The sequence below is a fragment of the Homalodisca vitripennis genome, chromosome 5 (assembly GCF_021130785.1).
Source record: "Homalodisca vitripennis isolate AUS2020 chromosome 5, UT_GWSS_2.1, whole genome shotgun sequence".
Lineage (NCBI taxonomy): Eukaryota > Metazoa > Arthropoda > Insecta > Hemiptera > Cicadellidae > Homalodisca > Homalodisca vitripennis.
In genome coordinates this window covers 12,525,616-12,647,511 of record NC_060211.1, presented here as the reverse complement: position 1 = coordinate 12,647,511, position 121,896 = coordinate 12,525,616, and the positions used below count along the sequence as shown (strand labels likewise).

At 33.3% G+C, this 121,896-nt stretch overlaps 2 protein-coding genes across 2 annotated transcripts; one reads left to right on the top strand and one right to left on the bottom strand.

Annotated features, from left to right (window-relative positions):
• Positions 1 to 691: 691 nt before the first annotated feature.
• Positions 692 to 86,783, bottom strand: LOC124361809. The gene is made up of 16 exons (XM_046815790.1): positions 86,713 to 86,783; positions 80,382 to 80,427; positions 25,535 to 25,636; positions 21,002 to 21,130; positions 19,807 to 19,957; positions 18,697 to 18,872; positions 18,137 to 18,351; positions 17,869 to 18,016; positions 15,079 to 15,187; positions 13,662 to 13,884; positions 11,258 to 11,430; positions 9,567 to 9,705; positions 7,108 to 8,677; positions 5,688 to 5,823; positions 4,765 to 4,855; positions 692 to 2,594 (listed from the first exon to the last, which is right to left on the bottom strand). Exons 1-16 carry the CDS (start codon positions 86,767 to 86,769, stop codon positions 2,535 to 2,537), a joined length of 3,525 nt encoding a protein of 1,174 aa, XP_046671746.1. The 5' UTR covers positions 86,770 to 86,783; the 3' UTR covers positions 692 to 2,534.
• On the top strand, positions 39,893 to 41,319 carry LOC124361810 (adiponectin receptor protein-like). Its single transcript, XM_046815791.1, has one exon. The coding sequence runs from the start codon at positions 40,148 to 40,150 to the stop codon at positions 41,231 to 41,233; it is 1,086 nt and encodes a 361-aa protein (XP_046671747.1). The 5' UTR covers positions 39,893 to 40,147; the 3' UTR covers positions 41,234 to 41,319.
• Positions 86,784 to 121,896: the final 35,113 nt, after the last annotated feature.

The following is a 121,896-nucleotide window of genomic DNA, read 5'->3' as shown; positions in this document are numbered from 1 at the left end:
ATTCAACAAGGCCGTCTGTAGCGAAAGACTTACTTTCTTGACCTCCTTTACAATCACATCAGTTCAGCCATCTTTAAATTTTCTACACCATTCACGCACAATACCACCACTCATAATGTTTTCTCCGTAAACACAGCACATTCTCTGATGGATTTCCTTTGCACTGTTCCCTTCTGCTTGCAGGAAACGAATAACACTCCTCAATTCATATATGGCAGGAGAATTGATAGAGAGGCAGCCATATTTAGACAACTGATTTGGGAACTAGAACTAAATACTTTATAATTTGGTTCAAACAATTATGAACACTGTTGTTGGTTCGAACAACTATTTCAGTAGTTTTAAATCGTTATTAGTCTATATAAAAAATTTAACATTGCGGTGAATATAATGTAATTTAACCAACAGTATGTACAATACTTTTTCAGATGCTACAGTTATACCTTAAAAATGTGATGATAAACCCAACATTCATAGGTTTTAATTTGAACACATAGGAGGCCTTGTGAATTGCATATTATTATTGTCTAACAAATATGTTGTGTTATATATATTAATTACAATCTTTTTAATTTATAGAAACTACTTTTATATACGTATGTTAAAGGTTAAATGAAGATACAGCCAATAAATGTACAAATATTATATTTACAATATTGTTATTATTTAAAACAATTTATTACACATTGACATTCTAGTTGAAAGGATTTTTCCAGATCGTTCATTGTGTTTGACCAAGTAAAAGTGCTTAAAGGACTTGCAGGAATCAAAAATACAGTTTTATCGTAATGTTGTATACATTCAGAATAGTTTAACCACACAGATACAGATGAACTAAATAGTGTTTAGTAATTGGTAGACCTATGATAGCATTAAAGCATTACGTATATATCCTAAATTTCACAAGACAATATTTTTTTAATGTTGATGTACTTTATTTTTTTTCTTGAACTTCAATTAAAAGGATCATTATTTTAAATTAAATAAATTTTTGACCTTTGTTAATTTCTAATGTACCACTGGAAAATGATCTGTAATGTCTTTTATACATTAGAGGTAAAAATATATTATAACTTCCCATGTATTTGGTTACAAGTCTTTTTTTTAATTAAAAAAAGAGAGGTCAATCCCTGTTTTAGCCTTATTTTGCCTGTTCTCATGGGACATGCTTTTCCAAGATTGACGTTATTGATACAATTTTTTTCGCTTTAGTGGAACTAGTACTTGTATCTCCACACCCCCTTTTTAATGTTATTTAACAGGTTTTCTGATCGAGGATGGAAATATATTTTGTGAGTTTCTTAGAATATAGGTTTAAAACAAGTTTTAGAAAAATTTGGTCAAAATCAGAAAACTTTTCTAAAAGTGGTCACAGTATCATCCAAAAGAGGGAGGGAATCAACGAAGGGTAAAATGCAGATTGTACTCCTGTTGTTGATTTTTGATTGCGGGTTGTTGATTGTATATTGAATCATGGGAAATGGTTTAATCCTCAGTGTGCCTGGGAGCACCTATACATATTTGAATGAGCGTTAAGAAATAACTGATGCTATCATTTATATATTATTGAAATTTTAAGACCAGATAAACACTTTTAAGGCTATGTTCACAGACTTTATTCATAAGAAAGAATTATTTTTACTGTATTCTCTGTGGTTGTAACTTACCATCAAGTGGTTCTTAGCTACAGTACATTAAGTGTAACCCTGTGCGATGAAATCATTCATTCATTCCTACCCCCTACGTTTCCAGGAATTACCTAAAAGGTGTTACCCTGAAGCACTGATTATGTTCTTTATTTATGGAAGATGTAACAAAGTAGTAAATCCTGATATGGAATATAATCTATTGTTAATGATATGGCATCAAATCAATATGTTTCATATAATAGCTTCTCAGTCACTTTGGCAGTCAGTAGTTTCAATCTCTTTTCTATACTACAAAAATAACTATTAAACCGGAATACTACTTCACAACAAAACAAAACGATTGCACCAACAAACGAAAAAATACAATAAATTACAGCAAGGATTACTAACACTATATTACACACAGTAAATTAAAAGTAATAAACAAACGTATACTTAAGTTAAATGTAATGCTTTGACTAAATAGTAAAACTTATCTCTTTGGTATTATTACAAAATTAAATTATAGTATCACAATATTCAAGTATACATGTAAATAAGAAATTCTTAGTGAACTATTTATTATAAAAAATAAAAACACAGGTAATAGTTGGAAAAAATACATTTTTTGCCATATATGCTTCTGCAAAATTCTGTAAATGAAAATTAGCCTTTTTATTTGTAAGTAGTAAGCAATAAGCTCTCTAGTTTCATGTCATATGTAAAAGTTTAGGCCTTAAAGATCTATAAATATCTTACGTGTGTATGGAAAACTGTATGATAAATTAAAGTTTATTTATTAGTTACTCTCATAGCATTAAAAATTTAATATTGAACAATGTACATATTTATACTTTAATAACTAGAAAAAAGTGTATTTGAGCTATAATTGGATGCTTTTCATGATCATCCTTCCTTCTCTGTTGCTGACGTACTTTCTTTTCCACTCTTGGATGGCTGGGCTCTCTGAAACACCAAAAATATATAGTCATAGTCATAGTAATAGCCAAACCACTGTATTCCATAATATGCACAAGGTATAAAGAATAGCGCCATTACAATCAAACTAAATAAAAATATTAATTTAAAAATATAAATAAAAAATGGGAACATTAGTACATTTAAATGATAAAACTTACAATTTATCTTTAATTCTTCTTTAAATGAATTAATTAGTTTTTATATTAAAATATTCCTTAAAAGAATGGAGACAATTTGTCAAATAATCCATTATTAATCCATTCTGTTTCCATTATAAATTTTGTTGGTAAATTATGTAAATATCTCACACCTCTGTAATATTTTTTGGTAAAATTCAAGATAGTCTTGATCGATGTGTCTATTAGTATTATAATAGGGGAGTCCAAGGATTTTTCGTGTTACTAGATCGCGTCAGAAAATTATATAGGGAGAAATGTTGCACCCTGTAATGTGCCCCTAGCACATATGAACCTTTAATATAGGGGTCTGCGTTGAGGGCAGACCGTCAGTAAAAAAAAAAATCGATCCTCAGAAAAAATGGTGCGCGTCAGATAAATACAAGGTACGAGTATTTACATGTAGAACAATGTACATGTAGAACAGTTTAGATTTCAATAATCTGACGATTTAAGCGTGGTATAAGGAAATAGGAAAGTCACAAAGGTGTAAAAAAGTACGTTAACTCGAAATACTCAAGCGTGATTGAACTTTTTTTTATTTTGAAGGAAATCTTTTAAGGATTACGGAAAAAATATAATCTGACGATTTTCATGGGGTGAGGTAGGTTTTTTCTTTTTTTTCTCTCTTTTTTGGCCACCGTCCATTAATTACTCGTCAGATTAATATCGCTCGATTATCAGAAAGATATAGCGCGTATACATTAAGAATGTCTGATGCGCTCAAGTATTTCCATGTAAAAGTTTTTTTTTTTTTTACATTTTTGAAAATTTGTCCACGCTTTCCTCCACACTGAAATAAAAAACTTAACATAAACTTTTTTCGTTTTAAGACTTAATCTTCACAATCTTATAAGCCCCCACTGCAAATTTAGCAACCCGGGCTCCCCTACTATTATATGTATGTTTATTAGTTTTCAGCATAGGATGAAAAAGTTGTTTTACATAAATTATTGATTCAAATGGGTGTAAACCATATACTGTCAGAATTCCAAGTTCAGAAAAAATTAGTTTAACAGAATTTTTATATCTTAAACCTTTCATGACTCTCAAAGGTTTTTTGTAGTACAAATAGCCTATCTAAATTGCTTATCGTGGTTGCTCTATAATTGCTTATTCCATAAGCTAAATGTGAATGGATCAATGAGAAATATATTAATTTAAGTGTATTTAAATTAATATTTTTTGCTGTTTGTAGCAATGCATATAGACCAGCAGACATCTTATTAGTAACAATATCTACATGTTTATCCCAAGCTAAATTTTTATCTAATAAGTCCTAGAATAAAAATCCAACATGAGTATGAAATTAAATAAAAAGAAAGAAGTTTGTTAAATAAAGAGCTTATTTCCCAGAGTAATCATATTGGAAAATAAATAGATAGGATAAAGCAATAACTTAGACAGACATACATTTTCACACTGATGTGTCACTGATGGTCAAAGTTGGGGTGACAAATTATCAGGAAGGAGATAAAACAAAATTTCACCATGTAGATCATCATAGACTCAGTTCATCATGGACAATAAAGAAGCTTTTACTTATTTAATTGAAAAGTTTTCATCATTATAAGCTAGCACTTAAATACAGAAATGACATTGCATTCTGGGTTTTTAACCTTTACAATAGCAACGATTTGATGCGTTTTTGTGCCAACAGTGGCAATAAAGTTGTTCATATTCTTCATAGAGTAGAGTGGCAATCCTTCAGAAGCATATTATATACAGGGAACATATAAAATGTGCTTTATATCCTCATTGGCTTTGCTTATGATCTGACAACCGTCAATGAGATTTTGAACCATGACTGTGGTATTACAGATTAAGTTGCTTAAATAAGTTAATCAATTTGTCATACTTAAATGGTTAACTTTAACATATTTTTACACATTTCACATTAAATATTGAGGAGCTGTGTAGAAAATTACTTCAGTAGAACCAAACTAACACATTGATAGAATCTTATGATATAAAAATACCTTTAAATCAGTTTCCAGAATATTTCTGTCAATCTTCTGGTACTCCTTGCCAGATCGTGGTCTCATGGTAGAAACAGCTTGATGGCCAAAGCTAGAACAGAACCGAAGCTAATTCTCCAAATACTCCTAAGCATATGAAATATATAAAATTATGACGAATTTTGAAAGAGTATTGACACATTTTCCATTGCTACGATAGCTCTATAAACTGTTAATCTTCGCAATGAAGGAGCTCTTCTTATTGGAATATCAATTTTCTATTATTTTACAAAAGAAAAACTCACAATTCTCCAATAATCTGTGTATTTTACCACGAGGCCTTTCGACATCGAAGATGCCATCATCAGGGTGAACCAAAAATTTAAAAACAAATATCAGCTGAGTAAAACTAACAAGATTTATATGGTTAAAATTAAAATAAAATAAAATTAATATTAGTATATGTATAAAAGTTTTGGTCAAAAAAGAATTTAGTTATATTTTAAAGGAATGGTGAATTTTGAATCGGTCCAAAATCATTGTTTAATATATTATCTTTATGTTTTGTTATGTATAATGTTTCATATGCGTCGAGTTCTTCTTGTTTATGGACTTTTTTTAATAATGTAAAGTTTTTAAAGGTGTGGTTTGTTTCAAAAGCATGTTTGGCAATAGCAGATTTTTCAGTTTGTCCATATTTATAATATCTTTCGTCTTCTTTAAATCTTTTTTTAATGGTTCTTTTTGTCTGGCCAATAGAAATTTTATCACAATCTTGACAGTTAATTTTGTAAATGTAAAAAGATTGTTAATCTTCGGTTTTAAACTTCTACAAAAAGCAATGATCTTCAAACAAGTAAATAAAGAATTGTTTAAATGGTGGATATAATGAAAGTAGTATTATAGTGCTCGAACACTGTATTGTAATATCCGTAAAGACTTACTGTAAGCTATCCGGAGTGTCAGAAGAGCTAAATGAGGACAATGAGAGAGTCTCAAAGTAGTCTGACATGTCAGACGTGCCACTGCTTGTGCTCCGAGAGTCTATGTAGGGCACGGCTGCACCTGGGCTTAGGCATCCTGTAGTAACCAATCATACACATTACACACAAATTGTCCCTTTATCAGACACAACTTATCTCTACTAAAATCAGTAAGAGAAAACCTTCAAACACAACTTATATATAATCAATAAAGAAAATAACATAAAGAAAGAAGATAGCATCAGAATATCAAAAAGTTGGCAATCTATGATAAAGAATCGCCCCGTATTGATCAGTGAGTAAGCACAATTATTTTAATCGTCCTTAGTCCATGAGTCATCAAGGAAAAAAAAAGCAGATAGTTTAAGTAATCAATAATGAGGAAGAGGAAACACATAAATAGATCAAATCTGAAAAATTAAAGTTAAAATCTACCACCACACAATTTGATTGTGAGCCCTGTCATGTTTATTATCTTTACAAGTAACCGCATTGTGTTTGTAGTAGCAAATTACTAATTGATAGTGTATGTATATGAATCTTTTGATAATGTTGAAAAAACATATGAATTTGAAGTAGATCTCAGTGGCAGATCCAGGGGACAGGCCATGGGGGTCATAGCCCCTTCGGAGATTTTGAAAAAGACATTTTTGTGAAAAAAACTTAGGCACTCCGGTTTTGTAACCCTAGAAAATTAAATTAACTTAACTTTATCACTTTTTAAAACAAACTACGAGTATGAATAAATTTCTTTCTAAAAATCTTAATATTTGTTATATTGAAATGCAACATTTCCTGCTTTTAAAAATGGTAAACCAAAACTTAGGTGGCACCCTCCGAGGTTTAGGACTTGATCCGCCCTTGGTAGGTCTATTTATAACCCTGAATGTGAACTTTAATTACTGACTGAAATAACAATCATGTATCTAAAATAAAAAAATAGCATACTGATTTTTTGAAATAATAAAGAAAAATCACCAGTAATAAATATTATGGAAGTAAAAAGTACCCTAATGTCAAAGTTTATACAATATGTTTTTGGAGACCTCAGGAATAAGTGTTTAGAGTGCTTGTTCATCAAAAGAGGTCGCACTGTGGTTGGATTAAGAACCAAAAGATTAATATAAAGAAGCATTAACAAAAAGTATAATTTTTGTTAGTAGCACTCTACATTCTCGGAGCTTAACAGGAATAGTGAAACTACATAATTAAAATACTTCAAGTGTGACAAATAACAGGAATATTTAAATGTTTTTCTGTACCTAAAAATGTGTTAGCCTATTCATATCTACTATCATAAATAATTATTACATATTTATTTATACAAAACATCTGCATTTAGGTTTTAACAACTATTAACAGGTATTGTGAGTTCAATTACCTCTTGATTCACGTTTCGGATGACAAATTGGAACTTCAGCCTCAGCAGATGAAGATTTCATTGGTACTTCTACCTTCTGGAACTGGAAAGCCAAGTCTCGTAGAGGATCAACAGATTTAGATCTTCTTGGCAGCGATAAGTGGAAACACTCACATAGAAAGTCTTTGTCACCTCTTGTATAAGTATAGCGTCTACTTGGTCCAGAACTACAATCTTGAATCCCACCATCAACAAAATCTGCTTTTCTTTTCTTCAGTGAACTTGTTGAAACTCCAGAATCGTTTGAGCTAGAAGAATCCCTGTTATGGCTTGATTTACTTGGAACACTTGAGGATCTTCTTATGTGTACAACAGGTTCACTGAAGTCTATTTTAGCCCAGTCTATATTTTTACATTGACTCTTCCCTTCATTCATTGGAAGATCATTTGACTCCGAAATATGAGTATCATCATCTTCAATTCTTCTAGATTCATCATCAATGTAGGTCACCGGAGTCATGTCAAAGTCTACTGATTTCTTATTTGGACTCCTGTGGTTACAGATGGTGTCTGTTGAACTGTTTTTGATGAGCTCAACCTCATTTTGAGAGTTAATTGATGAAGCCGATGATTTGTTCATAATGAAGTCCATGTCCCTTAAGTTGTTTGTCGAATCTGATGAACACGATCTCTTCCTCGAAATTTGGCTGCTGATATCACTTTCTGTAGATTCGTGCAAGCATCCAAGAATTCTTCTCCTCAGGTACGGACTATTGGCAGCTGACACAGAGTGGTTGAATCCTAATAAACTCGAGCCTGTCGCCCTGTGTAACTCTGTATCGGCTTTTTTACGACACCTCTCAGTGCTGTGTTCTATGAGACTCGGAGAACTTGCTGCTCTATCTGATGCGTGCATCATCTGTTGGCACATCCTCAGTTTTAGCAACTCCTGGTGGCTCAGACAAGATTGTCCTCCGATTGGATGCATAGGTAGATAGCCCGGGACATGCTTTCCACACAAACTCACAGGTTGTGGTTCAGAGCTTTTTATAGAACTGTCTGAGGCAGACGGTTCCATCATTAGATAGTCATCTTGTTTACAGGGCTGCACTGGTGGTAATTTACATTCATGTCTGCACTTCATACAGATTTTGAAGCCAGGATTCTCTGATGCATGTGATTTATGGACACCTATGTGTTTTGACTCGTTCTTATCAAAAACTTCAAATTTATTCTTACCCGACTTCTGCATCATGTCTTTAGAGTTCTCGTAAAACTCTAAAGATTGTAGAAAGTCGAAATTTGAATAGTTCTGTCCTAATTCAGTTGCTTTAGCGTCACTCTTCAACATTATATTACTCTTTTGTTCATTACCAGGTGCAGTAGAATTTTCATATCCAGATGAATGTAAACTACTGTCCTTATCACTTTGGTAATACGTTCCTACATTTAAAGATTGTGATTCTGTCTTATCATACTTAAGTTCTTGATTACTAGGCTGCCTGTTTTTGATCTTTTTTGACTTGTCAACTGTTGCGTACACTGAACTTAAATTGTTTATTATCACTTCTCCTCCACATTCTGTTACTTTCTGAAACAAGCAAAGTAAAATTAGATTGCGATAATAATGCAATATTCATTAGCACTCCAATAAAAGCTATTGTGGAAGTTATTATTTACTTCATCTGCTACGATCTCTAAACAATCTATCATTGTATTATTGAAATACTTGATTTATTAATGAAAAGTTCTGTGGGTGACATCTTTTGGTATTTTATTAAATTAAAGTGGTGGGAAAGTAACTATGAAACATGAACTAAAAGATTTTTGTATTAAACTAGAATAATTTTCTTTATAAAAAAAAAATAAAATTTTCGAGATTTAGGACGAGAAGCTATAAATTTCACTTAGTCCTATAAGAACCTTAGCGCTGCTTCCGGAGTGACAGGATATTCAGGATGGGTAAGGTTAGAGGATAGGGGGCCACTTCCTATTGAGATCCATGAGGAAGAATTAGGGCACCAATCTCAAAGTCATGTCCCCCGGAAGAAGGGGAGGCCGGCTCTGAACCAGCCAACCCAGTCAAAGTAGGCAGGGGTTGGCACATCCTTGTTGAGGCTAGCAAGAACCTCTGATACTTAGGGAATGAACCCCACCAACTCCAATAGTCATCACCCGCAGTAGACTAGACCTATCGAATTACCCTTGTGCCCCAAAATTTCTACATTTACGGTTAGTGATTTGCCGCTCCCGGACATCCATAAGGTTGCCCAGATTTAAGTGAAACATCGGTTTTTGCTGTGCCCAGTGGTAGGTTCGACTGGAAGATATAAACCAGCCAGAAGTGATCCCTGCTGGGTGCTAGAATAATTTACTGAATTATCTTTTCTTAGAGTTTGTCTGAGTAGTCTCAGCTTTACATTCTCAGGTTATAAAGTTAGATAATGCATCAATGAAAAAGAAGAGCATACTCAAAGTACTTTATGCAAAGGTGGCGCAGTATTCTCTCGTCCATTGCCTCTGCGACAGTAGGGAAGGAACATCCAGTTCTCGGCCCAACACATGATCCGTTGGCAGGGGCAGGCAACCATGTGCATGTCCTCATTGTCAATCACAACCCTGCAACAACACATCCTTGCTAGTTCAAGGTTAAATTTGGATTAAGGCACCACCTGGATTTAGGAAATCGATTTGTAGCTGAGAGATAAGCCAGAATAAGAATATATTAGTTTTTCTTTTAGAAGGCCATTTTCAGTATTTAAAAGCATCTGTTAGTCTAGTAGTGACAGGAATTTAAGTACTAATAATACTATAGCACTGCCATTCAATCTGTTTGTAGATGGAAAATTACTATAATTAGGGCAGAATATAAGTAATTATTGAAAGAGGAGCTCTACTTATTGGAAATAACTGTTTTCTATTATTTTATAAAAGAAAACTCACTATTATCTAATAATTTTTTATATTTTCACACGAGGCATTAGACACATAATGTAAATTTTTATAAAATTTACATCGATGTAGATTTTGCCAGTGTGATACAAGATTACAGATTTTAAAAGTTATCGCAGGAAAAATAAACATGATTTGCATTAAAAATACTACAATTAATTACAATATATTTCGAAAATGCAAATTTTCCTACAAGTAAAACAATTTTACACCAATAAAGTTTTTATCGGTGTGATACAAGATTAAAGATTTTACAAGTTATTGCAGGTAAAAAAACACACGATTTGCTTTAAAAATACTACATTAAGTTACAATATCTTAAGAAAATGCAGGTTTTCCGTCAATTTTACATCAATGTAATTTTTGTTGGTGTGATACAAGATTTAAGATTTAAAAAGTTATTGCAGGTAAAATACACATGATTTCCATTACAAATACTACATTTAGTTACAATATATCACAAAAATACAGGTTTTCCGACAAATAAACAAATTATACACCAATGTAGTTTTTGTTGGTGTGATACAAGACTAAAGATTTTAAAATTATTGCAGGTAAAATACATATTATTTGCATTAAAACTACTACATTTAATTGCAATATATTTTGAAAATGCAGGTTTTCTGATACGTAAACCTATTTTACACCAATGTATTATTTGTCAGTGTAATACATCATTAAGGATTTTATTAAAAGTTATTGCAGGTAAAATACATATTATTTGCATTAAAACTACTACATTTAATTGCAATATATTTTGAAAATGCAGGTTTTCTGATACGTAAACCTATTTTTACACCAATGTATTATTTGTCAGTGTAATACATCATTAAGGATTTTAAAAGTTATTGCAGGTAAAATACACATGATTTGCATAAAAAATACTACATTACTACTACATACTACATTCCAACAAGTAAACTAATGTTACTATTTGTCAATGTGATGAAAAAAACAATCTTTATTTTTTTAAATCTTTTAATGTGTGTTTTCTATAAAAGATTACAAAAATTATGTTAGCCTAAAATAATAAATTTATAAAATATACCTACAAATGCATATTTTATATACCGTACCTGCATTACAGCAACACACGTATTTCAAAACTTCTGTAGGTGAATGAGATATCAACTCTGTTTGAATATAAAATGTATAACAAAATTAAAGTTTAATGAGTCTGCTTCTATTAAGCATATTATCACTACTGAAATCCACATACCTCGCTAAATACTGATTTTTTTGTAATGAAGTACACATTTGCTTTCTTTCAATGAGCACTGGTTGTGGAGTGTCGTAGTTCTGATACTCATGAGCAAGGTTGTCCATAATGTTCTTCGGTGTGTCGTAATACTCCTGTTCAGAGGCCAGAGGGTTCCAGTGGCAATTGATATCCTGGAAATTATTTGTCTCCGTTACATTTATTTATTGTAAATTTCATTCCTACTTTTCTAAGAAGGAACTCTCAAAACTTTACTTTACAATAATACTTTAAAAATTTAAAAAAGTTTTTAAAGTATTATTGTTTATATCATTGCTGTTTTTGAACAGTACGATTAAGTCACTACCACTCTATTTTTTTCATTTTTTTCTTATAAAAAGGAGAGATCAATCCTCTTTTCAGCCTTATTTTGTTCATCCTCACGAGCCACTCTGGCCTGTGCGAGGATCTTATTAGAGATGGGTGTGTGTGTGTGTGTGTGTGTGTGTGTGTGTGTGTGTGTGTGTGTGTGTGTGTGTGTGTGTGTGGGTGTGTGTGTATGCGTATCATGTATGTAAGTATATATGTATATACAATTTTTACAACAATGTATTTTGTACTACTTAAACAGATCTTTGGTAAATCTTTAGGTTAAAGTATGGTACACAATTACAATTACGATTACAATTAAGAACAATTAAGTACAATTAAGAAAAGACTGATTGATGGACTCTTCCCCTTACACAGACTTATTGTTTATATCATTGTTGTTTTTGAACAATACAATCAGGTCACTGCCACTCTATTTTTTTTTCATTTTTTTCTTATAAAGAAGGAGATACCAATCCTCTTTTAAGCCTTATTTTGTTCATCCTCACGAGCCACTGGCCTGTGCGAGGATCTTATCAAGCAGAATAAGGAGGAGAGTCATTACAGTACAAGGTCGTTGGTACTGATAAAAAGTGCAAAGGTCACAGACAGGATTTGAACCTGCGCTATCTCTCTAATCTCTCTAACTAAGACCAAAGTCTTGGACCACTCAGCCATCGGCACTTCAAAATGATCACATATTATTTTACTTATATTGATTTTATGTTGTCCATAATAATTTTTTAATTTTACACAGCCAATAAAACCAAATTAGTACTGCTTAACCCTTTTAGTGACAACGTCCTGCTATCCGAACATCTAAAAAACTATAATAAAATGCCAACATACTGTTTACCAGACGTTCTAAAAACTACACCTAAATTGCCAACGTCCAGTTTAACCGGACGTCACAAAAATAAACATTTTATTTATTTATAAACATTTTCTTGTTTATAATCACTGAAAAACCTCTCACAAGACTAGAATTTACTATTCTCTGTGGCCGACCTAACAAATTTTACACCGAGGCATTCTGCCAGAGGTCCTGGAGGAGATACAAATCCTGACGTATTTTGAAAAAATTCCCAATGATAGGGAGAATAACTGCTGTATTTGTAGTGCAGCCAACACACAGGCTGCTGGGAAGTGAAGAAAGTCAACATTTATGTACAGAAAATGCAAAAAGGGTTTGCTCCCAAGTCTTTTCCTTTTCATCAACTGCTAATTAAGTCTTTTGTAACTTTTATCCCACTTGAAAAAACTAGATAACTTTTACAATGTATAGTTCATAGTGTAGTTTTATTTGTCTGATTGTTAATTTTGTCTGTATTTTTCCTTAATTTTATATTTTGTGCAAAAGTCATGAACTGTTTTTAAGACTTTAGAAATTGTGCCAGTTGTTAGATTTCTAAAAACAAGTAACAATTTTTGTATCTGTGGACATTTTACCAATTTTTTCATCACCAAATGAAAAAAATAAAAACTTTTTCATGTAAGTAAAACATGAAAAATTAAACAATGAAGGTAAACATGAAAGTTTGGTTGGGTATTTTTGCTATAAAAAGTTTTTAATTTGAGTCAGGCTATTTTTAGTACATATTAATTTAATAGATTAAATGTTATCTATATAGGTAAAAAACAATTACATTTTGTGCGACAAATAACAGAGATACAAAGATTATTTACTAAACATATTGCAATAAATGGGTAGAAACCTTCTGACACTGGCAAGGTACATAATTTTAATAAATGCATGGCACTGACTGGTAGATTACAATTATTTGAAAAATTCCTGTCACTAAAAGGGTTATTACAAATTAAAGCATTGTGATAATTATTTGGCATCTCATCTATATCATTCAAAGTACTATGAACACTACTTATTGTATTTTCAAGCTAGTTAGTGGAGATGTCATTTTGCCTTCTCTAAGAACTACACAGTTTACATAGTTCATTTCCAATTGTGAAAAAGCATCTTTTGTAATATGAGGATAAAGACAACACCATAATACAGAATATTGTGAAAATGAGGACTGTGTACATTGGAGGAGTTTACCTTTGAGCAAGAATGGCTTGGTGGAGCTTTCGGTATGTCATAGTTATCGTACGGGTTGACAGTTATGTTGCAAGAGCAGGACGTGTCAAGTGGAACATTCTGCCGTTTTTTGGGCGAGGACTTGGGAGAATGGGAGCTGAGATGCCCTGGTTTTGGTGGACGGACGGGAGGACAACACTGGCATCTCTCATTGCCAGGCGCAGACTGATTCTCCTTTACATTCCTGGGCAACGTAAACATTAAACATTATTAAGCAGCAGGAACAACATCCTCAGAACGTCGTAGAATACATGTTACAATATTTACGTACTTTCTTTTACAGAGGCATGTTCTAAATCGTAAACTAATTATTTTACAGAATAAATGTTATGTTTCTTCTTAAACCTTGAACTTAAAATTTTCAGTATTACCAAATTTCTGACATCAATCCATTAACAATTCCTGTTTTATTTACTTAATGTAATGTTTAATTCCCTCAAAGAATCCATAAAACATTATTTTTGTTTCCTCGCAAAAATATGTGTAATAATTTCTTTGTTTAAGTTTTGTTACTGATAATGGATAGTTTAAAAGGATAATAGAATCTCAGACATTTTAAATTGTTATATGATGACCTTAGAACCTCAGGTTTATGTATAGTTTCTTAATGTACATCATGTTCAGTGATTATTGAAGACCTTGGTGAGTTAATCGCTATATATTTCCTAGATCTTTTAACTTTTGTGCATTCCTAAACTTATGCGTTCATAAACCTGATGAAGAGGATAGATTTTAATCCTCAAACTTAGTGTCCTGTTTTTGTAACATATATAACGATGGCAAATGTCTGAAATCTTATTACGTGGAATAGGTTGGCCATTCTTTTTACAAAAAGTAATAAAAATATATTACAATTTGTTTGAAACATTATGATAATTTTTTATACCAATATAGTGTTACTAAAAAAACACTAGTGTTTTGTATGATGGTTTAGGATTAATAACAAATAAAATCGTATAAACTAATTTTATTATTTTGTGAATTTAGTACATAAATAGTAACAATTGTAAAGTATGTTAAGTAATGTCAAATAATATTATATTTCATGTCAATAGATTCTATACCTTTTTATAGTAAATTGTATCTCAAATTGAGCTTGAAATTTGATATTATGTAATGTTGACACATATAACACAATATCAAATGACGTAAGATTGATATCTCTTCACGTACAGTACGTAGTTGTATTTGTTAAAAAATTGATTATTAAAAAACAAAATACATGATTACATGATTATTTTAAAGATTTCTTACTTTGCTATTTAACTTGATGTGCTCTATAATAGCCATTAAATACATCAAAACAAATCTCCAACAAACTCCTAATCTACATATCAAACTTTCACTTAGTAGTTTTAAATCTTGTACTTGTGCTTACCTACAATCTGATCCAAGCCCTGTAGAACATTCACTGGTCATAGAGCTCTGGTTTAGACCAACACTTAGAACATTGGTGTCACTAGCTCTAGTTGCATCTGTTTTAGTACCTGTTTGACAAGAACATAAACGAAAGTGATTAATTTTGAAACTTAACGAAATCTACAAAACTATCGCTGTGGCTTGAGGTGGAGGGACTAGATCACTTTAATCCTATTTACCCTTACTTCCAACAGGTATTTGACATCAAGCAGTACCATCAACTCTTTCAGAAAGCATTTCGATTTTCAACTCACTTAATCGCTTTTTATCTTTTACATAGAATGTGTAGAAAATGACTTGCTGGAGTTTGTCTGAAAGATTCATGCCAGTTCAGGAATGCCGCAAGGCTTCAATTTGAGCCTTATTTCTTATCCTGTATATGTTAACAATGTGTTATATATCTATCCTGGTCTGTGACATACAGCTTTGTGCTGATGATATTAGAATTTATCTACTAGTCGTGGGTGTGTCAGACCATTTAGTCCTGCAATCAGCCATTAATTATAAAGTTTATAAAATTCTTTGATAGGTCTAAAATCTATCAGATCCCCATGAATTTCAACAAAATGATGCTAATTAAGACTAACTTAAAAATGAATCTATTGTTCTTTTTTTGAGCGATTATTGGCAGTAAGATCGAGAGAAACCACATTGTTCAGGTTCTTAGTTTTCTCGTAGTTTTCAAGCTAATCATCTTGAACCTGAGAGAAATTTTGTTTCAAAAGCTAGCAGCAACCTGTGTATTTTATGTGGATTACCTGACCTTTCAACAACAAGATTACAGATTCCTGGTTCAACATCTGTTGTCCAGTATAGAGAGTAACAACAAACAGACAAAACAATCTTCGGAGTGCAGAGGAAATTCATTTCATTGGTGATCTGAACATTTTTTGAGCCGGTTGGAGTAGATGTGCAAAACGAGCTTCAACTGTCTGTTTATCATATTGAGACAGAACTTTTTTTAAATATTTAAAAAAAACAGTTAACAGTGCACAGTTATGGTCTACTAGAATAAAGTAGATATGAAGTTCCAGGTATACATTCCATAAAAGAAATGGAATGGAAATGGAATTAGTTCTAGTGTTAGAACTTATTTTGGAATATGTGACCCGAAAATTAGGCGTACTGGCATCACTAACACTTTTAACAAGTAAAATTTTTTTCAATAATGACTGTAACATTATTCAGTTTTTATGAAACGTGAAAATTACATGTCAGTGCTTTTCTAAAACTTAATATTTTTGAAAGTTTTTACTGGTGGTGTCAATGGACATTGGGAGGATTAGTGATGTATGAGAGGTGGAGTAGGAACCCCACAAATAAACAATATATACGAGGTGTGTTCAAAAAGTATCACAAATTTTGTATTTTCGCGGGTTACGTTTATTCGAATTTCGATTTTTTTGTGGCGTTATGTTGGTACATATGTCTCACTTATGTTGACAATTTCGGCCATTTTGACTGTTCAGTTAATTGTTGACAGCTGCTTTGCTTGCACGTGTTTTGGTTTGTCTTTGATTTTTACTCATTCAAAAAAATGGAACAAAGAACCTGTATCAAATTTTGTGTGAAAAAACGAAATTAAGTGCGCGGATGCATTCCGAATGTTGACTGTGGCATACGGAGAAGCTACTTTTTTGGACAAAAGCAACGTTTATCAGTGGTACAAAATGTTTTCAGAAGGGCGAGAAGATGTGAACGACGAAGTGCGTGCCGCACGCCCAAGCACTTCAACAACAGACGAAAAAATTGATGAAGTGAAGAAAATGGTATTGGCCAATCGACGAATCACCGTTAGAGAAATTGCAGAGGACCTAGGCATATCGATTGGCTCGTGCCATTCGATTTTAATCGATAATTTGGGCATGAGATGGGTCGCCGCAAAATTCGTACCAAAGTTGCTCAATTTCGATCAAAAACAGCATCGCATGAACATTGCTAATGAGATGTTGGAATCTGTCCGCGAAGACCCGAATTTGCTCCAGAGGGTCATAACTGGTGACGAATCGTGGGTTTATGGTTATGACGTGGAAACCAAAGCTCAATCATCTCAATGGAAGCTGCCCGCACGAACCAAGACCGAAAAATGCACGCCAAGTTCGGTCGAATGCGAATGTTTTGCTTACAGTTTTCTTCGATTGCAGGGGCGTGGTGCATCATGAGTTCTTGCCACAAGGTAGAACGGTGAATAAGGAATATTACCTGCAAGTTATGCGCTATTTGCGCGAAGCAATCCGCCAGAAACGCCCGAATTTGTGGAAACACAAAAATTGGCTTTTGCACCACGATAACGCCCCTGCTCACACATCGCTGCTTGTACGCGACTTCTTGGCCAAAAACAACACACTAATGATACCGCAGCCACCGTATTCCCCAGATCTGGCCCTCTGTGACTTTTTCTTGTTCCCGAAACTGAAGAGGCCCATGAAAGGACGACGCTCCGCCACGATTGACGAGATAGAGCCGGCATCAAAGGAGGAGCTGAACAAGATACAAAAAAATGATTTTTTGAAGTGCTTCGAAGATTGGAAAAAACATTGGCAAGTGTAAATTATCCCAGGGGATTACTTTGAAGGGGACAAAATAGATATTCACGAATAAATAAATAATTTTTGAAAATACCCAAATTTGCGATACCTTTTCAACACACCTAGTATCATCCACATCTTTAATGGTTTTTTGCTGTAAAAGAATTATTCAGGTCAGATTATACAACTCGGATAAGGTCAACAAACATATGATGAGTCACCTGTTGAGTTAGCTTCCATAGTCCACGCTGGTGTAAAAGATGAGTTGGGCGTCATAGCAGCTGTAGAGGATCGAGACAGAGCTCCGAGCTTACTGATGCAGCTAGCACACCTCTCTATGGCTGTCTCTCCCATCCATAAGTTGCTTTCCTATATAAATGTGTACTTGTAATTATTGATATTATTCTGCAAATTGGAATTGATATTATCTCTATTCCTATGTTTTATGTTTAGTTTTTATATAAACTGTAATTTGATTACATAAATTACTTTAGTATTGGACTCCATGAAATCAGCGACAGAGCTGGCGTCAGCAAAGTCCCCTGAAAGTTGCCAGTTGAGTATCTCCTCGTGGCCACGAGAACACTCACAACAGCCATCGTCCTGAGGAACAGGGACTTGTTGGGTCTGCAACAAAGTATCCAGGCAGCTCACATCCGACATCCTCGTCTCCGCCCGGCCATGGTTACTCTTCTTGGGGCTATCTGTCAAAGCATACAATATAAGACAATAAATATATTTTTAAAGCATTTTCTCAATTAGTTTTAGAAATCATTCTATGATTTTTTAAACATCAGGGATTTGATAGCCCATGCATTCAGTTCAAGAAATGTATTTTGCGAGACAAAGTAACTAAGAACTTTTAAAACTCAACTATTGAAACTATTTGTTTTAATCCACAGTATTTTAATGTAATTAATTAAGTTAATGGAAACCGGGTTTGTGCCTTAATATACTCGAATTTACTACACTATCACCATAGACAAGGAATTATAATTGAGTACCACAACTAGATTGTCAGAGTTTTATGAGTGTATTGTTTATTTTACCAGATGCATTTCTTGAAGCAGGACGTTTCTTTGAGGATAACTTTCCCTCGGCTGCCAAACGGAATGTCCTGGTTATCTCATCTCCCTGGTCAGTCACCAAGACATAAAGTCCTTCACCTCTTCCACAGCGAGATCCTCCTTCAAAACAGAATCTTGATTCCACGACTCCATATCTCCTGTAACATTGACATTAATTTTAAATATTTTTAAAGAAGTATCATGAATTTTAACCTCACATATTGTTTTATCGTGGTTAGTAAAAATGCTTCATGTTTTTCAGATAGATCTCCTCTTTTTCTTCTAAGATTTTCACTCGATACAATTTAATTGAGTAATAATTTGATCTGTTACAATGAATTTAGGGCAACATAAAAGTAGTTTAAGACAATAAACTAAGAATCAAATCAAAGTTTTTTGATTACACCCTTAGTACATTAATTTATTTATGGAAGTAAAATTTATATTAATAAATTTGTGAAATTTTTATCTTGACAAAGTGTTGATTATTATTAATAGCTTTTTAGTTTTTAAACTGCTCTAGCCTCTTAAGGGGAGTCCAACGTCCCTATACCGTCCATATTAAATTGGCTTATTTTAGGTACACCTTTCCTAAAAACTAATCATCATACAATATTGAAATTTACCACATTTGTTTATCTATACCTAAGGAAGCTTTAGACGAAGAATTATAAAAATAAGCATCTTAAATTTATATTTATGATTTTTTTCCTAAACACAATTTTTTCTGGACTTTTTTATACACATACATATTTTGCCTTATGCATTTTTTACTTAAATCTTCATCCAAATAAGCTGTATTAAGCAATATTATAGGTGTAGAAAATCTCAAAAGAATATCTTTTGTGTAAATGTAACCGTGTAAGCATATTTTAAAATATTTATATAAGAATAATAATGGCATGAAACTTGCATGTTTTTGGTATCAAAATGTTCACAAACGAACACATTTTTATATAAGATAAAAAAATTATTCTAAAAAAAATTTACGTTGGACTCCCCTTAAGGTGATTTTGACTAATTCATGTTCTGTACCTATTTTTGACTTACCACGCTAAAATCAGTTCCTTAGGGATTGACGATTAGACTAACCTGAGTTGACTGATCTGCCAACAGCCGACAAGACGAGGTGGCACTCCCACAGTCAAACAGAATTGATACTCAAGGATATGTAGTAGTGCAGGGCCAGGAGACAGTTTGGCTCTCATAGGTGCAGAGGAGATCTGCACTAAGAACTGCTCGTCTAGGAAGATAAGAGCTCACAGTCATTTTCAACAGATTGAAACATGCAAATTTTTGTGGAAAAACGTCTGATTATTGGTCATAAAGACCCTTTGAAAACACAGATTTCATCTATTGAGAAGTTTTAACTTTTTGTGTTTTCTATTATAGTGATCAAAGAGAATTTATTATGAAAGTATAAACAATGTATAAATTAATTATTGCATAAGAAATTTAATTCCCTTGTTCTGTCATCTGAAATTATCAAAATTCAGATACACAGTCTTATTAACGTTTCCTAACTTTGTTGATAGTACAATTGGACAAGTATGAGGATTTGCATAATGATTCTTGTCAGTTCTTAGGACCACAGAGAGATATTTGAGAGTAACCTCGACAAATCATCAGTACAACTTTGACAAAGTGCTTTGGAACTCTTTAAGAGGATTGTGCATCTAGGAAGTGTAGTTTTTATATACTATTTTTATTTTTTTGTTATTTTTTTAAGTGTTCATGTAAAAAACCATGAATTGAATATTTTTCTTAATAATATTTAGTTTTGGTTTATGTGTAATAAAAATAAACATGTGTTTTTTAGGTAAAACAATTTTTAAATTTATATTACATAAAGACCAAGCAATACAAAAAGTTTTAATGATTTTGTAGCCAATAACAATCACTAAATTCCTATGCATTCTCAATGTCTTAACTGCTTTTTCCAAAATCTTTTATAAACAATACATTTTTTTAACAAACTTTTTTGTATACAAATATATATTTTGTATGCGCACATTTTTCTTTAAAGTATAGAATGCATGAAATTTCATTGCATGATTTTTAATTATGTATTTGAGAATATGTAATACACATTTCACTGTCCTATCCCTAATATTTTTTTTAATATCAATTTTATGAAATGATTAATTATAGTCTATGTGTAATTTATTACTAATATAATTATTAATTAATAGTCATTAGATGGAATAATCAATACCATTAATTAGAACAATCTGTATATTTTGTTATTATTTATAATGTTGATGTTTTCTGAGTGAATAAAATTTACCTTCACCAAGATTGTTGGCTATCTTGACCTGCCATTGGATGAGACGTTCCCTGGTGTCAAAGGCGAGTACTACTGTTACATCCTGGCATATGATTGCTATCGTGTTGGATTCTTTGTCCAAGGTGAATCCTGTAACATGTTGATATAATTTCATACTACAATGCATAAATAAAAATTCACACTCAAATGTTTTTAAATTTTTTTAACAAATTAAATTAATGAAATTTAAAATGATTAAAATTAAATAACATTATTTTTTTATATTTAATATTTTTTTTTTATTTATTTTTTTTTTATTTTAGCTTAAAGGTACTGGCTAAAACTGGTCAAAGAAGTCATTGAAAATTTTCCGAATTCTGCAAAGATACTTTCCAAGATGCCTAACGGACTTCCATAACAAGAAAATCGGGTCTTAAGAAAAGTAATTTTATCAAATCCAGCTGCAAATAAAGAGTTCAATCCAATAAGAGTTATTGGCTTAGAATTACCTGTATATCTAAGCCAATTAAGACTTTCAAGTGATTTCGTTCAATCCAAACCTCTATAAATAAAAATCAATGATATGCATGTCCATTCAGTTGAAATATATTTTTGTAAATTGCACAGAATAATCTTTCAAACCAACCTATCATTGGGCTTGCACTAACACACAAACTTTGCCTATTTCGGTGCTTTTACTACAAAAAACTTTATATTGAGTAGGATTAAAACTATTGTAGATCGAATCAATATATATGAAGATAAAATTTGTAATATTTACGTAAAATAAAGTACAACCCTTGATCATGCAATTTTTGCAGTTATTGCTGCCGGTTTGTTATTGTCTTTGATGTACAGAATTATTTAGAGAGTGGCATTACTAGGAACATTGTCATTGGAAAGTTTTCCAAGGACTGACAGTGTCATTAATGCAATCGTGGTAGCTTCATTGTTGTACAGTGGAAACAAGTATAAGCTGTGACAATCGCGTTACTAATCAGATCTGGCATCCGCCAAGCTCTGGAAACTTTTCTACTGCGGCACCAGCATGATGCGGAGTCCAGCGTTGCATTTTTAATAGGCAATCGTATGTAAGACATGTTTCTGTTTACATTGCAAAATGTTTTTAAAGTGCAACAATATAATATGTTTTGCACAAATTAATTTCCTTTTAAATCGCCTGTTGACAGGTTTGGTGGAATCCGGCAGAGTTAGATTTAATAAAGAGCACTTCATCTGATATACCATATTGACGCTGTTCCCTCTTTCCCCCGATAATGCCAATGCCGTGATAGGAGCCAGTGCCACCACCCACCCACGCATTACACCACTGATTAAAGTAAAACGCTTTTAAAACAAACGTCAATCGTCCCTTCCTGAATAAACAGAACTCTCAGGAGTAAACAATAGTAGGTATATGTAACTGTCAGTTTGAAATAGCCAGTTTTAAAGCGGTTCCAAGTTACAACGGATCCCCCTTCCTCACTAATGCATACGCACTAAAGCGTGATTGTTACTGGTGCCTTTGGTGACTGGAAAGTGATACAAAGGCATCGCTGCATATTTATCTTTGTGCAGTAAATGCCATTAAGATGCAATCACATTTTGCTTGAAATGTAAATCGGAAGATGTAAACTGTAATATTATTATGACGATTATGTTTCTAAATCTGTAATGGCTAATAAGTTGAAATTTAAAGGATAAATAAATCTGTAAGTTGAAAACACGTTGATTAGAGATTCTACAGATATAATGGAATGACGGCTCTCACTAATTGTTAAAAATTAAACTGTAGCAAACCCTAAAGAAATTGCAACTAGATGCAATGACTACTTTCTACACGTTGCCACAACTTTAAGTAAATTGAAGTTTAGACCACTAATTATTATGAACATAGATTTACCTAAATATGTGTATGCAGGTTATTCTTTATAACCTGTAGCACCTGATGAAAAAATACTATAGAGACAACATTTAAAAATCGAAAAGTTTATGGCTATGACAATACGATAGCTTTTGTACTGAAGAGTATCTTAGACAATATATTAGACACTCTGACTTTTTTTAATACGTCCTGGTGAAGACCATCTATGCAGAAGTGCATCTTCCTCAGTGCTTGAAAACGACCATAGTAATATATTTGTTTAAACGACGAGAAACTGTTTATCCAATTAAAGACCTATATCGCTGCTTTCTATCTATTCAAAGATTTTAAAAATATCATTTATTTACAGTATGTACATAAAATACAACTGAAGGGAGTGAAATGTTCTTGATTGTTATTGATTTTAACTCATCGTCAAAGCGCTTTTTTATTGAATTGGAAATTAATAAGGTATTTTTATCTCGGCCAAATCCAAAAGCAATCGTGATGTGTTGTTAAAGTAACATGTTTCGATATCACTCCATCATCAGACTACAGCATAAAATTGGATCCGCCAAATGGTTTTGTATTTAATTAAAATCGCATTGCATACTTAACACAAGAAACGAACAATCTATTTCACAAAGACAATTAAAACTTTAGGCCTACAGGCCTACATATACGCCGACCAACAACACAACATATACACAACAGCAGACCGCGACATGAACATTTGGACGACAGGTTACGACAGGTAATCCCCCCCTGTACTGCACCTTTGTCACCAGAAGTGACAGAAGGAACAGCTGGTGCAGGTGTGTGTTTTGACAGATGATATTAAAAATTATGTTGAAATGGAAATTAAATTTTTAATTTAAAACGTTACCTTTTGCATCTTTGTTTTTAAATGTCTTGTGTATTTCATATTTCTCAGATGTATTAACATAGTTCCTTCCCCACATACTGTACATGTAGCACTTATAGACCTTGTTTTATTTTTGTGCATATCATGGTTTGTATCGTGTAGGTGTTGTGAAAACTTTATTATTCCTTTACACAACGTGGGTCCTGTCGGTGTTCCTTTTGCCGTGTGTTAAATGACCAACCAATATGTCCTGTATACCTTTTAGGGTAACTATGATGTGACCCAAAGTCTTAAATTTTGACGTGACAACGTCTTAAATTAGATTGCGGCTCGGAGTCACTCATGAAAAAGTGTAACGCCCGGTAACGTTACGATGCCCGTCCAGTGGGTCCGCCGCACGGGATCCGCACGGGATAAAGCAGATAACTGTGGGTCCGCCGCACGGGATAAAGCAGATAACTATGTTTATTCGTGAAAATGTGGAGTGCTTAGATTCGTCATTTACAACAACTACAACAATAAAGGTAAATAATTGTACACTGATATTTCATTATCGTAAACTATGATTGATTGATTAATTGTTAGATTGACACAAAAGTTGAGAAACTGAGTTTATAGGTTATGTCATACTATTGACAAATGTTGATAGTGTTAAGTAAATTATTAGTTTAAATCACTCTGCAATCAATCGTAATTCAGTCGATTGAGAAGAAACAGCGCGTATTGCTAGTCAAACATTTAAAATAACAAATTATAACCTCTAACCTGTCATAACAGTGCGACCAAACAAACGAACTAAACCGACCAATCACCACGCGCGGAGTTAGAATTTAACTGTGTTTAGCAAGAATTTCAAATTCCAATTTTAGTAAATGTTTTATTTAACTTTACCATTTACAATAACAAATTTTAATTAATTTCAAATTATGTACAATGTTTTAGTAAACAAAATATATTTCTATAGTTAAAATTTGTGCAATTCTTATTTTCATTCAATTCCTTGTTCCTATTGTGAAATTTAATAATATTCATATCAATAAATATTCTACCGAGAAAAAGACGTTGTCACGTAAAATCTTCGCCCGTAAAACCGACTTTACAGGCAACCATAACTTTTTCATTATTGTTTTTCTGTTGCTATCAGTCAGTTTTTTAAATATTTTATTCGTTGTTCTAAAAAGAAAATCATATCCATATTTATTTAATTCTTTAGTAATTCCGTTTTGTATTGTGTTATATTTATTACAAGTATTATTATTAAAAGAAAAGATCATTATTTAAACCATTTAATTGTCTTAAATTACATTTATTTAAACATATTTTTGCAAATTATAAATTAATAAACAGCGTTTTATTCCTTGAAGTTATAACTTATTAACACGCTATAAATTATGGTTTTGTATTTTCAGGCGTTTTTATTTGGTCTTGATTACAAAATTACCAAAGTATCCTACATTAAAAAAGGCCAGAAATTACTGATGAAATTATAAAAAACTATTTTTTAATTCCAAAGAGCTATTAATTTAAAAATATATATTTACAACCAAAAAATTATTACGTCCTCTTACACAATTGAATCCAAATAGCTTAGCAACTAGACATCATCTGGCATATTGATTTATACTCTGTATTTGTTTTTTGAGGTTATGAATTGACATAGCTAAGTGATTATGTCCTAGAAATATTAATTTCAACTGCAACAATCGAAACATTGAAATTTAATAAGAGCTTTTAACATTCTTTGAAATAACAGTTACTATCATCCAATTGTGTTCATACAGTAGAAATTGTAATGAACGAATGTAATTCTTTGGGTTAACCTTACCTGATTGGACACCTAAGAAGTGCTGGAGGGACAGAGACGCCTTGGTCTGGCCTTGTTTATACCTGTCCTTACTGTCCCGGTAAAGTTGGAGATGCAGGCAATCTGAAACAAACAGTATTAGAATCAGTGTCGAATTTTTACGGTATAAATCAATTTATTTTTTAATTATAATTGCTTTCATGAACAATCCCTTATAACACGCAAATGCTTAACAGTGTTATAGTCCGTACTAGATCAGACCGGACTATAACTGATTGTCTGATTGTCCGTAGTTGTAGATCAGAAGGGTCAGTAATGTTATCATTAATTGGGCTGCGTGTAAATAAAGGTTTTATTAAACAAGATGTAGACACTAATTAGTTTATAAACATACATTCCGATAATTATAAAATTGTATTTTTGTGAGGCTTTTTGTGTTGAAGGAACACACAATCAGAACCACATAACTGAAATAAAAGTGGTTAAAGTAATATAATGGTTAAAATAAAGAAATATTATTACTTTGACCACTTTTATTTGTTATGTGGGTCTGATGATGTGCTAGTTGAACACGAAAGGCCTCAAAAAAAATAAAATTTCATAATTATTGCAGTGTTTGTAGATAAATTAAGTATTTGATTCAAATTAGGAGACGCTGGTATAATGTAAGAGGTAGACAATTCAATTTAATAACATACTATGGACAAAATGTAACAACAATTTAATAACATAATTTATAACATGTTTTGTTCCCTCGTGAAAAATCTTAGAACACAAAACACTATTTTTAGTGTCCCACTATATTTTGATCCAACTGGTTTTGTAAATATTTTATAGTTAAGCTGTGGGAAATTATCACGTTAAACTTTAATAAATCTGCATCACAGTTTGTCTATGCTCTCCATATAATTGGATTTAAACATACTTAGGTGTAGAATATGCACTGCGTTCCATATTTGTTGTTAATTATTGTGTGTGTTAAAGTACGTTGCATCCTTTTAAAACTAATTAGCATTTAGGCGAAGTTTGCCACAGCCCTCATTTACCAGCCGTACTTATCATAAGTAGCTTGGTTAAATTAACGCACTCTTTTACTAACGCAGAATTTCGTATATTATACTAACAAGGAAGTGTAGGCTATAATGAAAAGGTGGCAAACGCACCATCTTGGGTCAGCACGGGAAGCATGGTTGTACAATAAACAAGTTTAAGTACATTTTCGCCTTATTTGAAGAGTATTGAACGAGATTGAAAACTATTTGCAATAAAAATGAAATATTTTAAATTCATATTTCAGTCATCCTTTGGTCAATACCGAACACAGTTAATTTGATAAAGTCACAAATGTATAACATATACAGGGTGGGCCATAAGTCAGTTGTCACTAGCAATCCTTAGACTTTGTTTTTTTTCCTAGCGTAGTAGTTGTGAACTTGACTAAGTCAAACACAACTTTTCCTGCGGCCGGTTAAGGAAAAGTTGATATGGCAACAAGATGGAGCACCCCCCCCCCCCCATTATGGACTTATTGTGAGAGACTTTCTAAATAATAACTTTAATGAATGGATTGGCAGACGGGGTACTATTGAATGGCCTCCACGGTCCCCAGATATAACACCGATGGATTTTTCAGTCTGGGGTATACTAAAAAATGAGGTTTATTCAGTCAAGATTCGTAATGTTGAGCATTTGAAGGAACGAATCCAATCAGAATTTGAAAACTTACAGTCCAGGAACATTTGCGACAAAATTTGTAAATCTGTGTTAAAAAGATGCAATCTTTGCTTAGAACAGCATGGAGACCACTTTGAGCATCTTTTGTAGGTTCATTGAATACTACATGTTTTCCTGTATTAATAAATTGTATTTATACTACATAGTAAAATAAATGTATTTGTATTTTCGCTTGTTTGGTATATTATTGCACCAAATGCATTTTTGACAACTGACTTATGGCCCACCCTGTATATATATATATATATATATATATATATATATATATACATACTTATGTATGTATTGTATTATTATTATAGTATTTTTTAAATATTATTTTCAATTGTATCCAGTTAATTCAATTTAATAACCATACTTTTCACACAAATAGATTTCTCCCTCAAATGTGTTTTAATTTTGATCCATGCATTACTTTTTTTAATCTACACACCAATAAAAACTAATATATAAAAATAATGAAGATTTTGACTAGGACAAAAAATCTTGTTTTCTAGAAAATTATAATTACGGGTAGATTGCGTATTTAACTATTGTATATTTGTGGTATCACTTAAGGAACATTTCTAAATAGCTTCAAACAACATAACCTCCCCCCCCCCTAGACTGTTAGCCACTCGTATACCATTTCGTTCCTGATATAATATATATATATATCTTATATATATAAAAATCTTGAGTCACGATGTATGTTGCCAATAAACTCCAAAACGACTGAACCAATTTCAATCAAATTTCACATGTATCCGTAATTTAGTCTAACTTAGAAGATAGGATAGTTATTATCTGAATTATTCGCTTATGTCGTGAATATAAACGAATAAAATGAAGAAAAGTTTTCAAAGCGCCTGCACATTATAACCTGCAATTACGAGATAGATACGGTACGTATATTAAACAGTGAAACACTATTTGAAGGCGCTAAGTTATGATGTATAATTGTCTAAACTAAATTTTTGGTTGAACTTAAAGGTTGAGTGGTAGACCACTTTGTAATAAAATACATTATGCATGTACAATACATTTTTGACATATTTTCTTGATCGTGACATCAAGGTAAAATCTACATCGGGGTTGGAAATATAATTTACTTCAACCAGAAATGCTCATACGCGGGCAAAACTTACGAAAAGCGTGCGAAGCCGCGGGAAACAGCTAGTATATATATATATAATATTGGCAGTTGTTTAAACTTTAAAAGTTTTACAAATCCGTTATTTAGGTACACTTACCTTGATAAAAAATAAAATGTATTATTGAGTATTTATAACACTTACTAAACTGTTTGTAACAACATTTTTTTAATATCTAACAGCCTTAGAGATTCCAATTACATGAAAATCCCATAGTAAAAAATAATCCATTAGATTTTCAGTCAGCACAAAATCCGACTAAGTTAAAAGGACTATTTCAATATTAGCTTCTCGGTTATTGGAAATAGCAAAAAAAGTTTCAGGTCAGAAAACATTTTTATTCGTTAAGTCTTGCTTGATAATAGCAACGTTACATGGAGCTATAAAAACAAATAAACATCAAATAAATGCTAGACGACAGAATATTTGCCCCGAAAATATGTCAATTGATTGATATTGTGTTGAGACAATTTTGTTACTTATAACATATTGTTAAAGGTACTCTAACAAGTTGAGTTATATTTTGATTGTTCACCACCAGTGTATTGAGGTATGGTTATAACTTCCTCGGTATAATCTAACCTTACAACTCGCTGAGGTTGTTTAAAGTTCTGGCCGATACAGGAGCAGTTGTTGATGTAGCTACTGTAGGTGTCATTATGGAAGTTTTGCACTAACGAAGGCGGCACCGTGTCTCTCAGCTCATGTAGTATTGTATGGCAAGGGGGGAGGGTGGGAACAAGTTACCCACATTTAGCTTCACTCATCACACAGTTGTACGCTTCGTGACGTTTCGCAAGTTGAGGTCATTGTCATTCGTCAAGAGATGTTTGAAATTTTAGTACCTGATCGTTTTTCAGCATCCATAACGTTTAATAATCGAGACATTGTTAATTTTGTGTTTAGCAATTTCAAAGTGTACACTAAATACGTTTGAAAAGTGGAATGGGAACCTAAATTTAGCCTTCGTAAAGGATTAAACTAAACACGCCTGCGTATCCATGAGCTCCAAACAGAACATTTTCCTTAAAAATGTGGATTACAAGTGTCTTATTTGATGATAATTTGGACCATAACACACGTACTTTTACGAGGTAATTCAGAAATCTGCAAAGGAATATGTCTTTTTACTACTTCAATTTATTATTTTTTTTTTTTTTTTCAAAAAATAAATAAATGCAGCATAAAAATCTAACGCTACATTTCTATTCGTTTACTGATATTAAAAAGTAGCAATTGTATATTTCAACAACAGCCCTACCACATATGTTATGGTGAATCAAACTTTACATACACAATTGTCCCGGTTTTGAAGTAAATTCTATATATATATATAACTAAGAAAAAATAGTAAACCATGTAAAGACTAAACGTTCCATGTAATAAGTCATCGTATTATATCCAATATAAAGTTACTGTAAGGCACAAAACGGTATAAACTCTCAGCTACTCGTTAAAAAATCTCACCAGAGAGAAATTCAGCTACATTCTAAATTATAAAATCATTAAGTTGAATCCTAATCCTAATCCTAATAATATTATAAATGCGAAAGTGACTTTAATTGTTTTTTTTTGTTTTCAAGCGAAAACTAATCAACCGATTGTACTGAAATTTTACACGGACATTCTCACAGTCCATGGTATGAATATGTCTATTCTTATTTAGGAAATCCATCTGTGCTAAGCCCCACTGATTTTTAAAATAGCGAAAAATTCCTTCTTGGTCTTTAAAGTTATGAAATATTAATTGAAAAGATTGAATCAACTGTCCTGTGTAGTAATTGTTTTATGCCAGCACAACCATATGTTTAATTCATCCAACATCTTTTTAAATTTGTTAACATTTATACTGATCGCGAGAGAAAAGAAAAGACCTGGATTCTGGCCTATCTGAAATTTGCAGGCGCTACTACTAGTATGTTGCAATTCCATTATTGTTTCACTGTTCCATTGCTATGATAATAATCAATTCGTTGGCTGTGGGGCGAAGCGCCTGAAATTTAGTACACAGCTATGCGCCGGCACGGGCCATGTCTCTTCTTTTCTCTCGCCATCAGTACTGTATAACTATTTCTAAAGAATAACCTAACTATTAGTTATCACACCGTTTTTAGATTTTAGCGATTAAGTAAGTACTCATCTACCTTATAAAATACCCTAATACATAACATGGGCAGAAGTTTACACCAAAGACTCCCTTTTAAGCAGTCGAAAAAAGAATTATGCTAGATGAAAGTTCGCTGGACTGTGCTTTTGAACTCAAGTACCAGTTCTAGGTCTAAAGTTAAAAAAAAAAATATTCTTCATACAAAATATTACGTACATATTGTCATTGATAATTTAGGTTTTTAGCAAATATTAATTATTAGATTAAAATCTAATAATTAATAAAAAAAAATCTAGCTCTTACTATAAATATAAAGACTGTTATGAAACCCTACCCAGTTGTCCTTTCAAATGAGTAGGTTTTCTTTAATCTGTGATATACGATATTTTATTGGTCGGGAAACAAGACAAAATCAACTATGGAATAAAAAAAAACTAAGTACGAAGTAAATTACAATGGTCATAGATATACACTTTTTAACATATTTTCCCGATGGTGGCAAGAAGGCAAACTCAACATCGGCGTAGGAAATATAATTCACTTAAACCAGAAGTGCTCATAAATGTGCAAAGCCTACGAAATTACGTGCGAATCCACGGGTACTGCTAGTGTTGAAATATTAATGGAACTCGTCTTTTGCTCGCTGGGGGCTACGCCCCCAGGCCCAGGTGGGTGTTGGACATTTGGGAATAAATCTAAATTTGTCATTGGTTGAAATCGGAGCGTTGGGTTTTCAGGGAGTTAAATAGACTTAATGTGTTTCAATCGGAGAGATTAGTGGAACAATTGTCCATCGGACCCTCTTCAAAGACGATGAGATGTGCAACTCTGATCAGTTCTGCACGCTGAGAGGAAGCCGGAACATACTGTGAGCTGATGATCCACCAGGTATGTTCCCGGCAGCGATACCCGAACTGGTGACTGGCCATATCCCCCAGGACCATCGAGGATCGGCGGTCGCCGGGTTCTCAAGAAGGGAACGAACGTGATGAAGAACGCATCTCTGATCTTCCGAAAGCTTGGGTTCCCATTCTCAATGGTCCACTGTTGGTTCTCGCCATACTCCAACAGTTCCCAATTCAGTCGTGTAATCCTGCTCGTCGGGGAGACTATAATCCACCAAAGACAGTCCCTGATGTCCCAAATGTGGACATCGGTCAATTTCAACAAGCGAGAGTTTGTAGGATCTTTCACGGTCTCATGGGTAATGGGGGGTTTCTCTCTCAAGAGGTCCCTGCAAAGGATGTTACAGAAGGTGTCCCATAGCATTACTGCAGGAGCACCCATGTTGCAAAGAGCGCAAAAAAGAAACGAAGCCTTGAAGCAACCGTGAACTCAGACGCTTCGAAATCAGGTAATTGTTTCTTTAGTAATACAAACAAATAAAGATTATTTGAGGTAAATAAATAAAACTGATTTGTAGTATGTTTCTACCCTTATGATGAACCCAAAGTATTTAGAAACCTAATAAATGATTACTACTTAATAGCCTGAAAAAATAAAGTGAAATTTGGGTGCCAGCTACTTAGCCAGCGGTTGTACAGGAGGGCTGAAACGCCATCTGTTACCGAAGGGAGGATATAGTGATTGGCTTTGTTTGTTATTAGTAGCGAAGTCATGATTTACTTGTTTGGGGGAGCACGAATAATTCAGAGTGTGTATTCATTTCGGAAATAGGTACCGACCCCTCTGGTATAGCGCTTCAACAGATTTCGATTACAAGGGCATCTAAACCTGGCTTGTTTTCTGACTCATTTATTTTGAATTTTCTTTTCGTTTGTGTCAATCTTTGTTCTCCTCCGAGTCAATATTTCATGTCAGCAACACACATGCTACATATTTAAGTGATTCTTCTCTATCAGGCTGTACGCATAAGGAATGACAATACGTACACAATGAACGAAAATCCATTTTGTCTATACGTATTTTAAAATCAGACCTAAAAAGTAACAAGATATATTTGGAATCGTGAATTTTTTCCCCTCAACTAATATGCAACATTTTTTCATTTGTAAGGAAATTTAATTATGGAATGGTTTCTCAATAATCTATTGTTTCCAAATCTGTAATCCAAACTCAACATGGTAACAAGTTAAGGTCTAAGAAACAAATGGACAAAAATTACTAAATTTTCTTCGTAATTTAAAAATACCGCAATTTATACTGTCCTGAATAAAACAAAGTACATAAATATGTGATAAAATTTCTATTCACTCACACATGCCTTTAGAGTAGTGCTATAGACAAGTAATACTCCATTTGTGAGGTACCTTACATAGGTAGGCTATCAGTAAAATGATGTAGGTTAAACTGCTGTCATGCTCTATTACAATACACACATATTCGTACCACATTGTTACGTTGTTAGAACAATTTGTTCTTACATAGGCGTAGAGATACTTAGAGCAAAATAAATGTAGTGGTTGCTGAAACTGAACTATCATGCTCTGACAATATTGAGTTTAGCTCCATTTCACCCTCCGCTTAGTGCAACTTCTGAAATATGAAAATGGTAAAAATTGACTCCTGGATCGATTGTCTGAAGATATTCATCAAAAGTTGATAAAGATGTTCGGAAAAAACGAACTTTTTGCGTAATTTCGACGACAAGGTCATCTAGGCTACAAAGAAGTTCTGTCTGGTTACCCGACAGCTATCCAGTGTAATCCTGTGTACTTTTTATGGATCTCGTCAGGCAGACTTGATATCAGACACCAGGAGTCAACCTGCCCCAGTGTCTGATTTCAGACGTTCCACTACAGTAAGCGAAAGGTGAAATGCAGCTAAACCCAATATTCGCATTAACTCAACACGTTAGACAATAGCTATTTTATGTGTTCCACACACTCCTGCGTTGTTGTACTCCCTATCACAACGTAAAATATAATACTAGAGGTTCAAATTATTAAAAATCATCAATTCTAAGCTGTTTCTTTAAAACACAAATCCACACTAATTTCATTAAATCAATTTATTATTCTTGATTGAAATTTACATACGATACAACTATTAAGTGATTCATTTAATGTACAAACACATAGTTTTCAATAAATTCAGTAAAATAAGAATACACATTGGAAATGTGTATAAATTATGTTAACAACACCCGGACACCACCGACCGGTGGCTGAGGTGACTATCAACTTTTGCCTCTAGGGAGACTCTCAGACAGACTGGGTTACAATAGCTTGTTTCAATCAAATATTAGTTACAGTATTATTTTCTGGGGCTTATTTAGTGCACATTTCTTTAACAGAATTTTCCAAATCCAGAAGAAAGCACTGAGGATCGTCCGGGAACAGTTGTGAGGAGCTCTTTCTATCAAGTGGCACGCTCTCTCTATCAAGTGGCACGCTCTCTCTATCAAGTGGCACGCTCTCTCTATCAAGTGGCACGCTCTTTCTATCAAGTGGCACCCTCTCTCTTGCCAGCCTGCTAGTTTACCTCACAGTAATTTTTGTCTTTTAAAATAAACATATGTTTCCAGTTCTTGGACAGAATTATAATACAAGAAAAAAATACAATCTTGTTGTAAACAGATATATATACTGTTGTTAACACAACAACACTTATTTTTTGAACTTTTATTCGCTACCCAATAGTTTAAAGAAACTTTTTTTCAATTTAATTATTAAAAAAAATTTAATATCTCTTAAAAAACACTTAACACGCTACTTGGTCGAGAAGTTTACTATACCCTTCGGGAGGCCCTTGATGAGCTGACGACATGAGGTCGGTGGGTCCTAGGCCCCTTTAGGGCTTTCGCAGTTATTTTATATAATATTAGATAAATGCTGTTTTTTAATCTACTGATATTCCACTGTTGGAAATATAATATTTATTGTTTATAAAACAATTGTATCGTATTGGAGACCTACAAAAACAACTATTCATAGTTCTATTGTTGCATTTAACTTTGAAGTTTTACCCATTCTTTATTAGGGAGGTTAAGTGGTAGAGAGGACTTTTAAGTCCTAACTTCGCCTCTGTAAATAAAGGCATTTTTCATTTCATTTCATTTCATTCCACGTGATTACGATCTCTATTTAAATATTCGCTCTAATGTTAAGGAGTTAGTCTTCCACACCTGTCCTACAAAACAGAAGCTCCCAAGTGAGCTAGGAGCACTATCTGTCCTGCAACCACTGGGATTATTTCCCAAAAACTGCTCGAAATTGGGAGTTATCAGTTTAATTTATTTACCACAGCTGACCCAAAATCGTTTATTAGTACGAGTATAAACTTTTAGACATTCGAAACAAAAGTACCTTGCTTGACTGGTGCTCCTATCGGTAACGGCTTGGCACCAAACACAGAGTAAAAGAAAAATTGGTACCCGATTCGCGACTACAACCATATAAGAAGAAATAATGTAAATTTTAGTAAAATTGAAGTTATTTTCAAAGTCAAATTGTGTTGTCTTATCACAAATTGTGTTGTTTATTAATTCAAATTAGTTCCAATACGGAACTGATCATTATTAAAACGTACCTTTAAAAGTATTTAATTTAAAATTTCGAACTGCTCATTTCGAATATCTGTATGTTTACAAACAAAACTTTTATTCAACTGTAAAAGGGGGGGGGAGAGAAACAATAAAATCTGCCATCAGCTCCAAGCCAAGATCAAAATAAAGAGGGATCGTTCCCCTACGCTATATTGATCATAAATCCCACGTGACCGTTCCATAAATAAAACAAAAGATTTAAATATCAAGTAGGGCATTGAAGAAATAAAGTTAAACAGGGTCTTTTGGGGATATGAAGAGAAGGGCAAGTCTTGAGTCGAGGGGAGGATTAGTGCGATCATCCCAGGAGAGAGCCAGGAAGGTCGGGTATCATTGTAAGTCAAGTCTGAGTCTGTTGAATACATCGCTGTCTTAGGTATTGATTATACATCTCGTAATACACGACTGAAAAAGCCGTACTTCTACACTGAATACGCTGATTTTACACATACATATTTTCTGTTATGTCCATTAAAGATAAATATTAACATTAAAACAGAAATATAAATAATACCTTAATCACAAACTGTAACTCTATATTTTTCATTGTTTCAGTTTTTTTTTTTTACTTCTTGTTGATGGCACTTGGCGTAGCCTATGTTTGAAAACCAAAAAGCCTCTATGAGCCTTTAACTCTTTTTAGTTGTGATTGCCTTGAATTATTAACTACAAATAGAATAATATTATGGTAGCATGCAACAGAGAGTAACAATAACATTTATGTTTAACATTTTATTAATTAGATGTTAGTTTTAGGTTAAATTAGGTCCTTTCCTGTGAATTTAGGTTGTCTTAAGGGGATCCGCCACCATTTCAGTATTTTTTTTTATTTACTAAAAAATAATGGTTTTTTTCTCTCATTACTGATCCATTAACATGTAAATAAAAATAATACTACAAAAAAATTATTTTATTTTTCATTATTTATATTTTTTGATTTTTTTTTTAAAAAAAAAAAAGTTAAATGCGAAAAAATGGAAATAACTTTTTTATTTTTCAAGATATTTAAAAGAAACTTAATATTTTTTATTCCCTATGAGATGCTCTATTTTTAATGGTATAAAGACTATCATAGGACTAAAATTCTTAATTTTATAGATTTATTTGTAAAAACATAAAATTTTACCTCAAATTTGTGAAAACAATATTTAATAAAATAAATACTTACTCACCTAGAAGGTTGTCTATACCATTAAAATTAGTTCATGGTATAAGGGTGCTGAGGTAAAAATTTCAATAGTCTATGTCAAAAACTCTTGAAGTTATTTTAAAAATTGTGTTAAAAAACTAAACTTTCGGAAATCGTCAACGAAAGTCTGTAAAATATATAAATCTCTACTGAAACTCTCCTGCTCCATATGTAACACCTTCTACTATCTTCTTATCTTCTGAAGCTATCTGTCTGCTTTTCAACAACTTCCTATGTTTTTGATACTTTCCTGTAGCCCTCACATTCTTAGTGCGTAGCCGTTTAGAGTCTCTTTGCACTGAATATTTTGAAGTATTTGTTCCTGGGGAGATCTTGCAAGCCTGTTGTAGCTGTGTTATCGTGATGAAGTAACCTTGATTATAAATACAAATAATTGCTACAAATGTTTACTTATAGCATAAAAATAGAACACATTCACTAGAACATAACCTCAAATCTGTCAACTGACCACAGTGTAAACACACAAATCAGAATCAGTCCACAAACATAGAGGACATAAAATTTACATTTATAGGCCTGTGTTATAGTAATGTACACAATATGTGGATGTAATTTCAATATACATTTATATTATACATAATAAGAAACATATTATATGTATAAGTAATAAACATTTATGTAATTTATAAAAATGGTTGAAAATGTAAAAAATATCTAAATTCACTACTTTTCTTTTATTTAATTTTTTTAATGAAATATTGGTCAGGATGCCATAAAACTTCAAGAAAATATTTTAAAAGAGATTTTTTTATAAGAATATGTAATAAAAAAATCGAAAAAAATTAAAAAAAAATACCTATTGAAATGGTGGCGAAGATGATTTTAATTATGACAGGTTATTTACAATATAAGTGTGTACAACCGTGTTTATTAGTCAAAGATTTAAGGACTTTCTATTGAAAGAAGGATTAAACTTGGATGGTTAGGTTTTAGGTTGATCTTCTTGCCAGGGGTCCATCAGGCCTAGCCTATCCCGAAAGGTGTGGACCACGGTAGACAGAGCCCATGACCAGGAGACACTTATTTTTCCTAATGTTTGTGAGTGATGTTATAAATTTCTTTTACACAATGAAATAAATTGGTTTATTTCCTTATATAACTCTACATCTTCTTGAGCCAGAATGCTACTTAATGTTACATTATCACCAACGATTAGTCTACTGATTTTCTTAAAACATTGTTGTCTTATATAATAATTACTGGGGCATTTGAATATGAAGTGTTCTATGTTTTCTGATTGTCCTAAGGAGCATTTTACACACATGGGGGTGAAATACTGTTTCATTCTATACAGATTAAAGTTAACATTTGCACGACCCAACCGTTTATAAACGTATCAGCTATTGTAATCATATGGTAAACAAGTAACATGTGTTTTTCATGGAGTATTTATTATATTTTCTCCTACTCTAGAAATTTCGGTGTCATTATACATTACTATTTTTGGAAGTCCGTTTTGATGAATGGACGCTTCATACACGTTGTGAGCGGAGCAGTTCAGTTGGACAACACCTTTGATTAGTGGTCAAATTTAGAGGATCTTTTGTACCTTATTCTAACATAGTGTCTCTTCCGTAGCTTCTTTAGTGATCATTGAAACGTGGCGATGACATTTCCTTGGTTTCTGTGTTTTTAGGAATAGATGGCTGTAGGAGTAGAGAAGTTGTATACTTGCAAGCTTCCAAGCAGAGATCGAGTTTGTTACCTCTTAATCATATATCTGAGGTCTTGTATCTGATATAACTTATTACCTCATCTATATGGAGAGGATTTACTCTTATCACTGCTATTTTTTTATTTTATATCATCAGAAAAAATCATTAAGTATACACACAATAAATAACAAATAGAAACGATAAAGTACAAATTAATACATAACAATGGCCGTAACTATAAAATAAAAATATACAATAAATGTAAATGAAATGTTTATACAGGAGCATATTGGGAGACAGCCATAACTCTCTTTAGAATTATTGGGGCCCTTTCATTGAAGAAATCAATGATACGACAGAAACTGTTCCCCAGCCATGGAAGTATAACCACATGAGTAGTGACGCCTGCGGAAACAGATCACGTGACCGAGTCCTTGATGAAGTACGGAAATCCAGAAAGTAGAGGAGCACTGGACAGTCGAGCTGGCCATTCATCATTTGGCAAGAAAGAGATATCGGCAACTGCCCGGCCTTAAAGTTTAGCAAGTGGCGCCTCCCTAAAATGCAGTCTCCATCAGTTGTAAGAACTTCCTCTGAATTAGCTTCTAATGTATTAATCAGACTAAGCTGGTATTGGGACCAAACTAAACGGGGTTTAAAGTTAGCATACTCCAGAAGTCGCTCTGCTCTCTTCCTCTTTCTTTCGTCACTCCGGAGGTTGTACTACAGGTTAAAGCATTCCACACCATGTATCGTAACAAGCTTTGCTGAGGTTGCATGCAAAATATCTAATATATAGTTCATTTATCCTCCAGATGTCCTGCGGAAAGATAGACAGATAATGATACGAATAAGACGTTGAAAAAGCAATAACTCATTATAGAATAACTGGTTTTCATGCAGAATTTAAAGTTTACATATGAAATTTTTCTTCACATATCATGCCAAGATTCATGATTTTTACCCATCAAATTGCATTCATATCAGTGTTTAAATAATAAAAGTCTACACACCAAGTAACTATAAAATGATGTTGCACGTGTTGCCACACTTAAGCTACATGTATTAATATGTCACATGTTTCATCTTTTATGGGTGTATTGAATTTGTTTATACATTTATTTATTCTGCTAATTTTTAGTGCCATCATGGTTACCCATAAGACCAATGTAAAAATATTCACTAACGCTCAGCCAAATCCCATGGAAAAATTGCATTAACATCAAAATCAGTATTTATAAAATATAAATGAAGCTTCATACACAATTTCAAGTCTATGGTAGGTTCGTTTTCGAGACATCGTGCAAACTGATATACAGACAGAGATGACATTTTACAGCCTTACGAATGATAGGCTTTGCTAAAGCTCAGCCAATTTGATTTTTAAAGACTACATTTGGTAAATTTGATGTATTACGTTTAACTATGATATGTGTTATCGTTACATTAAAAACAATATAAGAGAGTTTTCTTAAACTGGTGTTTTCAGCTGTTAAAATCTAAGGCCGAAGGTTAAAAACATTTGAAAATTAATACAATACCAATAATGGTTATGAATAAAGCAGTCATGTGTGTTATAAATATAAACTAATTATGTCAAATATTTTAAAACATTATAACACAGTAAAGCAACAATAAAATTTAGATAAGTAAGAGTAATACTAAACATTATAACACTTAGCTATAAAGAGGCTAACATTTTTTTATCAGATATAATAATTATATTATTAAAATAATTTGATGATAAGATAAAAATCGAAATAATAAATAGGTATTGTATCTTTCCTAATTATACTGTGGTTCTAACTGCTAACTGAAATTCTGATTTCGTTTTAACTCTATAAGGCCAATGGATGAGAGTAATCATTAAAAAACAAAATCATTTGGTTCGTGGCTAAAGTTTTTGTAACCTTCGTTATAGTACAAGTATTATATTCGTATACTTAAAATTCAATGGAATTTTAATTTTAATTCAAAGTGAATTATAACTTTAAACATATGTTACGCAATTCATGTTATGCCACACGATGTAAACAAACAAACACACTAACCCAAGATCATAGACAAGTATACATTCTAAATTATTGAAAACAGCAAATTATTCAGTCCATAATAACTTCTTAAAACCAAATTATAAAGTGGGTTTACAAATACTCCATCTGAAGAAAATTTCTCGTTTACTCTGTATTGGTATTAAAATTGCATATTAAAATATTAGTGTCTAAATTTGACTACTAAATCTGCAAATTATAGAACGACGAATCTTTCACTTATGAGTGGTTTTGAAGATGCACAAGGAAAAGAAAATTTCGAGGATGTCTATAGCGTTTCTACCGAAACATCAGACAAACACGGAAGTGCTGGGATTCATCAGAACCTCTATTAGTTCTGACTATTTGAACATGAAAGAGCGAAATTGGTCTGTATGTGGTGCTTCATCAGGAGCAGGTGGAGCCACACCAGAGACTCTTCAGGAGAATGGTGTTACTGAAAGCGACGGAGAATCATCTGCAGAAGCTGACTGTCTGGAAGCGAAGGAAGTGGATGTTGGGTCGTGCGGAACCTGGACCGTCTGTGATTTCCGCAATCTTCCGGATTGGATGCAAGACAACGACTGCCTCATCTCCGGCTACCGTCCTCCTCTGGTCACATTCTCCGCCTGCTTCATGTCGATCTTCCGGATGCACACGGAAACTGTGAACATCTGGACTCACCTGATCGGCTGTATCGCCTTCCTGGTGTTGGCAGTTCACTTCACACTGTCCCCGGTCTCGCTCCAGGAGAAACTGCTGTTCGGGACATTCTTCCTTGGAGCCATTCTCTGCCTGGGGTTCTCCTTCATCTTCCATACCTTCCACTGTCATTCGCCTTATGCGGTGAAACTTTTCAGCCGCCTGGACTACTGCGGCATCGGCCTGCTCATCATAGGTTCTTACATACCCTGGCTCTACTACGGCTTCTACTGTCGCTTCTGGCCCAAACTGGTCTACCTCAGCGTGCTCTCTGTGACAGGTGCTTGTGCCGTAGTAGTATCCTGCTCCGACTCCCTCCAGGCACCCTCACTGCGACCCCTACGTGCCGCGGTCTTCACCAGCTACGCCCTCACCGGCGTCATCCCGGCCGTTCACTTCATCCTCGTGGAAACCTGGCCCGTATTCCTCGCCAAGGCTGCCTCGATACTGTTCACCGCCGCCCTCTACATTATCGGGGCCGTCCTGTACGCGTACAGAGTCCCTGAACGATTGTACCCCGGCCGCTTCGACCTGTGGTTCCAGAGCCACCAGATCTTCCACGTGTTGGTCGTCATCGCTACTCTAATCAACTACCAAGGCCTCGTAACTTTGGCTACAAGTGTAAGAGAGGGACGTTCGTAGATTTTTGCTATAACACCCTACAGTAAAAAGTTTCTAAATACAAAAGTACAGTAATGATTAAATAATAAATATTATACCACTCCAAATATTGTATTTTTATACAGCTTCAAGTGCAAGGAAAGTGAATACTATTCCAACTTAACTACATACACTTCACATATGACCAAATTGTTGTAGTATTAGCCTATACAACGGGTTGTCACTAATATTAATACACTAATATTATTAACGGATAAACATTTATATTTTTCAAAATTTGATTACTGAAAAACTTCTTTCGCGACTTTGTGTGCTGATGTGATTGGATTAAGTTTTAAGTATATAGGCTACTGGCTGTTAAAAACCTATTTCCCCACAACTCATTCGTATTTTACAACAGTATGCCAAGGACATACCCACCGTATTATTTCAAATGTGGTTCTCAATTTCTTATGAGACGTGTGAAAACTTGGTTTAAAACTAACAAAAATCCTAACTAACTTAACTACCTGACTGTCACACGTGCTCTAACTTAACATACCCAAAGAGCAAACTTCTCTTAGGTTACTCGAGGCAGTACTCGAGAAGGGAAACCCGTACTCAGATGTAATATGTACCTTCGGGTAAGATGGTTGGCTCACGGGTATGGTAGTTAGAATCAGATAGTTAAGTTTGGTAAGTTTTTATTACATTAAAGCTCCTTTCTTAAAGCAGCGTCTGAGTGACATTCACATTGATTCAACCCTCCCACCATAGTCATCGTAGTGCACTCAATTGTCCATCTGATCAGACAATGAGAGGAGGTATTTACCGAGGTCCGAGACTAAACAAATTTTGTGGTATAGGTGTCTCTAATTAGAAACTCTTTAAAGAATTAATTTTGAGCTTCTCCGTCGCCGATTTTGTTTGGAACTCGTAAGAAGAACATGACTCTAGATTTGAGGTGTAAAATTTGTGACAGCGTCAGTTTTCAGACGCTACTCTAAGAGGAAGTTGAACTGGAGCTAAACTCAACATTCACATTGATCCAACCCTTCCTACAAGAGCTACGTTATGTGTAGAACGAATGTTAGGTTAAACATATTTAGGAGGTATGATTGAGACAAACATTGATAAAGACATGGATAAAGGTAATAGTAACCTATATACAAAGTAGAGGCGTTCTACTTTAAGATAAAGGTACTTTATGCAAATAACAAGACACCAGTTATCGTCACTTTGCAATATTCAAGAATATTCAATATTCAATCAGCTCAGAAGTTGATTGATTAGGTACAAAAACCATACTACATTGACCTTTTGCATTATAGAATGTTTCTTTGCACGTATTTTTAATATGTTTGAGCTTTTAGGATTAAAATATTTGATCTTTGTAGAATTACTATCGATCCTTGCAAATTAAAATTATCTACATTTTTTGAAGGATCAATCTTTACAATTTAAAATAATCGATCTTTGCAGTTAAGTTATGGAATTTCTTAATCCTCATACCAACTGCGACTGGTTGGTATTAATATCAATAGGTATGGTATTAGTATAAATTAGTATAATATTTAGTATAGTATTAATTATTATAAATTAAAATATACGGGGAAATTTATGGAAACAATAGTGAGAAGCAATAAACAAAACGATTGTGTTTATTGAAATTATTCTTCCAGGCGTTTCTAACCCCTTACATGTACGTAGAATTGGTGGACACTCTCTTGTTAGCTGATATAAAGGACAAAACCATTCATACGGAAGTTATGTGTTAAGGTGTGAGGAACTATCTCAGTTAGTCCGTGACGTCTGGTGGTGAGATACGACAATAGGGCTTCGACACAACTTTCATTGTTACTGTTCGAATATTTGCCACCTGACCTTTTCCTTCACAGATGGCAACGAGAACAAACTAACTTTATCCGTGCCTTAATTGATAGCATTTGATGAGTCATCTCTTATGTAACTAATACAACCAGATTGGAGTAAGTATTTTTCTAATAAAAATGGGTTTCATATCAGTGTTCAAACAATAAAAGTCTGCATACTAAGTCATCATAAAATTATGTTCTATGTTTTGGGATAGTTATACTACATGGGTTAACGTTAACATGTTTAAATCTGTTAAGAGCGTACTGAGTTTGTTTATACATTTATTTATTGTACTATTTTCTCTTTACAATCTTGTATACTTATAAGACAATTTTAAACGTAATCATTAAAGGTCAGCCAAATCTAATTGATTGAAATGCACCCTAATGGAACTCAGTGTTCCTCATATAGAAATGAAGCATCATGCACGAACTAAAGTTGTTTTCGAGACATCAGGTGGACAGACAGACAGAAACGAAATCTTTCCTGCTCCTAGAGTGATAGGCTTCGCTAACGCTCAGCAAATCAAAGCTATTACTGGTAAACTTAACATAGTGGATTTAGCATGCTATTTTGGAGCGAGTTTCATATAATTTCTTTCCGAAAACGCTTTTTATGTTTCATATCTATATATATTTGGTTTTTTAATGGGAAAGAATAAGTATAGACCTCTATCAAGACATAAGTTTACTCTTCACTCGAGATAACATAATCACTGTAACAAAAAGCAATAGTTAACTTGAGTATGTGAATGACACCGCGTCTGGCTTGTAACCCCTGGGAAATTAAGAAAAGGAAGCTTTAGTTAACGAATGAACCTTATTGTAATACTTGAATTCTTACCCTGCACTGGGAATTTGTTTGTTCGTATTAATTTAAAAAACGAGTAACATCGTGTTATATTCCCAAAAATAAATTAAACATATAGGAACTATATGATTAAAATAATACAAAAATGATCTAATGTCAATCAAAACTGTTCATATTACAACTTTGTATTGGGATAAAGCACACTCTACTCCTAGGAGGGTTCACTCCCGGGAGATTTATACTTGTTTGTACTAAAACGTACACTGGGTACAGTACAAATCAATGTGTTACATCTGGACAACTCAACAGATTTTAATCCAACATCACTAACTAACCGCAAATGCTAAGATAATGAGATGAGTTGGTTGGTGGATACAGTTTATTGTGGATATGATGTTAGAGTGGGACGAGCTTCCTAGTATTAAACTTCAGAGAGAGAAACAGACTCTAATCCTGCACGGTTTGATTACTAGGTCAGAGCAATCCTCCCTTTCCTTCAAAGTAGCATGACTGACACAGTCTGTAACATCACCATGGTGGGTGTAACGCAGAGTCTTGACAGAAGATGGTTGCAACCTTGAGAGGAAATGGTCTTGAAAGGAAGTGGTTTGTGTAGTATGTATTTTTATATACTAACCTTTAATCCTCGTCTTAGAAGGACAAATATCTTTGTGTTCTCTAACGTTATACCCGGATTATCTTAAGACTTTTACATGATTAGATGTATTCTTCTCGTTCTTTTGTTCATGAGGTGTAAACAAAATCGTTTTCAAGGCTCTGCCTGTGTCCAACATGAATCTAGTCACTCACCAATGTCCTTAGGGCTTCATACACACACACTCTCTCTCTAGCTCTCTTAAAAAAGTAGGAGGATGATTTTATATCCATATTGGATTCAAAAGAAAAAAATCAGACACTCTCTTAGTTCGGTTTGCAAGATTTTTCTATTGTTATAGCCATCAAGAGAAGAAGGCAATGAGACAAAGAACGAGTAAACGATATCGCAATATTATTTACTTTTGTGGAAATTAAGTTGTCTAGAAAAACATGTTACTAGCCTTTTTTCGTTATGCAAAAATATTTATATTTTTGATCAAATCTGCCAATATTCTGTGTTGTAAAATGAATGTTGAATGCCAATATTCTGACTTAAACTTACATAGCAATTCTTTTGTGATTGCATATTTTAATATATGAAGTATAATGCTTTGAATGTAACACTCTTAGAAAGTCATTGGTTTAATCAGGCCAGGACTGATTAAAAGGAACGATAAAGACATCGTTACAGAAGTAAAATTGCTTACAGATGTCATTACGAAGCGGTTCAGAAACTGAGCCAGAGCAAGAAAGATCTATTAATGATAATACAGGTGTCTTGTGATTTCATGCATAATTTAAACGACTTTATCTAAGCAATGCATGTTTTATTACAAATAGCAGCATTGTTTTCCATAATATAATATTAGAAGGATAATTAAAAATATAACGAAACAATCACTATATACAACTAAGGACGTATGTAATTTAATTTTTACATTTTAAATTATCATCCTTCATCGTAATTTTTAAATTAAGCTCTCGTATGTTTTCATAGAAGGCGGTAAATAAAAGTTCATCTCACCTCACAGATGTATCATGTTTGATTTTCTTGTGCTGTGGACCAACGATAATGACTTTTGAACCGTTACTAATTTTTAGTCTTTGTTTATCACAAAACAATATGAAACAGTACGAGCACAGCAATAATATTTACCAGCGAACTCGATGAGTTATTATAAACATATCAATGATTTGACGAGTTTGCTTAAATGAAACACCCGACAAATATTTAATTCATTAAATATTTATTAATCTTAATATTCATAAACTTAAAACTAGGCTAACCTTACATAAAATAATTGTTGATAAAACTGTCAATAATCTATACTGTCACAATACCACTATTAAATATACTGTCTATCTAGTTACACAAGAGTATATTTAACGATGACACAAACAATAAAATTATTTATATGATTCCATCTGCACAATCACTAGTTTTACCACTAATTCTGTGACTTTATAAGTCCACTTCTTGAGAACAATTCACTTGTTGTGTCGTTAAAGCTCCTTACAAAGTTATTGGAGCTTCCAGATCATTCAAATTCCAGAACTTACTAGACAAGTGGAGAAGGGTCACAGTGGCCACCCACCGCTCATGTACGGTGGGGTGACGGCCGGATCAAAGAAAATTACCCAACCCACTGAGCGCGCCCTCTCACCAGTCCGACGGAAAGTACTCTACACGAAGTTCAGTAACAATATTATTGTCTTTTTAAGGATATCACTTGCCCTATAAGCATAAATTGTTCTATTTCATTTTGTCGATCTAACCTTATAAATTTTGAAAGGAGAATGAGAGTTGGATGAGTTTCATTAAAGTCAGTAGTCCATATGGTTTTGTATTTTCTTGTTTATAACTGTACTCTCCTTCGTTCCATTATCTTTCTACATCAACGAAAAAAAAGAACATGGACATGTTGTTTGGTCATGTGTAATGATGTACAATTGATAGGAACAGTATTATTGATAGGTTATTGAATGACAAGTGATAAGAAATTATTAGACTAATTGATAAGAACATTTGTTTTATTCTCATGAATAAAAACGATGTGATATTGAATAGAATCTGTGGTAAAACTTAAAATATTTTTTATTTTTTTACTAATAAGGGAAGGCAAATACCTTAGAGAGCTTGATGGATTCCTGTGAATATTTTAATTATCTACTTAGAAAATAAAGTTGATAATTTGGCTCTTAACGTAATCTGACAAGTTTAACCGATTTCACTCTTGTATAAATAAACTATGGCAACCAAAATTTGCGCGAAGACAATTCGAGGTTTCATAATAATAAAAGGAAAACACTACTACATCAAGTAGCATGTAATTGAAGTCCAGGCAGAGATCTTAGTTATATAATAATGTAAAATTACAAATATAACCCACATATTTAATTAAACATATGTGCAATTGAGTATGCACTCGCAACTCTGGAAAATCCGATAAGAGTAATAAATATTAGATTCAAATCTAAGGGGAACAAGCTTTTAACAGCCCCAACTCCGTGTGATATGAAGGAGCAAGCTTACCTTCTCAGAAGCATCGCTTTATTCAATAACCATAACCTTGCTTATCATAAGAGGATTACGATGAGTGTATGTTATGAATAATGCATATGTCGTACAAACCCTATAAGTAATATTATTAGGGATATTGGCGTAGTTCTACAGTCGCCACTTCCGCCTGGTCGGTAAAGTGGGAGGAGGGTGGGTTCTAACAAGAGGATTATCTGCTTGCAGGATCTATCAATAATGTACCCAACGACAGATTAGATTCTGAAGTTTCTTCAGTGTCATAGAATAACAAATTTGTTAACTATTGACCATTTCAAATAAAATGAGCAATGATTTTTTTAAATAGTTATTGGCTGAGCTTTAGCGAAGAATGTCATTTCTGTTTACCCATCTGTCTACCTGAAAATCGGCACTATAGCTGGAAAAGGAACTGAACTATAGACTGAAAATTTCTCATGAAGATTCATTTCTATATGGAAAATACTGAGTTTGACAATGCTGCATATTATTGGTTGAACGTTAGTGAACATTTTTACGTTCTGGTATTGGTAACCATGGTGGTAAACGATAAAAGCAAACAATAAATAAAATTGTAAAGAGTCCTAAGTATACTCATATGATATTTTAACATGTGATATTTGATGAAATGGTTGATAAGACGTTACATTATATCGGGTTATTCGATATTCTGTTGTAAATTTTTATTTGTATGGAGACAAGATCGAATTCAATGATGGTGCATGTACCTAGATGTGATCTGGTGGAGCATGAGCAAAGGGTAAGTTTTCGAGAATGAGCTGATAAACTTTTGTACATTTTGTTCAGCTATTGCAAATAGTTCTAGCTAAATTCCTCATCTGTCTGTCTGTGTACCTGTTTTCTGCTGGATATGTTTTCATGTCTTCATAGACAATAATCAGTTGGTGAATTTAATGTCTATTTATAGAATTTGACTGAACGTAATTTTATATTTTTTATCACTGAGTTCATCACTCAGTAGGCTGGCGGATTTCCTTGTGTGTCTGACTAGGGGACAAAATGTACAGTAGACTAGAGTCATGGATAAAAATGTAAATTTATACACCTTCTAGAAGAAACTCGAGGACAAGACTATCAAAACCCATACATCTCACTGAGGTGTTAGCAAAAGTTAGTGGTGTCATCGTTTCACCCTTGTGCGTAATGACATGTAACAGTAACGTAAGTCAGCATGTAGCGGTAACGTAAGTAACTATTACATCAGTACAGTACTGCCTGGATTATCTGTAGAGAAGTTTATTTAGGTTATTCATGTGGTTAGGAAATTAAACTACTTATTTTTTACGGTAAATTCTACCCCCTGCAATTAATTCAATTATATTTACTATAGCGAAATCAGTTCACTGGCCCTTGGAAAATACAATCACGTACAATGGCCTTATGACTTTCAACAGAGTAATCTTCAGGAACATGATAAGCAACAACATAATATCAATGATTTTTTTTAGAACTAAAACCCCACTACCACCACATTTTGCAGCACAAAACCTGAAAGGTGATAATTTCTAGTAATGTTATGATTGCGAACCTTTGCCTGGACTTACATGTCATTCAGTATCCCAGAAATTATTATTGAGATAAAAATGATTTCCACATCTTTTCTTCATGATGTGGCTCTAATAGGCCAGTTATTGATTTTAAGTGGACGGTCATCGGGAACAGAAATGCTCACCAGATTCTTTAAGACCAATCATGGACATTGAGATAAATAAAATGTATACCTACAGATTATATTAATGTAGTCACACCAAGCCTAAAGGCACACACACACATCATCCAATGTGTATGACAGAGATATCTTATTAAATGGTGAGATGTCTTCAAAAAGCCCTGAGGTCAACAATGATCTTTGGATGAATGGAAATTCAACACTTCATTCCTTTTAGTTACTTATCGGAATATGGAAGGTTTTTATTAACCCTTCTTGGACGACAAGGCATCCTAAGTATCTCTGTCGTCGGAGGTGGTTATTGGGGAAAGATTTGAATTTCAAACATCTTTTTATATATTTGCAACACTCCTGCGTACATTTGTGGGGAACCCAGTTTTGTGTTACATTCAAAATTATAACTTCTTTGAAGGCATTATTAGATTTTAAATGCCAATACATGAATAGAAATACAAATTAACAGTTCGTAAGCTGTTTGATATTATCGTCGGTCAGTGTACAGTTCTATGTCGTTAGAAAATGTTGTTTTCTCACGGATTCGCACTTATAACAATCTTTTCAATCTATTTCTCGGTATAAAAGATGCATTATAAAGTCTCTTAAGTGGTTTATCAAGGATCTCTAAAGTATTCAGTGATCATTATTAGGCTCCTTATAATTTATATTATTGTTTATTATCGCTTTATCATTAAAATCATCGATTATTTATAGCGCCAAAGTCTAGTCACTAATACAATGTTTCTAGACAATTGCATGTGATTTGAATAGTGCCTTTAAGATGAAATTTAAATAGTAACCATGGAACTATTTCAAAATGGCTGAATCACTTTTGCAAACAGTAATGTTACTAACCACTGTAAGAAGTCTTATAGCAACTAATTTGTGAATGAACCTTCATTCATACTGATAACTATGGAGTTAGAAATAAATAGTTTGAATTCTATAGTGAACCAAGGATAATCTAAGTTCTTGCTCCCTTTTCAGTAAACATTTTATCAACTACTAGCTGTTCCCCGCAGCTTCGCACGCTTTTTGTAAGCTTTGCTCGTGTATGAGCAATTCTGGTTCAAGTGAATTATATTGTCAACGCCGATATAGAGTTTACCTTGTTGACACTATCAAGAAAATCTGCTAAAATTGTATGTTTATAGCCATTGTACATGTACATGTACTTAATAATAAACTGGTCTAACATTCAAGCTATAAGGCCAAACAGAAATTCATTTGAAAGACAAATATCCATAAAAACTTAGCGCCTTCACATAGTGTGTGGTTATTATACACAACTATCTCGTAATATTGTAGTTTACAATGTGCAGGCGCTTTGATAACTTGTATATTTTGCAGCGCCTCCTAGTGGTGAGTTACATCAATGGGCATAGCATATAAACCTTCTACGTGGAAAAATACATATACATATAAATTTTCATAATAATCGGTCAAATAGTTTCTGAGTCTATAAAGGACAAACACACAAACATTCATTTATATATATTATATATATATATATATATATATATATATATATATATATATATATATATATATATATATATATATATATATAGATGGAATCGTTCTTCACATAGCAAAGCTCATTGTGAGTGGAAACACTATCGAATAACTACATCATTAATAAATATGATCATGAAACATCATACATTATCGTATATGTTACATCCTGACATCACTGAGTGATTATGGCGTCATTTGCATCATCGTTGGCGACATCGCACTGCGGTATAACCTGTAAAACGCTGGTAATTTAGGCTCACTGAAGTTGACATTTTACAGGTGTTGAACTTCTCAGTTAAAACACGCGTAGAATAAAGCGAGACTTTTTAGCGTCAGACTCAAAGGGCAGCAGTCAAAATAACAGAGCGTTTTGTCAAAGCGAGTAATGAAACAGAAGTGGCTACAGGCCGACCCTTGTGAGCTTATCCCTGAACACAACGACACCCAGGTCATTAGTGCTCTCGTGAGGGAATATTGACTACGGCGAGACTCAATTGGTTTGGCGCAAGATGGCCGCCTTTGCCTTTTACTCAACGTGCGTGAAAAATTAAATAACAAAAATTAATATTTACTTAATTGAAAATTATTTTTTAAATTTGTATCAAAGGAAAGGAAGAAGCTATATCAGCCGTGTTGGTATTTATCCAACTCTTACACCCGGAAATGGTGGACGATTGTTCTGAACCCTTCTGGGTCTTAGGGATTTCATGATCGTTGTGTTTAGCTATCTACAAGGTAAGGTTCTAGTAATTAATTTTCTAAGCAGACGAAATTTCAGGCACCACGTCACTACAAATTCCGAGCTCTGTGACGAAAACTTCCAGCGGCAAATGATTATGGACCTTGAGACAATCTTTTAAATCTATTTCTCGGTATAAAAGATACATTATTAAGTTCCCGAAAGGTTTTTAAAATCGTCCTTGTGTGTCATAACTATTGATTGAAAGGCTGTAGGAACCTGGAACTTGGTACATAGATTGTTCTTCGTCCAAGAGAGAACTCTGACCTTAGTCAGTTAGTTATAATCGGTACAAATTTGTCAGTATTAATTACAAACTTGGTATTTTCGCTACGTGTGAACCACCCAACACAGTAATTCCTTTCCACATGAGTATCAATGAAACGGTTGTATATAATTCGAAAACAATTTCAAACTTGATCGTCCTTCTTAATTTCAACCAACTGATTCTGCGCCAAACCAAATCGGCATCAGCAAAAGCTGAACGTACTACGTAACACATAGGATGAGTTTATTTGGCGCGTACACCATGACTTTCTTAGCGGTTCATATATCCGTTCTGTTTGGTTCAAAATGCAAGTTGGTTGGAGCCTGAACGTCTTTACTCTGAACGGTGGAGAACATCCATTTCGAGTAGTGACTGGAACAACCAATTGAAAACAATAAGTTCATCCAATTTTTGGAAATCCGATCAAACCAGTTAGAGTTTATTGAATCACTTTAGTTATTAAATTCTTTTATTTAAAATAGTGAAACCAGATAAACAGTCTTAGTCCCTTGTTTTAGTTTTATCAGTCGTTTCATTACAACTTGAAACGCCAACTACATTCTACTTGTGTTTTACTAACATTAATCTAGACTTTTGAATTTGTTAAGAATTGTTCCATCTGTTGGTTATATTAAATGAATGGTATTTAGAACTATTTTAACATCTTTCAGGCTCCTGTCTTTTACATTTAAATAAATATAGATTATTTGATTCAAAAATATAGATTGATCTACCCACTATACTTTATATCCACTGCTTAAGAAACCATTGACAATAAATTATTATAACCAATGTAAACCAAGTCAATATTCGTGTAAAACTATTTCCTTCTACAAGTTTTTATTGGTTATTTGGTTCCTGCCCTTTGCATTGTTGAGTATGTATTCATTATGTACATCAATGTTAATACGGAAGCTAAACAGTTCTCAATTCATTGTTTCATTCAACTGGAAAACCCGATTGAGTATAGAAGCACTCTATTGAAAAGGCGGTTGTGATATTAAATCTGTAGTCCATCGCTAATAAATTAGGAGTAACGAATTACTACCTAGGCACCCCGAGGCGTAGCTGTGCGTGCGGCAAAAGCCGGCAAAAAGTGTACAGTCATGCATAAAAACATTAGTCTGTTCGCTCAATGTGTTGAAATTCAGAAAAAGCTGTGCACAAAAAGAGGAAGTCGAAATTTAAATGACCATTGTCGATTTGGTTGCTATGAAACTCAAGTGATACAAATATATGCAACATAACACATTACAGTCATTCATGACCATTCTGTTGTTACTACACCTTTTTTTTCTTGCTGTTATTACTTTTTTATAGCTCTTGCCACTGTTACGTTGTTATTTTGTTACACATTGTTGATTGTTCCTGTTACAACTGATTTATTTATTCTCGTTTCTTGTTATCATTTGCATAGTTTTTTTATTGTTGTAATTATTGCTATTTAGTTTATAATTTGTTACAAAGATATTGTTTAATTTAGGATGTGTTTGCAATCACTGTTAATAATTAAATGTATTCCATTTTTCTTCTGCCACTTGGAATGAAATGTTACGATATAAGTGGGTATGTTAAATGTAAATTCAAATGTTGACCGTTGAAATAAATAAATAAATAAAAATAAAACATTATTAGTTTATTACGGAGAGTTATCACTATCTTAGCATATTTGAAATGAAAATAACAAATTAAGTTTATTCTCTTTTCTAATTTGAATGGGACGAAGAGTGGGTCATGAATCAAACTGTTCAAAAAGAAACAAACATATTGCTCCTATATTGATCCTACTCAACATCGAATCTTACAATATCGTGAGTGGTTTTGCCATCTCAATAAAAAGAGCAAGTGAAAGAAAATAAACGTGATAAAGCGTTATTTAATATCAGTAACAACTTACTTGGACGTCTTCAATATAAGCATTTAGCTTTTAGATTTGATAGTATAAATTCAAAATAACTAACTGTTTGTTCATTTATATTTATTTTTCCTTTATAAATATAAATGTATATCTCTATTTAATTTTATGTATTTGCCTTATACCTTTGAAAAATTGGAACGTGTTATATCTAGAATATTGCTATTTTCCACTGATATTTTAGAACATGAACATGTCTTTTATACGATAACTCAACACTTAAAATGCTATTAAATCAATTGTAATTTTAGAAAGTTAGGACTACACTTATTAATAAATACATCAATAAATAAAATCCTCTATTCCTACGTGATTCCCACCCAACATTGCTGTATATGCCTCTTAACTACTAATTAAATGATTTAATAATTACTGGCCACTTTGAAGTACATGTTAATCCGTAAATCCGCATGTAGGTAATCACCACATTATCTGCAGCTCTAATTTAGTAATTGCATTTTGATTAAAGTACAGTATTTTACGTTTTATATCCTTCATTTTGACAATATACATATATAAAAATAGCATTTATACTCATATTTATATTTATAATTTCCAATTTTTATGGTGTTAACCTTATTGTTTGAATAAAATTTTAAAAAGTTGTTGAAAATCTAATCAAAATAGTTACAGTGATTTTAGAAGTTTTTACAAACTGATTACCTAAGTAACGATTTTTTATAGAAACCAAAATTCATTGGTTTTGAATAAGAACCACCCTAAACAACTGTTTTTAACTACTATTTTCCACGGTATTTGATGGACCAAAAATCAAGAAAATATAATAATTCTTTTTATAATAATCCTAAAGATATCTTTATTTCTTACGAAACAAACCGAATTTTTGATGACACCATTAGAAATAAAAAATGCAAATCCTGGAAAATGGTTCAAGTTAAGACAACGAGGTGATTTAGTACTTATTATATTATACTCAGATATATATATATATATATATATATATATATATATATATATATAAATAAAGGTTCTTAATATATCGCAAAATGACTTTCAGACTATTAACTTGTCATAGAAGGAATGCTTCTCTTCCTATATTCATGGCATATAGGTACGCACTTGAAATTTAAATGAATCCAAACCCATGTAACCTATGTTACAACAAAATATTTTTATACATAGGATATTTTTTATTTGATAGGTTTAATACATTAAACCTATAAAATATTGTATATACAACAGTTTCCAGGAACATTCAGCTAACTATTACACCTGTAGTAATATTGACGCCGGGACTGGGTTATATAGTCAGGTTCAAGAGGGGATATCCCTCCCCCACCACCCTTCACTCCCTTTCCGTTCTCTCATTGTTGATGCAAGTTATGTGGCGTAATATTCCAAATCAGCTGATGGCATTTCGCGAGCCCGGACGGTATTTAAACTGGAATATTGGAATAACTCAACATATCCATTCACGGCAATAACTGTAGTTTTCAATATCAAACTAATGTGTTTTAAGCAATTGTAATTGTTATCTGAGAACATTTATTGGCTGTTTTGCATGGTTCATTGTTGGAAGTTAGAGTTGAAAAGTTATCAGTAAGTACTTTAAAGTAGATATGAAATACACATTTTGATGTTTACTGTGTATTGCTAGTCATAAACAAGACTTGATTTTATCCACAATTTAAGATCTGAAAAAACGAATTAGGCTAATGCAACCTGCTTATAAGTGCCATTTATATAGTGCGGCATTTTCTTGCTACGGAATATTTTAAGACAAATGTAATAAATAGAGAAAATCTACCATGAAAAACTTCGTAAACATACAATTTTGTTTAATTGAATCCTAAACATTGTTCCGAAAAAAGCAATTTATAATTCTAATTCCAATACTGTAGAATGAAATATGTCCTTACAAATCTTCAACAGATCTCATCAATCTTACTGAGTGGTTTAAGACTTAAGTATATCAGTACATTTTAGGATTTTAAGATCTATATATTACCATATTAAGATTCTATATCCAAAATTAAATTTATTCACTATCCTATAAAACATAGAATTCCGGGATATTGTAAAAATGTATGTATGTGTACTGATAGTAACTATAGCTAAATTCTTAAATAATTTTGTTTATCAAAATTTTGATTCCCTCACTTATTATAGTATAAAAAGTGGTTTCCACTTTTCTCTTTGGAGACGTTTATTACGCCAGTTAAAATTTTCTTTCAATCAACAAACGTATTTAACTATGATACCTAATTCATTTGAAATATAGGTTAAATGAACTAATCCGTTTAATATATGAAAAAACATTAAATAACAATCAGTGCTTTTTTACTAAGTTTTTCTCTGACCTGGAATACTAATAATTACATGATATTTCCGGAAACCGTGAAGCATTATGGAACCAGTTTTCAAGGAATGCTATGTATATAAAGTGCAAATAAATAGAAGTTTTTGAGATAATTGCTATAAAAATATTTATACAGGACTGCAATTCGTTGAGTTAAAAACATTTCGATTGATTATTATCAAGTCGATATATGTATTGAGCATTTTTTATCAAAACCGCCTTATATTGCCAATGGCACAGTGTAGCGGGTAAAACGGTTATCGCAAGATAACAGGATCAAGCAACGTCGAGCGTGGCTGCTGCTTGGATGGGTGACCGCTGAGCGATCGTGTCCTTGCAAGTAGCCCGCCTGCCCTGACATTGGCGGTGGTTAGGAAGTCAACTTTAACCCGTTGCTCCCGCTTAAAATTGTTAAAGATGCTTCTTAGCCGTAACTTCGTCTGGCACCAATAAGATATTTTTTACTTTATTTTTACTCGAATTTCTGCATAAAGCTTCATTCTATATAGACAACTTCGACTTCCATCTAGGTGCGTGTTACTCCTTGGCATTCAATTGAGGGGTAGTGAAATTTTTACATTGTAAAATAGTAAAATAGGTAACCGTAATGGCAACGAGAAAATCTAATTACAAACAAATTTCTATATATATATATATATATATATATATATATATATATATATATATATATATCCAAACCCATTCTGTCACGTGATTTAATGGTGATACTCGGGATGCTTACTCGACAACAATGAAAACTTTTTCACTCTCACAAAAATTAGAATGTATATATATATGTATATATATATATATATATATATATATATATATATATATATACATATATAAAACATTCTAATTTTTGTGAGAGTGAAAAAGTTTTCATTATTGTCGAGTAAGCATCCCGAGTACTCACCATTAAATCACGTGACAGAATCGCGTCCTGTTCTTCTGACAAGGAACCAATATACTGCGGGCTAGTTACACTACTTCACACTGCGTAATTGAAATATGATACCCGCCATTCATCTGACAAGGGCCAGCTCATTAGGCGGAGTGTGAAGTGGGCTCACTCAAGGTCAGGGGGAGATAAGGCGGGGGTGGCGAGGGGACGCACTTCTTTATGTAAAGCCCCTCTTCTTATCGGATCAGGGTTGAAGGGTTGCCGCCTGGTCACAGAGGAATCAATTGTATTGTTGTAGTATCGGTGTGGGGGGGGGGGGTGTGACATCTGCGATCTGTGATATTTCAAGTGCGTAATTTATTGACTGAATGAAGTGAAGTTTTTGGATGGCCCGAAAAGTTTGTGTCTGCCTGTGTGGATCTATTCGACTTATATTGGATACAGTGGAGCAAGGACGTAGCCAGGAACAAATTCTGGAGGGGGGAGACAACTAATATTTTCCCGTAGTCGATAGAAAGTAAGGCCCCATTTTGTTCATTAAAAAGTTCTTGATCCATTCCTTTGTTGAGAATGATCTTGTTGAGAATAATCATAATAATTGACTAAAAAAGTCATTGACAAAAATTTGAAAATCTGGGGGGGAGTGTCCGGCCCCCTTGGACCCCCACTCTGGCTACAGCCTTGCAGTGGAGAGAGCACATAAGCTGATCTTTGGGTATAATGGTTACTGAGGCACAGCGACGAGTTGGGGGGTTTTCAACCCATACGTTAGACCCTTAAAAGTAGTTCACAATAAAGGTAAACGTTCTTTGACCGAAGTAGGCTGGTCAGACTTACGTATGTATACTAGAAAGGAGTACGCCACACCAAGTGTTACCCAACAGGTTTCGCTAAGGTTGCGTGCAAAATTTCAAGCCTAGAGCTCATTTTATCAAGCTAGTGTTACAGGTAAAAGCGCAACATGATTATACTCAAATTGTTTACAAACATTTTAATCCCGCAATTCTCTCATTGCCATCATGGTTACCCATAAGACCAATGAAAAATGTTTTCTAACGCTCAGCCCAATTCTATGGGTTGACACGCACCATCCTCGACCTCGAGGTCTTTTATATAAAAATTTAAATGGCGCCTCATGCAAAATTTCAATTTATATATCAGTTCGTTCTCGAGATGTCGTGTGTACAGACAGAAAGACATTTTCCAGCACCCCGCCTGATAGGCTACGCTTCGATTACGCTCAACCAATACAATCTAGATGGAGGCACAATAGAGAATCCGACTATGTCGCCGGAAATATAATCCAATACACCTAGAAGTGCACCTACACGCGGTAATAATTTATATAATTTGGTAGGCCCGGTACGCTTATTTCACTCAACCTGATACAGGAAGAATGCACATACACTCTTAGTATATTAAAAAAAAAATATCGTAACATAAAGTATCATTGCTCACCTTAAAGTAGGCAGTATTAAATTAGGTATAAATACTAAAAGAGCTGGATTATCAATGAAGGAATGTTATCATTGTAAACAATAATAATTAGGTGACTTACAAATAGTCATATGCTGCCTGTGTTGTTGTGGAGGGATTAGGCAATTAACATGTGAATCAATTAATTATCTTGAACCATTAATAATCTGGACGTGCGTGCCTTCTGACCCAGCCACCCTCACCTCCCTTGCACCTCTCTTAGTCACGTCCATCAGCCCCTAGCCCTCAACCACGCATCCAAGCATGTTTATTTTACATCTCATTACGCTTTCAAATCTATTGTAATGTCTTAAAAAGAAGAAAATTTTTTGTTTTCACGAATATAAATTTATGAAATATAATAATAAATTGCCAGAAATGAGGAATTGGAGAGTGATACAAATAAAGACAAGGAATCAAAAATAAAAAAATCTATGGTCATAGATGAATAGTAGTTTTTGATATGAATTTAATAATCTACATAGTTTCTAATCTTACATATACATTTGTCTGAGAAATTGTAAAGGATAAAATTCTGCTTTTATGCTTTACTTATACAATTGTAGCAGTATATATGAGGGATGTATATTGAATAAGAGTGGCAAGTGTTATATTTGAGAAACGTTATACATTTATTCGGTGATAAAGAATGGAACTGAAAATATTAGTGTTTTAAGTGTCATTTATTTTAGTATGTAAAAAAATAAACAGATCAACAATCATTTAATTATTTTAAGTGTTTTACATTGAATGAGACGTAGAATAAAATATACGGTTTTCATGTTAATATATTTTTACGAATTCTTTCAAACTTTATTAGATCTTTGTATAACGAACATTGTGTAATTTGGAAATTTACAAACGTCCATAAAAACCACTAATATAGCGTTATTTAATACTTAAAGTTTGATTTTACAAATTAGAAGCACTGAACAATTATTCTGGTTCTGGAGCTTTTTTGCTTTTATCCAAACGGAGCTGAATGAACCGCTCGTGGTTAGTATTGTTTTTCTTAATAAGTTCAAAGAAATGACAAATTTTCGCTCGTGCCGAAACGTCCCTCTAGGGCAAGTGGCGTTCAGAACTAAACTAATATGTGTTCCATAATAAGTTCATAGAAATGACAAGTTCTACTGTCCAAGAACAACCATGGTAGTGGTGTAGAAACGTTTAGCCTCGGATAACATTTGTTACATTGAACTTTTCTGTCTGTTTTAGTTAAAACCCATGCGAATAGATTACCTTTGAGGAATCTGTATTTGCTCTTTTTTATATATGAGGATCCTATTGCCCCAATATAAAACTTATTTTGGCATTAATTATCATATACAGAACGTCCTCGAAAACCTTTTTAAAGAATGGTTAAGCATTAAGTGATACATAGATAATAACACAGAGCAAAATGTTAATTTACCATTCAGATTAAAAGTAAAGAAAAGGATGCAGAATTAGTTTATACAAAATCTTTATAATAGTAATATTAATAATATTAGTAATGAATTCACTTTGTGGTAATAGTGTTTTCGTGCAGTTATTTCGCTAGAAACTGAGTAAAGAGAAGGCACACAAATAAGGTTTCATCAGTGACAGTTGTGTGTCTAGGTGTGAGACAAGTGTGAGGACTTACATATGCAGGACACACACCATTCCGAGTGCAGCCTTCCTGAGTTCACAGACTTCTGCACTGCGTTTATTGAACGCTCCGCTAAGAGTCAACGGATTCTGTTCTAAAAACGGAACTGACTGTTGTTTCACCTCTCTATAATTTATTCATGCTCATCAAAAAATACAAATTAATCAATATTTTCTAAAGCTGTAGTGTTTTATAGATTTAGTTTTCAAACAACACAGTCTTAAAGGAATCTCCTCGTCGGACAGCACAGGAAACTGCTCTCCTCATAGTTGTATTGTCTGGCAGAGCCGAAGAGAACTTTCCCTTGAATTGCAGAATTAGTTTATACAAAACTTTATAATAGTAATATTAATAATATATTAGTAATGAATTCACTTTGTGGTAATAGTGTTTTCGTGCAGTTAAGAGCACCCACCACGGCTAGCTCTTGAAGAGTTTCATTAATAGAAACACTGAGGATTATTGTATCTGAGGAGTTTTTCTCATTCATGTTTTCTAAATTTGAAAAAACAGGAATAAACATAAATCAAGTCGACAAATTGGATGACTAACCGAATTAACATTAGTGGGTAGACTTTAGTAAGCGGCGTACACTCGTTATTCGTTTGTGTTTATCGAATAGTTCGATATATTATCCAATTTCGATTTGTAAAAATCGTACCCAATAAGAGTTATAATTAATTTCCGTAAAAAGAAGAATACCGTACATTACAATTTAAAAAACATTTTTAACAGTAACATAACAAAACCAACTATAGCCTAGTCTTGGATATCAAAGACACCTTACAATATTTATAACATGTCATGTTTTTTGTTGTTTATTGATATCAATGAGTAACCGCTTTTGTGAAATGGAGGAAAGAATTTCTCCCCATGGATTACCAGGGGCCAAACCCACACTTAAAGACCACTTAAACAAATCTCGCGACTTGTAAGAAACATCTCACATAATTATATTCCTCATATGTATCGCCTTTTCAAAGACTCAAAATATTAGTTACTTTTTGCGGTATTGTTTACATTAAAATTACTACAACTAATGAGTTGAAATCATGTGCTAAGTTAAATAAATTGTAATATCGAATTATTCCTTCGGATAAAAACATTGAATCATTCGATAAAAACAACCGAGTAACGAGTGTAGGCCGCTTATTAAAGTCTATCCCACTGGAGTTTCAATTGAGGAAGAAATCGATTGTCAGTCGCGCTACTTTCGGTTGTTTCGGTTGTTTGTGTCGGAAGTACCCGAACGTACTAAATAGTCGAACGCAGGCGTCATCTGGATCATTGCAGTTTTTAAAAATTAAACGTGTTCAAATAAAGCAGAATAAGTAGTGAACCTCTGCGAGTAATGTTGTCACAAGTGAATCTGTGAATGGTTATGGTGGCTATGGAGACGCTGGTCGCTACCTCAGATTTCCCTAGGGGTCTGGCCATTGTCTTGCAAATTGAGCGGAACGGCTGGGTTCGGCTATGGGCTACGCTAGAATAGATGATAACTATGCTTAGTAATTAGAGGATAATCGTGAATTATACAAGCCAAAAATACTTCTATATTGAAGAACGGTGTAAATTGCATATCGTGATATAGCACTTTTTCGAAGTCAGACTTTCATAAAACGTTTAGAGGTAATATTATTAAGTTTTTATAACTCTAGTTTTAAAATTTATTGGGGTTTACCGTACAAAATGAATGGTTCTACTTATTTATGTATAATAAAAACAAAACTGGACTGAGAATCGATCCCTGAGGAACGCCCAATGTAATTTTTACTTTTTTTCCGACAGAGCCTTTTATATCTGAACATACTGATCTCTCTATCTCTGAGTCTGAGGTAATAAGGCAGCTTTTCACCTTAAAATACTGTATACGATATGAAATTACATAAAGAGTAAATGTGAAACCCTTTGTTCTGCATAATTTGTAGTATAGTCTAATTTCAATAAATGGGCACAGTAAGGGCGTTTCCCACTTTGTGAGAAGAACCAAATGAGATCTGCAAATGTCCGTGACAGGAATACCAACTGTCTAAACTGTTACGCTGACAATCCATCACCACTTCAGCCGTTCATGATCAAACAGCTATTCAGTGTTAATTCGAATTCGCGAGCAATGGGGGACGTAGTGAATATATTCAACGCGTACAAATAACATTATGCACAATCAAATCTAAAAGCTAGTTTATAATTTCTAACATAACTTGTAATTATGCTTAAGAAGTAAAATATAAAGTGCTAATATTTTAAATGCTATTACTAGGTAAGGTCGAATAATTCTTATAAACTGTATGGGACAGAGATAACACAGCAATTCTTTAGTATCTAAATTTATCACCCAGGAAAAAATGTAACGTTCGCTTCATAACGTTGAATAAGTTACACATGAAAGTACTACTGAAGTACGAAACTATTGTTCCCTTTGTGTCATCCACTAAAACTCATAAATAGATAAGGATACAAGAAGAATAGCATGGTTTTGGTTATTTCATCAAATAATTCGACCTTATTTCTTTACAATATCTTCATAGGTACTAAATAAACCATTACACATTAAAAAGTCTATGTTATATGTTAAATATAGCCTTGAAGAAGTAGCTTAGAATAGGCTACAAAAGAATTAAATAGTAGCAAAGTGAAATAGAGCTTTATGAAACCAAATTTCCTTGCAAACACAAAAGGATAGTACAATATGCATTAAGTACAATCGTTTAAATAATGGACATTTAAAAATGAATAAAGAACATCTTGTTCAAAAATACTCGTCATTAGTTTAGTATTGATGGGTAAAATACAGCTCGTATATTTACAATTAGTTTGGCCTATATTTGGATAAAGTTTCAGTGATTTTATTTAACCATTGCAGTAATTAAATTACATTATATTGGCAGACAAACCAATCAGTCAACCATCTGTTGAGATTAGGCCACTTTGGTTGCCAATTCTAAAAAAGAACTAAACAGAAAACCAAAAGTATCAAATGGATTAGATATTTGTAATAAACCAATACGGAGTCACAGTATGGTTTTAAGAAGTTCATCTAGCATGAACCAATAATAATAAAAGGGCCCATTCCTGTCCCTCTTCCTTTTTATTGCCGCCATCTTGTTTCTGCCGTGATGATTGTCATTTGCTATTTGCCTCTGGTCACTCGTAGGTGGTTGGTAGACGGATGTAGATGTATAGTGACTTATGTTCTGTAGTCCAGTTTTAATAATTAGTGTTGAGTATAGTTTTTTTTACCAAGCGCATGTTTTAGAGTTAGTGAAGTTGACACAGTGGTGGTGAAGTTGAGTTAGTGGTGGTTGTGATTCCTGACTTAGGCGTGTCACAACGCTTTGGTATGATTTGATTATTTTAACCTAGTTTTTAATTATGTATTAGGTTAGTTATTTACCTGAAGAAGACATCACATTACAGATCTCGAAACGTAGTGTTACTAATCTTTTTGTTTCACTTAATGGTGGCAAATGACAGATAAAATCCTAATTCCTTCAGTAATTACATGTAAAAACTTTAATTGCTTGTACGTACTTAAACATAGTATCGTAATACGTGAAATAAACGACCTATACTGTTAATTATTGGTCTTTGCGGAACGGTCTCAGTATCACGAAGCTAGTTCTTAGTCGCCAGAAAATAGCGGGGCTCGGTAATTTCCCCCGGGCAGGTGTCGGTTACTCCCCATGCGTCTTGTTATTTCACTTTTCCTCGTCAACTCACTGACCCCGTATTACTCACTTTCACCGTTTATTTTTTGTTTTATTCACTAAAAGCAAAAGTATTCAATATTATTCAACCGAACATATTCTTGTTTACGTTTTGAATATCTGTATGTGAGTGGTATACGAGATTTAGTAATCGACTGAGACACCATGTTTTTATAATTATTACTTACAATTACTTATTTTATTACTTATATTATTTTATTTTATTTAATTACTTATTACTTATTTTTTATAATTAGTTCTAACAATATTACTCCCTCTATAATTTTTAATATAATAACAGTACGGAACCAGATGGATACAGATTGATCAATTGAACGAAAATGTTAGGCTCTTTGTTTAAAGTTACAGCCAATTTGATTGCTAGTTATTTTAATTAAACGCCCGGTGGGGAGGTCTTCCCGGTTTTTATCTGTTCTCTCCATATCTCATTTTATTCAGCAGATATCTGCTTCTGGAAAACGGCGTAACCTGGATGTCAATTGGACGTAAAGTCAGATATTAGGGAGATGAGTAAAAGTTTTACCTATATCCAGGTCTGAAAAATTATGGTTCCTTTGGGATTTAAACATGTCTTAGGATTTCCCCTCATTCCTAATTAACCATCTTCAACTAATCTTTCCTTGGTAGGTGACGTTGAGGAGATTGAGATTGCTTGATACCTGTCCACGTGCTTAGTTTTTGTAAAGGCTGCTAATGTTAACGGATGAGCCTAAAGCATTTTTGTATGCTTCTTGTATGCGCGACGGTGGACTAGTTTTGAACTTTTGTTATAAATGGTTTGATACTTAGTAAGTAGCATCTCAATATTTTGACAATTTACTGTTCCGATTAAGTAACATCGGTTGGTATCTTCGGTTGGTAACTCAATTTCCTGATGCTGAAGAACCGTTTGTGTGCGATAAGTTCTATACAGTAGTACTTTACCGATGGAAGAACAGTTTTTATTCAGGTGCATCAAAAACTTGACCACTTAAATTATGTAGGATGAATTCTGTTACCTATTCAATCACACCCAGGTAGTGAGTACGTCCAGTTCTATCACATTGAATGAACTATCTTCCAATATGTAAGACTGCATTAGATCGGTGCTCCACTCGTAGTTATGTATCGGAGTCTGCTGTGAAATAAAACAATATGGCTATGGCAACATGGAACATATAGTAATTACCTTTAGCCACAATTACAACGTTTTCGCGAAACTGTGACGAAACACTAATGAGATGCACACCTAACTTATACAAAAAATGAGACGATTTTATTTTAATAAAACATTCAAGTAATGAATGCTTGCCCTGTTTTTAATCATTCGAACGCCACAATGGTGGATAATTATATTGTATTAAGAGGCTTTCACCTCATTGTTAGATTGTGTGCAAGTTCAACAAAATTAATAATTTATATAAATCATTAATATCTAATGACACATTAGAATACAGAGTTTCATATGCAGCATATTATTCAGTTGTTGATATAGGTAATAATGACCAGGCTTACCATACTGGTGGACAGAATGTGTGAATCCTTACCTGAAACAAAGAGAAATAATTATCAGGGAGGTTACGATTTTACCAATTTTGTAATGAATAAAGGTTAACAATTCACGTGAATGCTCATATTTTTGAAGACAATACAAAACTTTTTACTTAACATCATTAGAAAAGTAGACATTACAGTTAGTTAGTGTGTAAAAATGTACACATTTACAAACCATCTTTGATTTCCCTTGACACTCCATATAGTCTTCGACAAGTTTGTCGCCTATTATCTGAACGAATAACAGGTCAAAATTATTCATATCCCCTACCTAGTAAATCATTTCTTCTCTATTAATAACAAACATGGGTTAATCACGATCTCCCCTTCTCTCACGGGTACCAGATGGCAGGGCGGGGCGCTATTTTACATTTACCCCCTCAGTGAATTTCACCCGGGGCGGTTTTCATTCTTAAAGCCCGTAGTAGTAAATCGATTACGCGAGCATTTGAATTCAGGAATATGAAATGTTCCATTTCAAATTATTTAATTTACTTAATTTTGATGTTGAATTGCAATAATAATTTACGTGTTCCATAACTAAATAAGTGTTGCACCGAAAAAACCTTGATCATTTTTGGAGTTCACTGCTTGAAACTGATTTACAGCCACAAACGGGTTTACATTCCTGTAACCGAGGAAGTCTTTTCAGCGTTTCTCACCGAGTGAGCTTTTTAAGTTCAAACGTGAATAGAGAACGCATCCAAAAGTTGAGGGGTGAAAGTAGGTTAACTCGCTTTCTGCCTTGGCTCCCTAATTAGTACCAAGGGTAAATTCATTAACAGCGTGAATGCGTGGCTCTCATAAGGATCACCTTTCCCATTACCCAAAAGTGAATAATTAACTGTCTTTCTTTTCTAGAACTGAAACTTTGCTTGTGCATTTTGTTAAACATGTGATCACTAAGTATCATCTAGTGATCTGAACTATGATTTAATTCCATTTAAGAAATAGCAAAAAGCGAAGAAAATATTTCCAAGCACAATTTGTTGAGTAAATTAAGATTACCTGTATGCCCGTTTTAGTGTCTATAGTCGTCATATAAAAGCTAGGTAATTTTGCAGATAAAACTTTGTCCGCATCGTAAAAGAATTAAGCGAAAAGGAAATAAGTAGGACGGAGAAGAATGATATGAGATGCACTGGTACTCACAATATTATTCAATTTTTAATTGCAACTTTCAACTACACATGGAAAAAATAGATGGACCACTCATCCTCTACAGCCCTGGCTGTGATCTTAATTGGCTGAGCGTTAGCAAAGTTTTTCAGCCATTTTGAAGGAGCTGAAAAACCTAATTTCTGTCTGTCTGTGGGCAAGATATATCGAGAACGAAATTATCTATGTACTTTAAATTTTGTATAAAGCTAAATTTTTGTATAGGCAACATCGACTTTAATGATTATGCATGTCACTTCTTGGACTTTAGTGACCAACATTTTTACATTCTAGTTAGTAACGAGAAAATCTCAGGATAAGTAGATCTGTTAACTAATTGAGTAACATCATATGAAATTTAACGTTAGTAATAGTGATACATGTAGTCTAGCTCAAGACTTAAAATTTGCATACGGTCTCAGCGGAGCCTATTATGCGAAACGCCATGTTGCCTATTTCTAAGGTTTTATACCTAATAAAATGCATAGGCTACTTTGAAGCAGTGATTATTGCCCCTTTAGCCCATATTTTAAGCCGAACCTAACCAAGACCATCACCCTCTGAAACAACCATTTATTACTCTAAGTATTTGTGATAAATTATGTGACGATTACAATGTCTTCGACCTTAATATAATTTGAAATGACAAACCTTAATGACAGCCTTGATAAACCTTTGCAACGTAAACTTCTCTATATCTCTCAATGTACGCATTCTTTCACCAGAATATCAATGACACAAGAGTAAGGTGCCTCTTTTACAGACGAGGTCTAGTCGAAAGATTACTGAAAACAATTCTTTTACGTAAAATGGAAGAAAAATGGGTAGGATATAAGTAGGAAAAAGGAATAATATGATAGGCATTGTTGCATTGCCTTATTTCCCACCAGTTTTAGTGGGTTTACCATCACTACGTTCCCACCACTCACCAAATAAACAATATTTAACAAGATTAAACGCCTTGGGTTAGCTTTTTTTTTGTCGGGGCTGAAGCCTTCATCAGCATGACACCAATATGGAGATTCAAAGATATCTGTTACCGTCTATGTTGCTGAAATCTGTACTTTCCCTGTCAATATTCCTATACTGGTGATCATCTTAAACCTCAACCTAAGCACACTTTGATTTACGAAACAGAATCACCTCCAAATAATGGAGGCAGGGCAAAGTCAAAACTAAAAGACTCCTGAAGATCTGTATATTTGAAGATTTGGTGCAGTGTAGCGGGTACAACGGTTATCGCAAGATAACCGGATCAAGCAACGTCGAGCGTGGCTGCTGGCTTGGATGGGTGACCGTTGAGCGATCCTGTCCTTGCAAGCAGCCCGCTTACTCAGCCGTTGGTAGTGGTTCGGAAGTAACCTTTAAGCCGTTGGTCCCCTGGTTAAGTGTTAGATAGGGCTTCTTAGCCCTAACTTCGCCTGGTGAAATAAGACTACTTTACTTTACTTTTTTTGTCAAAAGCTTCCTCTAAATACTAGTATTAATTCCTATCTTCCTGCTGACCAAGAGGTAGTCAAGGAATCTATCAAAATATAGAATGTGTTTGTTTGTACTCGTGTTTAGAATAAATCACTACAAGTCGGCATATTTTATGGTTCATGTAGGAAGTCTGAAACCTTGTGAAGATGCTGACGAAACTCGGAGGCGATGTGGGTTGTCAGATATTACCCATACAACAATGAGAAGTCGAGAACTCATCAGAGCGGGAATGAGCTGCCACCTGCGCCATTCGTCATCTCTCGGAATGCGAACTCAACTACAGCCAAATTGAATATTCTGTGTTTCGTTTCAAACGTTGCGGAAATATATTTTTTTAATTGGTTGAATAATCAAGGTTTGTTTAAATTTATGCCTTGTTCAATCTTATAGTTGATATTTGCTCTGAAAGCAGCTGCGTAGTTGGGAAAAGCAAACGGTCAATCCTCCCTATGAACCGTCTCATTAAAGCAATAAAATTCTCTGACACGAATAAATATTTTTCTAAACCTCGCTAAAAAAATAAATTTTCATGTTCAAAAATAAAACCTCGAAAGAATATTTGCATTGTTTTCAACCAATTCTACGACAGGAACGAACCAATTGATGTAGTGGTTATGGTTAATTCAGAAACGGGAGCCAAATCGACTTATTTAAAAGTAATTCGTAATTTATAACATTAAACCACACTATATTATTGAACCAAAGTAGCTTTTTCACAATAAAAACGATGGTTTGAAATTCATGCAAACCTGGGAAATACATTCCCACCCTTTATTGGTTAATCCATATTGTAGAGCTTTATTATAACATTTGTGTTATACCTGGGACCTTATTTCAAGATATACCCAGAAATGATCGCTATCGTTGCTAGTCAGGTATTTTTATCATATTAAACTATTAGATTCCTTTACGTACTTTCATATCATAAACACCATCATATATGATATATCTTCATGTGAGTTAACAATTAGACGATTAGTGGAACATATAAAAGTAGAAAGCACTTAACTGATTAATGAAAACCATTTTCAATTTCTCAAAGTTTGATCTACGTTTTACTAATACAGCGCATTTCATACATAACACCTAAAACTGAAGAGATTATTCCACTCCTCCCTTTCGGTGAAATATTATTTCAACTAGACTCTTCATTGAAGTAATATCATGAACATATATTTAATAAAGAAAATTAAATATAAAATTATGTGGAAGGCAATACAAGTGATTAAGTTGAGCTAATGAGTGTAGAATTGTTGCTTTGTAAAGCATAAATGTGAATTAGTGTTTTTGGAGTATACCAAATTTAAACTGTTGAAATGTAATAAATCAGCACAGTGACTACATTTATTTATAAAATATACCGTTGGCAGGGTATAAGCCCCTCAATTAATTTTACAATTTTAAAGGATCCCATTATGTTTCTTATAGGACAATATTTTGAGCAAGTGTCCATAAACCATCCAATTAGACAAAAAATTGCATACAATTAACATAAGAGTTTAGATTTTGATTGTTACCAAAGTTGTTGCTGATATAATAGCCTTAGAAATTGATAAGTGAAATATGCGGTTTGCGTTGTGATTTATAGCTGACATTTGGACGCAAGAACAATGCATGTACCTCTTACTCACGACATTATTATAATACGTTTTACCATACGTACCAGTCCCTTTTAAGCTAGTAAAATTTGATACTGCAATTTGTAACTAACCAGCGACAAACTGCGCATGCTCCCTGTATTCGAGTGTTTTACTCAAAAGAACTTGAAACACCCCATCCTATAGTGTACTCCAGTATCCAATATCAGCTTACTTATTTAAAGCCTTTCACACAAATCTCGTACACAGAGCTGCAGTAACGTTTATGCATGTCGTCAGGAGATCATACAATACTATCAGTATACTAACACATTACCCATCTTTTCAAGTGATAAATGTTCACTTGGAAAACAAGATTTATCTATTGTTCAGCACTTATAACTTGCTAAATTGATTGTCATATAAAAAGCTCCAATGATTTAATAGTTTTCATTGTGTTATTTTACATGTATTTTTCGCTAATGTTAACAAACACGTCGTTCTCCGCAAATTGCATCCTCGAATAATGAATAATCTGCCACAACGTCGCAATAATGGCGGCAATGAGTGTTCCTTGTGTTTACCTTAGACTCGAGTCTGAGCTGCTAATTACCCCTGAATACATTACAGGGCCCGCTGCCCCAGCTGCTGCTCACTCAATACAGTACTGTCAATGTCGGGCTGCAGCGATTTACTCAAGATGGCATTGTCTTCAATCAGGCACAACCTCTTACTTGATGCAGGAATTAAAGACCTAGTTTTAAGCCCCGGTTTTAGAGAAACGACCTTGAGTTGTGATCCATAAGAACAGTGTTAAACCTCAGACACTCTAACGCCCTTATTTATAGTCATACACTTATGTAAAATTTATTTTATTTTAATTTAAATCTTTATAAAGATTTAATTTATTTAAATTTATTTTATTTACAAAGATTTAATTTAGTTTATTTTAAAGATAAAATTAGTACGCATCAAAAAGATTTTTTGTTTTTCTGTAAAGTGTGTTCTTTTTAGTAGCTAAGCAATTATAAAGTGCAAAAGATTTGAGATTTTATTGAAGAAAACTCAATATAAATAGTGACAAATCTAAAAAGTGTGTGCGTCCGTATTCATTGCGTATTTTTACTATGCCTTGCTCACAAACAGCATAAAACTTGTAAAATTTATCTATAAATAATAAACAAAAACCTATCCTGACTGTTCGTAATTCTATTTTATCCACTAGCTTTTTACACCATTAGCAAATTTTCTTGTTAGTTCTATGATCTGTGATTTTTATGCAATGACTCTGTTCAAGTTACAATTTGAGTGAATTATTTTGGAAGTCGGCTTAAATCAGGATGATTTATTAAATTGAGACTTTCAAATCTCCTATTTCGTATTTTAAAGAGAATGGGAAACAAAAGTGTAATGAATCATTATTAACCTTTTTAGCAGTTAAGCAGTTTTCTAATATTATCATATTAGCAAATGTGACTAATTAGTAATTAATAGTAATTACTCGCAATAAAAGTTGCTGTTGAGTGGGAAAGTTATTAGAAAAAGTAACATTTTTATTTGTTGGTTCAAATTAATTTAGTTTCATGCAATTTCTCACCATTTCCATAGAAACAAATATGAGGCTTTTGTTGTTTCCCCCTTGTATGTTTCACAATATTTAGCAATCAATCTGTGTCATTACAAATTTATTTCCTTCACTATCTGTGAGATGACAATATTGGTCCTTGAAATATTTTGTGCCATCTGTAGAATGTATTTTATTTTATCAACCTAAATAAATTAAATTTCATTTTATTTATCTTCCAAATAAGGTAGATCTACATGTATTATTCTCAGTAATCACAGTGGATTCTATCTAAAACATATCCTACAGATAATACAACCAAACAATCTGCACAAAGTACACATAAATTTAATTAAATCTCTATGTGTAATGAAAACTGAGATACTTAGATTTTAAGCACAAAAAGAGAACATTCGGAAAAGAACTACAACAGTACACTTCACCGGTACTTACAATCACTTACACAAACCAGTCAGCTGATATTTTTCCTTCTGGAATATATTTTTTATGTATTGAAACTAATAAGTACACAAGAGTAATGATATAAGAAGTATTACAAAAATGTGTAACCTAAAATAAAAACAAACAGGGTGACGTAGGTGAATTGTCTACTTAAACGTGTGAGAACCAAAAGTTTTACTAAATTTATTTTGTTAGCATTGTTTTAAAAGACCTCTAATTTATATCGCTGTGTTGTATAAAAGTAACAGAGAATAAAATATTTGTAAATTTAACACTCAAAAAAATGTTTTCATTCCTTTTGCCAAGAATTTCTTAACTGACGTTTCTAGTTATTTTATTACTACAAAATTTGCATTATTTTAACTGAGTATTAGAATGCGTAAATTTTAAAAATATTACGCTATTTAAAAATAAAATACGGCATGAAGTATGTAACCTGTTTTATTAACATCTAACTTTACTGTACTACTCCAAACATATTATGTTTTGTTTGGTGTGATTGAGTTATTAACCGTTTCTAAACAGTTATTGATGATAATATAACTAATAGCTATTGATGATAACATAGCTAACAGATATTGATGACAATATAACTAACAGTTATTGACGATATTATAACTAACAGAGTACAGTAACACTCTGTACAGAATTTAACAGCAGGACGAGTGTACCACTGGCTGTCGTCAGGATGTCTGTTTTTTAATGACAGTGGTTTATAAGAACAATGGCAACCACTGCGGTGTGTGTGGTCCGGGTCCGCCGTCCCTTGTCCACAGCTGTTAGCCGTTACCGCTTTACTAATGAAGGAACCAAGGAACAACACGCAGGTTCCGGTCGTCCGCTGTTTGCACTGAACAAACACTGTGCAACCAAACGTGCTCGGGTTACCTACAGTAGTTACCTCGCGCATAGAGTAATGCTCTGAAATCCACAATTACATTAGTAATTTACGGAGATAACTGGGTATTACGACATGTAATTTATAAAGCCTGACATTGGGCACTAGTAACATTACTATTATTTATGCAATTCTATTATGGAAAATATATACTAACTTTAATAATATTAAACTAAATTTTTAGCGTTTCTACAATATCTAAGATATATCACGTAATTAAAAAAATCTCTAACAGCCACTATATCCTAATAAGCTAATTTATAAGCTCCACAAAATACTTTTTAATGTAAATTAGGATCAGCTGTTGCTGCGATATCTGATGCAGTAACAGCTGTTTTGTTTCAAATATAAGGGAGGCGAAATTAATTTTAAAAGTCTATGCAATGAGCCCATTGGTTTTTTTTCTGTTGAAAACTTAGATCAAATAGGTCGCGAGAACTATTTTAGACAGAATAACGATACAGGACTAATTAAGTAAGACAGGGTTTTCTAACAATTATACCTTCCAGCGACTTCCATACTATAATATACGTAACATCTTGCTCTAAAATAAACTGTTGTGATCATCCATTTTATTGTTCTGAGATAAAAATTTTAATAATTGTAAATTGTCATCGAATTTTTGATGTGTTTCCAATAAACCATTTCCGTCATGGTTATCCACAAATATAAACATATGAAATTTCGCTTAAATTAATTTGATTCTAGTTTTAAATTCCCTTACGTAATTATGGTAGGGAAAACACCACGGAAACAGAATCTTCTGGGTGGATGCAGAATTATTATCATTACGCATTAATGACGCAATAAGTATTCATGTATGTTTTGAATACGTTTTAATAAGTAACACGTTTAGGACCGTCGATTCAATGCCATAATTGCAGTGAATCACAATGAAATAATTGGAATTCATTACACTTAATAGAATGAGATGGTGCAATCTATAGACTACTTCACGAAAAGCTTGTTCCGGTTCAGAATACAACAATATCCATGACGTCACTCCGGAGTCCAATACCGTTAATGGGTCCATGGAGAAGGCCCACCTGCCACCCTGCTAGCTCAACTTTTGTCCTATTGTATCCAGCAGAACTTCCCACTTCACCAAGAAACCAATTAAAATTCCTCAATGGTGAATAGAAAAGTACAGCTGCGTTTATGCTGTATGCAAACTCCGCTCCGTGTATGTGCGACAGGGGCACGCTTCATTAAACCAAAGTTGCAGGAATAATTGCAAAAACCCCTCATCAGGGACACGCGACCACGACCACTGCAGAAATCACCTCCGCGTGATTCAGAGTCACGTCAACTATTGGAGTGCCTTTCTGAGGGTGGTGTCGCATTTTAATTGAACCGGCAAGGTTGAAGGTGACGGATTCGCCAATTCGCTTGACGGCACTTGTGCGGCACGTGCCGTTCTCAGACGATAGGGCACTCTTTATCCTAGGTCACATCGGCCGGTGACGCGTATCGCTAGTTTCGCTAACGAGAACCAGCTACGCGGCTTTGGGGGATAAAACAATAGCCTTCACCCCACAATCGATAACTCTTCAGAGCCGGGCCCCAGGAGGTCGCCGTTATTGGTTATTGATGTGCCGGAAGTTGCCAGATGATCTGCTCCGTGCCTTTAATCATTTCGCTTGAGCTGCAAGCTACAATGGCGCTTATTAGTTCAAATGTGGTGCGAGTAATTCGAAATCTTTAATAAATTTAAGAGGGGGGGGGGTTCCAGCCAGGCTTTGTTCAGGACTGGTTTTTAACTGTGGACTTATGAATAGACCGTACAGTAGTACATTTTGTCAGTTACAGACAAGGATACTTTTTGTTTTCCTATAGGTTTTATCCTTTTATATTTCTATTTGATCTCTTTTTCAGGTATATAATTAACCTTGCACGTAACTACGACACAACAAAAAACGGACACTACAAAAAATGTCTTATATTTGTTCAAAATGCATACAACAATTAACTAATAATTAATTGTAAAAATATGTGTCAATTATCTTTTAAAACATTGCGTTATGTACTTATCTTCTAGACACAGTTTTTGTACTAATGCTGGCTGACACATCTTCTAATATACTCAATAAGTAGGGAATGAATGAAACTAGACAGAAAAACACTTTCCTAAAAGGTATTTTTAAAATTTGATTAAAATTGTCAACAAGACTGGATGTATGTTCAGTGGGAGTAAATATATGTATAGTTATATTTCATGAAAAATATTCAGTAGTTACTCAAAATATTAAGTAACAAAACCCAATCAGTAATAAATCCACCATCACTACCTTAATAGGTTTGAAGTTTAAATACCACACAGTATTACAAGCAAGGTTAAATAACAAACCGCAGTCAGTACTAAATCTACCATCACTATTTTAATAGGTTTACAGTTTAAATACCACACAGTATTACAAGGTTAAATAACAAGACGCAATCAGTACTAAATCCACCATCACTATCTTAATAGATTTACAGTTTAAATACCACACAGTATTACAAGGTATAACAAGACGCAATCAGTACTAAATCCACCATCACTATCTTAATAGATTTACAGTTTTAATACCACACATTATTACAAGGGGGCAGGGATAATCCACGGTACGTCGTGCCTTCACTCTTGACGTGGCCCAGAAATTCTCTAATTAACGATTCATCTCGCAAGTGGAAAGGGCGCCGCTCCACTCACGTGAGTGTGGTGATATTATTGTGTGATTACCTAACACGTGGTGGCGGAGTCGGTAGTTGAGAGTTATTGTACTGCAGCTAGAGCTGCGCTGTGTTATACACACTTGTGTTCGGCTAAAGTGCTAGTGGAATTCGGGGAATGGTGGTAGACAAGGGTTGCAATTAACACGGAGTTGAAGCTGAACGATAAAAATATTTAACTACTTTCTACAGCGTTAGGCTTTCAGTATCCAGTATGAGATAAGAATTGTTTAAAATCTTGCCTTGACCGGATACTTATTTACCATCAGTCACAGTTGTACTTAAGGAGGTCTTCGTAGATTAAAAGGAATTTATAATTCGTTTTCTGAGTTAGAACACAAAAACCAAAACAACTCCAGAAGGAAATATGAGCATTCAAATCAATAACTTTGGGTGATTTTGTAACAAACCTTAGCAAAACCGGCTAAAGATATAACTATACTTTTGAAATTAACAACTCATTCTGTAGCTAGAGGTGTATCATGGTTAACATATAACTTTGGTGTACGCAGCTTACTAGTATTCCGGCTGTCGGCTCATGACCAGCGTCGCATTGAAGGTGTAAATAGTGAAATTTTAATAGAATAATACTAAAATATATTGCATGCTATCTATATATATATATATATATATATATATATATATATATATATATATATATATATATCATATATGAGAGCATGCTACTTATAATTCCCTTCGGCCACATAAACCCTGTTAATTCATATACGAAGGGGTATCAATTATAAACGGAATTTCTTTTAGCTTTGTTTTAAGACCTTATATTTCATATTATTATTCTTTATATTCTTCAATAGACTTATTATTCTTTTAAATTTTCACTATACTGCTTGATATACACACTTTTGCTACCGATTTGGAAATTCCAGCATTCCTTGGTCATAGAAAGTTTGAGAGCGAGTTGTAGTCAATTGAGCACGTGTTCCTCGACTTCTTCAGATCGTTTTCCTCCCAGTGATTCCTTCATAGGCAAGAACAAATAGTTACAGGGGGATAAGTGAGGGCTATAATGATGATGATCAAGGGTTTTATTGCCCATTTCTTCCATTGCTTCCCTTGTCAAGACCACACTGTGAGGCCTGGCGTTGTCATGTGGGAGAATGACATCACTGATGAGCATCTCTCTTCTTTTGATTCGATAGGCGGATTTCGCCGACCGTAACAACTGACAGAAGTAACTGACGGAATTCACTGTACGTTGATCATGTAGAAAATTGACAAATAAAATCCCCCTATGGTAAAACAATTTTGCAAGGACTTTTACAGCAGAATTATAACTGCACGAATATTGTCATCTGTAAGGCATATCTGTGGGCGTCGATCATGATTTTCGTTTTCATACCATAAAGCTTGTACGCACCTTTGGATTCGGTCTAAAATGATCGATCTGTCAGAAATAGCTGTCCGTACTTTGCCCGTAACAGATTTTAGTTCAAGAATGAAAATTACGTTAAAATAAACAAAACGCCTGATGAATACAAACATTTTTCGAAAAAAACCTAATAAATTAACATTCCTCTGAGTTTTCGTTTGACACTTAGATAATATGGAACGCTATTATCGCATAGAAATCGATGATACATGATGTTAACGAATTCTCTGGAGACTCTATTTAGTGATTTGTTCTTCGGGTTAACGAAAACAAAAAGCGTAATATAAAAATGGATCAGAAATGTTTAATTTAACGGTTGTCTGGTTTTTAGAAATAAAAAACACAAAGCTTTAAAATTCTCTACCAAACTTTATCTTTCAGCCTCAAACCTTGGTTTTCTCTTGAGAAAAATAATACTATATTACCATATCAGTTTTCAAGATGGATGGCTGGTGAAATGCTGCCGTCAAAAAATACACAACGTTTCGAGAATCGGTATCTGAATTCTTCTTCAGGTGTCAAAATATGATAGAAAACTGCAAGAGTGAATTAAATAATCTAGATTTGTCCCTTGTTGTCATTAGTACTGTATATGTTGTATTTTGTGATGTACAATTTCTCTTAAATTTTCTCAAAAATTTGTAAAACAAACTTTAAAATATTCTTCGCCAAATATGGATGAATTTGTTAGTGTACTTTTTATGAACCTCATGTCTTAACTTTTTATTCCTGAAGAGGAGGACAGGTAATAGTTCTCTAGGCTTAATATTTAAGTTTTGTTTTAAATATCGGTGGCAAAAGTCTGAAATCCTGTTGTCCTTTCAAATCATGTATCGGCAATAACGCGCTTCAAACAAAGAATCTTGAGTTCAGTTTGAGCTGAAACACTGCTTAACGCACCCCTGTGGTTACGCCGGACCACTCACCAAGCAATATCGCCGATGAAGCATTACCTCTGGAGGGTGAAAGCTTAGATTGATAAGACGGGGGATGCTGGAGGACCTAGGTTCCTGTTTCCCAAACAAAGACATACAACGAGCCTCTTACCCTCGCTGGTGCCCCGATCTGCTACTCTTACAGGAATCAGTTCGACTCGCTCCCTAAAAGCAGTTTCAGACTCGATGCCTAAATTGGTAGCCCAGATAATTACACCTAATGTATACTTGGGATACGTAACACCAAATTATGAATTCATAATTCATTATGAATTATGAATTATATTACCAATATATAATATATATTTCTTTCTTTAAAACGTTAAATATTATACTGACATTGTCTTTAGTAGTATGGTTTTCAAATACACTATCTACAGAAAACATACAAAAATGTCGGGTTAGTTAATACCATTAACTAACCCGAATTCGGTACTAAAGAATGGCTGTACCGATTATAACGATCTATGATTCGTTTAATTTGTTTTTGCTACGAATAACAGAATAGCTATTTATTTATCTTACGTGTTCACAGGAAAGATTATGCAAATAGAAAAATAAATATACAGAGAACAAATTGACACAAAGCTGTCAAATGTCAGTTCAGTTCTTGCTTATAGCTAGAAGCCACAACAGGCACAGTAATCTCACCAAACATATGTTTAATTAGTTTAACCACTATTTTCTATTAGCTTACATTCAATCTAGTCTAGTCTTGAAAGCATAGAGGAAGCACTATCAAAGTAACAAAACATCTTATTTCAAAATATTTTGCAAGTGCTGTTGAGCACTGAGTAACAAAATATTCAGATGAAAAAACTAAAAGTTTTAAGAAAAATATGCTTTGAAATATACATTTTAGCAAATATTGTAGGCATTGCTTGGTCAGTACTGTAATGCAGATATTAAAAACAAGTTATTATATAACTTTTACTATAAATTTAAAGACTTATAAAACCCATCTTAGTTGTCTTTAGACCCATCAAGTAAGCTTCTCAGACCTATGTATTTATATAAATCTTATTGATCGGGGAAAAATGCAAAATAAGATATGCACAAAAATAATAAGACCGGAGCTAATTACGATTGCCATAAATATAAACTTGTGACCTACTTACTTGATCATGCCAACAAGGGAAACTCAAAATTGGTGTCGGAAATATGATTCACTCAAACCAAAAGTGCTCATACACTTGCAAATCTTACGAACTTGCGTGTGAAGCCGAGGTTAACTGCTAGTTATAAGGAATAAGTAAACTAATGCATGAGGAATAGGCAACCAAGCACAATATTAGAGAACTTTATAACCACGCCAATTTTTCAAGGTTAAATTATTCTAGAATTATAGGCTTATTACAGCATATATTTTTTGAAATATTGATCCATAACGTATTAAACAGGCTAAATACGAAATTAGAGGTATAATTTATGTAAAGAATGCGTTCATAATAAATATACCCGTTCTAAATACCCATAACTTACCAAATATAATAACAAGGAAATATCATGAAATAATATATTAATATCACATTTTAAACCATAATGAAAGGAAATATTTCGCATAGCTATGAATTATTAACTGTAAGTAGTATAGTAGTAAGTTTATTAACTTACTGGACAAAAACTCGTTTAAGTTAATATAAATCAAAATGCAATAGTAGTTAGCCCACCCATGGAGTCCAATATAAAATTTGCTGTGCATTATGAAATATAGAGATGAAAACTTTTTGAACAAGCCTCTCTAACAAAAATTTGTAAAAAAATTAATACTCTGCGTAAATAAACTCATTTCTGCAGCAATATAATGTGATTATTTCTAACACTAAGTAAATTTAAATCAGTATCCGTGCACGAATATTGCAATATTGTAACTGTTGAATGCAAATGAATTGCGTGTGTAGGTTATTTTATGCCATTGGTCTATCCACCAAATTGGCATAAACTATAACTATATGTCCGGTATAAACCAGACATATAGTTTAACAAATACTACAGTATTTTGCAAGAAAGTTTGCACGAAAATTTTCTCGTTTGAAGTTAAAGAGACTGCTTAAACACTACTTGTAAAAAGTACACAATTCGCTAAAGAACTAGCACTAGTGTATAAACAGTTTAATCATGAGAAAGATTATACAAGTTTTTATCTGATAATTATAAGAGTTCAACAATGGGACATTAGTTTTAGTTATTAATTTAAAACAACTCAATATGTCACTCGACAAAGTGTATGTTTTAAACCAGCTGTGTTAAACGTATCTCATAAATAAATCCAATAACAATACACTGTTAATACATAATGTTCAGTGGATACTTTTAAATTAAAGGGGCAGTACAGGGTAATGGTCCAGAAGTTATTTAGTTATGTTTAATGAACATACATCCAATTTGGTGGATAGACCAATGGCATAAAATAACCTAAACACGCAATCCATTTGCATTCAACAGTTACAATATTGCAATATTCGTGCACGGATACTGATTTAAATTTACTTAGTGTTGAAAACAATCACATTATATTACTGCAGAATTGCCTTTATTTACGTAGAGTATTATTTTTTTACAAATTTTATTTTAGAGAGGACTTGATCGAATAGTTTCTTACAGAATGTAAAAATTGCGTTATTATTTAAGGACATTTATATTAGTATTATTGTACATTAATTAAAAATGTTATGACGCATGTTTAGGAGTAAAATAATTTTAAAATAAATTGACGCAATAATCAAATTATTTTAATTAATTAAAGAAATTAAATTAATTTAATTTAATTAATTAAAGTAATTGACGCAAATAAATCAAATTCCAAATTAAAAACTCAAGATATATTTAAAAAATGTAATAATAGTTTAAGGGTATTGAGTACTATACATTAATTTATTTAACGTGTATATCAGCGACCCAATTAAATTTATAAACCGCAATTAGTGTACATGTTAACATGATTTTCCGTAAATCCAAAATAATAGTTTTATACATTTTTATCTCCAAGGGAAAAAGTTTATCACAATTTAAGAGCTATGTTATTGAAACATGTTGTAAATAACGTATATGTTATGAATTCACAGGTGACATGTTTTAAAATAGTGTATTGTATCAATCGAGCCATATTTATTTGTCTTTTCTTTAATTGTAAACCAAGCAAAACAAATGCAAAGAGTTAACAGTTATTTCTCTGATTATAACATAGTTTGCAAACATAGTATGTGTATTAATTATACATTGCATTTTGGTACAAAACAATTGATATGTATTCATAACAATTAATGCATGTTGGAGATTGACTCAAATTATTTTTTTATCGTTTTACATATTATTTACGAAGTAGAAATATCATATACTAATCATGTTATGCGTATAAACTTAAACTGCGTAATCGCGTGCATAGTTTTATTAAACATATTAATTATTTCACGACTAAAAACAAAAAAATTGTACTCATCGTAGGAGTGTATAGACTTCACTTGCTTTACCTGCGACAGGAGAAAGTTTTCTCATCACACACCATCGTGACTTCCACTGAAACAAACAATAATTTGGGTGATGTTAGTGAAAATAACGTGTTTTAGCTTACGACATAGATTTTTTAGAAATAATATCTCTATCTTTTTTTATTATATTAAATGTGCAGTAAACGTAAATTTTAACTTAATTGATTACAATATTATTCACAATTTAATTCTGAAACCAAATGGTATATTTGCAAAATATTTTCAATACGAAGTACTTTGAATATATATGGGCAAATAATCCCTTACATTGTAATGCCATCTAGAAAAAAGACACCTCTTACCAAAACAATGCACACCAGATACATTAGATGCTACGTAAAGAACTAAGCTGGGCTTTTCAAAGTCTTACTAAAAGATATCACGCATACATTGTGTTGATAGCACAAGACATTGGCATTGTCCCTACAGATTATTGTTTTGTTGCGTTATTTGCCCATAACTTTTGCTAGACACGACGTAGAGGTGTTTTCTTAGTGTGACAGTATTTCTATTGAATAGACCTTTAATATGACATGTCACAAGATAAGGGTTGCAATTTGAAAATTTAAACTTACCCCCTTCTACCCCTCTTTGAAAAGGGAGATGAAATGTTTGTTACCCTTAAAAAAATGAGTATTAGTAATATTATTAAAATGTTTAATTTAAAAGATCTTTACTAATTTCAATAGACTCCATCTATTTAAGCTGTTAAATTTACTGAAAGTAATCGATTTATAATACAAAACTTATTATAAAAATCACATAAAAAATTTAAATATGCAAAACATTTGGAAATCGTTTATTGTTACACACAGACAGATTAATTAAGCCGTATTATTAAAATTACGATTTATTTAATGGTGGTTTTGTCCTCGATAAGAACTATGTCTAACTAATATCTGTAGTACCTAAACCACGTTCCTATCAGCATTGCTATGTAGAATGAGTTACAATCAAAGCAGTAAAGCTAATTAGTGTTTAGTAAAGCTAATTACGATAAATATTCCCACAAAAAGTCTTATTATTTCTTTACGCTAAACGTGGAGCAAATGCAGGTTATTGAGACATTCATGATGATTTCACACAAGTTTAAATACAAGTGTGTGTTTATGAACCAGTTCATATATACGTGAGAATAAAGAAAACACTATTCATTAAATCTTTTTTTTAATTTTTATATGAATTAATACAAGTTTAAATTTATTTTAAAATGCTTTAATTTTTTGACTTTGCAAGTTTTGTTGCCTATTAACTCATTTAACTGTGCTAAATACGATAGCGTTGGTCACCAATACTTTTTTCCCAAGGACGACGAATTAACGCACAGAGAAAAATTTGCTTTAAACGAAAAAAGACTTTTTATCTTATATTATAAGTTTATGTTTAGAAAAGTAAAAAACAAAGTTTTAACAAGCGTAACAGAATTTGAATAACCTTTATAAGAAATCCTTATTATTAAGTATTATTTGCCCTATGTTTGCTAGCGATAACCTCCAAATACTCCAAATTTCTAGAATTGCAAGGAGAGAAAATATAATTAAACCGTTGCATAAAGTGTTGTGTTTGCATGGAACGTCTCCTTACAAACTACTAACACTCCGGGAATTTATCATACCCCCGATTTCTTTAAAGCATTTAAACTTTGTATTAAATTCGCTTTTAACGTGTAGAATTTGAGTTTGTCCCTTGTTACATCTCTCATTTTATTCATAGCACAATTAATATTCATATTAGCCGTGGAACATCATCTACCCCAAGATGTTGGGTTTACTTTACTGAAAATGTATGTCAATCCCCGGTCGGTTACAATTTACCTTTGTCAGATTTTTCTTGTCATCCATTAAATACTGAATAACAACTGACACTAAGAAACAGCTGATTAATATTGCATTAAATTTGAAAATCTGTTATTATTACTGTGCGAAATGAGTATGTTGAAGTAAGTTTTTGATTAAAAAAAAATATTTCTATGTTCAATTCAAACCCCTTTAAGATAAACTTTCTGAATAAAAAAAAACTTTTTTATCACTCCACGTAAAAATAGAGGCATTTAAATTAGGCAATTTTGTAAATAAGCCCAAATAAAATAGCTGCATATAAAAATGATAAATTTGTTCATAATGTACGTAATATTTACGTTTTAGCTTAAGGAATTAACGTTTCTTATGAATTTTATTTTCAAGAAAGTATTTTTTGCATAAATATAATATAATATTTTTGTATGATATAAATATATGACAAATCTCCTTTTATTGTATGTAGATAAGTTACCTTAAAATGTAATGAATTAAACATGAAGAAGGTTTTCCGAACCCAATATTGATTGCACACTTTTAAAACATATGAAGATGAACCGTAAATGCGTGTAGGACATGGTGGCCTTTGACCTAACATTTACTATGCAGATCTGCGATTAGGACTGCTCTTTGGCGAAGATTTTGTGGACACTGCAAATAATAAATAAAGAACTGGGTCTCTGATGGATAACATTTGATCTAATATCATCTGGTCTTGCAAATATTAAACACCTAATGTAAGTCTAAGATTGTTATGCTTCATGTGTTGTAATTGCGTATCACGATCTGCGATCATACTAGCCAGTTTTATTCATTGAGGAGATAGAAAGTCAAATAATTGAACCCACTTTTAGAATTATTCCTTACGCTCTCCATCAAATGTAATAACCGTGAGAAAGACTGGTCTGAATTGTTGTGGATGTTAAGTTTTTTTCCAATATTATAAGGGAACTTTTATAAAATTTCCAAACAGGGTTTCTCAGCTTTTGTAGTTTATGCAACACCTTTCTTTATGCAACATTTGTAAAAAAATACTTAAAACGACAGTTTTCAACCAAATTTCGAAAGAGATGCTCCGTGAGAAATAGCACAATCTTTGAGAGTAACGTTGAAAATCAAAGAAATATACTACAATATTTTCAATCCTAGTTATAAAAAATGAAAAATACTGCTATTCGTATTCGCTAGTAATTTCTGTACACAATCCCCGAAATAATTTCGTGTACACGAGTAAAAACTAAATTAATACCCAAGTGCAATATGACTGTTTATTTTGTTTAAAAATACGCCATTTCAGCAATAAAACTTTACAATTTAAATATTAGTTACATTATATAAATTTAGAATTCGTTTATAGAAATAACTTCTCGTCAAACTATTTCTGAAAGTTGGAAATGCTTCTTATATCCCAACTAAAAATACAACAACCATCGTCAAACATAAGAATTGAAGATTGAAGAAGCACAAACAAAAACCAAGAAATCTTAAAGAACTGGAAAGTTTCACTGGCCAATGTAAATACGTATTCGCCCTCTACTGGGGAGGGGAGGGGTCATTTTAACAAGCAAGCCGTACCTACCTACCCTTGGTCAGTGTTTATCAGTGACAAATAGTTCGCGGTCCGGTACACGTCACCACCCCCTCCCCCTAGCAAACGCCCCTTATTCAGGGTGGAAGCGACTCCTGGGAATATCCGTCAGTCTCTAATGATGACGATTCAAAATTCATGGCCCAATATTTGTAATGGTATCACGTGCACCTGTCACTCTTCTTATTTGCATTACAAATTGTGTGAATCAGTGAGCGGAGCTTTTAAGGCATTACCGAACCCCGATCTCCGTTATTATCAATTTGCACTCTCAAACAAGTGGATGAAATATGGTAAGTTAAGCCTCTGACATTTCAGACAGGGGTCGAATTTGAGATTTTAAATCAAAATTATAAAAATTGGTGTGCATTAAACGGAACAGAAAGGAATTATTTCTCTGTTATTTTGGAACAAAAACAGTTCAATTATTGGCAATTATAAGCAGAGCATGGGCAGTTCTGTTCAGTCTAAAATATTTCATCTTATCACTGTCTAAATTTGGGTCAGTAACAATACTGACTGATAAGCAGAGCACGGCCAGTTCTGTTCAGTCTAAAATATTCAATCTTATCACTGTCTCAATTTGGGTCAGTTACAGTACTGACTGATAAGCAGAGCAAGGCCAGTTCTATTCAGTCTAAAATATTTTATCTTATCACTGTCACAATTTGGGCCAGTAACAATTCTGACTGATAAGCAGAGCACGGCCAGTTCTGTTCAGTCTAAAAATATTCAATCTTATCACTGTCTTAATTTGGATCAGTTACAATACTGACTGATAAGCAGAGCAAGGCCAGTTCTATTCAGTATAAAATATTTTATCTTATCACTGTCTCAATTTGGGCCAGTAACAATTCTGACTGATAAGCACAGCATGGGCAGTTCTAGTCAGTATAAAATATTTTATCTTATCACTGTCTCAATTTGGGCAAGTAACAATTCTGACTGATAAGCAGAGCCCGGCCAGTTCTGTTCAGTCTAAAATATTCAATCTTATCACTGTCTCAATTTGGGTCAGTTACAGTACTGACTGATAAGCAGAGCAAGGCCAGTTCTATTCAGTCTAAAATATTTCATTATATCACTGTCTCAATTTGGGTCAGTAACAATTTTGACTGATAAGCAGAGCACGGCCAGTTCTCTATAGTTTAAAATATTTCCAGGAATGGCTATTGTTGTTGGAACTGGTGAAGCATAAATAAAATGATATTGAAAAACTTCTTAAAACTCAGTATTAATGTATAAATGTTATTCGTGTTCAGGTAAGATTTATATGAACAGGACTTGTTTTTCGTATTATAGCGGTTATTAAAATAATCATTAGGTTTGCTTTAAGCACCGTATGGGTATTTTATACTGTCTTGTATGTCCTAAAATTAACTCGTGCATCACTCGTTAGTTATGTTAACTCGTTCATCACTCTTTAATTTCTTTAACTCGTTCACCATAATCATGATTATAGTACAACGCCCGATAGGTATAACAAGTTGTCCCATTTGTTAGCCAAGTAAAAGAAAAGAATAATATATATTTTAGATGTATACATAAGAAAAAGGTGTGCATTTAAATATTTATCAAATCATTGAATCAATATAATCAACATTACTTTTTACTATTAATTACAAAAGATGTATGAAACAAAGAATAAATTCTACGTAACACATTTGCTAAATAAGAAGCACTACTTTGTAAAAGAGTAATAGAGATTTTCAAACAATGGGATTTCCAAAGCTGTTTCGTTTTTGTATGAGAAAGAGGAGAAGAATAGGGTCTCACTCAAAATTGGTTTTATCTGAAGTTTTATTCTCTCTTGACCCATATAATGTAATGGCCTCTGTCCACCATTATCGAGTGTTACTTATTCAGCGTCAAAGCTCTATATGCCAAATGTATTATACTCTTTGTCCAAGCTAGCTCTTGTGCTCTAAGACTTATCTAGTAACTTAGTAGATTAAAACTATAATATTCAGGCTAATAATATTTTAGAAAAAACCGGTTGACTACCATCAATTTAATTTAAAAATATATGTTTTCAATCGCTTTTAAAAATTATATTAATTTTATTTGAGTAATATTAATAAATTTGTTGTTTTACACGTTCTTCTGCCATAAATATATTCGAAAACGCAGTTACTATAGAAAACAACGACTCACATTTAAATTCCCATAGTTTTATAAACATTACGTATGGTTCATAAGGTTGCAAATTTAATACTTCATTCATGTAAATAAAAAAAACTTTGAGGTCGAACAAATTTTTATAGCAATAAAGTTTGTATTAAATAATTAAAATGCAATTTAAATCAAACAATTTGATTGATTTCAGAATTAAAAACCCATATCTACAAAGAGAGTTGCCTACATAGTCGTGCATCTGTTTTGCATTATATTAATGAGTAATTCTTAGTAATGATTAGTTGAGCTGGGTAACACGACAGTATTTCTGGTGTGATATTAAAAATTTAGGTTCATAGGTTTTTATAGAAATACTTTGTTGTCGAACACAATTTTGATAGTAAGAAAGTGTGCAATACCATAGTAAATTACTATAAATTAAAATACAACTAAAATTAAACAATTTTATTGATTTTAGAATTTAAAAAATGACAGCTACAAAGAATAACAAGAGTTTCCTACATACTCGTTCGTACATTTGTCTTCCATTATATTAATGAATATGTAATGAGATCTAAGCAATGATTAGTTAAGCTGGGTAACACAACGGTATTTCTAGGGTGTTCTTAAAAATTTAAATTCGTAGTTTTTTAAACATTTCTAAACAAGTCTATTAATTAATTATTCGTGGAATCTATTTTGAGGTGTGAGTTAGTATTATTTTATGGACCCTTTAAGACTAATACTTATACAATGGAATTATACTAAAATATACGCAGTTATCTAAATAATTATATATTTAAGTAGAACTTACCTTCTTGCCGTCACGAAACTTGACGGTGCCCTCGATGACGGTGTAGGTATCCACCATGGTGGCAGTTACCCCACGCGGGGACAGCACGCGACTGGGGCGGCAGAGTCAGCCACCCTCCGTCACCCTCCCGAGCCCTCCATCCTCACAGCTGATTGTTGGCGGGAACAGGTGTCAAGCCACATCAACAGTCAACAATAACAATGCGTTACTAATGAGGCGATTTAATTGGGAGCAGTAGGCCTACCTCACACGTTCGTTATTGCAGCATAATACTGTAATACTCGGACTCGATGACCGTGGCGTATTAGGCATTAGTCATACAAACTGAAATGAGTAACCGTTATTAAGTATTACCGATGCTTCTTACGATGGAAAGCATACCCGTATTACACTTTTAACTACCCAAACGGTAGGGTTGCTGAATATCAGCACCAAAAGGGTTAACACAGTATATTACTGATATTAAAGTTATTTACATATATAATCCTGGTATTACAATGTCTGATAGTAACAGACTGATATAACAGACTCTAAACTGTATGATTAACTGGATATCAGGAAAAAGGGAATGTTAAATCTAGTAAGGTGTTCTCATATAATCCTTGTATTCTCTTGTTAAATAGCAATTAGACTGTTATAACAGTCCTAATCTGTACAATTACCAAATATCAGAACCAAAATCGTTAAAACCGTATATTTTAATTACTGAGGTGTTCTCACATAATCTATATTTTACCATGCCTAATAATAAAGGATTGAATTTTGAGTTTAGCTCCAATTCAGCTTCCTTATTAGAGCCTTTGGTATCTGACCCTATCCCAGACATGACTCTTGGAATCTGGAGTCATGTTCGTCTGAAGAGATCCAAAGAAAGTCGACGACGAAGAAGCTCAGAACGAAAAATTTACATCGTTTCGACATCTGAGACAGCTTCAGATACCAGGCGCTGAGACAATGAGACTACCACTTCACCTATTTATAGGTGTCTCTGATGTCGAACCGATGTAAAAGTGTCAAAGTGATTTACTTCTTTTTAATCGTATACAACATCTGCGGGTTTGGTATTCATGAGTCAATCTAGTGAAATTCTGCTGTGGTTATGTAAGGCCCTTGTAATCTTTTTTCTACACATTCTTAACAATATATGTGGAGTAAGAAAGAAAATATACAATGGAAGGGTACTGCTGCTCACAATATTGACTTCTTTTAGTTTACCAGGATCTATTAATAATATTAAGGTATTAGTACACTTTTTATATGTATATTGATCTTCTGAAACGTGTATACTAGTATTATTTGTAGCTTCACCGTTCGATTTCTTTGGTTTCGTGTAATAATAACAATGGTAAGTCTTAAGAACTTTTACAGCTTTATTTGGTACTTAAAATTGTTGAAGATTCTTAACAGTGTTAAAAGTTCTTCGCTAGTTATTCCCGAAAAAATACCACTTCGACGTTTTGGTACTTTGTCGTTTGATTACTAAAATACTAGACAACTTCCAAGAAAAACTAAAAGCGTTTGAATGTGGGTTAGTCTTAGACCTAATAAAAGAAGCTGTAACGCTAGGAAATGAGTTTTCAGATTATTTATGGGCTTAGAGCAAAAATTCGTTGCAACGCACTGATACTGTATGTGGATTCTGTGTTATGAAGAATAATTTGGTGACCACTTTTTGATTATCCTAACAAATTTTAAAATTACTTCACCATTACTGGAACTCATCCTGATGTTGGATTTACTGGGCCGTAGAGGATGGTGAAAACTGAAGCACATTCTAGAGAACCGAATTATAACCACATATATTATAAGCAGCAATAATACGCTAACGGCAAAACCATTCGGCTAGAACACAAGATAGAGAATGAAAATTAACGACGAACGAAAAAATTATGTACAAACGAATATCCATAAAGAGACCGCAAGCTAATGACTTGTCTTAAGCCGAGTCATTTATAAAAGGGAATTTAACAACTGCTTCATCTGAAATAGTTAAGCAGATGCAATCAGTGTAATACACTTTTCTTGATGTAGAATAAATGAAAGGACTTTGTACATTTATAAATTACTGACACAACTGTCATATGGCAAAAACGAAATTTTGTCTTAAGCCGAGTCATTTATAAAAGGGAGTTTAACAACGGCTTCATCTGAAATAGTTAAACAGATGCAATCAGTGTAATACATTTTTCGTGATGTAGAATAAATGAAAGGACTTTGTACGTGTATACATTACTGACACAACTTTCATATGGCAAAAACGAAATTTTATTAACTTTAGTAATTTGAAATAACCTCATTTACTTCGTAAGTATAGATGTTCAGTTTAATTACAAACAAATGTGTAATATATTATAAATACACATTAGTGATTATGGAAACTAACGAACCTACACTTTAACAGTTGCAAACCACATAAAACTGTAGTGAAGCTTTTTATTTCTGTCTTGTCCACACAATATCTCAAGAACAAATGACATAAAGACTTGGAATTTTGCATGAAGAATCATTTATATATCAACAACATCGTTTTCGAAGACCTCTCCATGGAATTTGGCTGAGCGTTAGCAAACATTTTTATATCGGACTTATGGGTAACCATTATGACAACAAGAAAGTCACGGACAAATAAATTGGCAATCAAGCTGATTACAATCATATGAAATCTTAAAATGTGACATAGTAATAAATTTAGCTTACTAAAATGAACTACAGACTTGAAATTATGCATGCAACCTCAGCGAACCCTTGGTGACGTAAAGAGTGACGTACTCTTTACCTTTTTCCTTCAAGCATAGTAATTTATCAACTTACTACTTAGAAGATGACAAAAATGTTCCGTATGCTAATCTCATACTGTTAATGATTCACGGTGTTCCCTGGTCCCCGGAGACATTATATTTGGTCGCTGATTTGACTTCCGGTCCTCAAGGGGTGACTGATTGTTAGCCCCAGGGTAAGTCTCCCCCCCCTCGCTGCTACGCGCCCTCAGCTGGCTACTTCTCCTATTGTAAAAACCTAAATCCCGAACGCTAATTTATAATCAGTGCCGAACCCTCAACCATTTTGAAGCAATGAGTCTAACTGAAGGATATGGTTTGTCGACAATCGTTTAAGGTTGTTACTGACATATACTAAAGTATTACGTTCTTCTTATAAATGATAACTAGACAATACACTTTTCTGTTCTGTATGCCAAATTGTATTAACTCTTCTCGCTAATTTTCTTTTTTTAAATCAGAAAATTCGTTGTACCACATGAAGGTGTCTACATAACGTAACTATGATAAGAAGGTTTCATTCCATTGAATTTTAAGTTTAGCTCCAGTTCACCTTCCTTTTATTGCAGCGTCTGGTATCTGACGCTGTCTCAGACTTGATTCCTGGATTCTGGAATCAAGAAGAAGCTCAAAAAGAAACATTTACATCGTTTCGACATCAGAGATACCTATAAATGATGTGGTAAATTCATTGTCACATTAATTACTCAATTGAGTGCACTTCTATGTGACAGACACGATTTCTATGCACGGTGGAGCGACCAAGTTTTCTACGCATAACGTAGCTATAGTAGGATGGGGTTTATTCAATTGAATTCACACATCATAGTGCACTCAATTGTGTACCTGGTGAGAGAATGAGACTACCCACTTCACCTGTTTATAGGCGTCTTTGATGTCGAAACGATGTAAATGTTTCGTTTTGAGCTTCTTCGTCGTCGACTTCCTTTGAATCTCTTCAGACGAACATGACTCCAAATGTCAGGAGTCAAGGCGGAGACAGTGTCAGATACCAGACGATGCAATAAAAGGAAGGTGCACTGGAAACGCACCCAAAGTTCAAGATAAATGTTTGTTTAAATCGTTTATTTTGCAGCACTAGAATATTTGATGTTACTCTATTAAAATTCAATGTAATAATTAGATTTCCTAGGAGTTTGTATGCCACATGTTAAAATATCATAGTAGTGCTACGGCTACTTATTTCTTTGCAGTTTTATTTTATTCTGCGATTTTATTTTTGCCATCAGATTTACCAATAAAATCATTATAAAAATGTTCAATAACGCTTCCATGGATTGATACATTGTCTATATAGAAATAAAACTATGAAAGATTTCAAGTCTACAGGTCAGTTTATTTCGAGATATCGTCAAGAGAAATAGACAGACCGAAATAAAAATGTTCTAGATCATCGAGTGATAGGCTTCGCTAACGCTCAGCCAATGAGAAAGAAGTAATTGATATGATGACACTTGTCTCGGTGGGGTGGGCACTGTTGATGCATACATTTTAATTCGAGGACTTTAATTAGTCATTAACGTACGTACGTTTGTGTGTACGTATGCATGCTGATTCCCCAAATTCGCGTGTACGAGCACGTGTGTGTGGGTACGCCTGTGCGATCGCTTGTGGTTGTGAATACCTATTAGTTGAATAGAAAAAAGCGATTATTTGCTAGTGTTAAGAGCACTTTGTCATAACTTATTGTGTTTACATTGTTTGAGTACGCAATCCTCCTTCTCATTTATAATTTGAATTATACAAAGAATATTAAGTAAATGTAACGTATATGTAGTGTGGTAATTGATTAACATCTATTAAGTACTTTTTTTTGAAAGAACGAAAATGCAATGTAAACACGTAAGATATCTTAATTGGATGTCTTGGAGAAACCTGAAAGTGTCTCAACGCAACCCTCATCCTGTAACACGTTTAGCTAAAAGAAATAAAACCCGACTAAAAATTACAATTTTGTGCCTGTACGTCTTGTAGGCCTAAGGAATATGTTTCTTGTTCATCTTATCTCTAAAACTGTCTGGGATCTTGATCTCGTATTGACAACCTTCTGATCCACGTCTACATGTTTTAACCAGGGTACTCGTTAACTTATCAACTCTGGATGCTTCTTCAGTTGAAAGTACCTTATAACTTAGCTGTAGACATGTTTTCTGTTATTAGAATTGGTCAATTTCAAGTGAACCCCCTATTTTTGGCACGTTTGTATAAAAAGTATGACATTTAATTAAAAGTTAAATCCAAGTACAACTATTTCATACACTTAACTGTAGCCCTAATCGTTACACTCTAATTCTGCCTACTAAGAAAAAAATTAATTTAAAATTGGTTTAAATTAAACAAATATACCCTATGGGCAGTTTATAGGCAGTTATGTTCAAAACTGTTTGAGATACGAAAATAATAAAATAGTGAATCATGCAACGAATGGATTGTTTCATGCATACGCCAAAGTAAGTTTTGGCCCACGTACAGGAATTACTGTCTTAAAAGTACATGGTAAAATACAAGTAATTAATATGGAATGTAAATTTATATCATTAGGATGACTGAAGCAACGGTTCAAAATCACTAATGATTCACATCAGTTCTTGTAACTTGATATTGGAGGGTGATAACTGCAGCAAAGGTTGAGACAAGCGAAGTGTGAGTGATATATGCGCATATCATTTCTTTGGTGCAGATTTCCCCCAAAAGGCACGCACATCACTTGTGAGAGTATGAATCATGTCACAGCGGAGGACTAATTTGCACATTGGTGTTGTCACAACAAATTTAATTGTGTTCAACATTAATACAATTGTAAAAAGGTACATGTCAAGAACTAAATACATTTTCAGCAGACCTAATTAATACGAGAGATTCGACACAAAACTAATTGGTTGTAAATACAAAGTTGTTGCTTTAAACGGGTCGACAGAAAGAATTAAACAGTTTGTTACCGTAGTGTCGAACATCTCATAACGAAAATCTCAATAATCAATTGGTACATTATAACACCAAAATGGTGAGGTTTTGGTTAAAATGATTCTTTATGTGTACAACAAAAGATCACGCGTTTATATTTTTTATATATATATATATATATATATATATATATATATATATAATATATATATATCATAGTTAGTGGTAAACACAAAATAACATAATGTCGCGTAAATAATAAATGTGCATGTGTATAAAGAAATAAATATTTATTTATTTATTTTTTATGTGTGTGTGTGTGTGTGTGTGTGTGTGTGTACATCGAAGGGCACCTGATGAGGCAATGCGACTACCATTTCACCTATTTATAGGCGTCTCTGATGTCGAAACTATGTAAATTTTTCGTTTTGAGCCTCTTCGTCGTCGACTTTCTTTGGATCTCTTCAGACGAGCATGACTCCAGATTCCAGGAGGCAAGTCGGAGACGGCATCAGATACCAGACGCTGCAATAAAAGGAAGGTGCACTGGAGCAAACTCGAAATTCAGCATAAATGTTTGTTTAAATTATTTATTTTGCAGCACTAGCAACATGTCAGGTTACACTATTCAAATTCAAGGTACTAATTTAATGTCTAGGAGTTTGTATGCCACATGGTAAAATATCATAGTAGTGCTACGACTACTTATTTCTTTGCAGTATTATTTTATTCTGCGATTGTATCTTTGCCATCAGGTTTACCAATAAAACCATTATAAAAATGTTCAACAACGCTTCTATGGATTGATATACACTGTTTGTATAGAAATAAAACTATGCAAGATATCAAGTCTACAGGTCAGTTTATTTCAAGATATCGTCAAGACAGATAGACAGACCGAAATAAAAATGTTCTAGATCCTCGAGTGATAGGCTTCGCTACCGCTCAGCCAATGAGAAGAAGTAATTGATATGATGACACTTGTCTCAGTGGGGTGAGCACTGTTGGTGCATTCATTTTAATTCGAGAACTTTGATTAGTCATTAACGTACGTACGTTTGTGTGTACGTATGCATGCTAATTCCCACATTGCGTGTACGAGCACGTGTGTGTGGGTACGCTTGTGCGATCGCTTGTGGTTGCGAATTCCTATTAGTTGAATAGAAAAAAGTGATTATTTGCTAGCGTTAAGAGCACTTTGCGATAATTTATTGTGTCATATTATTTGAGTACACAACCCTCTTTCTCATTTATAATTTGAATTATACAAAGAATACTAAGTAAATGTAACGTATATATAGTGCGGTAATTGAGTAACATCTATTACTTTTTTTGAAAGTACGAACATGCAATCTAAACATGTAAGATATCTTTATTGGATGCCTTAGAGAATCCTGAAAGTGTCTCAACGCGACCCTCATCCTGTAACACGTTTAGCTAAAAGAAAATAAAACCCGACTAAAAATTACAGTTTTGTGCCTGTACGTCTTGTAGGCCTAAGGAATATGTTTCTTGTTCATCTTATCTCAAAAACTGTCTGAGATCTTGATCTCGTATTGACAACCTTCTGATCCACGTCTACATGTTTTAACCAGGGTACTCGTTAACTTATCAACTCTGGATGCTTCCTCAGTTGAAAGTACCTTATAACTTAGCGGTAGACATGTTTTCTGTTATTAGCATTGGTCAATTTCAAGTGAACCCCTATTTTTGGCACGTTGTATAAAAGTATGATATTTAATTAAAAGTTAAATCCAAGTACAACTATTTCATATATTGAATTGTAGCCCTGAATGTTAAACTCTAATTCTGCCTACTAAGCAAATATAATTTAAATTTGTTTTTAATTAAACAAATATACACTATAGGCAGTTTATAGGCATAAGTTCAAAACTTTTTGGGATACTAAAATAATAAAATAGTGAATCATGCAACGAATGGATTGTTTCATGCATACGCCAAAGTAAGTTTTGGCCCACGTACGGGAATTACTGTCTTAAAAGTACATAACTTACAAGTAATTAATATGTAATGTACATGTATATCATTAGGATGACTGAAGTAACGGTTGAAAATCACTAATGATTCACGTCAGTTCTTGTAACTTGATATTGGAGGGGTGATAACTGCAGCAAAGGGTTGAGACAAGCGAAGTGTGAGTGATATATGCGCATATCATTTCTTTGGTGCAGATTTCCCCCAAAAGGCACGCACATCACTTGTGAGAGTATGAATCATGTCACAGCGGAGGACTAATTTGCATATCGGTGTTGTCACAACAAATTTAATTGTGTTCAACATTAATACAATCGTAAAAAGGTACATGTCAAGAATTAAACACATTTTCAGCAGACCTAATTAATACGAGAGATTCGACACAAAACTAATTGGTTGCAAATACAAAGTTGTTGCTTTAAACGGGTCGACAGAAAGAATTTAGACGGTTTGTTACCGTAGTGTCGAACATTTCATAACGAAAAACTCAATAATCAATTTGGTACATTATAACACCAAAATGGTGAGGTTTTGGTTGAAACAATTCCTTTATGTATACATTATTTTTAACAAAAATCACACATTTATATACAATATATATTATATATAGTGCACTATAATATATATATATATATATATATATATATATATATATATATATATATATATATATATATTTAAACTGTATAAATGGCAATAGCCTTATTTTATTTCAATAAACATTGAATCGCAAAAAGTATTATATATTATATGTATATAAATTATATATACATATATAGTTTATATATTTATATTTTTAACATCGTGTCAGACCATCGTAGAACACTCAGTTACGCACCTGAGAAGACAGTCACTTCACCCATTTATAGATATCTCTGATGTCGAAACGATGTAAAAGTTCACTTAAAGCTTCATTGTCACCGACTTTTTGTGGATCCCTTCAGACGAACATGACTCCAGATTCCAGGAGTCAAGTCTGAGACAGCGTCAGATACCAGACGGTGCTATAAAAAGGCTGGAAACTGAAGTTAAATTCAACATTCAAATTGAGTCAAGCCGTTCTACTATAGCTACGTTATGTGTAGACCTTCTACTGTACAACTTTCCCCCTTATTCTGTTTGATAAAATCCTCGTACAGGCCAACGGCCCATGAGCAGATAAGGCTTGAAAGGGGATCGGCCTCTCCTTAAAAAATCCTTGACTGTCTTGATTCCCTACAGAGAAATCAATATTATGTCCTTGAAGGCTCTCGTAGCGATGACTCTCTAAACAACCTTTACGTTTCATACATACTTGATAAGAACTATGCGCTCTGATACGGCCTGATGTTTCTATTGACCTGAATCTGATTCATGAGCACGATACGTAACTATTGTAGTTGCGTCTTAATCAATCCAAAAATTGTACACTATTAACTCAATCAATACATGAATGTCATTTACATACAGGTTATATGGTCGCCGCTTCTTTACAGCCATATAGGGTTCCTTATCAACATAGAAACTATAGTTCAATTCACAGAACAACTAAATCACAGGAATTTATGCAAATGGAAGGCAAAGCGAAATTAAGAATAAAAATATTATATAAATGTGTCAAGCATCCATAAAGTTGCTTTTACCGATACCGTGTTGTAATTGATTTAATTATTATTAATATACCTTTGCCACTTGGAAGTAGAATGTTTTCTCTGAGATTTTGTAAGACAACTTTTCCTGAATGTCTTGACTTTCCTTAATAAAAGTGTAGAAAATTAAATGAGATAAATTACACTATTGTGTATATATAATTTTGTGATAGTATTTCATGTGTTGATTGATAATAACCAAGACATGTAGCTTTTTGTATAATATTTCGGTGTTTCGCATTTCTGATGTTTACACTACTTTTAAATTTCTATTAAACTTAGAATATATTATGACTCATAGAGATAATGTGATACAAGTCTCGATTACAATATTTCAGGAGTCATATTTAATTTCTACCACGTTTTAAACAAACTTGATTCAACCACTTGATGGATTGCCTTATATAATTATTGATATGGTACGGATTAGTTGTTTCCTTAACGGCAGAGCCAATTCACAAAAATATACTTTAACAGATGTGTAATAATTAAAAATGAATCGTGCAAGATATAACTAACAGTGAATGGCATTCAATCCTGAACTATGCCTGCAACGAAATTAGAAAAGCGAATATCCATATCCCATATGATATCATTTTTATCCGCTTTAAACGAGTATCGAACTAAATACATATATTACACGGAAGTTAGCAAATCCTATAAGTTTTGATAGGATTTGATATACTTTCACTGATAATTTCTATACGGATATTCCTACATGGTTATTATGTCAGATACATTTTAAAACAATTTTCGGTATTAATATGGACAGTAATTAATACATTTTTTATTGATATACAATAGTCGAGAACAAAGGGTAAATTGATTAGTGCATGCTATTTACACTCTCGTTAGTGCAAGGGAGAAGGGCTGGACACCCCACCAGACTCTAAACAGTATGAAATTTTTATTACACAAACATCCAGTTTGATTGACCTTTTGTGGAGGATTGATTATCTCAGAGCTGTAAAGCTCGCGTTTATTGTATCCAGCAAATTACTTTTCCAATGGCAATCAGTTATTAATTGCTCTTACAAATACAAAGCAGTCTCGATATGTTTATTTGTATGATAGGTTATAAATGATTTTAAAATCTTAATTCAGTTGAGGCATTTTGCTTATTTCACTAGGTGTGAGGTTTTTAGTTGACTTGTTATAAATATGAAACAGAAAGTTCAATATATAAATAAAATAGATGTTGCCATTGGATGGGAAGTTAAACATAGTATTATGCCATGAAAAGAAATTAAAACACTCAAAAAAAAAAAAATATAAAAAAGTTAATGATATAAATTTATTTTATTTTGTTTTTAATACACAAACACTCCGTAAAAAGCAAACAAAAACGCGGCGGTTTTCACAAGAGGGGTCTGTCGATCTTTGTGTTTAGTAGGCTATCCCATATGCCCAGATATTGGTGGTGGTTTAAGTCACTATTAATCTATTGGTTTCCAGATAAAACATTAGAGAGGGCTTGTGAGCTCTAACTTTTCCTAGAAAAGTAAGATATCCTTTACCTTTTTTAAAATGTTAACTTGCAATTCTACATGGTATTATTTCATAAAACACATTAACCATATGTCTGTATATTAAGATTCAATTCAATTTTAGAAAAACGCGTTGTTTTACATTAGCATAACTTCTAGTTTAAAAATTATTGTTAAATTAACTATATGGTATATACGAGCTCGTAATTATAAAATTGAAAAAGCTGAATATTTTTAAATCTCGAAATTTTTTTCGCTTTTATTTTTTATTTTATTATTTGATTCTTTCTGAACAATTTACTGCAATCCCTACATAAAAATGGCTCTTTGTTGAGCTTCTATGATTTTTCAAATATAAGACTACATAACAAATTTCGTGCGTTTTGAGCGCTGCGTTCTTGCCTTTTATATAGTAATTATTTTAGCTGGCTGCAAATGAAGAAGAAATTACCTACAATCACAAACATTCTCTACCTCAAGCTGTATTGACAGCAATAAAAACCTACATACAGAGATTTGTCAAGTTTAGATCTACTAAAATTGTCTTCACGGTAAAACCCAGAACGTGAACAAATCTTTCAACAATGTAGTGTGGAACCGAATCCCAAAACATGTGTTTGTTGGAAGAGAGACTCTTGTATAGGTGTTCATGATGCTGTTCTAACATTCAATGAAGGTAACATTGGAAGGATCAAGGTTTTTAAAGGAGTTAGGAATAAAAGACTGTGGCAAATACACCGTAAGCACATTGAAGAGCCTCGATGAAGTCAGGATAAGGAAGGCAGATCTGAAAGCAGAGTCAATGACTAAGGAAGCAAGAATAAAGAAAAGGAGACAGTTATTAGGTGAGGAAGAGGAAATGGATGGTAGCTTCATAACACAAATATAAAAATGTTTTCTTTAGTTGTATCAATTATTTTACAATGATTTTAGAGGTATAATTACAATATTTCCTACACCTTGTGTAAAAATTTCAACTTCCTAACTGTTATGAGTTCTGAGAAAAAGGTACATAAAGTTACCTTATTTTAACATTGGGCCTTATGGACCGTTCAACTCCCCTTAAACTCTGACGACTTTTAGCCTGAAATCCAAACATTTAGGCCGAAACAAGTGTACAAGTGTAACACGTATTCACAAGTTTTAATGTTTATTGTTAATTATTTAAGATTTTTGATGATTATTGTTTATGTTTACGCATGTTTCTGATTTATTTATTTTTTATCATTGCGTATTGCTGGTTAAATATTCTTATGTTTGCGTATGGTTATTTGTCAAATTTTTTTATCACTTTATTGTTATTTATTTCTTATCACACATCACAAATTTATTACTGTTTTGATATTTAACTATCTATTATTGTCTTTGTGTTTTTTTTTATCTTTGTGTTAATTATTTGTTAACTAACTTATATTTTTTACTTATTCATTGTTTTGTTGTTTATTTTTTAACACTGTTATATAATTATATAGGTACATAAGTAAATATTATTAGTGCTGTTAATAGATTATGCTCTTTTTAACTTATTTAAGTGCACCACTGGTGTAATTCCGTTGGAAGAATAAATAAATAAATAAACCGTGCAGCAGGACAGCAGGACAATCACAACGTAAATGTCAGAGCGGAAAGGTCAAGGAGTGAATCAGCTGCCCCGCCACTCACTGCCGCTGGCGGGGTAGTACGCCCAGGACCCAGAGCCCCGGTATATACCCAGAATCAATTATTCGGGCCGTCAGCGGCTCGCTAGTCCGCCAGACTCGCCGGCTAATTCCCTTTGATGTGTTTATCTTAGGCAGGCATGCGTGAAGGGGGACTTTATCGCGTAATCGCACACGCATGAAATTACAGACAGTAAGGCAGTCCGCGTGACTCATCCTTTGTGCATCTTGTCCGTTAATGAAGTAAAGGCTGTAAAGTTGACTTCATACAGCTTATTGTAAGGAAAAATGAATAACATAAAACGATGCCTATATGTGACCTGTATGAATGGTAATTGATATGTGCTATGACGTATACAATTTGGCTAGTGTTGTAAACATTCTGTTGGATGCCACTGAAGAATAAAAAAAAACAAAAACAAATATTTATTCTAGTGAGTTGATTTTCAATACTTCTTTCATCTGTATATACAAACGTTATTCCTCTGTGCATTTTGTCCGTTAATAAAGTAAAGGTTGTAAAGTTGACTTCATACAGGTTACTGTAGGGGAAAGGTAATAAGATAAACGATGCCTATATGAATGGTAATTGATATGTGCTGCAAAGTATAAAATTTGAACAGACTGTAATAAACGTTGTGTAGGGAAAAAATTTAATTAAAAATAATTATTGTAGTGTTTCAATAACTCCATCCAAATAATACGTTTATTACAGTCTATCCAAATTTATATATATATATATTTTTACATTTCTAATGCTACGAGTTCTTTAGTTGCAATAATAACGCTATTAAGTTAAGGAACGTTAAACCACCTTAACCTAAATATAGGTCAGACCTTGACCTACGCAACTGATCGATGAACTCTCTTAACTCAGAATATACATTGTAATAAACAAAGAACTAATTGTTATTTGTGGTTTATATTTCTTACTTCTATTAAACACTTTTGGAAGCTTCTCTACTAATAACACAATAATTTTTGAGACAATTAACGTTGTATAGGCAAGGAAAATTAAAATAAATCTGAATAATAAGTTCAACATAAATTCATGGCCAAACACTTAATTTTCGTACATAATTAAGGTTCTTCCGCTTTGTTGTATTTCATGATTACATATTCTACGATAAAAACGCTATTAGAAAAATATCGTATTTGTTTATAACTTTAATTGTTCTTAATGTTTACAACCGACGAAACTTTGATACGCGATGATCATTAAGAACATGAAAACTTAATTAGAACCCTATTAGAGCCAATGTCGAATCCGTCTGGGACAATGAGAGAGGTTGAATTCTGAGGTTGGAACTTTCCAAATCGGCATTTGATACTTCAGAGTTGCTGTAGGAAGCTTCTCAGGTTACATCAGAATTCCAAATAACGTTCCTCTAGGATTCCTTTAAATCATGACACATAGCAACGAGATGGAATAAGTTGCTGAGATGTACAGTATACTTCTTTTAACGACAAGAAATATACATGCTAAGTAAAGCACGGTCATTCGTAAAAGCTAATTGTTTGAGTGACATATATTGGGAGCAATGTGGGACAACAGTACGGTAGGAGCGAGTCCAGAAAGTAACGTTTTTCAAATAAACAAAGCTTTTGCCACAGACACTTTTAATATGTTTACTTAAAAGACTTTAAACTCCAAGAAGCCTTTGAAAAATTATAAAGATCAGTAAGATGGAACTTGTTGGGGAGATGTACGCTTCTAGCTATTACTATTATTTCCGTCATGAATACTAATAAATATTTCAGTGCAACAGTTCTAGGAATAAGTCAAGGCTCTTAGCCTTCATTAAGTTAATGTCCCATTAAAAATTGGCACGATCTTCTACAAAACAACATATCTACTCAGTAGGGTCATCAAATATTACGTTGTAGTCTCTAAATATCTTCATCTGCGTTTCTAACTACATGAGAGAATAGATAACATTAGTCACTAGTAATTAAAAAATAATAAGATTTTATGATAAAAAGCTATGTATATATACTTGTACTAAAATCAAGGCAGTAAAATGTACAAAAAAAAAAAATTTCAATTTTACAAAATGAAAGTTATTGAAAGCCAATGCCAAACGATTTTTGGTATCAATTTACAATAACGTGACCATGGAAAAGGTATGTTCATTTTTTTTCTGAAAACAATAGTGAAGAAAAAATTCGTTGGCAACGAAAATCAAAGGAGTTACGATTTTTTGAAATCCTCTGAAAACTCTGTTTTTGACAGTACCTCTGGCTGAAATGATGCTGACTAGTACGTTAATCCTGTCAACGATGCCTGCCCGCTGCGCAGTGCTGCGCACTGCTTGCTCTTTTAGAAAAAGAAAATAACTCGAGCTTGCAAAAGTCGAATCCCAGATCACGTGATGCCCCTGCTCCTTAACCCTCTAGTGTTGTTCGACAAAGTTTTGTCGGTTATTTTCCATCCTGAACGCAATAATGCCCGAAAGGCATCAATATAATACAATAATATACTTTCCCCCCAGTTTATATGCACCTGTGATAATAATACTTGGCTATAAATGCCCAACCCCAGGAAAAAAGTCCATTTTCCATGGTCACGCTATTGTAAAATAAATACCCAATTTTTTTTAAAGTGACGCAAATTTATAAATATAATAAAAAGTAATTATGTGATACAAAAAGGTGCAAATTAAAGCTAGATCACGGTCATGGCGGTTTTCTTAGATCATGGTCTTATGAATAATTTCGATTACAAGGCAGAAATTAATACATGTACTTTTGGCTCATACTTCCATAGAGGGGTTACAATATGTACATATGAATATATATATATATATAAAAAACTAAAGATTGACTTTAATCTTATATACGAAGTGATAAAAATGAAGTGACTTACTTTGGGGGATGTTTATATTACTAATTGAGGTGGGACTAACTGATGGGATATTTTGGGGTCAACATTTTTTAAATAGGAACCCCTGCAAGTGACATCTAATTTTTATGGTATTATAAAAAAGGAGAATGGCACAAATTAAAGGTCTCTAATGTTACTCTATCAAATTTGATGGCCAATTAAGGATTAAACTGTTTTTTAAAACTCCCACCATTTAAGTTATATTTAAAGTTATTTTAAGGTAGATAAAATTGTGTCTCTCATACTGTCCGATTAGACACTACAGTTACTGTGTCTCCTGGTACCATTAAGAGATAACTTGGCAAAACTAGCCATTGGTATGGCCAGGACTTCCTACTAATACATGTTCTACAGTAAAATAAGTTAGTGCACTCAGTAACAAGAAGGAAGGAAAAGTTAGAACTGGATTAGCTTACCCAGATAGAGGTTAGTTACACACAACACAATCACTGTGTATTAAATTACCACACAATCACAACTATTAATTTTCACAACACAGCCACTTGTGACAGTTTTAAACAAAATAGGAAAACACAATATGGATAGGAATAGTAAATTGTAAATGGATAGTTTAGTATTTATTTCTGATGAATTATGTCACTGAGTATCCAGAGTGACGCCGGCTAATGCATGACTGAGTCAGGCACAATTTGGACAAACCTACTGTCTGATAGCGAAACTGAACTTTCTCTCTGAGCAGGTTGGACAACCAATGAAAATAAAATCACTGCTGGCCGGCGTTATTCCCCGATGGTTTTGAAACATTGCGGTGGTCTGTTGGCGGGGCCAATTTGTGATCTTTTCAATGCGTCACTGTCATCTGGTGTCCTCCCAGAATCTTTAAAATTAGCCTACGTTGTTCCCCTCCACAAAAAAGGGGCCATTGAAGATGTTGCTAATTATAGACCAATCTCGATTTTGCCAGCTATTGCCAAAGTTTTTGAGGACCTCTTTCTTGACCGTTTTAAAGCATAAAACTGGCTGGCTTACTTAATCTGCCCACAGCAGCATGGTTTCATGAGTGGGAGGTCTACTGTGTCGAACTTAACGTTATTTCAGTCCAAAATACATGAGGCCTTCACCGTCAATAATCAGTTAGATGCCATATATCTGGATTTCTCCAAGGCTTTCGACGCGGTAGAACCACACACCTACTTTTGAGAAAATTGCTTGATCAAGGATTTGGAAGCACGGAATTAAGTGGCTGACAAGCTACCTCTCAAACCGGCGTTCATTTCATCAAGTTTGCTTCGGCCACTTCATCAGAATTCATTTCATACTCTGGAGTTCCCCAAGGATCGCTGTTGGGACCCTATCTCTTTTCACTCTTCATAAATGACCTTCCTGAAGCTCTACAATGCGACTCACTTCTGTTTGCTGATGATGTGAAACTGTTTTTCCATCGTATCCACTGAAGAGGACTGCCTACGAATCCAGGAAGATCTTTGTGCGATCGACCGCTGGTGCGAAGAGAACAAAATGAAACTCAACACTAAGAAATGCCAAGTGATGACCTTCCATCGGAATCTCTCCCCCGTTGTCCATTAGTACAATATACGCAGTGAGCCCTTAACTCGTGTACTGCAGGTAAAAGATCTTGGTATTACATTAGTACCTTCACTGAGTTGCATGTGCGAAACATTTGCAGCAGAGCAAACAAAATGCGCTTGGATTTGTCTCCCGCTTCTCAAAGGCTGAAGTGACACGGCTTTAAAAACTTTGTATTGTGCTTTGGTACGCCAAATCCTTGAAATATGGCTCTCCAGTGTGGAACCCCCACCAGAAGTTTCTCATAGATGAACTAGAGACTATTCAAAGAAGATTTATTCGAATAGTGGGTGTCAGGAGTGGTCTCTATCGTCAGGTTCCTATCGCAGTTCCCAATCGGGGAAGTGTCTCGTGATCTGGGACTCCTGACTCTTGCGGATCGCAGATTCTCCGCTGACGTTGTACTGCTGTCAAAGATCCTTAACGGCAAGATCGACTGTCCCGATATGCTGAGCCAGATCCTCTTCAGGACCCCTTCAGCCACTCGCTCCAGAGACCTGTTCGCTAGGCAAGCAACATCGCACCAACTACGCAGCAAACGATACGATGTACCGACTTCAGAGTTTCTGGTAATAGCGTCGCCGACATCGTTGGACTTTTTTGTGGACAGTATACCAGTGCTCAAGAGGAAGATCGCCGGTCTGCATGAGTTGCACAATGAGGGAAGACACTCGTTCTTACACTTTACCTGTACGTCTCTCATTGCTGTTATTTATATATTGTGTCTTGTTAATTCTTGTCTATTCTTGTTTATTCATGGTTTTATTCTCATTGTTTCGTGCTAATTTATTGCTGTTATTGTTCGTTGTTTTCCATAGTTCAAATCACGGTACACTAATAATTAATTACGTTATTGTCATTCATAGTTTATATCCGTTTCGTCACTTAAATAGTTTATTAATCGTTATTGCTCTATTTCTCACTGTGGTTGTTTACTTTCATTGTTTAATTATTGTTCAAAACTGTAAAAATGGAGATGTCCGTTGAAATGTAAAATAAAATAAAATAAGTTCTTTGACATTAGTAAAAGTACTGAAGCCGGTTTATTTTATTTTACAAATAGTGTTATCTTAATACAGAATTTGTACGCTACAACGAAGTCAAACGAGGGTAGACTTATTAAAGTAAATACTGAAATAAGGATTTTGAATATAAAGAAAACAGGAATATGTCTTGCTAATGATAATGTATGTATGTTGGTGAAATGTTCAGTAATGAATAAAACACTATGATTTCAGAAAGCCACATTAAAATAAGATTGTGTGGTCCTATTCGCCAGGAATGCTCTACACATCGAATATTACATATCGGTGGAGATAGGATATTTTCAGCTTGTTGTGAGTTCTCTTCCCACCACATCCATCCGAGCTGGCCAAAGTGCACCCGTATCTGTCTAAAAGTTAAATGTAAAGAGTATATTATTGTACCAGGTGAAGTTAGGGCTAAAGGTGACTTCCGATCAACCACCATTCGCCGGGCAGGCGGGCTGTGCGCAAGTACAGGATCGCTCAGCGCAGCGGTCACCCATCCAAGCAGCAGCCACGCTCGACGTTGCTTGACTCGCTTATCTTACGATAACCGCCGTACCCGCTACACTGCGCCATTGGCATTAGGGGATCGGGAAGCTGTATCTTAGCAATGTTAATTTGCTGATTTTTAAGGAACATTTATTTTCATAATATTACAGATAACATGGTAATTCTTTTTTTATATTATTTTGTATACCATTTTACAACTCTTGACACAGGGATTTTTAAACTATCCAAAAAATAACATTTTTACAATAAAAAAAACCCTAAAAATCATTTTTTAAACATTAATAAAAAAATAAAAATCTTAAAATTAAAATATCTTCAAAAGCCTGTGTTAAGTCTTGAACATCATCACAACCTACAAAATAAAAAAATATCATCAATTTATCTTTTACAGGTACTGAGAAAATGTTCCTTTAGTGGGAAAAAAACTAACTTTCGGGAAATCAAAGATAAAGGTTACACTTACAATCATCCTACCTTTTAGTGCATTCCAGCCCCATAATATGGATTGTCAGGGTCTTCTGCAGCCTCATATTGGTCTTCTAGTCTCCTTTTAGCCAGAGCTAGCTTCTTCCTGCACTTTTTCTCTATTTCATCAACAGATTTATTACCTTTCTTGATCCGTATATTGTCTAAATCTTGAAGGGATTTTACACAATTATCTCCAGGAACAATCCCTAGTTTGCCAAACACTTCACACCTTACAATATTACCCTCATTGAAGCATGCTACTGCTTCATGAACTTCAAGTTCCAAAGTAGAGAGCATGACATATGTACGTTTTGGTACCCGAGCCCATATCATATTGTTGAGATACTCGCTTGGGTTTTTGAGTACCCCCCATGTAAGCATTGCCTCAACAGATCAGGGTTAGAGAGGTCCTTGAAAATAGGTTTTATTACCTCCATAATAATCTGAGGTAGATGAAAGTGGTCATTATGACAGTACCTAAAAAATGTGTACTATATAAAGTTGCAGCGTTGAAGAATGCAACATAAAAAATGGTCTGGATTGTGGTTGCAGTACCACACAAAGTAATTAATACAAAAAACTACTCTTCAGAATTGCATACATATTTTGGTCTTAAATTAAAGGTCATGAAATTTATATTAATATGCAATAAAAATTTAAAAAAGTATATTTTTTTCCTCCCGACCCCCCTTTGGTCTTATTATTGACATTATTCCATAATATTACTTTTATTATACCAATTGTGTTCTGAGAGTGTGTGTGGGTTCTCAAGTCATGTTTCCGTTGAAGTTCCGAGTTGAAATGTCCATTTCCGAAAGAGATATAAATAAATAGCTTCACACAGTACGCCAAATTATTCGGAAAGATATTGAGGGGAACCAAGATTGAGAATGTATACATTCACCACTCATTACGGGTTTAGTAACTCCATTTTACTGTGTCTAATACTTGCCACTTGGACACTGCAAGAAATATATTGCCCCCTCAGCCGAAAGAGAAATAACGTAAGGAGCGATCATTTGAATGGTGGTGATAAAAGTGTGACAGATAATTTAACTACAAGAAAATTGTATATATCATCAGGTTCATACTATATGTAATTATGTAGGAGACATTTATTCAATGACTCATCTTATTAGACGGCTGAAAACCAATTACAAGCCTGAATTTCAAACGTAAATCCCTGAAATTACACACAGTAATTGGTATGGCGAACACTTTCAAAATTACATCATTGTATTTAGTTACTTTTAACACAAATGGATAAAAACAGGGTTAATCACCGCAGTGCAGAGATGTATGTCACAGTATCCAAGAAAGTAGCCAAGCAAAAATTTACTGGGAGGGGCGTCAGAGAACTGATATTTTCCCGTAGTAACCAGATAGTAAGGCCCCATTTTGTCCGTTTCTTTGTTGAGAACAATCTTTTAGCAGTACATGTCAGTAATAATGAATTACATAAATGATAATAATCGTTTACTAAAAAAATTAATTTAAAATTGGGAGGTTCGGACCCCTTGGACCTCTCCCTGGCTATGCCCTTCATAGTATCGCAGACGCAAATTGTGAAGTATAAAAATTATATTAAAAATGTCAATTATTCAAAAAATTACCGTAACTGCTTACGGTAATTTTAATAAAAATTACCAGGATTATATCTGATGGTTGTTAATGTCTCCACATTGTTAATGTAGCTTAGTTAAATGTCCTGTTAAATAATGGACTAATTAATGAAATAGGCTACTAAGTATGTTCCTAAATAGTACTTAGTACTTAAATATAATTATAGTACTTTAATTATAGTAGGTACTTTAATTATAGTAGGTACTATAATTATAGTTTAAAACCTCATGTTTGAGGGAGGGCAGTTGCTATAGAGACACCTAGTGGATAAATTTGAAACTATTTGAGCAGAGTTTCTGCGTTCCCCCGCTACGCTGTGCGCTATGCAATTGATTCACTTACTTTCCGAGTGATAGCAGCACAATGTTGAGTTGTTCAGATGGCGCGATTCGATTAGTTGTTTATCAGTAAAAAAAGTCTTTTGAACGCAAGTTTTATAGTGTCAATTGTAAAATTATGCAGATTAACAATCTTGCGGGCAATCGTGCATTATACCAGTAAATAAGTTAAGTTAATGCGGTTGGTTTTCGGGTAAAAATAATTTTATAAAACGCTCTAAAAATATAAGTTAGACAGATCATTTTAGACTCTAAAAAGATAGTAAGACAGTTAAAATGTGGCATGACGGTGCGAAGTAGGATTATATCTGATGTTTGTTAATGCCAAAATACTAATCTACAAAGATTTCATCAACGAATCATAATCAACGGGGAGTTTTTCCATTATATTTCCCTAATTCTGAGATCTTAATTACGTTGCGCTTTCTTTATATTGCAATTAATCTAGTATGCTTTTGAAATATAGAACCTAAAATTTGTTGATTTGCTTCATTAATAAATGGACGCCAACAGAAATGTTAAATAGTAACGGGTTAAAATAGAAAAAATATAAAATAAATTTATAAAAGGAACCAATAACGTGTATTACCAACTTATTTGTATAAAAGTTGTAGATTACCAAATTTCGTTTTCAAATTTAACGATACATTTTTAAATAATATAGTATTAATTAATATTAAATATATACAGGGTGATTCATGAAGTTCTCCCCCCACTTCTACAGCACATTGTACTAGTAAAAAATAATGAAAAAAATGTTATATAAACATAGGTCCGAAAACGCTTCGTTAGCGAGTTACAGCTAGCGAAAGATTTCGCCTGAATTCCTGGGTAAAGAGTAAAATAAAGCCATACTGAACTTTTGGAAAGGTTAATTAAGTAAGAAATATCGTGGATTCTTATGTATTTTTACCTGATAAAGCTAATAAAATAGGTTTCAGAACTGTACCTGTAGTAGTTTTTGAGGGATTCAGGGTTAAATGCAAAAAATTGGGGCACGAAAACAATGTTTTTTTTAAATTTGATGTACAATAACTTTGTTAAATTGGTAATAAATACATAAAATCAACAAACATTAACTGTAGAGAATTTAATTCTGAGAAAATTGATATAATCAAAGTCTAAAATAAAACAGAAATAAGTACCAAAAAAATCGATTTTATTCAGTATAATACATTACTAGTTTTAAGCAAAATTAATCAGGTTGGGCCAACCGTACGCACCTTTTTATAATAGATGTTCGAAAATGAGGCCATCATTATCAATACATTTTGCAGCACGTTTGTGTATTGCTTTTGTTGCGTTTCTTAATTTTTCAGGACTTCCCTGTATCTGCACAGCCGAATCCATAATACGGGCAATTAATTCATCACGAGAATTCACTTTTGTCTTGTATACAATGTCTTTCATCCATCCCCAGATGGCAATAATCCAATGGAGATAGATCTGGTGATCTTGGTGGCCAAGGGTGAGATTTAAGTAAGCAGAAACGGCACGTGAAAAGTGGGGAGGTGCTCCGTCATGCTGGAAGTACAAATTTTGTCTGAGATGTAAAGGAACATTCTCTAACAGCTGCGGGCAACTCTTCTTGAAGGAAATGCAAATAGAACTCAGCATTTAGGCGTCCAGGTAATATGAAAGGTCCAATCAGCCGATTGTGCAAAAGGCCACACTAGACATTGACGCTAAATCGGTGTTGAAAGTTCTGTTCCACTACCTCATGTGGATTTTTTTCTGCCCATGAGTGTTCATTGTGCAAGTTATTGACACCATCCCGAGTGAATTGTGCCTCATCCGTAAACAAAATACGCTTGTAGAGTTGATTATTAATATTCAAAAAAGTTGCAAAACTCCAAGCGAAGCGGACCATCCCCTAGCTGTAGATGTTGAACCTTTTGTTTATGAAACGGATAAAATTTGTTTTCGATTAAGTGACCTCCACACCGTTGACTGCGAAACTCCTATCCGCCTAGAAATACGTCGCGTGTACTTACACCTGGACTGCGATGAACAGCATTAATAACAATATCATCATCAAGTTGGACAGCTCGTTCATAATTGGTTCTAGTACTTGGTAGTGATCCTGTTTCCCGAAGAGTACGAAAAGTTCCTGAAATTGTTTTGGTTTCTGGAATCCTCCTATTAGGGTAATGTAGTTCATATTCTTCTACAGCAGCTCTAGCATTATCATTACAGTAACCCAAAATAAAAACCATATTAGCGTATTCCTCTGATGTAAATAAGTAAGGCATTTTTTCGCTGAATAAACAATCGAATTATAACACAGAAAAATTGCATTTAATAACACGATTCACAGAACCCGATCTCCTGCTGTAGCTTGCAAACACCACTAATACACAGTTCTAACGTAACAGTACAGAATACCATTGTTGATCAGCTGTTATTCGTGCGTTACCAACTTAGAAATTAATAAAATAAAAAAACTGCATTTCGATGATTAGTAAACAATTATGGGAAAATGTTTGCTTCATTTATTTTCGAACATTTGATGTAAATTTTTATTAAAAAAATACAACGTAATAAAACATGATATTTTTATTTACAAACAAATTTATTTAACAGTTAATCTTGTTTTTCTCAATTTTATCTCATCATTAAGGAACAAAATTTTGTTTTTTTTGTTTTATTTTAAACTAAATACCGTACGGTATTTCTTTACAGCTAGTAATGTATTATACTGAATAAAATCAATATTTTTTGGTACTTATTTCTGTTTTATTTTAGACTTTGATTATATCAATTTTTCTCAGAATTAAATTCTCTACAGTTAATGTTTGTTAATTTTATGTATTTATTACCAATTTAACAAAGTTATTGTACATCAAACTTAAAAAAACATTGTTTCGTGCCCCAATTTTTTTGCATTTAACCCTGAATCCCTCAAAAAACTACTACAGGTACAGTTCTGAAACCTATTTTATTAGCTTTATCAGGTAAAAATACATAAGAAATCCACGATATTTCTTACTTAATTAACCTTTCCAAAAGTTCAGTATGGCTTTATTTTACTCTTTACCCAAGAATTCAGGCGAAATCTTTCGCTAGCTGTAACTCGCTAACGAAAAGCGTTTTCGGACCTATGTTTATATAACAATTTTTTAATTATTTTACTAGTACAATGTGCTGTAGAAGTGGGGGGAGAACTTCATGAATCACCCTGTATGTTACATAAAATGTAAATGTATATTTCAACACGAATATTATATTTTAAATTATAGTAGGTCTACACATTATTAAAAAAATTATTTAACTTCCTAATCGTATGTTTCCACTAGATCTGAATAGCTAATAATTAAGATATTATTAGCAACCACATATAGAATATAAATTTAAACAGTGATTCATAAAATTGTAATTATGATTAAATAAAACACTTAAGAAAGGAATGAAAATTGAATTGCAAAAAAAGTCAATTCGAGAAGGTAAAGAAGAGTAATGGAGCAGACCAGACATTCTTGCGATGTTCTCTTGTCTTACAATTTATCTTCATCACCTATCTCATTTGTGCAGAACTGTGTTATGTTGTTAATATACGAGATTTGCAAAATGTAACGAGAAATTCTGTGATTCTGTATTTGTCCTACTTTAGAAGTTGTAAAAAAAACTTAAATATTCGACAAGAAACAAAAATCTGAAAAAACATAATTTTGTTAGCTTTATATTTATAATTATTAACATACGTCTTGAAGCGTCAAAAATTGTAGAAATTTGTAAACAAAGAAAATAACAACAAATTATGGCTATAATCGCGTGGTTTTGAAAAAAAAAAATGTTCAAACAATAGTTTTGTACATAACTGCAAATTAAATTTTTAGCTTAATACACTAATAAACAGAAACTATAATTTGGAGTTATGAAACGTTAAAGTCAAAATTAAAACTATTTTTATCGGGCAAATTCCAAAATAAAATAACATTGGCAAGCACACATATAGCAAAAAAAGTTAACTCCAATTTCATATAATATTTACAAAATACAATTTCAGTATTGGATATCAGTTATTCTCATTTACTGAATTTATACCGCCCTAAGCCCTACATAAGGGCACCTATGGTGCTAATGAACTTTACAGGCTAAACGGAAAAGAGCACATGCTTAATTATTTATTAACACTGTGTTGTATGATATTTAATGATATAATTGTTATTATAAATCAATAATATTATTTGAATATGGAGTAATATTAAAATATAATTCAGTAGTATTACTACTAATTGAGTCAGTAGGAAATTAAAAATAATTACAACCACCCATTACAGCAAGCTCTGATATGAGCAGGTAATGTCACGCCATGTGAAACCCTAGATTTTATCACAAATCCGGTGACACTATTAACAATGTTCCACTTAATACATGAATTAAGATTCACCATTGTAAAACCAATAAATCGAGCGCTGTCGGTAATATCCACGAGTTGTAACAGAGGTTTGATATAAAGCTGTTATATACCGCCATGTGACGTCTTGGATTTTATCACATATCGTGTAATTTTGATAAAAATGTTCCACGTGATAAAGGAGGTCACCCTCCGTAGACTAATGGTTATAGTCTCGGCTCTCTAACTGAGAGATCACGGGTTCAAATCAACATTATTATATACCGCCATGTGATGCCTTAAATTTTATCACAAATCGTGTAATTTTGATAAAAATGTTCCACGTGATAAAAGAGGTCATCCTCCCTAGACTAATGGTTATAGTCTCAGCTCTCTAACTGAGAGATCACGGGTTCAAATCAACATTATTATATACCGCCATGTGACGCCTTGGATTTTATCACAAATTGTGTAATTTTGATAAAAATGTTCCACGTGATAAAAGAGGTCATCCTCCCTAGACTAATGGTTATAGTCTCGGCTCTCTAGCTGAGAGATCACGGGTTCAAATCCCGAGGAGGTCCCATCATGCACAGACACGAAACAGTGTGTGTACTTGGTAAATAAACCAGTTTACATCGAAGCCGACATAGCTCAAGCTGAGGCTGAAATAAGTGATAAAGGAGTGGATATGCCCTTGTAACATGCCTAAAATTTTAACACAAACCCCGTGATTTTAATAACAATGTTCCATGTGATATAATAGTGGATTCACCGTTGTAAAACCAAAAAATCAAGCGCTGTTGGTTATATCCACTCATTGTAACAGATGTCTTGTATAAACCGCTTATGACACACGTACCATTTTAACACAAACACCTGTGATTTTAGTAACAATGTTCCATGTGATATAATAGTGGATTCACCGTTGTAAAACCAATAAATCAAGCGCTGTTGGTTATATCCACTCATTGTAACAGATGTCTGGTATAAACCGCTTATGACACACGTACCATTGTAACACAAACACTGTGATTTTAGTAACAATGTTCCATGTGATATAATAGTGGATTCACCGTTGTAAAACCAATAAATCAAGCGCTGTTGGTTATATCCACTCATTGTAACAGATATCTGGTATAAACCGCTTATGACACACGTACCATTTTAACACAAACACCGTGATTTTAGTAACAATGTTCCATGTGATATAATAGTGGATTCACCGTTGTAAAACTAATAAATCAAGCGCTGTTGGTTATATCCACTCATTGTAACAGAAGTCTGGTATAAACCGCTTATGACACACGTACCATTTTAACACAAATCCTGTGATTTTAGTAACAATGTTCCATGTGATATAATAGTGGATTCACCGTTGTAAAACCAATAAATCAAGCGCTGTTGGTTATATCCACTAGTTGTAACAGAGGTCTATTATAAATCAGTTACGTCACGCCTTTTGACGTCTTGGACTATATTACAATGCACTAAGGTGTTTTAAAACTAAACCATTTTAACTGTATTCATGTTTGAAAACTGTCAGAGTAAATATATTGGAATGGGAATTTCCATCAACTTAAAATTAATCCCAACAAAATTATTGATAGATATGTTAAAAATTAGCTTAATAACTTTAATTTAAAACAGTAAGGCAATATTGGTTTTACATTTTATTTAATTTTAATAACAAATTACTAGGAGTGTGTCATACATAAAAACAGAAAAAGCAAGATAAATAATATTTGATTATATCAGAGAATGAATACGACACTAAAATAGCAAAAGAATAGTTTACGATCTTAATACATTTGCTCTAGGGGTAAAGAAAAATAAAAGATGGATAGATCTATATCGATTAGAGTATAAAACTAAAATGTAAACAATACATTTTCAAACGCAAAGGCTGTAATTACATTTTAATGATAAAGCAAATTTATTACATATTTAAACGAATTAGGTTTAATGTAACGAATATTTAGAAATGTATATGTAAGTAGTATGAAATTAGTTGGTACACACAACTTCTCGTCATTGTCCATATAATTGTAGTAGCTACTGAATGTAAGAGTATATTACCAAGCAAACTCTACTTAACAAATATTAATTGCAGAAATAATTACCTTTGTAATGTTACCCTCCAAACTCGTAATAAATTGCCATTTTTAGTATTATGTACTGTTTGATTTAAACTGATGATTCTACGTACTATAGAAAATTTCACATTATGTGTATTTACCTATTTATATAATAGCAATTTGTATGTTCTTGGAATCCCGGGCGGCTTAAATATTTGGGTTTGAAATAGGAAGAGTATTACGAGAATTAGTTTTCCTTCTGACATGAAATATCTTCCAAAATAATAAGAAAACGTCATCGTGAATGTTACATACTTTATATATATATATATATATATATATATATATATATAATATCAAATAAAAGTTTTGATTAATTTGTCTATACGTAATTATTTGCATCTCAAATGGCTGTTTTCGACTCGTGCATTCATATACAAAAGGTTTTAAATAACCTCACTAACCAGGCAACAGGGGTTTTGATATAGGAGTGTTTAGAATTGTGATCTTTAGTGGGCTGAGTAGTTTACTTACGACCTGATTCATCACTTTACATTTCAAAAGAGACTTGAATGTCAAAATTATAAACATTTTCATTTAAATCATGAAATAAATTTCATAGTCTATACATTTGTTAAAAATAAAAAATTTAAATAAACATTACATCAGACTAATTCGCAAAAGATTAAAATTAAAATCTAAAAACAAAAACAAAAGTCCTTGTTTGAAGAATTTGTTTTTGCGATGGAAGTACTGTTAAAAACAAAATCGAATATCGAAGCGAAATGTTACTGATTTATTGTATCACTGTACGATGGCAAATATTTGGGAATTCCTGTTTCTTTAAAGAAACTACGGTAATATATATTATATTTATCTTAAGATTTATTAATGATGAAATCCCATTTTATGTATCCAGGTCGTAAGTCTGTCTAATATAAAACTCAATTAATATTAATTTCGGACAATTTCCGTTGTAAAAATATGTTACAAAAAAGGAACACAACGTTTGAAATATGTTCTTTTCTTTACGTATCAAAATCAGAAACAAAGTTAATAAAAAATAATCAACACATGGCGATGAGAACACTAAAATAAGCCTTGGCCACAGAAACAAGTTGCTAGCCAAAAGCAACCAGGTATATCCTTGTAAGTTCAGAACATTCATGAAATGCACAGACTGTACCACCACACAATACAAAAGCACTGAACAATATGAGCTGCTCTTACCAGAAAACGTGACTGAAAATAAGTGAGAAGTATAGATATGATATTCAATTTCGATAAAAGAGTGACAAACTTGTTTAGCAGATCGTTTTAAATTGATATATTACAACCAAAGCTAATATACCGGGTGAGTTTTTTTAAAGTGATCCAATAGCTAACTTTTTAATTACACAACTTAGCACCACACTTTAAATTTGGAACTTGCTCAATTTTAAGTTTCACGCAGGAATACACTTTCAAATGTTTTGAAGAAGGCCGCCATTTTTCCAATATGGCAGCCAACTTTAAAATCTTTTATGGAACACCCTGTATTTTATGTTGTTTTTACATTCTAATCTACAAAATAAGACATTTTTGATTTTGAGAATTTTTCAATATCTCTAATGGTTCAGGAGCTACGTGGACTGGAAAATTTTCATAATTTTTTTCCAATATGGCAGCCAACTTTAAAATATTTTATTGGACACCCTGTATTTTATGTTGTTTTTAGATTCTACTCTACAAAATAAGGCATTTTTTGCTTTTCAGAGTTTTTCTATATCTCTAATGGTTCAGGAGCTACGTGGACTGGAAGTTTTCGGATTTTTTCGGACTGGTGATGAAAACTTCAAGTTCCAAATTTAAAGTGTGGTGCTAAGTTGTGTAATTAAAAAGTTAGCTATTGGATCACTTTAAAAAACTCACCCGGTATATTCGTACATGTCTTTGCATGAACCACTTGTCAATTCCCAACCATAACATCAGCAATTTGAGCAAATCATTTCCTGTTTCCCTTTTTTCGTTTTTTGTAATGGAATACAATCACTAAATCAAAATTAGATTAATAGATAATTGCACTTGTTTTTTAGCTGGATTTAAATAGTACGACTGCAATTTATATCTCAGGGTATAACTAAGGAATTATGGTTGCATTCAGTTTTAGGTTAAGCTTGCATAAACCGTATACGTGATTGGTTTAAGCATAATTTATGATATTTCGGATATGATTTTCCTGGGAAATGAAGAAAGGAAATCCCTCCTATAAAAACATTATAAACACTCAACGCAGCCAAACTCGGTAATTTAGTGTAATGTGTACTTTACATTTACCACAGAAATATCGGAATCGTCTCGGCAATAGCGGGGACATAAAATATGACTTTATATTACGACTTATCTTTATTGCCCCTGTTTATCATTCAGAATAGGTTTGAAGGCGCGAAAAATATAAATTATTTGTTGGGTTATTCCAGGGCACTATAATGTATTTCAACGATAACAGGCATTGCAATGTAACTTACAACTGATATGCATGTATTATAGTTATGCATGTTGGTTAGATAACTAATCTGTTTATTAAAGTCCATAGCTTACTTCACTAGGCCACTATATCAAATTTGGAAATGTCGCACGATAAACTAAGTTTGTTTACAAATTTACTTATTCTGCGATTTTCTCATTGTCACAGCTGTGGTTACCCATAAAACCAATATCAACATATTCGCTATCGTTTAACCAAATCCAATGTACCATCGTCGGAACTATATAATGTTGTTGCGAATTTGAGCTTAGCTCCATTTCACTTTCCATGTACTGCAGCGCCTGAACTTTTACGCTGTCACAGAATTTGGACTCAACGATCGTCTAAAAAAAAGTGGGCAATAAAGATGTTTAAAACAAGTGATGCTTATATGTGAAAGTAACTAGATACGAAGTTAAGTGAAACTCAAAATGTGCATTCAAATCAACCGTTCCCATATGCTGCTGTCAAACACGAATAGGTGAATACATTATTTATTTTTCAATTAATATTTACATTATTTTGAAAAATGATGGCCTAGTAATAATGGTCAGTTAAACAGAAATTTAATACATGTTAAAAACAGACTTATAGTCTAGCATCTGGAAAAAGCTGAAAATTAAACATCGCCTTCTAAGGTGTCTGTGTACTTAAATACTGAATAGGGTTCAATATACAGGGGGGTGCAAAAAGTAGGTATACAGTAATTAAATATGTTAAAGAATAAGTAGGTTTATTTCTACAAAAACTAAACTTTTACAATCTATTTTAAGAGCGTTAAGAAACAGAAATTAACTCTTAAAAGTGTTGTACTTTACCAATACACTTACTTCCTTTTGTGTTCAAATTGTTTGCCTTCACAGTCAAAACACTGCTGTAACCTTGAAGTTACGCTTAAACACACTTTTCGGCAAAGTTCTTTATTTTCATCTATGTCTTGGCAAGCTTGGCGAATGAATTCAACCATCTGATTAAGATCACGAGGTTTTTTCGAAAAAAACCTTGTCTTTGACAACTCCCCAAAAGAAAAAAATCCATCGGTGTCAGATCGGGAGATCTTGCTGGCCATTCAACCGATCCTCTTCGACCGATCCACGAGTTAGGAAACTCCCGATTTAGTAGGTCACGCACGATTGTCATATAGTGGGCGGAGCTCCATCTTGTTGGAAGTAGAATTCCTCATTAGCCTGCTGGATTTTGATTTGTGGTATAACGTCAGTCAGCATGTTCCTGTATGCATGTTGGTCTACAGTGTTATGAAAAATGACAGGTCCAATAACACCTTTACATGAAATGCTAGCCCAAACTGTTACTCCAGGTTGATTCAGCTGTTCTTCGAATGTCAAGTGTGGATTATCAAAATCAGTAATAGACACAGTTGTGTCTATTGACTGCACCTGAAAGCTTAAAATTTAGCCTCATCGCTCCAAACAATTTTTGAATAATTCCCGCACCTTGAAGTTCCTCGTTTAACATTATCTCGCAAAACTGCAGTCGACGATCAGGGTCGTCCTCTATTAGCCATGAATAAGTCTTGGAATGTACATTTTCAAACCTAACCGTTTCATTAGGCGTCCTAAAGATCTGCGTTCAATGCCCAGTTCAATTGATGCCCTTTTTCTTGACTTTTTTGGGCTTTGAACATAGGTCTGCGCGACAATCATTTCGTTTTCAGGAGTAGTGACAGTGATTGGTCGTCCAGCCTTTGGACCATTGCAGATCGATCCTGTAAGATTAAACTTATCTCTTAGTCTATAAATACTTAATCTGGTTGGTGGTGGTGTATCAAACTCTTCTCTCCATCTCTCTCGAACTCTTTCACAGTTTTCTGTCTTCCAATATTCTTTCAAAAACCCACTTTCGTTGATCGTTGGTCATGTAACCAGCCATGATGACAGAAGTGTAATAATAACAACAGTAACAATGAGAAAACATTGCCAGCTGTTTGTAGCAAACGTATTACACAGCTGATCAGGTGGCTAACTTGGGTATTACCAACCAACTAAAAACTGTATACCTACTTTTGCACCCCTCTGTATACTAATGTACATAGATCCACCGTACTTGGGATCGTGTTTATATATCGTAATTAATAATAATGTTTTATTGCAAAGACAATTTAACGTTGTATGGCGATTGTCAGAAAAATCACAAAAAACCTTTTATGGTTGCGGTGTGTAACTTTTTTATATATGTTTTTCCATCTAGATCACTTTCAACCGTACAAGTTCTACATTCACTTATTCTCATTCATTCGTATTGCCCCTCTTCAATTGTAATTGCACTCAATTGTGCACCTGATGAGACAATGATACTCAGGTTTACTGGATGGCAGCTGGGTAAACCAGAAAGAGCTCTTTTGTAAATATAGCTGCCTCTGATGACGAAACGGCGCAAAGAGTCCTCATTGTCGGAAGTTTTCAGATCTCTTCAGATGGACATAGACTTCATATTCCAGGAGTCAAGTCTGTGACAGTGTGAAATTTCAGGTGCTAGCAGTTCGCGAAAGGCAAAGTGTAACTAAACTCAGAATTCGGATTTGAATAAACCCGTCCCACTTCAGCTACATTATGTGTAGAATTGATTTATATGAATAAAACTTATACAAAACTTAGTCTATATAGGTCACTTTCGTCTCAACACATCGCTTTACTTTTAGAGGCGTTTTACTCTGTTCGATGAGTTCATGATGAGCCGCTGGGAAGAACATTCTTGAAATTTTGAAACATTATCTACATGAAACTTCACGGTTCCGATAAAGAACAAGAATTGTACGTTTTTATGTTGACAAATATCATTTAATCGGTATATTCCTTATGCAATGCAATTGCTTATTATCTTCGCTACGCAATAATAATTATTATTATTATCGTGGCGGAGAGAAAGAAACACAAATTTTCCAGTCCATAGAATGATATGTTTTTGTTAAGGTTTCACCTTATTACCTTTTTGAGTTCCATAAAGTTACATTTTCAGTAAAATCTTTCGCATCCTTAAAGTAGAGACTATTTAGTGGTTCTGCTCCAACGCCTGCCACTAAGTTTTAAGCCCAGATATAAGATTCTTTAGAGTGTATTATCTCCAAACTATCGAATTATATTATAATACACCTTACTTATTATTGTGAATATTTCACTACTGCATTTGTTTACGATATTTAGGGTTTATTTTTAATATTCCGTTTTCTCATAAAAAATTATCGTTTCTTGATTCAATACACAGTCCGTTTATGGTAAATAGATTGATCGATATGGTTTAAAGAGATAAGAAAAGGCAGAGAGTGAGAGAAAATAAACCACAACCAAGGTTTGATTAAATACTTCTGGCAGAGACCAAGAGAAGAGATTTTGGGCGTCCCTTTCTTTCGCCTTCTGGATGTTTCTCTATGTAGTAGTAGTGAAATAGTGAAAGTTTGTAAAGGAAGTCCAAACTCCAGCAAGAGAGGTTATATATATATATATATATATTATATATATAAATTAATGTTTTTGTGTTTGTCCTTTGTGGAATCGTAAACTATTTGACCGATCAGTACGAAAATTTGTATTGATGTATATGTATTTTTCCACGAAGAAGGTTTCTATGCTATGTCTATTGATGTAACTCGTCTCCAGGTGGCGTTTGCCAAAGATAATAGTTTTAAAGCGCCTGCACATTATAAACTGCAATTACGAGATCAGTTGCGAATATTTAATAGCCTAACACTGTTTGAAGGCGCTAAATTATGAAGTATATTTTTGTCTTGAAGATAATTTTCAGGTTGAACTTAAAGCTTGAGTGTTAGACCACTTTATAATAAAACACATGTACGTGTACAATGGCTATTAAAACATATACAGATTTTCTTGATCGTGGCAACAAACAAACTCTACATCGGCGTTGGAAATATAATTTACTTGAGCAGAAGTGCACATACACGGGTAACGCTTACGAAAAGCGTGCGAAGCCGCGGGAAACAGCTAGTATTTGATAAAAGCAAAGATAAGAATAGATGTAAGATCAAATACTAGTGTTATTGTCACAGGATTATAGTGCTTCTGTAGTCCACGATCATCGACCATCATGAGATTTGATCACGATATATAAAATTACACTACAATAATGTACTGATTAAACGTATATTGAGAACTTAAATAAAACAAAATGGTTATAATACATAATCCAACTTATTTAAGTCATTGTATTAAATTTATCAATTTAATTTTGGGTGGTTTAGTCGATTAATCTCTTTATTACAATTCGTAGTAAAGTAATTTTAGAGTGCGAGGCAATCATCAAAGGTCACTACCGAGAGAAAGGCATTTGTGGGTGGTAAAGCAGATAAAATTGCATAGAGGGCTTGCTTAGAACCAAGTCATTCCCTCTCGAGTCAAGCCCATTCATTAGGTTTATTGCTGGCTTCAAGATCTGAATATAACCAGCCACTCTCTACGCTGATTTAAGAATATGACGTCCATGGCTAACTGCAGAAAAATATTAATTCATAAGACCAATATCACTTATTCATAATAGAGATTCTGTTCGCGATTAGGACAACACATTTTTTCTCTTTGTTATATTGGAGGAAAATATGAGAAACCTCTTATTTTCATTTGGTCTATTTGGGATCTCTGTGCCACTTCCGGCACGACAGGATATTCAGGATGATTCAGGTTAGAGCAGGGACCAAATCCTGTCGAGATTGCAAGTTACATCCACCATAGAGAGATAACGATCACGATCTTAGTCATTTCACCCTGCAGAAGGAGAGACTATCTCTGTTCCAGACCCTCCGAATCAAAACGGACAGAGCAGACAATGAAACGTAATAATTCTTTATTTATCTATCTATATATATTATAGATCTTATTTATTTTAGATTTTATTGCATGATAAGTTACTGTTTTGGGAATAATAGAAAATCATTACAATTGTAAATAGTTATTAAATATATATAGATATGCGAATGTTTGTTTGTATGTTCCGTTATAACTCTGGAACCAATGCACGAAAACATCGTGAAATTTTGTACAGTGATTCTACACGTTCCTGGAAGTAACATAGGCATACATACTAGAGTAAATTTGGTCCAATTTAAAAAATAGTTTATTTAATTAATTTTTTAATTATACAACTCGTTGTTGATGTTAGAGTGTTTTATATTGGATCGGGATCAGAATGCGCTACGGGACACATAATACAAAGCTAACTGATACTTAACAGCTGTTAATACTTTCAGCTGAAGTTCATCAAAAGAGGCAGAAACATTGTTTACATTTAAAATTTAGAAAACCTTTTTATTGTAAAGTGCTTGAATCACTAGTGTAATACAGGTTGCATAGAAGACGTCATTGCCTAATTTTTAAAATTCAGATTGCACCAATGATCAATAAACTAATCTAATGCCAATGGAAAA

What these genes read in the sequence shown, in the direction of transcription:
- LOC124361809 (XM_046815790.1), bottom strand. Translation starts at nt 86,769, where the DNA reads ATGGTGGATACCTACACCGTCATCGAGGGCACCGTCAAGTTTCGTGAC. An exon ending in AAAACTTTCTCCTGTCGCAG is followed by an intron (nt 25,637 to 80,381) that starts GTAAAGCAAGTG and finishes TGTTTGTTTCAG; the next exon opens with ATTGCCTGCATCTCCAACTT. An exon ending in GACACTCCGGATAGCTTACA is followed by an intron (nt 4,856 to 5,687) that starts GTAAGTCTTTAC and finishes GTTCTGTTCTAG; the next exon opens with CTTTGGCCATCAAGCTGTTT.
- LOC124361810 (XM_046815791.1), top strand. Translation starts at nt 40,148, where the DNA reads ATGCACAAGGAAAAGAAAATTTCGAGGATGTCTATAGCGTTTCTACCG.